Consider the following 126,153-nt stretch of genomic DNA (forward strand, 5'->3'; position numbering starts at 1 on the left):
AGTACTGCAGTACTTGTACTGCAGTACTACTGCAGTACTTTTTCACAAGGGATTCTGTATGATGATAATACTATACTGCTAACAAGAACATAACAATAATGAATACGAAACATAAGGGAACCTTATTGATGATTATTGCTGATTCTAATTTTCAGAATTACTATAACTTTCAGGATTGTTACAATAAATGTTATTATTAATGATGTAATCATTGTTAACATTATCAACATTACTAATGTATCCAGTGACAACATCATTAACGTGGACTACCACCATCATCAGCAAATCACCGCTACTAAATCTATTGCGGGGAACATTTCCCTATCTCGTATATACTAAGAGTATAATATTGAAAACACATGTCTTGTAAATTTAAATTTCATCATTAGTTTCATTCTTTGTTTGGGAGTGTGTGTGTGTGTACGTTCGTGTGTATGTGTGTGAGTGCGTGTGTGTGTGTGTGTGTGTGTGTGTATGTGTGTGTGTTTCGTGACTGTATGTGTAACTCTACACATGATGTTAATCATAATACGATGTATTATGTGGGTGGTTCCGAGCGATACTTAATAATCATGGCTGAACCCATGGCTGGCGTTGTTAAGTGCGTGTTAACAGGTGCTTGACTGAAGACAAAAATAGAGATTGAGAATCAAAGCTGGTATAATAGCTACCGGTCTGGTGGCGTGGTTGAAAGGGGATACATCGATGCTACACCACAATTCACAATTCAGGAAAGGCGATCTTAATTTGTGCAGTGTGTAGATACATTTTCAGTGTTTTATTTTGATGTTATTTTGATGCTATTTTACTTTTGTGAGATTGTAAGGTCGATCTGATTTATCATGTATACCTATCAAGTGAAAACGAAGGAGCTAGCCTGGGATTTGAATCCGACTCACCCACTGCGTGCGGGTAGCGACACTACCACTGAGCTAAGTTGACTGTACGGCAGCACTTGAACAAAATATCCAGAAATAATATACCACACACGCACTCACAGACATACACACAAACGCACACACAGGTATCTCCCAGGTGGCCTTTCATCCTCTCTTCGTAATCCACCAGCAGAATAGTGCCCAATCTTGAACAGATGTCAAATGAAGGTTTGAGAAACAAAACATTCCAATGCAAGACGACGAATAAAACGACCACTGTATATCCGTCGCGTTTTTGTTTTGGTATTTCATTTTTCAAATTGTTTTATTTCGCATGAATGCTTTAATACCTGTCTTGGGTGATAAAGATAACCCTGAAATTATTATTGCAGCAGGTAAAATCCAAGCAATCAAGTTGACTTGGAATATTTAACCTCAGACTGCATAATTGTAGCAAAAGTTCGTCTACCTATTCGCCCGCCCCGCACACCCCCATCACCCCGTGCAAACTCACGCTCCACTGCGAGACTCAACATCGACGTGCTATCTTAGGCAGTGATGACGTCACCACGGCGACATTGGCGTCACGGGTGAGCGTCACATGACCAGCTAGTCTTGCGCATTCAGCAATGTTTTGAGTTTATGGCATCATGCTTCTCATTTGTAACGTACTTAATAGTGTCAAGTGGCAATTTTCATGCTCCATTAAACGATTATGGCAGGTGTCAAATTCGCTCTATTGCGATTTGTCAACTATGTCATCAGATTGTGTCAACGACAGCTGTTTGCTTTTCTTTTTGGTGAACAAAATCATCTGTTTTATGGAGAAGAAATTGAGCATCTTGTCTGTCCTTTGCAGTATGTCGCGCCCGATCTGATGGGCTGAATCACTTTTTACTGTTTACAGTATGCGTTAATGAGAAAACGTTGCATTTGTCTCTTTTTACAGTGACAGGTTGCATTAAACTTGCCCGCGCTGTTTATATCTCCCTCCCACAGGAACCGATTGTCTAAACTATTTTAGCATGATTTTCTTGTTATTTCGTTTTTGTTTTCCACATTGCTAGTTCGTTCCGGCGCACTGATATTCGAGGTATCTGGAAGGCCCCCCGAAGGAGGAAGAATGTGTATCGTCGAACGTAATATGTCGCATTTTGGCAATGGGATTCATGGATTGGTGAATAATTCATGACTTGCTATAATCACTTCCCTTCGCACGTCACGCTCTCCCGTCTGCCTTTCAACAACCTGCCGGTTTCGCTCGAACGTCGCTTACACGAAACGCCATTACACGCTCCTTTCACTCCCCCATCAAAACGTAATGACGCAGGTTTGATAGTTTTCAACTATGTGACACTATGAACATTAATACTAGAATCAGAAGAAGTGATGCAACTTAGCCTTATCAAAAATGATAGTAATAGCCTGAAATGATAACCGTAATTTGATGTAATATTTATGTTGTATCTCCAGTGATAATTATTGCAAAGTTCCCTGATTCAATAGCGCTATATACTGTTACCATGGCTACTGTTATGGCTTATTGTACCCTCGTTATGATCGATATCATGATAAAAATCGTTGGTACTTAAAAAAAAGATAAGTTTGAAACAATGTTATAGATTTTACTTATTCGATAAATAGACAGCTACACATTAGTCTTATGAATATCTATATAAGAAATACACATAGCCTAGAGGTATATAAATATAATATATTGGCCTACACTCTGGTATACATAAGCATGAAACTGTACCGATCACTGAATGAGAGAAAGAATATATCATCAACCAATAAGCGTACTATTAGTTTGTAAATGATGAAAGACAAAATTCTTATAGATAGCTTTAGAAGATGTGTTTTCGTTTCAAAAGTAATGCTGTAATCATCTCGCCTTTCTCTGTCCCTCAGTCTGACTCGGGTAAAGCTGACGTCACAATAGAATGTACGGAATGTCTTCACCGGGCCAGAATGTCAATCCTACACTGATAGTGAACATTTGATTTGACCGACATCACTAATTACATAGAGTGGGAGAAGCCCCACATAATAGCCATGCCAAAAGAAGCCTATACGCACGTGTGAAGGCACATTAGTAGCGGGCGATACTGATCATTCCCGATTTGCACGCTGGTATATAGCAGAGTTCGAACTTGTGTAGGCAAATTATAAATTTTAAACCTGATGTACTCAATGCCAACTTGCACACGGTAAAAAGACATCGGGAATGTATGAAAAGATGGCAGAGACTATAGAATGAAAATAGAGATGAATAAAATGAGATAACCTATTCTGCCATCAAATTAATGCTTTTTGTTGCGCCAAGATTAAGAATATATCACAACAGTTCATTATCATGATTTTTGATTACAGATGTACAATATCATTATACAGTTGAATAGGCAAGCTTTCATTACAAAAAAAAAAAAAAAAAATCATGAAAGCCAGAAAACTTTCCTAACACTTCCTTCGTTAAATATAACAAAAACTGATGCATAGTGTATTCCATCTATTGTAAGACAATGGAAATGTACAGGTGGATGGAATACCTTTTTCACCGAGTCATTAATCTTACGTAAACAAGCAAACAAACAAATAAATAAATAGAAAATAAATGAACAAACAGTCTTATCGCGAGATATTATGTCTCATCACATTTCGCGGGTGTCGCTCGACTAGGTAAGTTTATGGAGTGGAAGAATGACATGATCACGCAAAATTGCATGCATTGTCGAAATGAACGGCACTGTTGTGGCGACAAAAGACAAAATCGCCCCCCCCCCCCCCCCCACACGTAAGTTTTAGATATTGGCACATTTGCTACCTGGCTAGTTTAGGCCTAGACTTGTGTACAATAATAGATTGGGGTAGCCATGCAATAAAACGTGTCGGTTACACGGATAGTGGTTGCAATTAACTAAAACGGTTCGATCGCTGAAAAACAAAAACAAAAACACCCCCCTCAAAAAAAAAAATACTAGTATATTAGGTATGCTGCGAGGACATACGTAGAAAAGCGTAACTTGTGATATGGTGACCAAACGGTATACGGTACAGTGAAGATATATAATTTGCTTTTATTGTCCAATCTATCAAAACGAAAATTCGTGAAGAATGCATGTACTTGGGGATGATGACTAGGGCACTTTTGGCAGGTCACTAGAAATGCATGGTGAGGGACCAATAATAGAATATAGTGTTTTGGCGATGCGACGAATTCCATTCTACAGTAACTGAGGTAAGCAAGCGATACTGAACCTGACGCCGTGCTGATCTGCTGATCACTGCTGATAGTACACGCGTTATAGTGCGGCGCGTTTCGGAGGCGTAAAATGTAAGAATGTAAAGCGTTACAATGTAAGGAACCAGAAAACTCGTCTTATCACCTCCTTCACTGCCTTATAGCAAATACTAATGCAATTCGGATCACGTGTTTTTATTGAAAAAAAATAATAATAAAATGAATTTCAATCACGAGATGTAGGCTACAAATAGCGATAACAACCTGGATGAAAAAAAAAGTAAAAGTGCTCGCCTAAAAATAAACAAATAATGAATGAATGAATGAATGAATAAATTAACACATAAATGAATAAAGAATAAAAAATAACTGATTGATTAATTAATTAATCACTCTTTTAACTGTCACTCTTTACATTGTCACTCTTTTAACTATAATTGTTATGCTGATGATATCCAGATATATCATTTTCTACCTACCCAAACCAGTGTCGTTGACATCATTCAGAAACTTGAGGCTTGTATCCATGATGTCAAAAAGTGGATGAGCTCTCATTCATTGAAGTAAATCAGGAAAAGTCAGAGTTGTTATTTATTGGCTCCAAAGTTTTATTTGACAAGGTCAGTTTTTCTTCTTTAACGGCTGACAATGATGTGGTTATTGCTCCATCTAAATCGTGTAGAAATCTTGGAGTATTATTTGATTCTAAAATGTCCATGTCTGTTCAGATCTCTGCTGTCTGTAAATCCGTGAGGTATCAGTTACCCAATTTTGGGCATTATTCGCAAGTATTTAACTCGTTCAGCCACAGAAAAAAATAGTTCATGCTCTTATATCGTCCCGACTTGACTTTGGAAATGCACTCTTATTTCAGCTACCACAATCTCAACTTTCACGGTTACAAAAATTGCCAAATTTAGCAGCTCGCATTGTTACCCTTACCAGGAGAAATACTCACTTTACCCCTGTTTTGTGCTCATTGCATTGGTTACCCGTTGAATCTCGCATTGTATTTAAATTATTACTATTTGTTTTTCATTGCATACAAAGATCTGCCCCGGAGTACAATATTAATTTGCTGACATTTTATAATCCTCCCAGATGTTTAAGGTCATCCGATTGTAGATTGCTTGTTGTTCCAAAAACAAAGAAATCATGGGGGATCGGTCATTTGCACATGCTGGACCTTACCTGTGGAATCAGTTGCCTCAAGCTATCCGTCATATTTCGAATGTTGACTCCTGTAAAGTTGCCCTCATTTGTCTGTAACCGTTTTCCAGTAGAATTGTATTTCATGAATTTTTTTTTTTCATATCATTATTGTGTCATTCATTTTCATGTGCATGTTTGTGTAAGGATTTTTGAATTTCATAACTCACTTCTTCTACTGCGTCTTGAGCACATTAGTTATGTGGAATTGGCGCATTATAAGTACCGTGTATTATTATACAGTGGGGGCGCTGTGGCATAGTGGATAAGACTCCCGACTCCCGATCGGAGGACCCGAGTTCGAATCCTGCCCAGTGCTTACGTCCTTGGACAAGATGTTTTTACCCACTGTGTCCCTCTCGACCCAGGTGTATAAATGGGTACCTGGCAACGCTAGGATAATAATAATGGCAGGGCCCTCTGGTAGAGCACTGTCAACACTGAAGAGGCTACCCTGGGTAAATAAGACATTATTATTATTATTATTATTATTATTATTATTATTATTATTATTATTATTATTATTATTATTATTAATATTTTTATCATTATCATTAGTATTATTATAATTATTATTATTATTATTATTATTATTACTATCATTATTATTATTATTATTATTATTATTATTATTATTATTGATACGACTAATAATATTCCCATATTCAATTTTGCCGTGCAGATATTGACAATATCTTTCAGTTAGGCACGAAAATGTAGCTGGTCTCAAACCCCATAGATGTGTAACGGGGAGAGTTCATTTCAGGTAGACGGAGTCAGGAGGGCAACATGCCCAAACGCGTCATGCGTGCTCGAGTAATGAAGGTCTTTATTATTAATATTATCAGTATTATTATGATTGTTATTATGCCATAATGCATTAAACATGGACGTGGTTATAACTATAAGAGCCCATTCGACAAAATGCATCATTTGGGATTTAACTGTAGTGCCATCGGATATTCTGCAATCTCGTGATTAGCTGGCGGTACGATTGATTATGAAACATTAACAGGTGCCACTGGTTAATAAAAAGGTCATGATGTATAGGTTCACGAGCAAATAAAGTCTACCCTTCCTCATTTCACGCTATCGGTGACTATATAATATTACCCGGATTCACTTCGTAGAGACTCTGCCCCGTTTTGTTGTTGTTGTTGTTGTTGTTGTTGTTGTTGTTGTTGTTGTTGTTGTTGTTGTTGTTGTTGTTTTTAAGGAATGATAAGGAGATCTTAGGTTAGGGAATCAAGAAAAAAAAAAGTTACAGAACCATATAGAGTTGCACATATTTATACGAACCAATCAGTAACGCCGGTTTTATAGGCAAATTCACGGATGAGATGACAGTTCTAAGACAACATTATGTCAACTTTGGATTGTGAACTCCCCCCCCCCCCCCCCCCCCCAAAAAAAAAAAAAATGAATACACTCATAGCATCATTTAACTGGAAATAAATACGAATGAACAAATACGAAATAAAGGAAAAGTACATCATGAAACATCTCTACATATTTCCTTTATAGTCCGGGCTAGGCTCCATAGAAAGTGCACCTAACCTTGTTTTTTGATATATACAATGTTTTTTTATGGTTTCTTGTCAATTCGAGGGTGCTGATTCCAAATCCGATTGATGCCACTCGCGTAATCTTGAGCATTTTCGGCAAAATGCAAAAATCCAAAATGGCCGCCAGATATGCTAATTTGGCCATGATAATTCCCGTTATGTCAATTTTATGACCAATTATTCCTTCAAAGTTTTAAAATTTTTTGTTCCTTGTGTAATTCTACTTGCACAAGCGAGAAATTTTTCATTGGAAGAGGTACATTTAGCATTTTAAGCTTATTTTCAATTCAAAATGGCCGCCAGTCCTATCGGAATGGCAAAAAATATGCATAGAAATAGAAGACGAATTTTCAGTCACATACCTACGCTTTTATCAAGTTTTGCATGTGCAATGCAAATCTGATGAGTGCCAATAGCAAAACAAGCAAACAGACAAGCAAACGAGCAGAAAATTTATTGATTTTAGGCTTAATATATTCTTCTCAATACAAAACTCCAAAATGGATGCCACTCATATACCCCTGCACAATATGAACGGCAAAGTGTACATGGAAATAAACAGATTTTCTTTTCTTTTTTTTTTTTGTCACTCAGGTACACTATTTATCAATTTGTGTGCTGATCATAAATCAGAAGGTTGTTACTAACAAAAGCTGTTTTATTTTTGATGGAAACATCCGAATTTGCTATGTACCTCAATCTGAATTTTTCCCTCGGTATTTGGAAAATCCACCAAAGCTTGAATTGACGCCAACATCAAGATTGTTTATCAGAAATTATTAAGTATGAACATTTGATACTTATTTTCCTTGAGATGTTTAACATCATAACATTCACTCTGATTTGCTGAATTAAAAGGCTGAATCCTAGATGATGACACAAAAGAAATTTCCAATTACCTTTCCTGTTCTACATTGTCTAAAAGCGATATTATACAAACTTTTCAGTCCCCTCATCCGAGAAAGAATATGAGTCAGGGGGAAAAGGGAGAAAACGGACCACCTCACTTCCTGTCGTCAAATCTCTGAAAGGAAAATAATACTCAAAGTTTTTCATGTTAAACCAGATGAATTATATATGGTAGATTAATTTTACCACCATTTTTTTCGGAGTGAGTGTGTTTGCGTACTAGTATATTATGATGTCAAGGGAGACTCTGAGATCTGTAAAGTGCTGCCTCATTCTGAAAGCAGTGCTATAACAACTTCACACTGCTTGTCTTTAATCTTCAGCACTTGCAGATTCAGGATTGCTCTAGGTAACCAGACCAGCTGTGTTAGGACTCTGAATGATGGCCTCCTTAATGGTGGCTGTAAACTAACTCCACTAGAGCTCTTTTTAACATTATACATGGTGACATAACATTCACTTCACGTAGGAAGTTTGCAGATGATCTCGCCTTTACGTGTCATAGAAAGTCCTTGGATGACACCAGCCGAGTACTGACCCATCTCAAGACAATAGAGGAGTACTTCACCTTCTAGAGACTTTGCCCCACCCACCTTTATATGATTATCATCAGACCCTTGCCTTCCATCTTAATAACCATCTTGCCAACGCTATGTTCAACGTAGCCCTCTGTGGCAAGCCTTCCAAGAATAGGCTAAGGTCAGGAAGTCTACCCTCCTTCACTGGCACTCGATCACTCTCCCTCACGCTGGAAGGAAAAGATGGCAAGTGTCACCAGTGCCGTTAACGCATACCCTGACCTTCTAAACACGATAGCATGGGGGCATTTCATGAAGCGTTTTGTCTGACAAATTTGTAGGACAAATTTGCTTTCAGCCAATCAGATGCACGGATTTTAGTAGCTTATAACAGCTGTCAAAAAGAAAAGCGCTTCATGGAATACCCCCTTGAACAACCTGCCATCAAAGCGTCTGAAATCCCACAAGTCTAGATTTCCCTCCCGTTACTTGAAAGCTTTGACCCCAAAACAGGTTGGTGCAGATGCTGGTCTCGTGTCATCTCTGATACCACCCAAGTTACCTACAACCAACAACTGTCTCTGGCCTGGCAACAAAGCCATAGGGCTTCAACGGGTGGTGATCAAGCAAGTCTTCATGTCTTCATTCTGTTTCTATGGCAAATAATCGCCCTCTGACCCCTGAGGAAGTGCTGAACATCACCAGATGTGGTTGCAATTAAAGCAATTGCAGGACCATTATGCATCTTAAGCCTGAAATTCTTCAAATTTGGGGCTGATGTCGCCTGCTGCCAAACATCCAATTAAAGGGTTCTTTAAAGACGATAAACTAATGAAAGTTTTAGTTTTAAGACAAGATTGAAAGAGATCATGATGCCAAAGTGTATATTATCAACACCTGGGAACTGTGAGAGAACTGAAAGAGGTATCTCACATTGCTCCTTGGTTGATGTTTAATGAATTATTTGTACGGTATTGCGTTTGGACAGTTTCGTTCAAGTTCAAGTTCAAGTTCGAATTTATTCGTTTTTCCACAATAAAGTAATACAAACATAAATCTCACTTTCTTGAGTGACAGAAACAATGCATGTAAATTCGTACGTTTATGCCTTCACAAGTTTTTGTAGTTTTAATTTAAGAAGAAAATCAAGTTTGCTCGATGATATCAAGGCGATATACTTCTGAATTATATCATATCAAAGTGATGGAGGTTATGATCCATGTCAAACTCGCCTCAGGACTCCTCCCTCCCTCCCCCCCCCCCCCCCAACTCCTTGCTGGTAAAAAAAACTACAATGTAAAGGGTTTTTAGTTGGCTCATTAATGTCCGATGTATTTTTGTCTGCAACCATGTATCTCTGCACTTACTGTATAGGATTTCTCTGTATGGTTTTAGGGGAATGCATATTACAAGCTTTGCTTTCTAGCTTCCCCTCCATTTTCAACATTTTTTGATAAATACCATTCATCTGGGCTTCTTGATATATTGTGTTACTATTACATTTCTATATTCAACCTGCATGTAGAATATGATGGTATATTGATTTCTTGCAAGACATTTAGTGAACTTATATTCGTTGTTGAGACAAAATGAAGTATATAAGAAATTGTGTTAAACATCGTAAGGTTTATGAATATTAAATGCTCAAATATACATGTAGGCCCTCTATATTGTAAGTGACACCCAACATATTCGTATTACACATGCAAAACTTCATGACAGCGTAGGTACGGGCCTGGAAATACAGTAAATTTATTCAATATTTCCATGCATATGTTTTGCCATTCATATAGCACATAAGCATGGGAATGGCGGCCATTTTGAATATAAAAAAAATGAGCTTTAAATACTAAATGAACCTATATGAAATGAAAATTCTCTTGCAAATGGAGATGGAGTAACTCTAGGAACAGAAAAGTACAAAGTTTGGTGGAATAATTGGTCATATAATGCACATTATTGTGTTTATCACGGCCGAATTAGCATATCTGGCGGCCATTTTGGATTTTTGCATTTTGCCGAAAATGCTCAAGGTTACGCGAGTGGCATCAATCGGATTTGGAATCAGCACCCTCAAATTGACAAGAAACCATCAAAAAACATTGTATATATCGAAAAACAAGGTTGGGTGCCTTCTAGCCTGGACTATTTACACTTGCTTTCATGCATGCATGTTTGGTCGTCACAAATAAAAAATGCTATTGCAGAATTTGAGCGAAAAAAAAGCAACAAACAAACAAACAGATAAACGTCCTTTGTATTACATTTTTGTCTTAATACTGAACTCGTTAAAAATGGGAAAACAAAAGTTATTGTGAAAATTATTGCATATTGCAATTATTTTCTTCGTGTTTCAGCAGCATCAATCTCAACTATCTCAAATTTATAAAAGTGGTTGAACAGAAATAAACCTCTCGGTTCATTCTGTTTTAATTGATGTAAGGAAAAAAAAAGAAACATATTGACAATATTGACAAATCACCAATAAGAGACTTGCTGGTGCATTAAACAAACTCTTAACGTCACATGGATTTGAGCCATATAATAGCCTATCAACTGAAGAATTAACTGTCTAGTTTTGCGTGGGAGATAAAAATGTTATGACAACCCTTGGAGCCAACCTTCCGCCACTGTTTCATACTAGTACAATCATGTATAATAAGATATGCAATATGAACCCACCTATATTACATGGAATTTGGTTCTTCAGCCAAACTGTATTCCTGCCAGCATTACATTCTTTGCCTATCGGACCTCCTGTATAATGTTCAGGTGTGTAGTGTCGAGTATCTTCTACGCCGAAATAATACCGCCCAGTTAACGGAAGCAATAAATATTGTGCACGCTACATACATACATACATGAATAATCAAAATCTCCGCACTTTTTCTACCACCACTTCCGGGTTACTACTGCTACTACTACTACTTCTACTACTACTACTACTACTACTACTACTACTACTACTACTACTACTAATAATAATAATAATAATAATATAGGTTTTCCCGGCCAATTTCGCACTTTTTTCAGTCCAATTCCTAATTTGTGCATTCAGTTTAGCACAATTTAGCCTGGATGGCATGTTTGGCATTTCAATTTTATAATCTTTTCATTCAAATTCATTTTGGAGCATTCAAATTACATTTAACATCATTCCAATCAGCACTTTTTCAGTTCAAATTCGTAAGACAAGCACCATTTTGCAAATCGTTCATTCAATTTAGCATGATATAGTCACGTGATCACGTATACGCTGCGCTCGTTCATTCGAATTCATTCTTGGGCATCCAATTTAGCATTTACTGCAGTCAATTTAGCAGACACGTTAATGCATTTATTCCTTTTTTTTTTCCATTTTCATTCATCATAGGTAGTGTTTGCAAGCATCTTAGCATTTCATATTTTCGTATTCATTCTTTATGCTGATATCACTTTGCAACAGTACTTTCAAAATATGTGTATGTGTTTAAAATGTTCGATAGCATTCGATTTCATTCACAGATACATTAATCTTGTTTGTTTTGACATTAATTGAGAGGAGGTTTCAATTTTCACCGTAATTACATATTTCTTTCATCTGCATGTTTCATTATTTTCATTTGGTGGGTGCTTTCGTAAATTATCATTATGAATAAAGTTCTTGGATCAGCTCTAGCCATCAATTATTTGTCAAGGTTATTACCCTCAAATGCTTCTGTGATTCTTTCCCTGTCTTCTTGAGAGATACGCCTGTATACTCGTACTGCCATGACTGGACATAAGAAAGTAAAGTGAATCTATGGTACTGGTGCATGTATAGTTCTGATAACATGTATAAAAGAAGAGGGGCGTTACAGAACAACAAACTTGAATTATTTAGGGTCAAAGATAACTTTGCTAGGCCTATATACTTAACAGTGTGTGGATGAAACAGAAATTCACATTTACCCCCTACGTATAAACCACGGTTCTCACCTTTTCAAAATAGAAATAACATTACGCCAATTTGAATGAACATGTTTGGAATTTGACTGCCCATACGCGAAATTGAATGACTGAAATACCACTTTCCGCCAGTGCTGGCGAATTTGAATGACTGAAGAGCACGTGCCAATTTGAATGCCCGTTTTACGAATTCGAAAGACACATGTGCGAATTTCCTTGATCGAAATGCTAAATTGAATGCACAAGTTGCAATTTTGAATGACAGAATGGGCAGTGACGAGGATTTTCGCTAAATTGAATGAACCTTTTATCAAATAGACTGACAAAAGTGCGAAATTGGCCGGGAAAACCTATAATGATAATAACAATAATGATAATAATAAGTTCCACACTAATTTTGGCCGCAAGACATCCAGCCCACGAGTTCAACACCACGACACGGGTCTTAATGTGTCGGACTCATGGGCCTTATGCTACTTTTTTTTCCCCCAGCGTCAAACTCGTGGGCTTTATGACTCGCGTGTGTCGGTCTCGTGGGATGAGACGGAACTAGTCTTTGCAAATGGCACGTTAGTAAATTCAACGACAGATACAAACTTATGTACATTATTAAATAATGTACATAAGTTTGTATTTGCAACAAATTTTGTTGCAATAAACTATCAAATTATGAGTTTTACCTCTGGTTGGAAAGGTTGTGACTTAAAGGGATGATCTAGCTTTGGTTGAGATGGGGATTCAGATTTTAACTTTTTGAGGGCGAGAAAATTAAGAACCACTTATATGAAATATTAAACTTAATTTGAAATGGCTGAGGTATCCAAAACAAGGGCAAACGAGCGTTCATACTTTATTGTCCTGCTAAAGGGCGTGTCATACCTTTTTTTTTTAATTATTATTAGGACTGCTTCATTTTGTAAAATAAATCTCAGCCAAAGGAACGTCGAATTTCTTTTAGAATCGCGGATGCTCTTCACGTGTTGTTGTTGTTGTTGTTGTTGTTTTTATCTCGCAGAGTTAAAATCCGAATCCCCCATCTCAACCACAATGATCCCTAGATAGTCACGTAGGCCTATTATAGGGAATACTGGCGACAATTTCATTTGGATGAAAATACCGCCATGACTGATGTTTACGCTTTGAGAATCAACAAGGATCAGTGTGGAAATGTAACCCAGTAATAACAGGTGTATTGGATGGCTCGTTGCAGCTGTATGTATGTATTTTTCTTTTCAACCTTTCACTGTGAGACGTCGAGGTATAAACGTGTGTATAACGTCTATTAGTTTTGGAACACACACACACACACACAAATATATATATATATATATATATATATATATATATATATATATACATATATATTATATATATATCAATTTTTCCTTTGCTACTGCTTCTGTTGATAGTGAAAACGGAATTATGACAAACAATACGCATAATTCTGGGAACATTCTTCCTGGTAGCATTCAGCTGCTGGTAGTGCTGCTTCAAGTTCCTACTACTGCCATTACTACTACAATCGCTACTATTTTGACATCCACTGGCACTGACTGGTATAACGGTACACCTTAATCATAACTAGTGCACACGCATCTTTCACGCTTTACTTTCATGTCAGATTTGCAATCTTTTCTTTGCTTTCACACATCAATACACTGCGCAAAATGTCTTTGAATTTCCCGATTTTATTTACAAAGCCTGCGAAGTTCCGACTTTCAAACGCTACTCAACAGACACCAACATCATTATCTTAATACACAACCAAGCTGCTGATGCGATGCAGCTTATCTATATACTGCGTGCGGACAAGCGCACTGAATAAAAAAAAAAAAAGTGTAAAGAAAACAACAATAGAAAACACGAACACCCAATAAAACAACAAAAGACCCGGAGTTTAACAGAAAAATAAGCAGCCCTACAAATTGAAACGATACATATTATCAAAACCAAACAAACATACACAGGACTATACACACACACACACACACAAAACGTGTGTGTTGCGGACTCCTATGATGGATATTAAATATCACGCTGCTTCTTTCCTAGTCTAGCGGGCGACGTATTTTTAGCCTAAATCAGTGATTGGCAGTCAATAGAGGGCGCGACGATGTGGAAGTCAAGTTGACTAAAAATACGTCTAGTAAGAAACCTCCGAATAGAGGCGTGGAACCGGGTGTGGCAAGGCAGTTGTCAGTCGTCAACTCTCGAAGTTTTATTGGCTGAGCATCGGATGTCAATCAAAACACGTCGCAGAGCCCGAAGAAATGCTAGTCTACTCTCCTAGGTATACTACAGATAATCTTTCAATAAAAATACAGTTTGCCTGTCTCTTTCAGCTTACTACAGTATTTTTTCACTCTTCTCCATTCTTTTTGAGGTGTATTACATCTTACCTTACTTCAAATAGAAAAGAATGATGGCAATCAGTGCAACTGACTTCAGTTGTAAATCTATGAGGGTTTTGCACGTGGAAACTACGCCCAAATTACTGCCGAATGCAAACGTTCAATTATTGGAGTAAAGTCTATTTGATATTTACTTTAATTGTACGTTTCGGAAATGTATTTGATATCATTACTCCCCTTTATTATTTCTAACCATGAGTTACTATATATTTTGTGTTAAACTTTGCATGATATTTGCTTAACATCAATAAAGCTGCCGTCAAGACATCAATCTCTATATCGGAGCACCGTAGACTTTAAACAGGCATTTTCTGTCGTGTTCCGCGTGATCACACTGTCACGGAAGAACCCGTCCGCAGTAAAATGGGCGTCCAAGGGGAAAACAAAGAGGAGCTGCGACACAAAAGATTCCTGCAAAGCCAAAGGCACCGGTGAAATATGGTGCATTCTTTGCAATCATGAAATTACGAGATGCCATCTATGTGATCCTGGCAACAAGTAATGATAAACCGATTCAATCTGATTCACATTTCTTTACAAATGCAAATGAGGACATCTTTCTCACCATTCCGAATGCATGCCAATGCAGAAAATTAAGCTAACCAATGAGGCTTATGCATACACACACACGCAAAGGAAGAAAAAAAAAAAAAAGCACGACCTACTTACGAAACTGAAGCATAACACGCACAATATGTGACCATGGCCAAAGCGCCGGAAAAGACAAGTGATGATCATTTTTTTATCCAATTTCACGGTTGTCAAATCAAACATCCACGAATAATTTTTGTACATGCTTATATAGTTGGTAGCTCATGGTAATTCCTATATCTTATTTTCCTGGTTTTCATATCTCAGAAAGTGCTTCGAGGGACGTTATACATTGGTTGAAAAGTTAAAGTTATATTTCCAGGTGTACAGCAGGTCAACGTGGCATCACAAAGTATAGACATTAGGTAAATGTTTGGAAATGCGCGAGCGCCAGCAGTATTTTTTTAAATATTTTTGTTGAAAGTGTGAAATATGACTAGGAAGTATAGGCGTAAATGGGTAAAACATACTCTTTAAATATGGATGCACCTCAGTGAGCATGAGGACATCTGAATTGAAATTTTCAAAATTGTTGCTCTGAATGCAGTGACGAACGATTTCAGATAGAAGCTTCGCTTGCATGTGGAGATTCACCATTCTCACTCCATAGAAGATGTTAAACACGATACCGCTTTTACGCTTCGCGAAAGACCCTGTCCTCTTTTATCAGCACACTGTAATACTTTTCTTATCAAGCTTTATCCATCATGATTTTCTGCATCTATTCAACCAAATATCTGTATAAATAACTTGCGTTAGTGGCTATCGCACGAAAGCCAGAATTTTCATTGCTTTGATAGACGTTTGCCTGAAAAAAAAGACACTTTTCACAATGTCCAATTCAGCTGACAAAGAAAGTGACTTTGTTCGAATTGCGAAACATGGAAATGTGATCCTCTATAAAGCTATAGATTCTGTCCAGCGACACATACATCGCCAGTCATGATGGAAGTGCCGCAATAGAGTAATAACTTATCGAATAATAGGATATGAAGTGAAACCTTGCGTTCTATATGTGTGCAAATAGGCCGAAAACTAAACCATTATTTCAACGACTACTAGTAGGCCCTACTGTAAAACATGTTGTCATCCATGGTTTACAACTGCCTGTCTGATGCATTTGAGTTATGAGAGTTGGAAGGGGCTGATCTATGATTTGGGCCGTATTTCAAAGGGGATTATCAGCACATACACGAATGCTTTATTTTTGACGTTTTTAGTTTGTGTATGTTTGTCATTATACTTGTCCTTGTGTGTGTCAATGCGTGTGTGTGCACGTGTGTAGGCATGAATACGTGTGCGTGTTTTCATTCAATTTTTACTGCATAATATTTAACCTTTTTATTATTGCTGTCACATCAACGTATTTTGTAACTAAAAGAAGAATATTTCGTTTTCGGAATAACGAACCTGATTTCATTATCAGATTAACGATCCTTGGAATGATGAATCCCAGAAAGGACATGAAGGAACATATCAATCATTTCTGAAATCTTGTCAGAAACTACGAGTATAATCATTTCTTCTGAAAGGTCGAATCAAGTGAATGTTATTTCAACAACCACGCCTAACCTCTAAATGAGATGTTCCAGGCGAAAATGGCACAAGACTATTTAGCAGAGCCATGTACACGTGTAACTTCTAGCGATTTGGACATGGACACAACTCTTGCGTGTTGTGCCTCAGTTGCGTAATACGTATTGTGTGTGTGTGTGTGCGTGTGTTGGTGTGTGTGTGTGCGTGCGTGTTTGTACGTGTATTTTACCACAGTTGTTCGCTTGTTGATGATACTCAATTTAGCCATATTAGTTCATGGGCCAAGACCCGAAAAATGGGTTTTTGGTACCACCTGAGGTGGCAAGACCTTTTTGGTGTCATTTTGTTTGTCGGACATAGATGTGCTTATCAAGCTATGATAGCATTTCCAAATGAGTAGCTTAGTCATAATAAATGAATTTTTAACCAATTTGGTCTCGTTTTTATATCCCTGTACTTCTGAATCGAAACTAAACCGCTATACAAAGAAGAGCACTGCCTTTTGTATGTCCACAGGTGTTCTGTTGTTGTTGTTGTTGTTGTTGTTTTGTGTTTAGTGGCGTTTTCCATTCTCTTTAGAATATTTACGCCAAACACTTATCTATAAATTTCTTTGTAAACGCGGTGCGCTTAGCCTTTATTCAAGGCAGCGAAGGGAATATCCAAATGGTTATGATGTCCACAGCTGTCACGCGGTGCGCTTAGTCTTTATCTAGACCAATGTACCGTTATCATATCTAAACTTCCTAATAAAAGGGATTATCTATATTGTTTTTATACCACCCTCTCAACAAATACTTCAGTTTTAAACAAAAATCACTCTGTTCATTTACAACATTATTTATTATAATGTATCGTAGTGTACCGGTACATTGTTTTTGCATTATCTTTCATTGTTGGATGGAAATAAAGCGACATTGGCGTGGTATTAGCGTTTTCACTGTAGCGTTTTCACCGGAAAATGATAAATAATTGGAAAATACGATAAAATTCACGAGGAATTGCTCTGTTGTTGTTTTTAGATAAAGGGATATGCATTGTATTATAAGCTTTGGATATTCCCTTCGCCGTCTTGAATATTAGACTAAGCGCTGTGGACATCATAACCCTTGGATATTCCCTTCGCTGCCTTGGATAAAGACTAAGCGCACCGCGTTTACAACAGAACACCTGTGAACATACAGAAGACAGTGCTCTTCTTTGTATAGCGGTTGGTCTCGATTCAGAAGTATAGGGATATAACAACGAGACCAAATTGGTTTAAAATTCATTTATTATGACTAAGCTACTCATTTGGAAATGCTATCATAGCTTGATAAACAAAATGACACCAAAAAGGTATTGCCACCTCAGGTGGTACCATTATCTGGCCTGGCCCATGGACTATATTGTACATGCAAACAGAATGGTCACAAAGATGTCCTCATATATGCATTTGTAATGAAATGTGAATCACTGGCGTAGCCAGGGGGGGGGGGCGATGGGGGCGGTCGCCCCCCCTAAGATTTGGACCGGGGATTTGGGAGGCGGAAAAAAAATGCGTGTATACTGTATGCATGCACATGAAGCGGGTCTCCTTTGCAACCTTTCATCAAATAAGATATTTTTTGAATATTTCACTCAAAGTGTGCACCAGATCGTTGAATTTCAATTCAAAATATGCAAAATCTCTGCTTGGGAGGGGGTATCCCCCTCCCAAACCCTCCCCCTCTGTACCTCTTTTCCTAGCTTAGTACACTTTTTAGATTTACAAAAAAAAAAATATTAATAATTCTGAGTGCACAAGACTTATCACTTATATTCCGAAAACTCAAGGTTCCCTCATGTATAAGGGGAATTTCCCCTTTTAATCGACCCTTTCCTCCCTCAGCCCCCCCCCCCATCAGTTTTTTTTTTTTTTTTTTGTGATTTCCCAAATGTTGATTCCATCAAATATGCGTATACGAGATATCTCAATTTCAACCTTAAAAAGGCAAAAGCTCCATCGGAAGGGAAGGGTGGAGATAACACTCGCCTATGCCTTCTCCCTGCTCGCCCGCCCCTCCCCCCCCCCTTCCGTCATGCATAGAAGTAGACTGTGGCTATACCCAGATCGCTTTATTTCAATTCTAAAAACGCAAAAGCTCCGCGAGCGGGAGGGGGAATCCCCCTTCCCCTAAGCTCTACCTCACTAGACTTTATACATACACACAGATGGTGCACATTCGGAATAAGAGCTAAATTCCGTGATTTTAACGCTTCGATGAAAAAGTATTGCACCAAAAATTTGCACCAGATCGCTGAATTTCAGGTCTGAAAACGCAAAATCACCTTCGTGTGGGAGGGGATATGCCCCTATCTACACCCTCGTGTGCATGCTTTTTCTGTTTTATTGCTGAACTGCAGACAGCGTTCATGATATTCAGTGTAAGAATTAATACAAGAAGATTGTTTAAATGATATACCATTTTATAGGCAAATTGTTCAATAATAATCTACACTAAAATATACTGCAACCTTAAACAAGTGGGACTGTTTCAAGACGTTAAAACACGCAAAAACATGCATCAAATTGCACCATTTGCAACATCAAAATGCAAAAAGTTCTTACCGTGGGAGGGCGGACACCCCCTCCCACACCCTCCCCTCCCCCTTCGCTCGCTCCGCTCGCTCGGGTTCAGTCGCGTTCATGATATTCAGTGAAAGTACCATTAATATAGGCAAATTGTACAATAATAATCTACATCAAAATATACTGCTACCTTAAACAAGTGGGACTGTTTCTCGTCGATAAAACGCGCAAAAACATGCATCAAATTGCACCATTTACAACATCAAAATGCAAAAAGTTCTTACCGTGGGAGGGGGAACACCCCCCTCCCACACCCTCCCCTCCCCCTTCGCTCGCTCCGCTCGCTCGGGTTCAGTCGCGTCCATGATATTCAGTGAAAAGAATTAACACAAGTACCATTAATATAGGCAAATTGTTCAATAATAATCTACATCGAAATATACTGCTACCTTAAAGAAGTGGGACTGTTTCTCGTCGATAAAACGCGCAAAAACATGCATCAAATTGCACCATTTATAACATCAAAATGCAAAAAGTTCTTACCGTGGGAGGGGGGACACCCCCCTCCCACACCCTCCCCTCCCCCCTCGCTCGCTCCGCTCGCTCGGGTTCAGTCGCGTTCATGATATTCAGTGAAAAGAATTAACACAAGAAGTGTATTTAAATTGTACCATTTTATAGGCAAATTGTTCAATAATAATCTACATCAAAATATACTGCTACCTTAAATAAGTGGGACTGTTTCTCGTCGATAAAACGCGCAAAAACATGCATCAAATTGCACCATTTACAACATCAAAATGCAAAAAGTTCTTACCGTGGGAGGGGGGACACCCCCCTCCCACACCCTCCCCTCCCCCCTCGCTCGCTCCGCTCGCTCGGGTTCAGTCGCGTTCATGATATTCAGTGAAAAGAATTAAAACAAGAAGAGTATTTAAATTGTACCATTTTATAGGCAAATTGTTCAATAATAATCTACATCAAAATATTCTGCTACCTTAAATAAGTGGGACTGTTTCTCGTCGATAAAACGCGCAAAAACATGCATCAAATTGCACCATTTACAACATCAAAATGCAAAAAGTTCTTACCGTGGGAGGGGGGACACCCCCCTCCCACACCCTCCCCTCCCCCCTCGCTCGCTCCGCTCGCTCGGGTTCAGTCGCGTTCATGATATTCAGTGAAAAGAATTAACACAAGAAGTGTATATAAATTGTACCATATAATAGGCAAATTGTTCAATAATAATCTACATCAAAATATACTGCTACATTAGACAAATTGGACTGCTTCTCGTTGATAAAACGCGCAAAAACATGCATCAAATTGCACCATTTACAACATCAAAATGCAAAAAGTTCTTACCGTGGGAGGGGGGACACCCCCCTCCCACACCCTCCCCTCCCCCTTCGCTCGCTCCGCTCGCTCGGGTTCAGTCGCGTTCATGATATTCAGTGAAAAGAATTAACACAAGTACCATTAATATAGGCAAATTGTTCAATAATAATCTACATCGAAATATACTGCTACCTTAAAGAAGTGGGACTGTTTCTCGTCGATAAAACGCGCAAAAACATGCATCAAATTGCACCATTTACAACATCAAAATGCAAAAAGTTCTTACCGTGGGAGGGGGGACACCCCCCTCCCACACCCTCCCCTCCCCCCTCGCTCGCTCCGCTCACTCGGGTTCAGTCGCGTTCATGATATTCAGTGAAAAGAATTAACACAAGAAGTGTATTTAAATTGTACCATTTTATAGGCAAATTGTTCAATAATAATCTACATCAAAATATACTGCTACCTTAAATAAGTGGGACTGTTTCTCGTCGATAAAACGCGCAAAAACATGCATCAAATTGCACCATTTACAACATCAAAATGCAAAAAGTTCTTACCGTGGGAGGGGGGACACCCCCCTCCCACACCCTCCCCTCCCCCCTCGCTCGCTCCGCTCGCTCGGGTTCAGTCGCGTTCATGATATTCAGTGAAAAGAATTAAAACAAGAAGTGTATTTAAATTGTACCATTTTATAGGCAAATTGTTCAATAATAATCTACATCAAAATATACTGCTACCTTAAATAAGTGGGACTGTTTCTCGTCGATAAAACGCGCAAAAACATGCATCAAATTGCACCATTTACAACATCAAAATGCAAAAAGTTCTTACCGTGGGAGGGGGGACACCCCCCTCCCACACCCTCCCCTCCCCCCTCGCTCGCTCCGCTCGCTCGGGTTCAGTCGCGTTCATGATATTCAGTGAAAAGAATTAACACAAGAAGTGTATATAAATTGTACCATATAATAGGCAAATTGTTCAATAATAATCTACATCAAAATATACTGCTACATTAAACAAATTGGACTGCTTCTCGTTGATAAAACGCGCAAAAACATGCATCAAATTGCACCATTTACAACATCAAAATGCAAAAAGTTCTTACCGTGGGAGGGGGGACACCCCCCTCCCACACCCTCCCCCCCCCCCTCGCTCGCTCCGCTCGCTCGGGCTCGGTCGCTTCGCTCCCTCGCAGACTAACCGCCCCCCCTAAGATCAAATCCTGGCGACGCCGTTGAATCAGATTGAATCGGTTTATCATTACTTGTTGCCAGGACCACATAGATGGCATCTCGTAATTTCATGATTGCAAAGAATGCACCATATTTCCCCTGGGCTTTTGGCTTTGCAGGAATCTTGTTGTGTCACAGCTCCTCTTAGTTTTCCCCTTGGACGCCCATGTTACCGCGGACGAGTTCTTCCGTGACAGTGTGATCACAAGTGAACACCACAGAAAATGCCTGTTTAAAGTCTACGGTGCTCCGATATAGAGATTGACGTCTTGACGGTAGCTTTATTCATGCTAAACACATATCATACAAAGTTTGATACAAAATATATGGTAACTCAAGGTTAAAAAATACAAAGGGGAGTGTCGATATCAAATACATTTCCGAAACGTACAATTGAAGTAAATATCAAGTAGACTTTACTCCAATAATTGAAGGTTTGCACTCGGCAGTAATTTGGGCGTAGTTTCCACGTTCAAAACCCTCATAGATTTACAACTGAAGTCAGTTGCACTGATTGCCATCATTCTTTTCTATTTGAAGTAAGGTAAGATGTAATACACCTCAAAAAGAATGGAGAAGAGTGAAAAAATACTGTAGTAAGCTGAAAGAGACAGGCAAACTGTATTTTTATTGAAAGATTATCTGTAGTATACCTAGGAGAGTAGACTAGCATTTCTTCGGGCTCTGCGACGTGTTTTGATTGACATCCGATGCTCAGCCAATAAAACTTCGAGAGTTGACGACTGACAACTGCCTTGCCACACCCGGTTCCACGCCTCTATTCGGAGGTTTCTTACTAGACGTATTTTTAGTCAACTTGACTTCCACATCGTCGCGCCCTCTATTGACTGCCAATCACTGATTTAGGCTAAAAATACGTCGCCCGCTAGACTACTTCTTTCCTTGCATGACCGTTCAACGTAATATCGGGCAACTGGGTATACTGGTGTATTGACAAATAGCACAGCATCAAAATCTCGCTGAATATCAAAGCCAAACACATTGTACTTTGTGACGTTGTTCATTTTATACGTGCTTTTTCGTTGCCCCTGTACACGATTCAAATATGTGATATGCATTACTGACACAGCTTTCATAAAAAACAAAAAAACAAAAACAAAAACAAAAACAAAAACAACAAACGAACAACAACAACAAAGAAAGAAACGACACAAAACAAAGAATCATTATCCGGGCTAAAACGGGCAGCTGTCTAAAATCGTTTTCCAGTTTCTTTACATAGAGGAATGGGCAGATTGTGAACAAGTCTCAGCTGTGAACGCATGAAAAAAAAAATACAAGCATTTCTGGAAGAAAAACAAAAATGTCATTGTTCAGATCGCATGACTTTACTATAAATGTATCACAACTGATACATTATTCATGAAAAACACATAGAATCAATATTTGGGCTAAAACGGGCACCTGTACAAAATTCTTTCAACGTTAGTTTACATAAAGAAGAATGGTTGCAAACAAGTCTCAGCTGTGAAGAACAAACGAAAACAAAATTAACACGCAGGCATCTCCAGATTTGAAACGGGATATATACCGATGAAAATAAGCTGCAGATCACATAATAATAGCAGACCAACAATGAAATTTACCGTCTCCAAACCGCATATTTACTGCCTACTGTCATTCCTTGACATTGCGTCCAATATATAGGCCCAGGTTGTAAAACGACAACAATAAAGTAAACTGAACGCTGCGTAATTTTTATGATCGCAAGGTTGACGCAACGATTACAACTTGTAGGGTTAACGTCCCGGTCTTCATACACTGTAAAACGTCCACTTCTGTCAGCACAGTAAAATATTTGCAAAGGAGAAACACTTAGCTGTTGGGCTACACGAGACCCACACCAGCTACATGCATAATCGGGATGAATAGAATAAAAGTGACGCACTTGTAGCTTCACTGTTGGAGATACATGTACTTCGCTACATGTTTTCATTTATTAAATGTCATGAGAGTTGCGTAAATTGTCTGTCCACCAACTTTTACTAGAACGTTTCGAGTAGCAGCTCCATGAAGTAACAAATATTTACTAAAAACCTACATGTGACGAAATCAGCAGGCTAAGTATCAGGCCTAGTATACTCTTGGAGTGGTAATAAAAGAGGAAAGAGGAATGATAGAGACTGAATAAAACAGAAAGAAAACAAGAGAAAGAAAAAGAAAAAAAAAAGAAAAAAAAAGAAGGGAGGGACGACAGCGATCATCAAAGCAGATCACCAAACATGAGCAAAGAGGGCGTCATCTGAATACGAACTCCGAATATGATATCAAGGCTTCGTGGATCATTAACCCGCGTCTTTGAAAGACTTGTCGGCAGCTTTTGACATTTTACACAGGGCAGAGAAAAATCTGCCTCTCACAGAATTTTAATGGGATAAACTCTATTGAAATTCATTCCCCCCCCCCCCACACACACACACACATACACCATGGCTTGGGTAGGCCCTATATCGTTCAGCGTGTCTGACGTCTCACAATGACAACAAAAGTCCCTCGAATAAAGACAGAGCTATAGAATTTGCAGCGGCCTTTGAAGGTGTGTGAAAGCACAAACTTTTGACCTTGGGCACACTATCATGGGGCTTTGGGTAGAATGTGAAAGGGGAATTATCATAATGACAGGTTTGACAACAGAGGCAAAAAAAAAAACAACAACAACAACAACAACAACAACAACACCCCCCCCCCCCAAGAAACACACAAGAACCAAAAGGCCATCTTAAATAACATTTGTGTGGAAAGGAAAATATTGATGGTGTGCTTGTATAAACCGAAGAAGAAGAAGAAGAAGAAGAAGAAGAAGAAGAAGTAGTAGTCACAGTAGTAGTAGAAGTAGTAGTAGAATAAGAAGACAAAAGGTCAGATGATGTTCCTGGCATTAGTGCGCTTTTACCTCTTTAAAAAGGAAATAGCACAGAATATCACGAATAGATGAGAATTGAACACGATTACACTTTGCATGATATCATTCAGCTTCAACCTGTGATATGTTTGTACGATGATAATGAAAATTCAGCATTAGTGGCATTTCCTTGCCTTGCCTTTCAACACAAATGACATAAAAACACAGAAAAAGTCGTAATTCCTGAGTTGTCGTTGTACTACACAGCACATACACTTTGTTTCAGTTCATATTACATTCTTTGTGACTATCACATTAAAACATAGGGTTGAATACATGTATAACCTTTTAAGAACAGTTAGACACTATCTTCCTAATTTACACGGAATACTCGCAACTGCTAGAACAATTTAAAAGACGAATAGTCACAATTTTTTTACAAACTTTACCCTCTACAACAATCAAGATATACACCCAGTCATCTAAGTGATTGACAGTGCTGCATTACATCATATACAACAAATTACATTTAATAATTATTACTAAATTTCAATGAAGTTAAGTCTATGTCACCACACAATGTTTTGCTACAACCAAAAAACAAAAAGCAAAAATTTAGAGAAAAACTTAAATAGCTGTCAAAGATTGTTCATCATTGTCTTAATATTCATATTTCAACACACTAATAAAGCAAGACATTCAGATTTCTACGTATCATATACATATGTGCATTATATTAAAAGAGCAGGGCATAATTACACCGGCAATTATCTCATTTTTTGGCATTTCTCTAGGGCACTTGCAATCTGTATAAGTGTGGAATGTCTGTAGTGTCTGTGTAAGATACATGAAATGTGTTTGCCTAGTGTCAAGTGTCAAGTGTTCCTAGAAGTCTTGCATCCCGGCAGTGTCCAAAGGATAACATACAAAACCTGTTAGCATCGTTTGAATCATATCAGTTTGTGATAGAAAGAATCCAGAAAACACACTGTTATGACATATGAATCGAACAGTGGTTGGATTTCTTTCCGCATAAAGGCTTAATAGAAATTATTCAGTTTTCTTTCTTTGTCCCTTTTCAACTGAAATATTGCATCAGCTGCAACTAAAAAAAAACAAACCCAAAACAACAACAAACAAACAAAAAAAAAAAAAAAAACCCGACTGCTGAAAACGAGGTATAGATACAGTATGTATCATATCAGTACTAGTCTATAACTCACATAGCCTCAAAGACAGACAAAATCATAATACATTGCATATGCATGGTTGCTATTAAATATCTTTCTAAGCTTCTGTTATGCATACAGTATACATCTACTTCATTATGAAAACAAGGGCTAACACTTTTGCATTTCATATTTGCATAATTTGCCACTGCATAACCGTGGCTGGTAGTTTCATTCCCATTATGCCTTAACTGGTGTGACCTCAAAGAAGTACTTTTTATACAAAGTCTGAATCAATACACCTGTCATGCAGACACACATTTTAACAGGATTTCAATTTTCTATGTAACATTAAAAATTAGATCAGAGTATAGTCTATTTCAGTACAAAGTATATACAAAATATATCTCAGTTTTTTACAAACAAATAAAAAGATGTATGTTCAAATTGCACTTTCTCTGTTTATAAAAGAAAGATTGTTTATACTTCATCAATAGATTGGCATTACGGCTGACACAAGTTAATGTAAAATATCTACAGTTGTTTCAAGATTGTCAGAATGCCGGTAAAACTTTTAAGAATGCACCCAAGGCAGTAAAGTGTATTCCAACCACTGACGGTCCCACTGTATGTCCTTGCGTTATAGTCGGTCAGTGGCAAACAATGAGGTACTCTCAGTCTGTCTGTTTATTTGGTTCACTGTTTATTTCATGTTGAAATGCAGCTTTTCTAACAAGACAATCCACCATTCATGAACTAGAAGCAAACAATATTTCAAGAGAATGAAATGTCCAGTCTGACCCTACACACAATCATTCTACTACCTGATTACCATAGCACAAACACCAGCTTGCTTACAACCAACAAGTTTAATTAAGAGTATAGCAATTTCATCATCACTGAAAAGCAATAACTATTCTCAGTTACTGTATAATTAATATGAAGGTATTGTACTTCATACAAATAAATAATAGTACAAATATTAATCACAATGTGTTTGATCATTCATTATCACTATACTATGATACACAGAATGTATTGTACTGTTATAAGAGTACGCTAGGCACATGTAAATCCTCATGCTAAACACAGTAAAAAATTGCATTGAAGCTATACACGCTGCCTAGCAGACCACTTTTAGTATTTCTACAATAGACACAAACTTCATACTACACACATTTATAACAATCTCGAGAATCTCTGTCACAACTACTGTAACTTAAGTCCACTCCATGGAAACTCAAACTGTACTGCTGCAGTGATCCAAAATTTTGTGTTTGCAGTATAGAGAACACAATAGCCTTCAATCATTTAATTCTTTTTCCCTTGTACTAAAGCAAGGCTTTGATCTGTCCATTTGACTCATTAATATTATGAGGGAATGACTAGAAAAGAAAGGCATTATGTTAATCGTCGCCAAATATACACATTGGAATACATCATACTTATACTGTATATACACACACAAAATCTGAAACAGAAACGCCCTGAGAAAATCATACAAAAATATGTCTGTCCTTAAAGGTACAGTTTACCTTTGGGAGCAGTGATTTAAAAAATGTTCGAGATATCACATTTGATGCATGTGTGTAGGTCAGTTGTAGCAGAAAACATTCTATCATGTAAAGATTTTGCAGTAAAGCCTAAGATATAAGGAGATATTGCTATTTTTCTCAATAAACCATAACTGTACAGGGTTTATTCTAGAAAATGTTTCATTGTAACTATTGTTCACATTTTGTATATTCAACAATACTTAACCTTAATTATACAGATTCAAATTTTTACATTGGTTGTTTCTATCCTAACTCACACTTTAGAATTATTTTGAAGCACGAAAGCTGGGTTTTTGTTTCATCTGCAAATGATAAATTATGCCTTTAACATTAGCTGGCTCCTCACTTGCTGGTGACTGAAAAAAATAAAAAGACAGCCGAAACGATGATATAAGAGTCAGTAGGTTTGGTCAGACTGGCAAAAAATCAAGAAGTTTAGGATCGTAAAGTCTTTGTGATCTTTTTCGCAATCTTTTGTCATCCTGTCAAACTAGCAGCCAATTTTCTTGTTCTTTGGATCGAGAAGTTTTGGTCATTAGTGCGCGTGCACAAGGAAGAAGAAAGAGTGCACCATCGGATGGGTAGTGATGGCTAGTGATTGTAACGTAACAATGAGCGACTGTACAACACAATAGCCGTGTGCTTAGGAGGGACCGTCCCCAAACAGCTGGTAGACTGGTCGCGTGACACAGATTGCAAAGTTTCAGTTTCTAGCAGTCACACTGGCAAAAGATCGAGAAGTTTGGTGGGGACAAGAAAATATCCCCAAGTTAGAGTGGGAATTTACACGAGAAGGCAGTGAGAAGTTTGCGGTCATCCTGGCAAAATTTTGAGATCTTAAAGATAGCGATCATAAACTTGTTGACCTTTTGCTAGTCTGACCGTGCCTACTGAATCCGATACCCTATATTAGAAAAAAAGAGGATCAGAGTATGTACGTAAGGATTTTTTTTTTCTTCTGACAGTAATTTAAAAGCTTGTTCTCAATACTCATAATCCCCAATAAGTATTTTGGCTGTTGCACATCGCCATCCAAGACCTATTCTTTTCTGCTATCACTAGATCTACAATAATTATATTACATACAACTGAATACAAATTTCTCTCCATTCTTGCACAACAGATTCTTCTCGGAGCCTGCAACTTTCTTCTCAATATAAATATGCATATTTTCCTCAATACACAACACACCTCCATCACAGTCTATGCACTTACAATGAATCTCTTCATATGTACACAATATACTTTTTGTTCATATATTACTTTACACTTCTCTTCCTATTACGATCTAGTTTTTTATATGTCATCACACATACACTGGATACTTCCATACGTCACTTTAGTTAGATTTTATCAAATGTATACAAAATACTTTGACAGCCATTAAATGAACCAACAGGGGAATACCATGTACCCCATGAGTGAGGGAAGAATGGGATGGGACCATTTGCTTGACGTCTTAAAAATGAGATATATATCTCTAATAAGCCTCTTTTTTATCATATCTCTCCTCTTTCTCAATACAGGAATGATCAAACTTCATGTGTACAATGTGACGTACATTAGTCCCACATATGCATAATGGAGTGTGCCCTTCTCATGAATCTTTTTTCTTCTCTCTCTTCAACTCTAGATTAGATAATCAAAAGAGTTTGCAGAATCCTGAAACATACACACTGCACAAAGTCTGATTAGCACAGTGAAGATGACAAGACTCCTGGAACTGCGTCTCGACTCCAAATGTCAGAGTGATGGCAACGTTTCCGCATGAAACACGATGCACCAAACAAAATAAACTTTGGCATGTACGAGAAAGAGTAGAGTAACCCTGAACCTACTCGACTCTTACAGGTCAGATTTACAAAAAATTTGCATGAATGTATCCCAGTGGGGCTCTGCATGAACATCATAAATGTGGAAGATGCTGTCTCTCATACAAAATCAGCCTTGAGTGTCTCTTCCTTGTACTTCATATTGGCCTAAGGAATTCTACTACGCCTGCAACTTGTGTCTGCAGACCAGAATGCCCACAACTTTGGTAGATTTCCCTATCTGATCTAACCTCCTCTCTCTCTAAAAAAAAAAGAAAGACCATTAACCCATTGAGGACAGGCTGATTTTGCTACAACACGCATTTCCCATAGACACCTGCCCGAGTGTACTCGGGACTCGTCTTCAACGGGCTAAAAGACAAACACATCATAAAAACAAAACAAAGACAGAGCAAGCACACTCGTTTCAGCCAGATAGCAACATACAGAACCTGGATGTGAACCTGATGATCAAATAAAGTAGTGCATATATTGAGGATCCTATCAGCCTTAAAAGTACATATGAACAACAAGTAGGCAACACAAATGAAATTAAGAACAGAAAGACGAAATTGAAAAACAAAACAAAAATATTACTGTCCTTGATGTACATGAGATGAAAATTTCCACCAACTTCCTAAAAGTACATGGAAATCCTGATTTCTTTCCAGCACAGGAGGGAGATCTCTCCAACTCAGAAATCACAGCGATGACTCTGTAGAACCATGAAATTAAACTTCTGTGACAGAAAGAAAGGGAAGAGCCCTGCTCCCTTGACACAAAGAAGATGGCCATTCCTTTCTTCATGTATCAGGAAAATTCCATCCCCCTCTCCCCAACTCTTCCTCCTCCTCCCCCTCTTTACTCCTTGGCGGGAAAGAGTTCCTTGAAGAGCTCTCCGTCTCCCTTTTTCTTGTCCAGCCACTTGCGGCAGGGGAACAGCGTGCGCTTCCCCGTGGCCAGGTTGACGATTTCCACGTGGTCGCACAGCCAGCCGGCGTTGAAGCCGGCGTTGTCGTGCTCAATGCGCACCTTCTCCAGCTCGCCAAGATCGAGGACCTCCAGCTTGAACTTGTCCGTTTGACCTGGAAGTAGTGACATGAATGTTGCAGACATCAAAGAGAGCGAGTGCCAATCTTCAAAATCATAATTACTTGCAAAACAAGAGACAGATTCCTCCTTCACGAAATCCTGACCAAATTTGTTTCATAATCAAAATCTGTGCAATGGTGTCAAGCCGGCACATTCTTCCCTCTTTCCGACGTTATTTCCTTCATCCATTCTTGGAAATTCGCTGGCACTCATTCTTGGAAATTTGCTAGCATGAAATTATGCATATCCAATGAATGAATGAATAAATGAATGAAAACTTAATGTGATTGCATTGAGAATCAAACAGCTGTGTTATCTTCAACTTTCAAACACCATATGCTCCATTGGTTACATATTGTAAGTGGTACACTGCAAATATTCTTTATTCATTGAAAAAGGACCTAGTCCTAACCATCTGACATTTAAACCACTGTATTTAGATTTTTCAAAGGAAGAGAATATGTACTTTTATATGGAGGCACCAACTTCTAAGTCTGTCCTCTCTACGCCCACTCTCAATTGAATTAAAGTGGTGTACTGCAAACTAGAGAAACCTTTGACTTTTTTGCCATGCAAACTGAAAAACGGCATTTTGCTTACCTTTCTCGAACAGGTCCCTGAAGCGCTGCTTGAGCGGCTGCTTGCCAGAGTCACCGTTCTTGCCGTAAATTGTTATCATCACGTTGGCGTCCGTGCCCGATCCTTTCTCGTCCGACGTCACGACAATGACCTCATACTGGACCGGTGCCAAGTCTGTGGATGAAAGAAGTGACAATGAGTGCTCGTAATCTGCTGTAGGAACTGTGAGTGGATTACTTCAAGTTCACAGTTCTATACTTTTCTTAACTTTTGTTCCTTTTTCTTCTACTTTCGCACTTAGACTGATTACTGGATGTTTCTTTTTAAATCATCACAGACGTTTTTCTTTCAACTGTTAAATTACAGATGTGTCATGCACTAGAAGTATAACTAAATGGGATATACATTATACTCTTTTAGAAAAACAAAACAAAACAAAACAAAACAAATACAAAAAACAAAATATACAAAAAGAAATCCCAAATGGATGCTAACATGCTAGCCATAATTTTTGTCTAACATAACACCCTTCAATATGAAGCAAAGTGCCATTTCGAATGTCTACCATGATATGTTCCTTGAAATTCCCCTTTTCATTGCTGAAATGTCCTCGGTGGCGAGACTTCTTAAAAGTTTCTAATTTAGTTGTATAAGAATTGGAAGGTCCTGAGTAATCTTTTTGAATATCATATGATCATGCCCCCCCCCCCAAAAAAAAAAAAAAAATTATAGTAAAACAATATAGAATAAAAATAAATAAATAAATAGAAAATAAACAAATAAATGAATAAATAAATAAATACATAAATAAGTAAATAAATAAATAAATATATGCCGGTTGCCAATTTGAGGAGTGCTTTCATTCGTTACTCACTTCTGATGGCAGCCACTTTGCCTTCTTCCATCTTCTTGCAAACGAGTCGTCTTGCCTCCTCTCTCCGGCTGCTGAGGGTCACCCAGTTCTTGCATGGAAACACATACCTGGCAGGACAACAATGCATTATGAGCAAGTGAAGGGAGTGCTAGAAAATGCAATGAATAAATTGCACAAGAACCACGTGGAGGAAAAGGGTTTATTACCACTTGTTCAATTATCAGATGGTCTACTTACCAGTTTGTCTGACGGCTAAAGTTTCTTGGTCTACTATCTAATGGCTAAACTCCCTTGGTCTACTATCAATCTCGTCTAATGCCCTTTTGGTCTACATCTCACTTGGTCTAATGCCCAGTTTGGCTACTTATCGTTTAATCAAATGACCAGATGGTCTTATAGCAGTTTTGTCTCCATGGACTTTTCCCCCATTTTGTCTAATGAACTGTGGGTATTAGTGGGCATAATCCATTTGGTAGTAGTCCAACATGTAACGAGGCTATAATTGGACTAAATGGTTATTACATGAACTGGTTGTAGACGAAAAGAGAATAGACCATGTAGGTTGAGACTAAATGGCTATTTGACGAAGTGGGAGGAAAAGGGGGGGGGGGGGTACTGGGGTAGGACCTACAGGATGCCCAAGCCTCATCATGCAAGATCCACTCTAAAGGTATTTAACTTATCTGCAAACTCACAATAATTAAAGTCAAACAATGTGTTTTTCTTTGTCATGGTCATGTTCAGGATTCATTCTCAAGCTCTTAGTGTAATCAATGCTTTCTGTGTTCCCTGCTGCCACAAGTTCTAATGCAAGACCACATTTGATACCATACTAAAAGATAAACAGTACCTTTTGAACTTTTCTCAATCCCATGCTTCATTTGGGGTATCCTCTCGGCGTTAACAATGCATATGAAGTACAGGCCAAGTACTTGTCCACATAAGTACAAATTCACGTCAGAACTACTTACTTGGAGCCATCACTTGTGTCAGAGATGACAACTTCATGGCAGTGCCAGTCCACGTCACGGCCCTGACCCTGGGGTCGCGACCCATCACCTCTCTCCTTGTGACCCAGGAGGATGCTGTCAATCTTACCCACAGTCCTTGTGGTGAACTTGAAGCTGTCCGTCTCACCCCTGGAAAAAATTTGGAGAGAAGTGAAAGCAGAGGGTATGTTCCATTTATCAGCATCCCAGAGTGTGTTTACGTGGCATGTGATGCAATACTCACAGCACCAACGTCTGACAGTGCCATAATATGAACTTAAACAAGGTGTGTTTCATAAAGCTGTTCTGAAAGTTACAAACACCTTAAAAACAACTGGAACACATTCTGATGCGCTATACTTATCAGAATTTCAATAATTCAGCAAAAGAAATGATCACCAGTCATTCTCAAGTCATTCGTAACTTTAAGAACAGCTTTATGAACCCCCCCCCCCCCCCCCCAGGTTGCTATTGGTGAAAGAAGAGCTAGAAACTTACTGTACATGTACCTGTAGTGTGATATCATCTTGCTTTGGTCATTTCGTTTTGGTCTGATATGTTTTGCATCAGAAAGAGAAATATTATTAACATCACATGAAGGAAATAGTTAGAGGGATTATATACTAACCGGTACAATTTATCATACTTAATCATTGTTCAAGGGTTTCCTCTAAATTTGGATTACACTCAGCACTTTTTCCACTGGGGGTAATGACTGCGCAAGTGCACCATGTTATAGGTGTGATGAATTTAACCTGTTCCTCCGCAATTCTCTGAGCGCCTTCAATGCCTCCAAACGAGATTTTTTTTTTGCCCGTTGACAGACAATGGACAGGTTGGTAGGCCTAATCCGCTGTGCGAAAGCAGTCAAGCGCTACATATACCCACTTTCCATGGTCAACTACATATGCAATCGAACAATGAAAAATATACAATCAATCGAGCGTGAGGTACACATGAATGAATAGAGCATGCGCTGATGGGCGCACAAACTCTTTTGTTATACACAAAAGAACCACATGAATGGGATCAGCCAAAGCAAAAATGTACTGAGCTTAGCCCTGATCCATATGTACATCTTCCAACAAGTTTTATAACAAAACACTTGTGTCTGATGGGGAAATCACTCACCTGCGGAGAATTTTCCTCTTGGGCGAGTTCTCCATGAGGAATTCCCTCGACGTCCGTCTGTCACCCTCTAGGATGATGTATGCATTCTGTGTGGTGCTGGCATCTCGCTTGTCTGTCGTTGTGATGGAGATATCATAGGCTGCGGAGGAACGGGGGGCATGGAGTTGGAGAATTGAAACTGGACACATGAAATACTCTTCATTCTCGCTATCACATATCTATCATAAACAATTACTTCATTTAGTCCCATCACCACTTAGGACATCTAAGCATGCAAATGGACATAACACGATAAACTTTTTCCATTTGCAAGGGGGGGGGGGGGGAGGAATTTTTTTTCCTATTATTACAAGTTGCTAACAGTGTAAAGAGAATCATACCCACATTGTAAAAGTCAAAGTGGAGATTGCAGCATCTCCAGTATCTCCAATTTTGCATCTCCCAGGTTTAACAATTTCATACCATTGGTTAAATCCTTATGGACACTTTTCCCATTGATGCACAAAAAGACACAGGCGCCAACTGCTTTTATAGAATGGAGGACAAATTTCTGAAGCAAATCTATATTGTCCTCATTTTTTTGTTAAATTACTCATGCTTGACAAATTTACAGATGCATTTCCTTTTGGCTTGCCGCGAAAAGACTGCAAATGCTCGCCAAGTGCACAAACTCTTTTGTTACAAGTGCGTCATAGCACATTTACAGTGTCTCTCGCCAGTGAACCAGCATGTTGCCAGTAGGGAGCAGGACATGGAGGTTGGAATACTCACTGACTTTCTCTTTGTCATCTCTAGGAGTGAGGGCGTTGGCACAGAGCAGCTCTCGCATGATCTGCCCATCCTCCTCATCCCTAGCCAGCCAGCGCTGACAGGGGAAGGTGTAGTCCTTGCCCGCTGTCTCGTCCGCTACCTTCACCTCGTCCAGGTGCCAGCCGGCCTTCAGGCCTGTCGTGTGTGGGATCCAAAGAGTATGAAAATGAATTAATCCCAGTCGAACCATAAATAATCATAACTTGATGAAACTACCTTTCTAGCAAAATAACCTCTCTTCTAATTGGGAGTGCATTTGGTGGTCAATCCTTCATAAATTGAAGAGTTTTATCGCAAAATGGTCTAAGCGCCATTTTTAAACATTTCAAAATAAGTCCATCTGACTCATCAGAGAGAGAAAAATTTAAGCTTTCCAGTAATACATGGTGTAACTCACTTATAACATAGCAAAGAATATTCTAGAAGTTATGATTACCAAAAAACATGTATTTTCTCATTATTTTCTTTATTTTGGGGGTCACCTTTCATCACAAATATCTCAACTTAACAATAATGGAGTTAGCTCGTTTTGCGATAAAACTCTTAAATTGTACTGAACAGAGAGAGAAAGAGAGAGAAAAGAAAGAGATAGAAAAGAGAGACAAATGGGAGAAAAGAGAGAAAAAGATAAGATCGAGAGAGAGAGGGAGAGAGAGAGAAGCATGAGAAAAAGAGAAGAGAAAAGAAAGAGAGATAGATAGAGAAAAGAGAGAAGAGCTAGAGAGAAGTAGAAAGTGGGAGGAAAAAAAAAAAACAGAGAGAAAGGTGCTGAAGCAAGACAAGGAAGCAAGGGAGAGTATTAGAGTGAGAAAGAAAGTGTTACAGAACATGGATACTGTTAGAGATATTAGCAGTAAATACTGACCAGCGTTATCGTGCCAGATGCGCAGTTTGACGAGATCCCCAAGGCTGAGCATGGAGAAGATGAAGACGTCCTCCTGGTTGCGCTCAAACTTGTCGCGATGCGTCTGCGACTCCTTCAGCTTCAGTTCGTCGGACGAGCCGTTCTGGCCGAAGAGTATGATGGAGACGTTGGCGTCGGTCCCCCCACCGCGCTTGTCTGACGTCTTGACGATGATCTTGTAGTTGGAAGCTGGAAGGAAGAGGCAAGCGATTAGGATAGAAGGAAGTTACAAAAAGGTGTAGCTGGGAAAGAACATTGCATGTAGTGTGGAGTAGCAATTGGGTTTAACCCGTTGAGGTCGAGTCCCGAGTATACTCGGGCAGGTGTCTGTGGGAAATATGTTTTTGTAGCAAAATCAAATCGTCCTCAACGAGTTAACATAACTTCACAATGGGCCAGATCTCAAACTCATAAAAGGGGATGTATATTCCCATGTGGTACAACTCACTTTTATTGGCTCTGTATTTCCTAGCAGGGAAAATCTCAACTATTATAAGCTTAAAAAAAAAAAAAATCTTACATTGAGCAAGATCTCAACATATACACAGCTACAAATTAATACAATTTCTTTTCTTCTTTTTTTTTTCCAGTGGAGTATCTTTAAACCCACAAGAGCAAAATATTTTCAAGTGGGTTAAATTTCATCTTAAACTATGCTAAATTATCATCCATTGGTTTACCACCCACCTTAGAAAGAGCTAAAATATTTTCATTGGGATATACCTGAACTCTTTTACGTTAGGCCTAATGTTACTACTCATTTTGCAAGCCTCAAACTCATACTGGGATAAACCTTAATTTATAATGGGAAATACCTCAATTCACACTTGGCTAAGCATACTTTAAGTTCACATCAAGGTAGGTTTAAAATCCTATTACACTATAAAACACTATTTCATGTTGGCCTGTTCTTCAGATTGCATGGAACCGACTCATTACTTCACGTTTGGCACAGAATCAAAATGAGCTCAAAACTCAAATCCAGCTCACTCTTGACTTGGGCTTTCCCCTTCACAATGGCAGCTAGCTCCCTGACCGTCTTCTTGTCACCCAGGGTCTTGGACAGCCAGGCCTCACACTTGAACGTGGTCAGGTCACCAGTCTCCATGTTCCTCAGAGTCACCTGTGAGAAATGGTACCAGTCTCATTAGTGGCAAACTTCCTGTGCGGTCAAGAACTGGTGAGGGCGCCGACATACCAAACCGATTTTCATCAAATAAACTTTGAATTCCTCCTAGAATGGTATCCTCTATACTATTTCATAAGTGGTTTCCTGGTATCTCGAAAAAGTTAAACGCCAAAGTCTCATCTCCACCAACACTAAACTATCACTTTAATATTCATCACAGCACTTTGGATAATGCCGTCAATATGGGAAATGGAGTCATCTTGTATCTTCAGAAATGTACATGTATGTTATTTGCGGCTGTAGATGTCTTTAGAGGAATGTTGACCATTTCCTTGTTACTACACAGGCAGCCCAGGGAACCTGTTATGGATTTGGAGAATGGAAAATTGATTTGTGGGAAACCGTATTATTTTTCCTATTGTAATTCATACCCACCAAGCATGACAGGATAAAGGCAACAGTTACACTTTCTGGTTCTCGGTACTTCACAGATGGATTGACACAGGTACAGTTCAGCCAGCGATCAAGTTCCCCCTAGATCGCGATCACGGGCAATCAGTGATCGCATACGCGATATGTCGCAATCAAGTGATTGTATGCAATTCGGCATACTATCAATTGATCGCGTATACGATCACTGATCGCGATCTAGGGGGAACTTGATCGCTGGCTGAACTGTACATTGTAGATATAATTATATACCTACACATACACAACACACATACAAAGATGTTTACTTCTCACCTTGTCAAGGAACCAGTCTGTTCTGCTACCTTTTCCATTGTGTCCGATTCGAATCTTCTTCAGTGGTGCGATGTCCTCGAGTTCCAACTGCACAGAGAAAAAGGATTTAGACACTTAAATTGAACCCTAAATTTTTGTACACGCAGGCACGGCGCTCAATTTGCCAACTTTTTCATCTGCATTCAGTGATCCATCCAAATTTGAACTAGTGGTAGATTGGCAAGGCCGCTCCGTGCATCACAAAAGTTAATTTAATAATTTTTTTTTTTTTTTTCACATTAGACAGGCCTGCATAAGATTTCAGGCATCTGTGCTCATCAACAATAAGAAAATAATTCAGCATGCTCACCATTTAGTTAACAAAGCACACAAAGAGCTGATAATGTTCAAGACAAAACCCTTAAAAACACAACAATATGAAGAAAAAAAAAATACCCACAACTTATATGCTTCAGTGCTAGTGTAAATGAATATGTATTTGCTTTATTTTTTCCTTGCTAAATTTGAATATACAGTACGTGTAGATGAGTACCACATGACTCAAAAATAATTTTATTAAGTTTGGGGGATTTGTAAACTGCTCATCTTCTTTCTTTGGATGACACAAAATTTGACTGAAATCGTGTTCATTTGTTTATACCTTGATAAGGTCCTCCCTGCCTCGCTCAAACCGGTCACCATTCTTGTCCAGGACAATGTCATTGCTGTAGCCGTTGGTACCGTACACGGTCAGCGAGATGACCGCATCCGTCCCCGCATTCTGGACATCGCCAGTGAAGACGGTCATTTCATATGGGATTTCTAGTAGACAAAAAAGGAAAATGATGATTTTGAGTGCCGATCTCCTTTGCATGACCTGACCCTTGTCACTCTACAAACAAATCAGATACTGCATGACCTCAAACAAGCCAAGACATGACAGTTCACCTATCAAAATTTGCCTGCAACAGCCCATCAAATTGATCCAATCAAAAGCACTACAAGCACCTAAATCACAATAGCACACATGGAGCTGATATATGAAATCCAGATAACTTTAATATTACTACAGTACTAACGTGGTCTACAATCTGTGACATATAATCGAACTCTAGTTGCTAGCAGGGGTCGTTTATGGGGGACCTCATAAATATGATTGCCTTATTTTACTGATGATAAATGAGTGCCTGAGTGAAGAGAAGAGTAACATCATTTGGATTTTAACAGCTAAATACAGTCTTTGGGAGAACAAGAGGAAATGCAACAAATAAGGCATCTATTCAGCTACTGACAGACAGTATTACTATTGAGGAGCATTCAGTGGATGGAATACAATCATCTGTCCTGTGATAAGCAGAGCTGTCTATGCACTGGACACTCACTGGGCTTGTATTCCATCTTCTGGCCATCCTCGACGATCAGCACCCGAGAGGTCTGCCCGTCGTCCTTGTCCCGGGACAACCAGCGTTGGCATGGCAACAGGTAGTGCTTGCCCAGGGTGGGCGTGTCTATCTCCACCTGTTCCAGGTACCAGCCTTCCTGGGGAGTGACACCATCGTGGCCGATCTGAAAATTTTACAAACAATCAGAATAATCCATTAAAGACGGGATTCTTTAGCAGGTCATTCCAGTATTGGCCAATAACAAACAAGTCTTGCTAAAGCCTCAACAATGTCTGTACTTTGTTTGGAGTATGCCATAGATTGACTACGGACCTTTTGTGTTGATGGTGTTGTAGTGATATCTGGACTATGTCTAAACATTGTTTCCAAACTATGCGTTTATCTTCCTCAGCTTTTATTATGCAATATGATACCACAAAGAGCTTGCAATTTCAGTCTTCTAGCTCTCCCTTACTAACCCCCTCCACAACAAGAAAAGTGAAACACATAAGTTTCCAGAAGAAAAAAATATATATCAAATGCATAAACCTAACTACATGTATATCAACAGGAACAAGTGGACAAACAAAAAGCACTCTGAGAGCGCAAATCTCCGCCAAGCAGCCACTTTCCACCGATGATTTGTATTGCTCTTCCATAGAGATCAGTGATTTCCACTCACTACAAATTGCCTGATTTCCCAATATAGAAGCCTTTGTTACGTCATAAACCCTCAGCTGCCCGGCATGCCCTAACATAAACTAGAGTACGCACTTGAGTGCGCAGCTTGAACTCCCAGGTTCATTGACCCTACCTGCCAAAATATTGAAAATCCTTTATAAAATCCATTTAAAAAAATTCTGGATCACTATCAAAACTTAATCATCTGTTCCTTGTGTCATTCTCAACCTTTCCTGCAAGTTTCATCCAAATACGTGTACAACGGACAAACAAATAAACAAAGCAACCGTGATGACAACATAACCTCCTCCCTTGGTGGAGGTAATAAATCAATACACACCGAGCAAATATTAAACAACAATTATTCACATTATTAGGGAACACTGAATGAAACAGTTTATGCCCCAAGGAAACTGACCTCTACTTTGTGGACATCGCCGACATCGGGAGCCTCGACGGAGAAAGTTTCCACCGATGAGGGTTCCAGAGACTTCTTGCCAACCAGCTGAAGGGGCAGCTTGCCTGTGAAAATCAGAGAATATACAGGGGATGATTTCAAGTTCAGTGCTAGTGCTATCACTCATATCTTCAGAAAAATGTACACGAAAGTCGAACTGCATCTTTGCCAAAGAACATGTCATCTGAATAATCATCATTTCTGCATCTGATGGGGGTTGTTGGGGATCATGGGTGCATCATACTTAGCTCGCATTTACTCGACACTGAAATATGGATTCACATTCCTGGGAAAGTTTTAAAGCCAGCTCTCACTCTTCCCAAAACAAAAATCTTCTTGAGTCATCATTCAAGTCGGTGGATCTACGACACTTACATGTAGCTCTCAGAAAGATTTAAAGATTTGACTACTGGCTGCCTGACAGTGCAACAGAATTTAATCCTCCTCTAGATGCACTGCATATTATTTTTTAAACTGGAGAATCAATGCAAATTTAATACTACAACAGTGAATGTTTCCGTGCGATAATTTTTCACGCTTGTCCGGGTCAGCTGAATTTTGTGCTTTTTCAATTCCACAGGAGAAAGGCATGAACATATGACATGCAAAATATTTGTGTGTTTTTATTTCTGCGCTGTTTTCTGGTGTAAATGCACAAAAGAATTTGTACCCTGAGGAAAATTCCACTTTTACACTTTTACTCCAAGCAAGTATTACTTAGCAATAAAACTAGTGTACATGAAAATGAACATCTGCAAGAAAAAGAAAAATACAAAAAATAATGGACCTTTCTCAACACTGAAGTGTCAAAAAGAAAATTACTTCAACAGTATAAGAGTAATCACCTGTTGTCTTCTTCTTCTTGGCTCCCATGATGGTGATGAAAATATTTGCCTCTGTCCCCATGTCTTCCTCCAAACCTGTCGTCAGCTTGATGGTGTACGGAATGGCTGTCAGGGTCAAGATCAGCGGCAGAAAAACACTGATAAATCTATTTCCAAAATATTGCAATCGTGATGTAAAATCTTCACTTTAAAAGAGCTTGCACAATGAGGATATTGACAAACTGACTAATGCTATTTAAATAGACTAACATTTCTTCTGATACATGGATTCTGTGTTTTTAGGTCTCCTGGTAACAGGAATGATTAACTACCAGTGGAAGACAATGAACTGGTTTTGTGTTTTATTTCTTTTTTTCTTTTTTTTTTTGAGGGGGAGGGGGGAGGTTGTTTTTGTTTTGCATGGGCAAGAGATGGAACAGCATGTACCTTTGTTTTATAGAGTATCCAACAGTAATTTCAGATATACTTGTGTGTGACATGCCTTTCAAAGGGAGAAAGATAATTGCCAAATTATGGAGAATTTGCTATTGTCTTAATAAGGCATGGCTCAGCAGCTCTGGTATAATGATATCTTTGATGGTTCTATGACATTTGCTCCTGTGACAAGTGCTCCCATGGAATATCTGCATGCTCAGCCAAACATAAATTCTACCCACAAACACAACCCTAACCCTAATCCTCGCATCAAATATAACCTAAAATCCTATCACAACCCCAACCCTAAGTCCTTGGACAGAATAAGACCAGAGCAATTGTCGCAAGAACAAATGTGGTGTCACCATCTTTGATAGGGGCTGCCTCAGGGGATCAGTAACTCAAGGGTTAAAAGCTAAACTGACTGATTCTAACCCTTTGTGCACTCTGAGTGCCTACTGGTACAAAGAATACCCACTGCATTGTACACACTGTCCAAAGTCCCTGGCAGATTAAGGATTTACTCACTCGGTCCATCAAATTCCGGCATCTCCAGCATGGACTTTCTGCGTGTCAGCTGGCGGGGACTGTCTGAGGCATTTGACTTCAGGGAGCTGGTTGACTTGCTGCGGTGGAGCGTGTTGAGTGTGCTGGTGCTAGACATGTCTCCATCGTAGCCCTGGATTGTGCACAATCAACAGATATCTTTATCATCATGATCAACAGGGAGCAGTGGAATATAGAAATTTCTGCACAGCGTTGCCGCAAGATTTCTAATCTAATTCTCAAATTGATTAACGGATCTGAAAAATTTCTTTCTTTCCGGCAGGCTCTATTAGTAACTGCTTTAACTGATTATGAAGGTAAAGCTTTGAGATCACTGAGCATGTATTCAATGCTTCTCTTTGGGCCCAATGTTAAATTAACATCCACGCATACACAGATACTTCTGAGTATATCTATAAATAGTAAGGTACTGTAAAAGTGGAAATTTTCGCGGTGTTGACATTTTCGCGCATTTCGCGCAACCAGAAACTAGCGCGAAAATAGAAACACGCGAATATTTTTGCTTGCCATACGTTCCTGTGCGTGATGTCTTGATTCCGCGGAATTAAAAACACGCGTAACTCTTCTGACCCGGCCTAGCGCAAAAAAATAAGTCGCACGAAAATATCCACTTTTACAGTATTTTGTAGGTCATCACACCGAGTATTGTGTGATTTCTTTGAAATGGACCAATTTCTGTGAAATGGACCATACACTGTACCTTTACATAAAGAGATCTTTCCAGTTTTCCGTCATCTTTCTTCTTGCTCAGCCATCGCTCACAGTGGAAGTGGTACGTCTCACCATCATCGTCAACGACTTCGATGCGGTCCAAGAACCAGGCCGCGTTGAAGCCCGAGTTGTCGTGACGCACCTTGACTTTGAAAGGCTTGCCGAGATCGACGGCCTCGATGCTAAACTTGTCACACTATCGGGAGAGACGGCAAAAATATGTGTGTGCTTATTATTTCAAACCTACAGTGTAGGGCCATTAATTTAAGATATGTTACTCGGGAGTGAAATTAAAAAATCATTTGTTTTTAATACGTCAGAAAGACTGTACAAGAACATGTATATATGTGTCACCTCACATGCACGTGAAGGCTAATAGAGACACAACAATGCTAAGAAAATCTGTTGCTCACTCCCTGCACTACCTAAATTTCACATGTAACAGCAAGCATCACTCAAATGAAAATGAATCCATTTCACTCCCACGTACAACTAACCACTTAACCTTTCTCTGGTACGTCACTAATCAGTTGACCCACTGAGGATTAGACTGAGTCCAGAGTATACTAAGGCAGGTGTCTATGAGAAATGCGTTTTGTAGCAAAATCAATCCGTCCTCAATGGGCTAAGAAGGAAATGGCATATGTTTGAACTTTTCAAGTGAAAAAAAAAGGATTTTTGAAACAGATTTGGAACAATTGATTGCAATTTTTAAATGCCACAGTAAACTAGACCCTATCAGTACTCACATGTCCTCTCTCAAACTTGTCACTGTAAGTCTCTGAGTTCCTCAGCTGTCTCTCACCGCTGTCCCCGTTCTCGCCGTAGACTGTGACGAAGACGTTCGCGTCCGTCCCGGCCCGGAACACATCGCCTGTGTACACGAGCACTTTGTACTGCCGCTCTATGAAATGCAGAAAACAAAAAGGCAATGTATTATCATGGTTATGAAGTTTCCCAACCCAGGAACATTACCAGACAGGTCTCCTTTGACTTGCTACATACATAGACTGATCTTTTCAGTACGATTTCATCCCCTCTTTTGCAATTTTTCCCCTCAGCAGCAAACTACATCCAATTAAGAGAAAAAATATGTAACTGTTATGTAATGATGCACTTTGATAATGTCAGAAAAAGTCATTATAAATATATATAATGCTGGAGTTTGAAAATTTCTTTCATTTAGGTACATGTACTAGTAGATTCATCTCTCTTGGAGTAACTCACCTAGTTCTATTAAAAACTCACTGAAAAAAAACAACAACAAATGAATACGAGAATATGAAATAAACATTAAATTTTGTCAAAAAAACACCCTCATGGATATCCTGGACTAAATCAGAGACCCACTTTTTTTTTAGCAGAATTTCCAGCTAGCAATGAAGCAACATATAACTACCAACATATCTTTTGACACAATAGTCAAAAGCAGGATAGCTCCAATGAGTCTTACTTGTCAATTTCTCCTGTTTAATCTCCTTCGTCTTCATCGTTCCGTCCTTCTTCAGCTTCTCCTCCGTGATCGAGTCGGGGACGAGCTCGCGAATGACCTCCCCGTCGTCCTCCTTGCGGGAGAACCAGCGGTTGCAGGGGAAGACGTACGTTCTCGATCCCTTTGATGGGAAAACACAGCAGGGGGAAACAGTGACCAGGAAACATTAGGAAAGGTAATCAGGAGCAGTAACATCAGAAACATCAGAGAGAATTCATCTGAATCTTCTGACCTCAATCTGTAAACCTCACTATCTGTTTTAATAGTGTAAGAAGCTTGATGCGGTTCATTACCTCCGCCAAAGGAGGAGGTTATGCTTTCATTATCGTTAGTTTGTTTGTTCGTGTGCAGAATAACTAAAAAAATCATGACCACATTTGAATGAAACTTGCAAAAAACGGTTGAAAATGACACAAGGAACAGATGGTTAAATTTTGGTAGTGATCTGGGAATTTTTATGGATTTTATGAAGAATTTCCGATATTTTGGCAGGTAGGGTCAACGAACTTCATGAACTTGGAAGTTCAAGCTACGCATTTTTGAGGTTTTCATACGTGCACTTAAGTGCATGCTCTAGTTTCTGCTAGGGCGAGGCGAGGGTGTGCCGGCAGCTGGAATTTGATGACCTAACAAAGGGCTTCTATATTGGGAAATCGGGAGACGTCCAGCATACATAATCAGGGTGGAAATCATGATCTCTATGGACGACCAAAATCATTGGTGGAATAGCTGCTTCGTGGAGGTCTGCGCTCTCAGAGAGCTTCTCTAGTTTAATGGTAACATCAGAATGAAAGGAAACCTGTCTATTCTGACAAAATAACACAATTCACATTTGCAAAAAAAAAAAAAAAAATGCTTCATAAAACTGTATAAAAACTACTCATTTTATTTTCCTTACAGTACTTACAAATTTCTCCTAAGAGATGCTAAAATCAAATCTCTACCACGGGGTAAAAAGTGGAATCACATCTGACCTTTTTGTTGTCCAGCAGTTTCCGAATCTCCACCTTGTTCAGGTGCCATGCGGCTCCGAAGCCAGAATTGTCGTGGCCGATTCTTATCTTCTCAATGGTGTCCCCAACATCTTCCAGCTGGTATCAAAGAAGAAAGGCATAAGAAGTTTGAGTCTAACAGCCACTCAAAATGATTAAGATAAAGTAAGTGGAAGAAGGTTTCTAGTACATTTTACATATACAGTTTAATAGTGTAAAGCATTTCAATTCAGTACCAATTAGACAAAGACCTTCTTCTCTTTGTTGTTGTTTTTTTTTTCAGCCAATATTCTGCAATGTATGGAATCTATGAGGAATTCACGACATGCAATCTTTCAATTAAATATCTTCAGAGCATAAATGAAAGGAGTTGAATATCTCAAATAGGATTCTCTCTTTGAACTTCTGCTACATCTATTTTTGATTTGGTTTTTTGATTATTGTACAGTACGAGCAGACTGGTCAGTGAATATTGATCGATTCTGTGACGCGCTATGTGTATTCTTGGCATGGGCAGCGCCATTACGCGGTGTCTCAGCCGACCCCCCCTTCCCACTCCCCACCCCTCTCCCTACATTAGCACGCGCGCAGAATGAAAAACTGATGCATGGTTGCATTAGCCAATGGGCGTCTCGTACTGAGTGCGCGAATACTTGCTTAGTGCGCGAACCTTTGTTACAAGTGCGCGGTAAACATGTTGCCCTGGGGGTGGGGGAGAGCAGGGGGGGTCGGCTGAGACACCGAAATTTGAGCTCATGGCTGCGCCCAGTGCCATAAAATATCTGCTGCCCTCAACGAACCCGAATCGGTCAATAGGCCATCATAGTCCTTAACAATGGGTTTGCAGATAGTTTTTTGAGCATGTACAGAGACAAAAATTTAGAACAAATCATGTCTGGGAAAGATACATTGTATGTTTATCTCAGTCAGTCTGTTTACACCAGTTCAGCATTTGATATCTAAAACAGTTTCTATCACAGAAAATGGAGAATGACTACCTTTTGTAATGAGTTGCTGCTCCTCCAATTCATATTATTTGAAGTAATTTCCTACTGCTTCAGGATACTGTAAACATATTATACAAATGATGCACAGGATAGAGTGTGTTAGGCTCAGAAGTCAAGATGTCCAAAGATGTTCATCCCAAACATTTACGCACGTCGCACTCGGAAATCCCGCACATAAGTACTGTACGTACGTATAAGAGTATATGTACGCCACGTGTTATGCACAAGAAAGGCCGCCGGCTGTTGTGGCAGCCCGCGGCCCGAACTAGAAGTTGTTTACAGGATTGACAGCGCGTATAGTAGCGCGTGATGCACTTGTAACAACTGATTGAGTGCGCACTGCTAGTGTAAACATTGTGACGTACGTCAGGCCAGGGAGGTGGAAGAGAGACTCTTCTTAGTGCATTTACTAAGAAATTAATGCACGCACACGTGACTCATTTCAGCGCTTCCAATTGGCTACATTCTTGAACCCATTTTATAATTTCACATCATTAATATTTTTGCACTGAGCAGCTCAATAACATGTTATCCGTGGATGGTTGAATTCGTGCTGCACAATTGTCAACACATTCACAATATAAAGAGAAAATTGTGAAGATATTTTGGCAGATTTTAGAATTCGCGCTAGCCAGAAGTAGTGCAAAATATGTGAAAATATGTACTGTGAACATGCTTGCGTTCGCAGTACATGAATTATCAGTGTTGTGTCATTTGAAGCGATTTTACGATACCTCGACGATGAATTTGTCGACGGCGCTCCTCTCGAAGCATTCCTTCCTCTTCTTCTTGTTATCACAAAGGCTCTTCTGAGCTGTCACTACCTCCCGGCCGTACAGCACGATGAAGACGTCCGCGTCGGTGCCCGCACCGTTCACATCGCTGGTGTACACGGTCACCTCGTAAGGAACATCTGGAAAAAACAAATCGGCATTGGGAGTAGCATGAGCTACATGTCTTATCATACTTTAACAACTGTTTAGATGCTTACTGTGGAATCACATCTGGTACACCATGCACACAGCATCTTGAATACACTGGTTGGCCAATATTGCTACCTTACAATGCATGTCACTTACAATGCATGTCACTTATGGCCTTACGCAATGAGCTTGATGTCTATTCAATGCACTTAAAGGGAACCCAAACCCAAAGGGAAATGTGGATTGTGTGAAACCAGCAACATTAGTAGAAGACATTAGTGAAAGTTTGAGGAAAGTCAGAGAATCGATGCAAAAGTTATGAATTTTTAAAGTTTTTGGTTTGGGGAACTGCTGGATGAGGACACTACTGGAGGTTATGACATATGTATGGGCAACAATATAAAGAGATTATTAAGAAAATTCCACAAAAAATTCACTTTTCCAGCATAATGAAAGAGCAATTGACTATTAGTTGCTTTCAGAAAGCAGAGGAAATATTAGCTACCCTTAACATATATCAGTATCAAGTTGATGGAATGTGTAATTTTCATGAAAAGTGAATTTTTGTGGAATTCCAATTATATTTTCTGTATATTGTTGTCCACACGTACGTCATAATCTCTAGTAGTCTCCTCATCCAGCCGTTCCAATCCCCAAAAACTTTAGAAATTCATAACTTTTGCATCGATTGTCTTGATTTTCCTCACACTTTCACTGATGTGTTCTACTAATGTTGCTGCTTTCACTCAATCCACATTTTTCTTTGAGTTTGGGTTTCCTTTAAACCTCTACCTGTCGGGTTTACCTGATTCCGCAAGAACATACACACATCGGGATTTATCATCCATCGGACCTACTAAATTACAATACAGTGATTCATCAGTGGACATATAAATACATGTGGCACTTACGTTTCTCATATTCTTCCATCCTAGACTCGACAGGGAAGAGTTCTCTCTCAATGAGCCCATCATCCTCTCCCTTGTCCAGCCATCGGCCACAGGGGAAGCACCACCGTCGGCCAAGCGAGGGCGCATCGATCTCTACCTTCTCCAGCTTCCAGCCAGCGAAGCCCCCAGAGTTGTCATGGCCGATCCTAATATTGATAAAGACTTTATGGTAATTTTCCAGATGAAAAGCAACTACAATTAGGTATTACCTCTCCCAAGTTTTCATGGCTGCTGGTCCTACAGGTAAAGCTTAATCATATGACACATTTTGATATTGAAATCTTAGTAGATAATACCGTTGGAAAAAAAAAATGGTTTGTATGCTTCTCATGATTCCGTCACTATCACACTTCATTTCATGCATTTTTGTTTGTTATACTCAAACTTGGCAAACTTAATGAGTCTTAAAGGGATCGTATAGTTTTGGTTGAGACCTAATTTCAGGTTTCTAACATTTTTTGGTGAGATCATGAGAAACCTCTTATGAAATATGAAAGAACATGTAATTCCATGAGGAATTCAACGTTTATTTAATGAAAATTGGTTTTAAAATGGCTGAGATATCCAAAACAAAGCGATTCTAATAAGTGTGGGGCCCACACTTTTTTTAACGATCGCTTTGTTTTACTTTGTTTTTGGATGTTTCAGTCATTCCAAACCCGATTTACATCAAATAAAATTTGAATTCCCCTTAAAATGGTATGCTCTGTACTGTTTCATAAGTGGTTTCTTGGTATCTCGCAAAGAGTTAAAAGCACAATTCTCATCTCCACCAATACTGTACCATCCCTTTAAAGTAGAACGAAATGAAATGATATAAAGATATGTGAGACAAAAGTCTCTTTTTCCTCTTCTGAACAAATACGCTTCCTTGGAGATCCTGTTCCCTTTTTTGAAAACATAATGATGTCAAAAATCATCTAGCATTTAATTCATCTATTTTGAATCATGGCAAAGTTATATAAAAGTTAATATATGACATATTGGTTTCTTATAAGCAAAGGGCTATAACAGCTCACAATACTTATAATACACTGCAACAATCTTCACCCTAGGGCTCTAACAATTCATTTAACAACAGGATGGGCTAATTCAAGGTGCGTACATATTCAAGAGAGATAGTGTAAATAGGGCAATCTTTTCCATACCTGACTTTTTCAAGTTCTCCGATGTCGACCGCTTCGACAACAAACTCATCGGTGTTCCCCCGCTCGAACTTGTCGCGGTGCGTCTTGGAGGCCTTGAGGAAGTGTTTCCCAGTGTCGCCGTTCTCTCCGTACAGCGTGATGTAGACGTTGGCATCGGTGCCGGAACCTCTCTCGTCACACGTTGTCACATACACATTGAATGTTTGCATGGTGGCTGTGAAAAACAAGAAAAAAGAAAAGAAAATTGTAATATCAAAATGGATTATGTGTTCTGTGCCCAGCAGAAGAGCCTTAGCTACAGTAGCATAATGTTAATGTCACCATGCTAGGGCCCTTCTGCCAGGCACATGACACATAAAGAGTGTTATTATATATAACTGAAAAAAAGAGTATCAATAAATAGAAACTAACTTTCATCCACTGACAAAATCAGCAACAAGCCCTATTTAGCTCTATCTAAATAGTACCTATTACTAGTTATTACACATCAACAATGATGTTTTCATCTACAATGTAGCTGACAACTGTAGTCCTAGAGCAAAAATAAAAGAGTCAGATTACAAAGTGTAGCTTCCCAGCATACTTTTGTGTATTTCATTATCCCTTTTGAAAAATTTGCCTATTTTGTAGAAACCATCCATGAAATCTTTGTAGAATCAGAAATAGATAGCTCCATACTTTTTTACACTTTGATGGATTTTAACTAATTCTACATCATATAACACAAACCGTGATTTTTCCCTTAAATTCATCTAGCAATCTATACAATATCTTGATATTCTTCGTATGTAAAGGGTTCCATTTGTTTACAAATACTGAATACAAAGGCCAGAGCCTACATTGTGGCATTTCAATTCAGAGTGCTCCATAAGAAATCAAACGTGAAGCTGAAACTGAAAACAAAACTCTGAAGTTTACACTTCAACTCGAGGCCGATGTCCTCGCGGATCGACGTCGATGACTTCCTGCGCTGCAGAGCGCGGGCGATCACCTCCTTCTCGACGGGGATGAGCTCGCGGGCGATCTGACCGTCGTCTCGATTCGTGGCCAGCCATCTCTGACAGGGGAAGTAGTATCTGGGAATCAAAGGAAAATGAACGCATTATAATCACAGAAAGAATCCCAGGAATACCTGCTGTTGTAGAAACAACGCAATCTTGTACTGTGAAAAGTGGTTATTTTTGTGCGAGTAATTTTTCGCACACGGCTGGGTGAGATAAATTTTGCATGTATTTGATTCCATGATATTCATTAGTGAAACATACGGCGTGCAAAAAATTCCTGTGTTTTCATTTCTGAGCTGGTTTCTGATCATGAGAAATGCAAATGAAAATTTCCATTAACAGTTCTTTAAACTTGTCAAATGCTCAGGAGAGCAAAAACAGCATAGCAGCTGAAGCACTTTAACCCGTTGAGGACGGTTTGGTTTTGCTACAACACGCATTTCCCACAGACACCTGCCCGAGTATACTCGGGACTCGTCCTCAACTGGTTAACAAATGGGACAGCCTTTCCCTTGACATACTTGGTCCATTGTGGCTTCATTTTGGAGGTAACAAAGCTAGGATTTGGACAAGACATCACTAAGTGATTATCTGACAATTCACTAAAAAAAAAAAGTTTCACAAAAAAAATCTGAGGAACGATGTCTTTTTAATCCACCAAGACTGTGAAGTGTGTTACAAGTGGTGAAAACATAACTTTCAAATTCAGGGAGACTCCAAAGAGTAATTTGGGAGATACTGTGTTTATAGCTGTACAGGCATCTACAATATGATGAAATACTACATTAAGATCAGATAGGCTTTTTATAACTTCTCATTAGGAAATAAAGAAATAATTTCTATTTTTAAGATACCTTCTGCAAAATCATGAACACTTAGTAGCTCAGATGTTAATCTGTTAATTTATTGGTACTGATGATATGATACATGTACTTCACCTGGAAACTGATGAACAAGTGAAAATTATTCTAATGCCTTATGCATGCATGTTTTGAACTGTTACTTCATGCAACACAAACACAAGTAGTTCCTGATTATACTGAATTCCAGACAAAACATCCACTAACCATAGGATCCCTCACACAATATTAATTCTTTCTTGCATATCACTTCAAAGTTCTCTGTGGAAGTCACTGTTCTCACCTGACGTTGTTCTTTGGGTCCTCAATCTCCACCCTGTCCAGGAACCAATCAGAGCCCACGTTTGCGTTGTCATGGCGAATCTTCACCTTCTTCAGCACACCGAGGTCAGCCGCTTCCATAGTGAACACATCTTCCTATAGGGTAGAGATAGATACATTCTTTGCGTTTTGGGGTCATTTTATTTAATTCATGGTAGAAACACATGCATAGGTATAATCAAGCCAAGATACAAAAGTTCATCTTTGATGTTTAGTAATCAGCAATATTTGCAATCCTGCTTAAATTTCCTTTATATTCTTTTCCTGTCAAAATAAATGCAGAGAGCCAACCATTTCCTTATGTAATTTATGTTTGATTCTGGCAGATGGGATTACTCAACTGTTTCCCCACTTTCCAAATTGGTTGAGGTGTCTCATAGTCATTTTTAAAACAAAGTACAAAGTAAACCTTGATTTTTCCTCAACATAGGGTATTTATTTCAGAAGTGTATTATGCTCTTCTGTCTCTATTCCTTTTCTTTTTCATGATTTGGAGTGTGTGTGTGTGTGTGGGGGGGGGGGGGGCTGCCTGCTTCTTGAAGAAATGCAGGTAACCAGTTTGCTTTATCAGACTCATGATGGACTACACACAACATACACGGTCTGAGGAGGGTAGGGACACTTAACAATGAAAACAAAAGGGGTGGGTTAGGAGTCAAAGGCAGGGTGCCAAACAAGCAATGAAGGGAATTATAGCAAGGGGGTGAACAGACAAAAGGCAGAGGTGGGCCAGTGATGATCCCAAGGATCATAGGGAGTAACCTGTGAAGGATAAAGATGAATAGGGAGGCAACATCAAGCAAGATAAGGAACAAAAGGATAAAGAATAGAAAAAGAGTGAAATAGTGACAGCCTGAGGGAAGCTGTTGGTCCACCTCTGCCTTTTGTCTGTTCAACCCCCCCCCCCCCCCCCCCCCCCCCCCTTTAATCCCACTTCCTTAAGTGTTGGGCTCCTGTCTTTGACTTCTAACCCACTCCTTTCGTTTTCATTGTCCTCTGTCCCTAGCCCTCCTCAGACTGTGCTTGTTGTGTGTAACCCTCAGGCGATAGCTTCCCTACATGTTTGTCATTTTGTCTCAGGTAATTCTTTATGTCTATATTTATCAGGTCAAAGGTCATCTGCACTCTTGACAAACTACCCACCTGATTCCTCTCAAATTTGTTGACACTCGTCTCCGAGTCCTTCATGCTGCGCTCCCCCGTGTCACCCTTGTCCCCGTAGACGTTCATGAAGACGTTGGCGTCAGTCCCTGCCTGGAAGATGTCCCCAGTGAAGATGTGCACCTTGTATGTTCTCACTGGTAGAGGAAGGGAAAGAGAGATATATAAATATACAGATATATTGATAGATATGAACATGAATGGGTACAGAGATGGACAGATAAAAAGATAGATAGACAGATAGATAGAAAGATATCGAAAGAGAGTGAGAGAAACATAAACAGATAGATAAACAGATAGAGAGATGGATGGAGGACAGAAAATAAATGATAGAGAAAGAACAAACGTTATGGCATGACTTTTACATAGTCAAAGATAAGGGCATGGCAAGTAATGGGGGAAAGATGAAAGTATAACAATAACTCAGGACCCTCCTTTGGGGTAACCATTTCCCTCCCCCCCCCCCCTCCTCCTTTCATTATCAAACCAACTCAAAGTAAGTTCCTCATTTCTCATCAAAGAGGAAAGAAACCACAAACCACATTCACTTTTTCTCAGTGTGATATGACAACTGGATATAGTATTATATAATGTTTAAATGTATATTGTGTATATATTGTTATTTTTCTTTTGCAATTATGGATGGTATTGTCTAAAGCACAATGTACACAGGTGATTCACATGCATAAAGACAGCAACTCCCTGTATGTGAAGTAAAGGTAAAACATTTTTTTACTACACATTCATATTCAATGCCTCTCCTCCTGTACCAAAGCTGACAAGAATGCCATCATGAAAGGTCAGTGCCTTTGTGGTTGTCCTATTATGCCCTAATACATCTAAGGGACTGCTCTTGTTGTATCAGTGCGTAATAAAGCATTTCCAGTATGTTAAAAAAAAAAAAAAAAAAAAAAAAAAAAGCATGAATGAGTCAACTCATCAAGACACATGCAGCAAATAACGGTCTCTAAACCCGAGCGATTGTTTGTTTGTTTTTTACCTCAGTGTTTTGTCATGCTGTTGTTGTTGTTGTTGTTGTTTTTTGTGGGGGGGGGGGATGTTGGAAAGGAAAGGAGAAAAAAATGAAATGAGAGAGAGATAGAAAGAGGGATACTCACTAATGAGAGAGTTCCTCCGAAGCAGCTTGCCGTTCATGTCAGTGGGGACCAGCTCCCTCACAATCTGCCCATCGTCCTCGCTCCGGGCCAGCCACCTGTTACACAGGAAGACACACTTGTCCGTCTCCGGTGGGGCCCCACCCTCCTCTCTCCCTTCCTCCTCCTCCTCCTCCTCCTCCTCTTCAAAGATTGAATTCTTGTCTTCCTCCTCCTCGTCCTCTTCCTCCAAGTCATCATTGCTATACCTTCTGTAATCGTCGTTGCCGTTCTTGTCTCCGCGGCGACGGTCCTCCTTGCGCTTCTTACCCTTGTTCGCCTTGGTCTTGGATTTGGTCTTGGACTTGGAGTGACGCTGCTTTTTCCGCTTCGGTGGGAACCGCTCAATTATCACCTGAGGTGAGGGTGACAGATGGAAATATTAACTCTCGACATAATCTTTCTTGAATGCTGGAATGATAGGGTGGTCATATGGACATGGAATCCTTACTCAGATCTTCCTTAGGCAGATTTGATTAGACTAATTGCACACAGCACATCTGTTATGTTAGAACTCTGAAGTTGTGCTTTATTTGTTTTCTCAGACACAATATAACTAATAAAAAAAAAAAAAACATTTGTAAGTTTTGACATGGCATCATCAAAAGTGACATTCACATTAAGTCTTAAATGTACCAAATAAGTTTTCAGCCACAGCAGAGGGGCTTGATTTATTGCAAAACTTATGACTAATAATGGTATTAGTTGACTCTAAAATAAAACATACATTCCTTTTGGATGCTGGGAAATTATCTAAAATATTGGAATTTATGTTGCATTTACATCAAACTGCTATATAAAACTATGCACAAAAATTGAGAGCATACATGTACAATATCCATCACACATACGGCACTACTCTCAGGCACTGGGAAATTGTGAGGGAGTCCTCCATCACAGGCAAGTAAACAATGTACGAGACTTTACTTTAAAAGGGTTCAGGACTGGTAATACACCTGGGGCCTGTTTCATAAAACTTGTCATCAGTGACAAATTGTCATAGATGTGACAAGCTACTGAATCCTTGCATCTGATTGGCTGAGAGCAAATTTGTCATAGACATGCGGCAGTTGTCACTGATGACAAGTTTTATGAAACGGGCCCCTGATTTCCGTCCATATAGGAATAATGACAGACCACTGTGGGCGATGCCATTTTTAAGGAAAAATAATCTACACATGAGACAACTTGTAAACATGTACATTGTCCTGACCTTGTCTAGAAACCAGCCGGCGAACCGCCCCGCTCCATCGTGACCTATCCTGATCTTTGACAGCGGTCCCACATCCTCTGCTTCGATCTGTGGAGAGAAAAATAGATTAGACAACGCAGAAGTTAGAGCGGCCTCATGTGTTGCTGATGAGGACATTGACAATGATAATAAATAAATAAAAAAAAATAAATAAATACTATGTCAAATTATTAAAAACCAGCTTTTGTTTACTTCTTTTACTTGGCAGCTGAAACAGTTTCATCGTGCAATCACAGACTTAAGACCTCTTTCTCCATCAAAGTCACTGCAGTGTTGACCATGGCAAAATCTCATGTGAAAAGTCAACAGAGGAATCACTAATATTGACACAAAAAAAACAACATGATTTCATTCTTCCCCTCAGTACAAATCAACACCGCATTACCTCACCTTAAACTTGTCGGTCATGTTCCTCTCAAAGTTGTCTGTTCGGTTCCTCAACTGGAATTCCTCCGTCTTGCTTCCCTCGTCGCCGTACATCGTCAAGAAGACGTTGGCGTCCGTCCCCGCTCCTGACCTGTCCCCGGTGAACACGGTTATCTCATACGGAATTCCTACAACAAAAAGAAAAAGACAAGAGAAGTCAAAAAAAGGATTTCAGAGTATAAGGAAATGTCATTTCAGACACTCTTAATCATGGAGGTGGGACCTGCACTTTTACTTGGTAAAGGCATTTCTTGTTCTCAAATCCACATGATTAACGAAAATAGCGAATGAAAACTCTGAAATCAACATTTCTTCTTTTTTTTTTCTTTTTTTGCTCACAGTCACACGCACATACATCTGCATCATACTGTCTTGTACATAAAGCATACATAACACACTACCAATGTGTCTGAACAAAATGGTTGAAAATCAATATTACTCTCTAAAACTAACAATAGAATAAAGCATAACAAAGATCCTCAAAGCATGAATGTTTTTTCGTTTATTTTCTTTCCTATTCAAATGGTTGAAATTTTCTCATGGTGATTTGATGCACACTAAAGTTTGTGGCTTCATAATCAAGCATAGCCAGATGTACATTGTACAAATTAAATTGGATGTACAATTGTAAGTCTATATCAATATTAAAAAGATGCAAACTATATGTACTTGATACTTTTTACAATTCAGTGGAAAACCTTCAAGAAACACAAAAATGAGGCTTGAAACCCGAGTCTGCAAATCTTGTATAACTCACGGGGCTTAGATTTCTTGAAGTTTGACGGTTGGAGCTCGATCTCGATTTCGCCATCATCCTCATCCTCCGCCAGCCAGCGGTGGGCAGCAAACATGTAGTTCTCCCCCCGAGAGGGGACGTCAATCTCCACCTGGTCCAGGAACCATCCTGCCCCCGGTCCAGACCCATCGTGGCCAATCCTCATGTACTCAATCTATGATGAAGGACAAATGACATGCGAGCTGAAGTACAGTTTTTGATAACTCAAATCCTTTTCAAATAGGTTTTGCAGTTTGTTTGTCGTTTGTTTGTCGTTTGTTTGCTTGTTTGTTTTTAATCTCTGTTGTTTGCATTTGGCTATATGGCACAATCTTGGCATCATTACAGCAATTACTTTATACTCTCAATTTTAACATGGTGGGTAATTTAAGCAAAGTTTTGAGAAACACTATACATGTACTGATGGGTTTTACTGATGGGCAATATCCCCCGTACAATATAACATATAACAGACTGTGCATAATCGCCACTACACCTAAACATGAAGATTTGATTGCACACAAATTAACTGAATTCTTGTCAATTTGGGGTATTTGTGATAAAATCCGCTAAGGAAGAGAAAAATAATAGAAAAATAAGGATTTGTTTTGGTTATCATAACTTTGCGAGTATTCCTTGTTATGAGAAGAGTGAGTCATCATCTGATGATGCACTTACTTTAAAATTTTAGAAAAAAAGATGCTTTCTCCATTTTGCCATCAAACTCTTGACATACATGTATTCTTATCATCATCATATTAATGTTTATATTCCACATACTAAGAATCTTGTTATAGGATTGGTCAAGAGCTGATCATGTGATAAAGCGTAGTTTTGCCCATCACATCACCTGAGAAGAAAAGTTTGTTACACTCTTTGTTGATAGTCCCTTTTGGTTCGCTGATCTCTTCCGTACATACAGTCCTATCGAGAGATGAGTACGAGCGAAATAAAAGTGCGTTGCACTGTGGACTATCATTTAACTAGGTCACTTGATAGTCCACAGTGCAATGCCCTTTTATTTTGGTGCCGCGTGGTGCGCGGAGCAAATTCATTGTTTTGTCATCTATGCGCATACCTCTAAAGTAAACTACGTAGCCTATTGTAAGCCCTAAGGATAACTAAAGACAGCTAAAATGGTTTCAGATATGGAACAAAATGGGAATATCTAGGACCCTAGATGTGGAATATAAAGCAAATAATCAACTTTTAGTTTCAGGCAATGAGAACAAACTACCACTTCCTCGGCGATCTGAATGTGTACACTATCTTTCCTCAGCTGTGCTTCGGAAAGATAGCTACATCCAGATCGCCGAGGAAGTGATAGTTTGTCCCATCACCTTCACCAACGTTGATTATTTGCTTAATATCCCTGAAGGATTGACACAATTCTGGCAGCCTTGTTCACACTGCCAAGTCCCTCCACTCACTTTTCCTATGTCCACTGCCTCCAGTGTGAACTTGTCCACGCGGCCCCTCTCAAACTTATTCTTGGTGTTCTCTGACTGCTTCAGTGGGATCAGCCCTGTGTCTCCGTCCTCGCCGAAGAGCTTCACGTAGACGTTGGCGTCGGTTCCCGCCGCACGCTCGTCCCCCGTCTTTACGGAGACGTGATATGAGGTGGCTGTTGAGAAGAAACAGATACTGTGTATTTAAAAATTGCTTCAATATTTGATTCTCTTGATTCTTTTGGTCATTTGGTACATTTGAATGTTTGACAAAGAGTGAAAATAAAAAAAGGGTGAAATCGCACAAAGGCTTTACATAAAGAGCATTATGTGGGACTACAGGATGAGTGAAAATAATCTCAGATGTACAGTTTGGATGGCGAGGGAGACAAGAGTTACAACAAACTAGCAAACATTGTTTTCATCTTGAGCTCTCTTGACTTTGTTCTTATTTCATTAATTGTTGCTATCTAATTTTAATTTCTTGTAGAGGAAAGGAAAACTGCAGAACTGCACTTTCAATTTCAGCTTTTTGTGAACACCATGATGGAAGCTTACTTCACTAGAATTAACTTATTTCTCTACCATCATAGAATCTCACTCCGGAAGTCATAGCTACCATGTATGACCTTACTGATGTACAAGAGTCAATACATATTATAGATTTTATTTAATATAACTAGTAATGGCAGCTTTTCTCTGGTAGAAGGACATGAGATGACTTACTGCTGAGAAGCTGTGAAGCGCCCTCTGGAACCAGCTCTCGGACAATCAAACCATCATCCTCATCCCTGTCAAGCCACCTGTAATGATTGACAAAAAAAAAGTCATCAGTCGAATGAATGAATGAATGGATGGATGGATGGATGAATGCATGAATGACTTGATTAATGAATGAAGGGGATGAGTGGATGAATGAATGAATGTACTAATTAATTAATCAATGGATGAAAGGGAGAATAAATGTACACTACATGGATGAATTAATGGGTGTGTACAGTTCTGGTCGAGGTGAGGATTTAGCTTTTAACACTTTGCGAGATATTCAGAAACCATTCTAGGAGATGTCAAAGAGCATGCAGTTCTAAGGGGGTATCAAAAGTTTATTCGATGAAAATCAGTTTTGAAATTTGAGATATCCAAAAACAAGGTTAAACAAAGAGATCCTAATAAAGTTGTGGCATGTCGCCTTTTATTATTAGCACTTTTTGGGATATCTCAGCTATTTGAAAACCAATTTTCATCAAATAAACGTTGAATCCTTCTTAAAATTATATGCTCTTTCATATTTCATTAGAGACTTTTCATTATCTCACTTAGGAATGTTCAAAACATGAATCCTCACCTCAACCAGTACTGTACAGTCCCTTTAATGAATGAAGGGATGAGTGGATGAATGGATAAATGAATGGATGGATGAATGAATCAATAAATCAATCAAGGCATCAATCAATTAATCACAGATCTACTGGAAGACATCACTGCACTTGTCAAGCACAGTGAAGTTGTAGCAGTGAACAGAAGAAAGACAGACCATGCTTTGCAGTGGCATACAATCTATTCAAATTTGGGTCTTACATTCTGACATAATATGCCTCCTTCCTCTCACTAATCTATATTAAAACTTCAGAAAAATACATATATTAAGAAAAGACACAACAAAATGAGAAAAAAAAGATCAAAATTCAAGGTTTCATACGTATTTTATGTATCTGTGATGTTCACAAAATCTGTCTCTGAATTTTTCAAGGTTTTTGCAAAGATAGAGACATGCATCCGTAGCAAAGTTGTTATTTTTCAGTTACTTTTTGTTTGTTTGTTTTTGAGGATTGTCCATCTTCAGTTACAGTTTTATTAAACATATCAAAAGCTCACAATGCAACAAAAGGTCAAAGGTCAAGGGTCAACATTTTCACCTGTTGCAGGGGAAGACCACCTGGCTCTTGGGCTTTCCCATCTCCATGACGACGACCTTCTCCAAGTACCAGCCCGACCCTGCCCCGGTTCCGTCGTGCCCGATGCGGATGCGGCGCAGCTGCCGCAAGCTGACCGCCTCCAGGACAAACTCGTCCACCTGTAGTGGGGTTGCGAGATGAACAGTGTTAAGGCAAAGATTCGTATCGGTGTTATTGTATCTGATGTACAATACTGGTTGAGGTGAGGATTCAGGTTTATAACATTTTTTTTTTTGGTGAAATAATGAGAAACCTCTTATGAAATATGAAAGAGCATGTAATTTCAAGAAGGATTCTACATGTATGTTTATTTCATGAAAATTGGCCTTGAAATGGCTGAGATATCCAAACAAACAATCCAAATGAAATTGACAGGCCACAACTTTTATTAGGATCTCTCTTTTTTTTTCCTTGTTTATAGGTATCTCAGTCATTTGGAAACCGATTTTCATCAAATAAATTTTTGATTCCCCTTAGAATTTTATGCTCTTTAGCATTTTACAGAGTGGTTTAGACATCTCGCAAAACGTTACAAGCTGAATCCTCATCTCAACCACTACTGTACAGTCCCTTTAACTTTATTACTACAGAGGTTTTTTATTTCGATTATCATTGTATGATATGGATTGGGGAAGACATTGGTGCTATAGTGTATGAAGCATATTTAAACATGCATGCATACAATTTTGTATAAAGCATCTGAAAATAATTGCAACATGTCTTTGTTCTACACAGTATGATACAAACTCTTGGAATAGTTCCATGCCCAGAGAAGCAAGCAGCAAATTGCATTAATTATTCTCCTTCTTTTAATTCCAGGCAAAAGTATATGTACTTTTCATCAAAACAATGATTAACTTTGAAAAAACAAATCACAAATAAAAAAAAAAAAAAAAAAAAAAACAGAAGTGAAAATTTCGGAGGGAAAAAAGAGTTATCACAAACCAAAACTATACATGTGAGCTTTAAACATCTTTGGTATAAATTAAAGTAGCAAATAATATTCAACGTAGTGTTTGCTCTATTCTCTTCTTTTTTTTTTTGGGGGGGGGGGGTGGGGGGGGGGGAGGTAAGCATGCATGGTAGTTCTGCATGGATGCAAATGCAACGAATAGTAAAACTAGTGAAGCATGTGTACATGTGCTCTCTTGTATGATCTGGATGCATTATACCATACAAAGTTTGCGCAATCAAATATGAACGGAAAATAAATCATTCACATGCATTTAAGTCAGTACACACTGCATACATGTTAGACTACGTATTTGTAGATTTTTGTAGTATCTACAATACTACTCCACTTAAAAGCACATTTTGTACATATTTTGGAGATGTTATATCCATTCATACGCATGATATGAACCATACATTGTATATCTTCACAGAAAGATATACCGAAACTTTCTGGAATGTTATCTTGGTTTCAGACCTACATACATACTGAATTCCACTATTCCAGCAAAAAAACATAGAATTAAATGACATTTAAGTGCCAGGCATGCTACAGCATCATCACTTTAAAAGGGGGATGTAGGCAAAATAATGTGAATACACATGTGAAGATCTGTAACACAATGTAGATCTGCATTCCCGAATTTGGGATCTAGTAAATTCCCCAGAATTTTCCGACATTTCCTTTAAGTCATACAGATCACAGCAATTATCAGTAGCAATAACATTATTTATTTGTGAAAAAAAAAAAAAAAAAACTTACGAAAACCAATTGGTGAATGTTAGTGCACTGTAAACATAGAATTACATGCATACCTACAAGGCAGCAGTTGTTGTGCCATTTCTTATTCTTTTCTTTTTTCTTTTACAATGTATTAGAGTTTAGCACCAAATTGTCATTCAGCTTTTCAAAATATCAATCAATTTCTTCTTTTCTAAAGCATGACTTGAGTGTACTTAAATAATATACATATCTGCATTAAAGCATTGTATCAGAATGACTCCCATACAACTGCTTGAAAAGATGAAGCTCAAATCTTGCATGTGTACATCTCAGCACAACTGTGTGAGCTTTCAAACACTGGAAATAACAATCACAAATGATCGCATGCAGTGTCTGTTCACATGGGGTGATGCGACAAACGAACAATTGCTTCTTTTTGCATTCTTTTCAGTTCTGCTGCTTACACTCTCCATTCATATTTTTCGTTCACACAAAAAACAACCACATATAATGGGGTGGGGTAAAAAAAGACAAAAAGAGTGGACGCTTCTTTGCAAGGCAACCAAAAAAAAAAAAATACAAACAGGAAAATATTCCGGATTTTGATGTGGGCTTGACAAAATATCAAATGTCAATGGAACTCTTGGTAGAACTGAATCAGAAATATTTGCAGCAATTAATTCTCTACGGAGTTTAAGGTCACAGTAGAACCCAAAGTTGTACACTGGTTTTCCTCCTTAAATTTCAGAGAATGACATGATTCTACCTTTAAAACCATCTCCACATCAGAAAAGACACAAATGACATCTGAACATATCTAAATAAACAAATAATAGATTAATGTAAATTATCAACATGATCCTGGTGATGACTATTTGGGGGGAAACTTTTGAGTAAACTTCTACGTTCTCCCTACTCTGAGCATGAGATGGGAATTGAACATCTCCACAAAACGTAAATTTAAGAAACTTTTGGCCAATGAAACGGAGTCAACTGCTATTAAACACAGACTGGAAAATAACTTCAGGATTGAGAACAAAAGTTGTGCGCCATTTTGAATGTGCCACATGACTAATGAAAGCATGGGATTGGGATCAGTACAAGCAACTCAACCAAGTCTTGCATGGTAAAATTGAAGAGTATAATGCATCCATTACCTCAGTTAGATCTACAAAAAGGCTATTAAATAATTTTATTGGGCATTCATAGAAATGTGAATGTGAACTATCTATGAATGCACATGTGCGCATAAATAAACAGGGAGCGAAAGTGATAACTGCAGTGTAATGAAGATTTGGTTTGCACTTCAGTGGTTATGCAGTGATGGGGATAAATATCATGCAAATATCACCTTAGTCCCACCAGTGCCATTGTCTGTCGGTAAAACTGAATCTTTGCTAGCCTCACCCTCCTCCTCCTCCTGGATCAGCAAGCAGGTGCAGAGACAAGTCACATATTAGCCTCTTCTCAAGACTGCACATTCAGTTTTTTTTTAGCAAGCAGGTGCAGAGACAAGTCACATATTTAGCCTCTTCTCAAGACTGCACATTCATTTTTTTATTTTTTTATTGTGTGCTTTCTTTTGAAGCATGGTTGCAGCATGTATACAAAGCAGACACACTTCTGTACATCACAAGATGATTTTATCATCACAGTCCCACTTGTGCCTGTACATAGACAGCTACAGTAAAACACTGCATTAGCCTCCGTCCAATGACTGTAAACTTTTTTTTGTTTTTGTTTCCATGCAAAATTTGGTGATCCATGAAGTATAAGACTGCATATACGTGTACATACACACCTACAAAATATACATGTAAAGTGCACTCCTGTTATAAACAAAGTACACATGATTACAACAAAATTCTGCTTACAATGACATCAAATTCCAGGCACCAACATTTTTAGCTCTAATTGCATATTTTTTCTGCTACTTATAGCGAAATTTCAATATAACTAAAGAAAGCTACCCGTCCTGAGGACTGCGTTATAACAGGAGTCAACTGTACTTCAGAGAAGGTACACTATACCATACCATTTTCTGCAGTAATAACAGCAGATTTTGCTGAAGAAATATCTAGTACATGGCATGCTTTTCTTTTAACATTTGTTCTTTTTGATCTTTTACAAAATTTCATTTTTTTCCTTTTTCGAGCTCTACTAAAGCCAAGGCAGTGAACTAAAGTACAAAAAGCAACCAACTAAACAAACAAACAAATGAAAACCTCCAAACAGACACACACATAAAATTGAAACTACACTTTATATTGCACACACTACGTAACTAGCTATCTCATTTGATCGTTATATTTAATGTTAGGCTTACAGCAAGCTGATATTACAGAAAAAAAAAAATTACTTGATACACATTATTGTATTTTTACAATATTGTTAATGTGCTGAAGATTTGAACATCAACAGAAAACTCTACCACAGCCAGTGCAAGAGCCCAAAAGGAACCTTTCGGGTTCATTTTTTTTTTCTCTCCCTGTCACTTTTATTTGTTATTACTATTTCCTGGGCCACATCTTTGGACTAGGAGGGGGCAAGAATATGTAACATACTTATGTCGGGTAAGCAAATCAAATACTGTATAGCATCATGCCTGAAGAGGTGCAATATTAAATACACACAATCATGACACCTGAGACACAGCATATTATTCTCTTTATTAAAAATCAATGACTTACCGCCTAGAGCAAAGTGGAACCAAAGGGGGATTCAGAAATAAGCATGTCAACGTGAAAGAAAAGAGGAAGAGAAATGTACAAGATACCATGTATAACATCTTTTCAGTTTGTTTGTTTGTTTGTTTGTTTTCATAATCTGAACTACAGGGTATAAAACTAAGGATCAAATGCACAGACAGCAGTAGAAAAAAAAAAAGAATGAAGAAAAGATCACTGAAAATAACTAGAAAAGAAGAAGAAGAAGCAGAAGAAGAAGAAAAAAAAAGTAAGGAAAGAAGAGAAAGAACACAAAAGATGAATAAAAGAAAGAGATAAAAAAGGTTAAAGGAGCAGAAGAAAAGGGGATAACTAAAAATATGAAAACGAAAGAAAAAAAAAGAGGAAATCATGCTATAGTAATAATGATTACACCAAAAACACTTTAGGTTGATCCAGTATTATGGCTGTACACAAGTACTGAAAATGCTGGGAGTATTCCTACAGATTACTGCAAATAGAGGAGTCTAAAAACCCATTAGTTAGCATGAGTTCCTTGCTTGACATTGTCATTTCATCAATCTGCAAATCTTTATAGTATCAAGACAAGCTTCTTCCAGAATAAAATATATACAGGAATATTCGGATAAATTCATGTCTGTAGGAATTTTTTTAAAAACATTTAATATGAATTCCATCCATACTAACACATGGAAAGTCTATAGAAAATTTTTCCACATGATGCTTTTGAACAACCCCTTATCTCCACACATGTACATTGATACTGATGATAGTCACAGAAATACTGAGGGAGTTTTGGATGGAACTTCATTGTTGATGTTGTTTATATTTCCAAACAGTTGCCATGGAAACAATGTCACCCAACTGACAGCAGGACATTCAGCACAAAATTATTTCATCTGACATAGAAGCTGAGATTTAAAGTGCAGTGCTAGCACGCAAAGATTAACTAGCTCATTTTTTTTTCTTGTTTTTTGTTTGACAGTATTATTGCATTATGACCAGCATGTTGTTTTAACCCAAGAGCATAACTGGTAAAATGAATTCTTCAAAGGAATTGAAGTAACTGATAAACTTGAGAGAGAGAGAGCAAACATTTCATGAGTGAGATGACATACCAAATGAAGAAGAAAGGAAAAGAGAAAAAAAGGAATGTCATCAGAAATGAAACACAACAAGATTTTAGTATTTCATGTTTACACTTCAAAGAAAGGTTCGGAACAGAGAGCAGAATGCCAGATAAATATCCTTCTTTTTTTTTTTCTGTATGTTTACTTTGGATGATACGCAAGGCTAATTAGTGTACGTATAACTGTAAACAATTCAGACAACTGATTGGTCATTGACACTCGAGTGTAAGAATTCTAATGAATACTGGAAATAGTGATATTTTTGTGTGATTAATCTTTTGCGCTGGGTGGCTCAAAACATATTCACGAGTTCCTGAGTTTGCGCTGCGCGATTGTCAACCCCTTCAAAATGTGCAGACAAAACTGCAATTTTTTTTTGTTTTTTTTTGTTTGGGGGGGGGGGGTGTTTTAGAATTCGCCCTAGCCATAAGTAGCGCGAAATACACACAAAATAAAGCATTTTAACCATTTCTGCATTTGCAGTCTAAGACAAGAACACCTAAAATGTGTATGTTCAAGTATTCATGCCTGCATTGCATATTATTGAGAGAATCTGTAGCACATAGACTCACCCCTCTCCTCTCAAACTTGTTACGATTGGTCGAGGATTTCAGCAGCGGCCGTTCTCCCGTGTCGCCAAGCTCCCCGAACAGCATGCAGAAGACGTTGGCGTCCGTACCAGCACCAAACTTGTCCCCCGTCTGCACGGACACCTGGTACTTGACCACTGTGGAGATGAATGACAGAAATTATGGTGAAATTATGTTATAAAAATAGATCACTACTTATTTTTTTATCTCTTTTTTTCCCCTAACAGATTGGGATGGTAGAACATCATAGTATCATAACAATGATCAATACCTTAATGGCATTGTTGATGCAAATGACAATAATAGCAAACAATAACCATTGTATATTAACAATACAAATTACACAAATATAGCTACATCATACAACTAATAGTAAGATACACTGTAACTACATATACATATTGATATAAGGACAAGTGACTAACACTATTATCATTGTCACAAATTTGGTAGATATCTGTACATGCAGCTTGATGAAGTGAGCATTTTAGATACCAGTACCAAGAAACAAAGCCTGCATTGAAGACAGATTTCTAGATTTCAATGTTGCAAGTGAAATGGAGAAATAGTTGTTCCTTTTTGTCTCAGATGGGAACTATGAAGGGTCTTCAATAAAACATACTATTTGCAGTTACTTTCACTTCCATCATTCCTTCTCAAGGTATGAGGTTATCAGTGTTGTAAGGGTGGTAAGATTTATACAATGTGGCTGCAACACAATATTCTGCCCATCAAGACTACAGCCTTTTCTCAAGGTTGGACATAAGGTTTGTATGTGACATAGGGTCACAGGGAGCAGCGGTTGGAGGAAAAAACCCAATGAGTAATTTTTAGTCCATCGATCAGTGTGCATTTGAGTTGATATTATCTACTTGTCTTCTATAAATAACTAATAGAAATCCCATGAAACTGTCAAATATGGTCCATGTTTATATAAGAAACATGAAAGCCGCAAGACAGTTTATTGCCAAATCAAAGTGTATGGTAGATCAAAGATTCTAGATACCGATGGTGCAGGTTTGTGAATCACCACATACGGTGTAGTTTCATAAACTGGTTGCATACACTGCATGCTGCATGCAGCTCAAGCTCTGCACATCTACAGACAAGCTGCTGTTTGTTTTCGCCTCAGCTACCGAAAGTAACACGTACAAAACAGCAAGAATTATCAAGTACAAGAGTTATGCTACTGATTCACAGCGTTTCTCACCGGGTAGGGGCCTCTTGATGTTGTCCCCTGTGGCCGGCAGCTCTCTGATGATCTCTCCATCATCCTCGTCTCTGGCGAGCCACCGTTGGCATGGAAACACGTAGGTCTTGCCCGACGATACGCTCTCCATCACGATCTGGGTTGGTTGGCAGCAGTGGGTAGAGTATGTAAAAACATTGCAGCATCCAGCTTTAGATATTCACACTTAAGTTAACCCTATTCTAACTGGGGGGGGGGGGGGGGGGGGGGGTCAAATTGACCCCCCCCCCCCCCCAGTTTCGTGCCACGATTCCGCAACGCGCAAAGCTTTTGCTGCGTTGTTTCATGACTATTTTCATTGAAGTCTCCCGCATATTTTGAGACCAAATTTGCGACGTCCGGGTACACCGTTCTGAATTTATGCAATGTTTTGCATATGCATGTCAACCCGAAAACTTTACTGCTCGAATTCATGATTTCGTGTGCAAATCCAATGCAAACTGTGTTTTTTTGTTTGATATAAATTAGATTATTTCAACTTTTAACCATTGAAATAAATCAATTCTAATGTAGATAAGCTTGAAAAAGTGCCTCCAACAAATTTTGGCAAAAAAACAATAAAAAACAAAAGATCGAAAAAACAGTAAAATATATAAGAAATTAACAAAACAATAAAAAACAAAAGAAAATGATTTTGACTGCGCTATTTTTTTACAAGAAAATTGTTTGACGTGTCTTGAGGAACTCTGACACAAAAAATTGATAATCCTTCAGTCTTTTTGATGGAGTTATAGGTGAAAATATGATTTGATGCATTAATTTGCATAATTAATTTATTAAAAAATATGAAATCAACATCTTTCTATTGTATGACCATGTAATCTTGTAGTTGACATCCGGCTATATATTCAGGCAAAATTTTGCGGCGATCGCGCGATCGGCGGCCGAGATCTGAAGGGGGGGGGGGGGGGTCAAATTGACCCCCCCCAGTAAAAACTTGGTCTCAAATAGCCCAGTTAGAATAGGGTTAAAGGGACTGTACAGTACTGGTTGAGGTAGGGATTCATGTTTTGAACATTCCTAAGTGAGATAATGAAAAGCCTCCTATGAAATATGAAAGAGCATGTAATTTTAAGAAGGATTCAACGTTTATTTGATGAAAATTGGTTTTCAGATGGCTGGGATATCCAAAAAAGTGCTAATAATAAAAGGCGACATGCCCCAACTTTATTAGTATCTCTTTGTTTCACCTTGTTTTTGGATATCTCAGCCATTTCAAAACCGATTTTCATCGAATAAACTTTTGATACCCCTTAGAACCGCATGCTCTTTGACATCTCATAGAGTGGTTTCTGAATATCTCACAAAATGTAAAAAGCTAAATCTTCACCTCGACCAGAACTGTACACACCCTTTAAGTGGACTATGTCATTGTCAGTGTAATTCTTTCTTCCACAAATCATTCTGTGCACTATATTTCAATGTGAAATTTGAGATTACTGCAACTTCTGTAGCAAATCTGACATTCAGCTGTATAAATGCCTCTATAGTATCTCAATTCTGACAGTACTAGGCAATGGAAAACAGTGAATCACATTCTTAATTATTGTTCCTAAGAGATGGAAATGGGTATGCTCATACCACAACAGCTTTTACAAGAAAATACACTTGCATGAAGCTACATATTGTATGTGTGAATGAGACAAAATTTTGCATGGGCCCTATGCTTAGTTCTTTTTGTAACTACTCTACATTAATAGAAATACAAAATAAGACCATGCTTACCTAAGAAGAATTGTAGTCCCACATGTGATATGTGAGCTAATCCATCATTTGCAATTTGTAAAATCTACAGATAAGGCCATGTACTGGTACACAAATGTTTATCCTGTTACGTGTGACTGCATCAGTGTTTCTTTCACTGAAGGTAACAGCACCAAAAATTGACTCCAACAGCTTCTCAGTCCCACATATGCCTTTTTGTGTACGCATACGGTACTAACAGTCCAGTTGTATGTCGAGAACATAAAGAGAAAAGGCATAGGGCCTACTTCATATTCAAGACCAAACGTGTGCAAAAAAAAAATCCCTGCACCCACCTTGTCGAGATGCCAGCCAGGACCTCGGCCACCGTTGTCGTGCCACACCCGTAGTTTAAACGGTTTCCCCACTGGCGACAGCTCCACCTTGAAGGTGTCCGCCGTGCCACGCTCGAAAGTGTCACTCCGACTCTCCAGTTCTAGTTCATCAGACTTTCCCTTGTCCCCATAGAGACACATGAAGACCTTAGCGTCCGTCCCAGCGTTACCGACGTCGCTGGTGTGTACAGTCACATTCCAGACAGACCCTAAAATTGATGAGACGTCATCACAAGTCGAAAAAGTGAAAAATGCATTATATAGAGGAATTTCATCCAACTAGTAATCAAAATAATAATAAACAAATAAATGAATGAAATAAAGAAGAATGATTAAAAATTCACCTGGCAATATGAAAGTGCTGCTTCCAGGTACCCCTTCTCTTTGAAAGATTTAACATTTCAAATGTTGACAAAAATATATAACGTACCTTCTGCCAAGGAAGGAGGTTGTGTTTTTGTCAGCTTGGGTTCGTTTGTTTGTCTGTTTGTGAAATACCTCAGAAAGTTGAATGGAGTCAAAAGGGGCCTCAGCTTGTCATTTTACCTCTGACGAAGATTCTCCTAGGATCGAAAGCTCAGGCCCTTTTTGACTCCATTTTACTCCTTTGGCTCGACACTACTGGATAAGCAGTTTAGTTTCAGCAGCCTTTTTTGCTACACTTGACTCATAAAGTTGTGATCAGATTTGGATGAAACTTGAAGGAAAAGTCAATAATGACACAAGGAACATATGATTCAATTTTGGTACTGATCATGCAATTTTTATGAAATTCTGAAGGGTTTTCAATTTGGGGGCAAATAAGGTCAATTAAAGGAGTTCAAGTTGCGCATTTGTTTTTTAGGTTTGCATAATCGCTGTTAAGTGCATGCTCTGCAGCTTGAGTGAGGCACCACGCAACTGGAAACTGACGAAAACACAACTCTCCCCAGTGCTTCTCTAGTTCATATTGTTGCTATACTCACGTTTCCCTTTCGTCTTCCTCATGGATTTTGACTCGTACAGCGTCCTCTCAATTCTCCCGTCTCCCTCGTCATCAGCCAACCACTGGTTGCAGAGGAACGTCTGCTCCACGCCCGCTGCGGGGCAGTCGATGACAACCTGTTGGGAGTGATGCGGTTGTCATGGGAATGTGTCTCCAATCTCAAATCAGTCGCCATTAAATAGTGTTTGAACACTGCTTGAAATGATGTTCCCACCAATGTTAAGTATATCAATGGGACATTAATTTTTATGCCATGAGCATCTCAATCCAGTTTCAGATCTCTGCCAGATAATGTATGATGTAAATTGGTACTCAGTAGATCCTATTTAGCTTCATAAAAGCTTCATACACTGTTTCATTCCACTATATGTAGCTATTTCAAAGTTGTCATAAGTTTCCAGTACTACACTATTGCTTTTGCTTTCATAAAGAGCAAAATTCCTCAGTTCCCTAAAAAAAAAATCATATCTCAGCATGGGTATTGACTGGTTGTCAAATAAATGACCAAACCAAGTCTCTTTTTTTCAGCATGACTTTTTTTTCTCATTGTTGCTGAGCCAGAGCAGGGCTCTCATGCAGGGATGATGTTCTACAGATGTGCAAATGGATGCTCAGAAGTACTGCATGAAGGTTGGTTTAGCACATTGTCATCTTTTCTTAAGATCATTCTCAAGCAGGACCCTGTTATAACACTTCAGCAACGAAAAGTAATTTTCATAATACACAGCTGGTATGCACCTGGCAATATCGATGCTTTGATATCTATACAATCTGCACTCACCCTATCCAAATGCCATCCTGCACCTGGACCTGCATTGTCGTGCCCAATGTCGATCTTGGACAGGGGGCTGAGCGCAGTGCCGATCTCCGCCGCACAGATGGCGGTGCGCCCTCGCTCGAAGCTGCCCTCCAGCCAGACCTTGCCGCTGGTCTCCTCCCCATCCTTGCCGCCATACATGACGACGTAGACGCGGGCGTCCGTCCCCGCATGCCGCTTGTCGCTGGTGGTCACGCGTATCTCATAAGGTATTCCTGGAGAACGTAAAAACTTAATAAATTAGTTGTAGGTAATCTTTTTGAGTGATACGTATTTGCACAAAATTTATGCAAAAGGTAATATGTCTTGTCTAATGTATGTTACAAACAGAGACTGACTTCATACATGTATCTTATTGTTTCAGAGTGCAGAGGCCTACTCATTCCATCCATTAGAAATCAACTCTTGCCTATCCGTAATGTCTGTGAAACCACACAGGTCCAAGACTCTATATTTTCACTATAAATACAAGTACCACACATGACCTTCAAAAACACAGAATTTCTTTGATTTTATGTTGTCATCTGGCTTTCGTCTGAAAGTAACCATTTCTGCTTGCAGTGTTTTATAGAATCTTCAGCTTTTCAATACTGAAGGGGGCAGACTCAATCACAACAGAAGGATCAAAGAGAGGAAAAAAAGATGGTTGACACGTTACCTTTTGACCCTTGACCTCCACAGTAGAGCTCCCTCGTGATCAGACCATCGTCCTCGTCACGAGCGAACCATCTACCGCAGGGAAACTCATAGGTAGTCTGCTGCTCCAAGTTGTCTATGATCACCTGTTGTGAGAACACGAAGGAGACCGTAGGATGAAAGCAAGCAGCACAATACTGTATAAGCTGACTTGTGTATTATTTTTGCGAGGGCTTAATTTTTGTGAATTTCGCGAATCTCAGTTGGACTGCGAATTTAACAATCATGTGAAAATGTCACCATACGCTAAGGCAGTAGTGCGGCTATGTAGGCCTCTGTGTCAATTCGTGAAAACAATATCTCGCGAAAATGTCTGTGACCTCCACATTCACGAAAATATCTGTACGTGAATATAACAGTGTATACAGTATGAGGACCTACGGGTGCGTGTTTAACCCTTATGAGGTTGCAAGATGTTACTTGTTATTAGGATGTTGGTGTGGATGCCGGACTCCGGAAGATATGCTGAGGCAATAATATTGCATCATTTTTGGCTGGCTTTATTCAACAGGTAGCCATCTTGACAAACTGCTAGTCTTCTTTCAGACTGTACCTTTCTTACATCATATCAACACAAAAACGATCACCTGCTGTGGGAGAAGAGACCCTGTGAAGCAATTATCTGACAGAATGAGTGAACAGGTGTGCACTTAATGCATTTTCAGCTAAAAACATAACAACAAATAAAAATGTCCATGTTATACATTATCACCTTATGTTTTCCCTCATTGAGGTACATGTACACACATAAATGTGTACATTCATTATATCATGTTGACAGTATCAACAGTGTCACTGTGAATATTATAAAACCATGATCCATTCACAAAATTTGGTTTTCATATGTACAGCTTAAATGTGGAAAATCACACAATTCAAAACTCGGAGAATTTCGTGCCCCAAAGCGGAGCTGGCACAGACGAATTCGTTCTAAAGTTAGTCCTAAAGGGTAAGTGTTACCTACCTTGTCTAGATACCAGGCGGGACCTGGTCCTGTGTTGTCATGGCCTATCCTGATCTTCCGCAGCTCACCAAGGGCTATTGAATCTATCACAAATTCGTCCTCTCTGGAAGAAAAGCAGAAAACAAGAATAAAGACATAACGTCGCTGGGGCGACAAGACCTCGTATCAAAATGTCAAATGTTCAGGAGAGCCAAAAAAAACAAACATGGGGGCCAAAGCACTATGGCGAATGGGATAGCCTTCCCTTTGACACACCGTGATGGCTCCATTGTGGGGGTAAGACAGTTGGGGTTTGGACAGGACATCACTTAAGTAATTATTTTACCACTAATCAAAAAAAGTCATTTTCACCAAATTTGCAGATACAACGTCTTGTCACCCCAGCGACGATAATATTTGTAGCTACCACTAAGGATTGGTCAAAATGGAAGGGAAAAGCAGTAGACATAAGTTGGTATGTACATGTGACTTCATCATCGTCATGAGTGGGAAAAGAGCTTGAAGGAGGATGTCATAAAGGAGAGGAAGAAGAAAGAATACAAAATAAAAGAAGAAGAGAAAGAGAAGAACGTGGAGCTGGTTAAGATGAAAACGAAAATAAGGAGAATGCAGAAAGAGAAAGAACTGATGGAGAAGAAAACAAAAGGGAAACGTACAAAGAAGGGCAACAAAAATATGAAAAGCAGGACATAAAAAAGAAATACAACAACAACAAGAGGAATACCAACATACATATCAAGTAGTATTCTGAGGGCTACACAGGAGTACTTTGGGTGGAATAAAAAAAAAAAAAAAAAAAAAACAGCAATGTACATGTTGTACCTTTCCAAGAGTCGATTAAATAACATTCAAAAGAATTTGTGAAACCTGCAGTACTTTCCGCAAACGATCAAACAAATTTACACTGTAAATCCTGCAAAATGAGAAACAGTTAGCGTCTTGGCAAAAACTTTTTGTACATTTACTGAAGACTTTGTTTGCAAAAACCGATAAGTCCATATTTGCCAAATGGAGATACAGTGTATTTGCGATTAAAGGTCAAGAAAAATAAAGAGAATAATAAGAAAATATTTGCTTCTTTTGACCATAACTTCAAAAATGTACCTTTATATGTAATGACCAATATATCATTTAAAAGGTATTATTTTTTTACTTTATGACAGAGAGACGGTTCTTCAAAATCTTCAAAAATGGACTTATCGGTTTTTGCAAACAAACTCTTCAAATTCAAGGCAAAAAAGAAGAAGTACAAGAAGAAAAAGATGATGATGACGATGATATTGGTAAGGAGTCATTAATCGACTTACCTTCCTCTCTCAAAGTTGTTCTTGGAGTTGTCCAGTTTGTGCTCCCCAGAGTCGCCTCCCTCACCAAAGAGTGTGATGAAGACGTTGGCATCCGTGCCTGCATTCCTCTTATTACCAGTGAACACATGGACCTTGTATTTGTGTGCTGAGATGGGGATACAAAAGACATAATTATAACTTGATATACATTGTATATACAAGGTTAACACAAGGAGGATTAATTCTACATGTATGCGGCTTGAAGGCATTCTGCTGCTTGATCCTCAATGTGAATTTTAAATTCTAAAGGCCCTGAACTTACATGTCAATCATTCTAAAAGAAAATTTCTTGTACTTGTATCCATTTGGCTACAGCTATACATAATGTATTTTTACTACAGGAGAAGCTACAATAAAACCCTGAAGGAAATGTCCACTGTTTTTATACAATATACACTTTGCTATTTATGTCTATGGCGAGTTTACAATGCTCAAGTGCAGATGGAAACATTTAGACATCCAAGTAAAAACAAATTGTTATGGAATAAACTCGGCGAACATTGGCACCATGTAGGTCTATATGTACAATTGTAATATATAGCAATATCACCTGGCTCTGCTTCAACACATGATGGCAGCAAACACAATTACACTCATTACACTTCACAGTAAACAAGCAAGCCATTTTGAACATGTTTGCTGTGTAGTGTGTCCAGACAAAATATCCCTGAATCTGTTTCTGTAAGCCTGAGAAAGATGCCTCACTCTTTCTGACAGCCAAGGGGTCCCTGCTACCGATCAGATCTCGGCTGACCTTCCCGTCCGCCTCGTCCTTGGCCAGCCACTGGTTGCAGGGGAAGTAGAACTTGCCCCGCTTCGGGTTGTTGGTGTCCGTGACCACCACCCTCTCCAGGAACCAGCCTGCGGCAAAGCCCGTGTTGTCGTGTTCGATTCTGCTCGCAAGGAAGAGGAAGAGACGGGATAATAGACAATCAAAGGTTTGCTGGATTTGTCTGTTTGTTATTCATTATTTCACACTTTACAGGATCAAATGGTTTGGAAAGGATTCTCTTCACAATTTGGACACTTGCTTTACAAACTAAAAAGAAAAAATATGACACAAAAAAAAATCATCTGCATAATTAATCTAGACAAGTCTTGTTAATGTACTATGAGGACAGCCTAGAAATTGCTCCGAGTCCCTAAACCACACAAGGTGTATCCCCCTTACTGCTGTAATGATTGTTTTATTTCTGCAAATAAAAGGACAAAATCAGACAAACTTCATGGCCCTTTCTTGGCTGTATGGTATTAAGCATAGTATAATCACAGTTCATATTAACTAGAGAAGCACTCTGAGAGCGCAGACCTCCACCAAGCAGCTACTTTCCACTGATGATCTTGCTCTTCTGTGGAAATCAGTGATTTCCACCCATGCATGCTGAAAAAAATCGCCCGATCTCCCTATATAGAAACCTTCAGCTGTGCGGCGCGCCTTACCCTAACAGAAACCAGGGCACACACACACACACACACAAAAAAAAAAAAAAAAAAAATGTGATGCTTGAACTCCCAAGTTCATTGAGCAAAATATCAAAAATTCTTCATATAATCCATGAAAATTTCCCTATCACTACCAAAACTTAATTATCTATTCCTTGTGTCATTCTCAATCTTTCCTGCAAGTTTCATCTAAATTCCTGCACAATTTTTGAAGTTATTTTGTGCACAGTCAAACAAACAAACAACAAACAAACAAACAAACAAACAAACAACAAACAACAGTAATGAAAACATGACCTCCTCTCTTGGTGGAGAAAATTATCTCAAATGTACAAGAAGGTGTACATCAAATACTTCTACCGTGAGTGTAGTCTTACAGCATCACAAAATGTGATAGATGTGCAGTGCTTGAGGATATTATGAAGATGGACATTAAAAGAAAATAACAAAAGAGTCACAAAAATTTACAATTGAAAATCATAACTAGACACCAAATAGCTTGCAACGAAAAATTTGTACACATACACGCACACTATAGGTAAACATCCAATATTTACAAGCTGTATTACAACAATTTGCAAATAGCAAAAAAAGACACTTCCAAGTCCACCCCCCCCCCCCATGGGTCTACACTACTAGTCTTGACATTCAAATTTGAAAGTGATAAAGACATTACACATATGAAGGTACAGACTGTATGTTTTGGCCACGAGACAGATTGCTTGCTTTATACGACATTGTACCATGAAAATCTGAAGGCATGCAACATGCAGAGATTGCTCCTTCAAAGGCCATCTTATGCCCATGCCCCCAGTGCTAAATTAATTGCCAAGTGCGGTGTGACATGATAAGGAAAGATCTATCTCACCTGATCCGCTTGAGTGGTCCGACATTATTACATGTCAGTTGGAAGATGTCGCTCGTCCCCCTCTCAAACGGATTCGTGTTCGGTCTCCCCGCCAACTGTATCTTCTTGGAGGTGCCGCGGAGTCCAAACAGAGTGATGTACACATTGGCGTCAGTCCCCGCTCCTTTCCTGTCTCCCGTTATCGTGACCACTTCATAGACTTTAATATGTGATAGAGAGCACAGGGAAATGTAATGGATTTCTGGTGCGAAGGTATTGCTCTATGAATGATTCTGAAGTGAAAAATGTAAATCTAGAATTAACCTAGCCTTTTGTCAAGGCCCTCTCGCTGTATGGTGAAGAGAGCCCAGCTGAGTGGGGTTGCGCGAGGGCCTTTTGAGATCTGCTTCGCATCCTTTTGTTAGCCCTTTGAATTACTGACTTTTGCTCCCTGATTTCGGGAGCAAAAGTCGGGGTCCAATCAGCGTGTCTGTCTGCTCGAACCCGATTTGAATAGAGAGAATGCACGCCGCTGCCGCAGACCTCACAGAACTCTACACACAGAGTGTGTAGAGTTCCGTGGCAGACCTCCTCGGGTGGTCAGTGATGCATGCGAACAGGCATGACAACACCAAGACTTAGGATGCGGGGAGCGCGCCATTCCATTGGTTGACCGGAAGCCATTAAAATGAGTATTCAGAAGGGTTCACGTGTCATGAATAATAATGTGTGAAGCAGATCTCAAAAGGCCCTCGCGCTGGCGCGCTCGGCTGGGCTCGCTTCGCTCGCCCATTACAGCGAGAGGGCCTTGACAAAAGGCTAGAATTAACCATGATCAGGATACTCAGTGTGAACATTTTCAACCTATATATACAGTGCAAGACATCAACAACTGATACCTCTTGTTTATCCATCAGAAATCAAATTGTGACTTATCAACAGATTACCCTAAATTAAATTTTCATTATGTGCAAGCTGCCTGTTTCTTCACACTATAAAACTTTATTGATAAAAGATGAACAGAATACTGGTAATGAATGAGAGAATAGGTGCAGTTTAAATGAATGCATGAATGAAATCAAGGGTTCAAGACGGCAGAACAGCAGCCATACATTTCAGGAACTCATTGCATTATTATAGATCACTATACACTCATTTCTGAAGGCTTCCCACACTGAGAAAAGAACATGCAATTAAACCAAGCCTCTAAAACATCATAACTTTTGAATAGACAACCCGGTTTCCACAAACTCTGCATATTATGTTATACTAAGCTGCTGAAAACTATCTTCACTCTGCATCATGCTCCACAAGTGTGCAGGCATTTAATCTTTAGGACCCCCTTCCCATGCCATACAATTCAATGTTTGTTTCATTCAAAATATATCAAGTCTGTAAGAACATTCAGTGAGTATTTTACAAATGTCTCTGCAGCATGTCTGGGAAAACGTCCCCTTTCTCTGGAAACTCGATGAACACCCACCTGTCTTGCCGTACTTCTTGGCGTCCAGTGCCCTGAGTTCCCTACTCAGCTGGCAGTCACTCTCAAAGAGAGACAGCCACTGGGTGCAGGGAAAGATCCAGGACTTCTTGCTGGGCATGTGGGTCACCTCGATGGACTCCAGGAACCAGCTGTCCTTCTTCTCCAGTCCATCGTGCTGCCAAATCAGAGGCAAAGGTCAAAGGTTAGCAGGGAAATGGAACAGGTCAAATATTGAGTGTTAAACTCCAAAGTGCGGGGGCGGAGTTTCAAGAATTTAACAACATGAACAATGTAATGAGAAGAAATATATATACATAAGTATGTAGACACTATGTATACAGCATAAATCCTATCACATTCTTTTCCCATATGTTACTATGAAATCATTAATTTCTGTTAAGGTTTAAAATACACATGCCAAATCGAGTACAAAATAAAAAGGGGAGAAAACAAATCGTGTAACATCACAATCTTATTTTCTGCATGGTACCGGTATTCCAGAAATGTGCCAAATTTTCATGCACACACACACACAGCTCACTTTAGCAAGATCCATACAAGTCTTGAGACATTGCAATCCTTCCCCCACTATTAAAATGTCCTTTTCCTATTGAAACCCCCATTCAATTTGAGGCATATTTGACAATGAAAGACAATGTTTATGCGGGAAGTAGCCATATGTATTTTGCTGTGCTTCAGCATATTTACAATGTACGTTGTGGACCAAGACTCTTCACATACAATGTGCATATTCTCTGTAGGGATCAGTGATAAAGCTATACTAAGGATTCTCGAATATGTTTGACCCAGGCCAGGCTTCCAAATCCATGGTGTCCTCACGATACCAAGTCTTGCAAAAATATTTGGATAATGACAGATCTCAGCACTGATTCAAAGGTATCTTCATCAGCATGCAGGATGTCAATGATGGTAGAGGAAAGGCTTGTCAATGACAGAACATTTGAACATGAATACAATATCAATGTTGCCCACATCTTCCCTCAGTGCACAATACTCTAACTCAACCCTACTTTAAAAGATCTGTAAATGAGAGTCACCTCCATCTACAAGCGAGGAAGGTTTTGTGATTTTTACCTCAACGACGAGAGACTTGAGGTCACCGAGGTCGTGGCTCTTCAGCTTGAACGTCTTCGTGGAGTTCCGCGAGAATTTCACCCCGGGTAGGCCCGAGTTTGTCTTTGACTTGGCCTTCTTCTGCGGAGTGGCAGTCAGCTTCCTCTTGGGCATCTTGCCTTTTGTTCCCCTGAGCTGAATTGTCACCTGGAGACAAAAACGAAACAGAGAGTTACCAATTGATAAAGAAACAAGAGGAGATCGAGGAAAACACAACAGATAACTCATGTGCTTTGTCAAATGATATCAAGGGCACATTTTGGTGTCACACTGATTTCTGTGTAGCAAACGATCATCTGCACTAACTTGCTTTGGTATATTGCTCCCCTCATTGGTACATATTGCCCCCTGGCTGGTATGTTGCCCAAAGAATAATCTACATTGCTCGTAGGTTGGCACTGTATGTATATTTCCTGTGGCCACTGAGTAGTATATTGGGGGGGGGGGGGGCAATATACATACTGCCTCCTAGTGGTACATAATATTGTTCCCTTCGTGATCAATTGTGCCCATATAGGTATATCACATCCTGATATCCAACACATCAAGTTGGCTTTCCCTATTCATTTCAAAATATGGACTGGAAGCTGTGCATAACACCAACAAATTTTGTAATATTTCTATTTGCTATCCATTCCTGGGGCAGATTTACGTACATTATAAGCAGGTTGAGGTGTATATTTGAGTTTACGTGCACATCAAGTACACTTTTGCCAAGCACTCACAAATGCAATCAGCCATTCACAAAATTGTCCTGCAGCTTCCAATGTATGGAATATTCGTGGAATATACGATGTATGCTATATAATTAGTGATATCAACACATGATGGCATCCTGACCTCTTTTGTTCATTACCTGTATAACCTCTGAGTGCCTATTGACCGATTCGGGTTCGTTGAGGGCAGCAGACATTTTATGGCACTGGGAGCTGCCATGAGCTCAAATTGCGGTGTCTCAGCCGACCCCCCTGCTCTCCCCCACCCCAAGGGCAACATGTTTATCGCGCACTTGTAACAAAGGTTCGCGCACTAAGCAAGCATTCGCGCACTCAGTACGAGACGCCCATTGGCTAAAGCAACCATGCATCAGTTTCTCATTAAGAGTGCGTGAGAGGGGTGGGGAGTGGGAAGGGGGGGGTCGGCTGAGACACCGCAGTAATGGCGCTGCCCATGCCAAAAATACACATAGCGCGTCACAGAATCGGTCAATACATATCTATCTCACTAGGCGTGGTCAGACTGGCAAAAGATCGCGATCTTTAAGATCTCGAAGTTTTGCCAGTGTGACCGCAAACTTCCCGCGAAACTTCCTGCGCAACTTCCCGATATGTTTGCGGGGGATGCCTCCGAAGTGCGAGGCCATTGTCATGTACAGATGTGTATTGTTACGTCGCAAATCAGTAGCCATCGGACGGCGCACTCTTTCTTTCGTGCGTATCAATGGCCCAAACTTCGCGATCTTAAACTTCTCGATCTTTTGCCAGTCTGACCGCGCCTACTGTGTCAATTTGAGCTACATTGTACTGTACATGTACATAGTGAAACACACAAACTATGACACATGTGGTACTTACATTGGCTGTGGTGCCACAGTTCTTCTTATCGCCTGTTTGAACTTTGACCTGATAGGTCACTTCTGGGACGTTAGACTTTGTCTTGCCAGACCCCATTCTACTGCCAGCGCTGTGGGGACGTCGTCTCTGCGATGGGAAGATGAAATGGGAATCACAAATATATGGATATGAACATAAGTTTATTCTATGACATTCTTAGCCCACTGAGGACGAGTCCCGAGTATACTCAGGCAATTGTCTATGGGAAAAGCGTGTTGTAGCAAAATCAGCCCATCCTAAACAGGTTAACAGGATTTACTTTTTATTTTTTTTATTTTTTTTTTTATTAATGTTTTTATTTTTATTTTTATTTTTTTTGAAGGGGGGGGGGGCATTCTACAGCCACTCTGACAGGAAAACACTTTTCACTGATTTTTCTATGTACCATGAGTCATTCACCTGCTACCACAAATCACATTTTGGTGTTTCCATACTAAATTTTAATGACTTCATAGAAAAAAAATAGTTTAATACACACAAAAATGAAATGAATGCTTTGGAAGTAAATAGTTTACAGAGTTTCACAACATTCACCTCAAAATATAGGCATAATGCATGACTATAGAAATGAAATACAAATAATGCATCTTTCTATCCTTTTATACTTCATTTCACTCAAAACTACTACTACTAAAAAAAGAAAAAAATGGTGCCTACAAATACTTTACTCCTTTTTCATTCGTTTTTGTTTGTTTCTTGTTTGTTTGTTTGCTTACTTTTTGTACTGTACTAGTACAAGGTGTACTGATCTAATACTCACCCCAGTTGGTGGCTTTGGTAACGAGACGCCAAACTTCCGGGCGTAGTACTCCGTCAGGTGAGGGTCGCTGAATGAGTTGTATTCCGGGAGGAGGACCTTTCGGCCGTTCTCGACACGGGGATATATCACAGACCGCATCCTGGCATCCGCACTCAGAGTGTCGAGTCTTCTCGCTGCAAAGGATGATAATTGAAAAACAGGATAAACATAGCAAGAACATTTATTGCGATAACATTGTCATTCAGGAGGAATGCAAACGTCAGAGCCCATTTGCACCCTTCCAAGTCTGTGGACAAAACAAATGCATCGTGTGAAATCATTCTTGTACAAGTGAGTCCACTGCAATGTATAAAACAGATACAAGTTGTACAAGTTCAATTTTAAAAACGAGACCATACGTACCTATTGTATCGCCATTCTCATAAAGTAGATGATAAATTCTTCCAGTTTGTTGTCAAGTGATTATTCACACACCTGCCTTGTCTGTAACCATTTTCCCCAGTACTACACTTTAAATGCAGCTAATATACACGTCAAGTGTACATACACATTGTTTGTTCATTTCCATCTGAGAAGATGGCTGGATATCCCATATTCAGCTACACTAAAAGCTGGTCTTCCATGGGGCCCAGTTGGATGTGAGGCTGGACCACTTCAACAGGTTTCGACACCCTGCTCTTTGCGATGAATGAATGAAATGGGTTCTTTTATGTGCATGAGTTGTGAAGTTCTCACACACGGGACCTCCATGTTATGTCCTATTCGAGGGACAGAGAGTTTTGCCTCTTGCTAGAGGGGATGGTACATTGTATGCTTACACACAACATTGCTCAATCCAGACTCAAATTCAAACCCGGGCCCTTAGGATCATGAGGCAGACGCGCTACCGACTGAGCCAACTCACCGCCCATACATACAGTGTATGAACATTGATATGTAAAATTAATGGATGCACACATTGGGTATGTATTTGTCACAATACTGTGTAATTGGTATGAAATGTATGGTAGCATGTCTGGTACTATACCTGCAAATGGGGCCGTTCTGCTCAGCTGACTGTCATTGGAAGTATGGCGTAGGGACACTACAAATTTCCTCTGCCCATACATACAGTGTATAAACATTGATATGTAAAATTAATGGATGCACACATTGTGTATGTATTTGTCACAATACTGTGTAATTGGTATGAAATGTATGGTAGCATGTCTGGTACTATACCTGCAAATGGGGCCGTTCTGCTCAGCTGACTGTCATTGGAAGTATGGCGTAGGGACACTACAAATTTCCTCTGGTGTTTAGGGACATCCTTCGACCGTGAGTCCCGCCACATCGGTCTGTTGGGTGCAGTGGGTCTCCGCATTGGTGCTGAATTTGATTTAAAACATTCAGTTTAAAATACTCTTAGGTGAAAAAACAACAGATTTGTTCAGTATACAAATATGCATGCTATAACTAAATAGATAATCTTACAATCAGGTACCGAAAGAGAAAATAATATTTTAAGTGTGTTGATCAAAATATAAACATGGCTCATCAAATTACTGTGTAGTTTGTTCAACCTAGTACACTGTAGCTCTTCAAATACAATGTATGATCCTGAATAAATGCACTAACACACAAATGTACTTTATCTGATTTTATCCAAAGTTATAATAAAGGCTTTTTTTTTCTTTCCTTTCTCTGCCTGCTATTCTTACTCATAAACCAAGCTTATTTCTATCAAAAATGGGATTAGTTTTGTGTTGGTAAATAGATGTCTGTACCAAACACGTGTATGTCTCCACAGCTGTAACAAGAACTCTTTGCTCATTATACAGTATTTAATCAGGTGAATTCCTGTATCATACAGTCGGGCCTACTGTAGGCCTAAACTACAATGTACATGTAGAAAGGCGTAGGCCTCACCTGATTGTGGTCTTGGGCGGTCGACAGCAAAAGGTGGGTGGGGCTCCCTCGTTGGGACAGGACGGGCCCATACCGGCTCATTAGCCAGGCAGGTCCGCACTGCCTCCGAGTTGTGCATCACGCCCGTTAATGGCGCCCTCTACTCAATGCCTGAAACGAAAGTGGAAATACACGTGAGGACACAATGTCCATAAAATATATTCCTTGAAGGCGGTACATTTGCATGGTGGACATCAAAATGTAGAGATTTAGTTCATCATGTGTGTACATTGTGTAGACCAGTCCTGAAAAGGTCTGTTTGGGTACAGATCAAGAGTATTAAATGTTACAAAGGTATTAAAAGACAAAATGAGAAAAAAACAGAAAAAGGGATAAATGGAAAAAGAAGTACAGAAACGGAGCAAGGAGAAAATAAAAAGGTGTTTATTCAATACAAATGCACAATGTACAGTAGGTAGGCCTGACAAACTCCATGAATTACATCTAAAGTATAATTGTTGTCGGTACCGACAGCGAATCATTTTCCACGCGAACATTTGGGAATATTTCCGAATATTCGCGAATCGCACATTCCCGAATATTTGAGAATATTCGGGAACAATTGACGTATATTGAATATTTGAATTGAACATTCGCGAATATTCGCGAATTTACAATACATGAATATGCGCGCATATATTGTACATGTATGCACACAATGAGGAAACATATATTCACGAATGTGTGGAAAATAATTTGCTGTCGGTACTGTATCTAGAGGAAAGGCAGAGAAGGATGGTTGAGAACAGATTCCACCTGAGGATAAATACAGTACCTGTATCATGTACGTGTGTACTGTACTATGTAGAAACACTGTATTGATAAAAAGTGGAAGTTTTTGTAGTGGGGAAATTTCTCGCATTTCGTGCATGATGGTGAAACCAGTGCGAAAATATGTGACCGTGCACCTCAAAACGAACATAAAGTCGCACACACTGATTTTGCGTGAGGACTGAAAATAAGTGAAATGGGTAATACCTAGCCGAACTTGACTTTTTCATATTTTCCGAAAGAGCGGATGTTCTTTATACATTATGCTAAAATTTGGTATCATAAAACGGACAGGAAAGTATGTTTTTTTTTAGCAGTGTATCTCGAATATTTTTGGTAGAATAGTGTGATTAGGTGTGTCTTTAGAATCCCTTTTTCATTTCTGAAAAACCTTGTCCACACTCTTCACTTTCAACTCTAATAACTTTTGAAAGGATAGTGCTACTGCTTTGAAAGTTGGCATTAATTATGGACAGAATGTGTTAATGAGGCATGCTTAATTTCAGATTAATCTAATAATCCCTTCATTGTTGTTACTCTGGTGGTTTACTTCCTGTTTTTTGTCCCATTCATCGCACAGCCAGCACGGTTTGGTAAAGATTAAGCGCTTGAATAGACACTGTACTTCAGAGCCTCTTTTCTCAGTTCACACTTTTCCTGAGTTTGTGCTTTCTTTCCAATATTTAGATAGGTTAGGAGGGTCCATTTGATTTGAATTATACACCACGTACGTATATCATTTTAAAGCTTAAAGTCTGCTCTTTCAGAATATGGTCTTAACTAAAAATTCATGTCTGGCGACTTTTTGTCTGTTTTGAGGTGCAGGGTCAAGCACACAAATATTATGGCTTGCTACGCTATGTACATATGTAGATGAAAAGAAGCTAATGTCTTGATTTCGAGGATCTAAAAGCATGCATGCAATGATCATCTGATCCGGCTGAGGAGTAGTCAGGGCAGTACAATGTACAATGTACATGTAGGTACAATGTAGTACTTACTGTAAAACATGATATTTTTCGCGGCATGAAATTTTCGCAAATTGGAGCTGCCGGCCTTTTTCACGGCATGAAATTTTCGCAAGTTGCCTATCCCAAAGTTGTATACTTTAATAAACAATCAATGCATACAGTGTGATGCAGTATACAAGAGACGTGCGGGTCTATAGCGCTCACCTGAGTATCACAAGTTCCCCTTTCACGCAGTCACTAATCTAAATTACACACAGCTCTACCAAAATTTGACCAGGCATTCTCTAGTAGAAGATGAACATGTACAATTAGGGCCCAAATTCGGACCCCCCCCCCCCCCCCCCACCACTCATCATATATTTTAGCTCTATCACTTCTGGGTCCAGAGAAGAACATTTTTTTTTTTTTTTTTTTTAAGATTCCTTAATTTGGAGGGATGGGGGGGGGGGGGAGGGGGCCAAGGAGCATGGTGCCCATTTTAGCAAATTGAGACCCTAACCCCCTAGGGATGCTACATCTGTACCTGCCAAGTTTGGTGAACATCCATCATGAGGTTTTCAAGAAGAAGATGTAAATGTACAATTTAGGCCCCAATTTGGACTCCCCATCCCTACTCCCTGTCCGCAAGGGGGGCACCCCTGGATCTGCTATCAAACAAATTTGAAACTTCAGTCATTTATTTGCTAACTCATAACATTATTAAACTTAGCTCTATCACTTCTGATTCTAGAGAAGATTTTTAAAGATTCCTTAATTTTGGGAGGTTTGGGTCCCTTGGGGCCCTCTGGGTGGGACACAGTTCCCATTTGAACAAATTGAGATCCTACGCCCCTAGGGATGCTACCTGCCAAGTCTGGTGAAAATGGGTCATGGGGTTCTCAAGAAGAAGATGAAAATGTACAATTTACATGTAGGCCCCATTAGCACCCCTCCCACCCCCCCCCCCCCCTCCTGGGTCCCAAGGGGGGCACCCCTGATTCCACCATGATCAAACTTGAAACTACAGTCATCAATGTACTAATTCATACAATGTACAATGTAGCTCTATCACTTCTGGTTCTAGAGAAGAAGATTTTTAAAGATACCTTCATTTTGGGGGGTTTGGGCCCCCTGGGGCCGCCTGGGTGGGGCATGGTGCCCATTTTAAGAAATTGATATCCTAACCTCCTAGGGATGCTACCTGCTAAGTTTGGTGAAAATCGGTCTTGGGTTTTCAAGAAGAAGATGAAAATGTAAAAAGTTTAAGCATGACGGACAACAGATGCCGGACCAAGAGGACCAAGATCGATCGCAATATTAGTTAGCTCACTTGAGCCTTCGGCTCAGGTGAGCTAAAAATGCCTGGGGGGGGGGGGGGGGTGTAGAGGTGTACAATGTAAATGTACATACAATGTAGTATATAGTTGTATGTACATGTGCACCATGTAGAGAGAGAGAGAGAGAGGGAAAAAAAAGAAATGTCAAAGTTCAAAACAAAATTCAAAAGTGCTGTCCAAATACATATTTATGTACAGTACTCACTAATTGTGTTTTGTTCTTCTTTTGTATTGAAATATCAAAATCTTAATTTTTGGGAGAAAAAGAGATTAAGCAGTACCTGACAGTTGCTTGTGGGTGAGCTTTTAGAAAAAAAAAAAAAATTTACCTGGATCTACATGTACATTGGATATATCAAGTGACTAACGGTGGGAAAATGTTTTTCTGTTTCAATAGAAACCAACTAAAAAGTAATTAATGAAAATTTACTCTCTTAAAACGACCTTCCATTTTTGCCTGATCTATGTGAACATGTACTGTGGTATTTTGTACTGTAGGTACTAGTAGTGTATCAGCAATTAACAATAATGTGTTATCTGAAAAATACCACAGTCACCAGCTACAGTTATTTGTAAGGTTTAATAAAACAAGCAAACAAACAAACACACTATAAAAACATTCTTAGAACATGAAAACATACACGAGTTGTTTAAATTGCAAAACTTTTAGCACAAAATCTAAAACTTTGAAGACAAATAGATCACTTCTCCCTTGAATCCTAATTATGTTTCAACAAAAAAGGCCAATACACAAACTTGTACGTGTTACATGTATGTACATAATTAAAATACATGTATAGTGTAAAATTAACATTTACCATTGAGGACAGTTTGATTTTGCTACAACACGCCTTTTCCCATAGACACCTGCCCGAGTTTACTTGGGACTCGTCCTCAACGGCTTTGAATAATCAACTCTGTGTCAATGGCATTTGACATCATGGGCAAGAGAGGAATATGGGGATAGGGGAGGAGAGCGAAATTTGAACTCAATGCGTCAGACATGAAATTGAATCATGTCTTTTTAAGCCCTGGTGCATGCATGTATAATGTACAATGCCTATGAATCAAAATGTACATTTGACGCCCGTTGCTATCACCGGGCGAGCTGCCAGCGCCCGATGGAGTGCCACACAATTGCCATGGCAACCATCAAAGCAGCGCTGGACTGACGCAGTCTCTCAATCAATGGTGCTCAGTAATGGTAATTACTGCCGATGCGCTACTCTCTTGTGCGCTCAGGGGAAACAAAGGCTGGGAAAGGGTTCAGGCAAGTCTACAGCTGTACAATGTACTCCCTATCATGGAGGGCAGAATAATGTAACTTGTTATTCTTCAAGTTGTTGGATCACACTGCACAGAGTGTGTTGAAAAGTACATACAGTACTTCAACTACACTTGTACGTATTCTATAAAGGGGTAGAAAGTGTCAACGAGACTATCGATGTTGGAAACAGTCTGAGGAACGTTTTCGAAGTTTCCCCTTGCCTTTCTTACCACATCAATTACGATCGTAACATTATCAATTACCGGTAATTACAAAGTAGTGAGTGTACACTGTACACCTGTTTCTTGGCAACAAGTGAGAACCATGATCTGTTAACAGGATCATTCACACTGTACAGTATTACACAGTTAGGGTGTGTGGTGCATCGAACAGAATGTGGCTTATTAAGTACAATGTACAGAGTGTAATGTAATTGAAATTTACACTGTATGTTTAGGATTAATTTAAAGGTCCTGTTTACCTTTGGGCGCAGTGATTTAAAAAATTTTCAGGATATCACATTTTTAATGCATACACTGTAGATCTATCTGTGTACAGTACATGTAGGTCTGTTGTATCACAAAACATCCTACATGTACCATATGAAATTTTCACAATAAAGCCCAAAATACATAACCTACATGTATATATGTATTAAAAGGAGATACGCTGTACATGTACACTGTACAATGTATAATCAGTATTTCTCAATAAAATATAACTGTATACAGTTTTTATCTGAGTATTGTTCATATTTTGTGTACATTTAACAATACTTAACATCAATTATACGGATTCAAATTTTTACAGCGGGTGTTTCTATCCCTAACTCACATTTTAGAACTATTACAAGGCATTTAAATTCTGGGTTTTTGTTCCATCTGTAAATGGTAAACTACGGTATGCCTTTAAAGCAGCTACAATTGTAGCTGATCAATGCCTACCAAGATTGATAATCATTTGTTTTCACTGATCTGTACGTACAGTGTAGGCCCTACCAGAGAGACTCACTGCATTATTAAAATTCACACGTGAGTAAGAGGCTTGATATTAAAATACGATGGACATCTCTTCTTGACTGGTACGGTCATGCAAATACAGCTGTATTTTAAAAAAAAAAAATAATAATAAAATGAAATAAAATAAAATGTTTGTGTGGAGGCAATGATGTCTCAGCAGCACAATTCTCCCATTTGTTTAAAATGTATTCAATTTTAAGTTAAAACATTTAAAATATATCAATCGAAACATAAAGTGTGTTTGAAACATGTGATACAGCCCTACATTGTACGTGTACATAAAATGTACTTTTTCCATCTAGCAAACCTCTTCGTGTGTACATCATAGTATGGAGGCTACTTCAAGCATAGAACAGGTTACTGAGCACTGTGTATAATTTGTGTCTTGATGGAAGAGACAATTTTGATATTAAGGTGTACATTGTACAAACACTGTATGCTATCTGACTTAACAAAACAAAAAATAAACAGCAAAAGTGAATGTGCACTTTTTATAGATCATTAATGCTAATGATACAGTTTCATAAAAAAATGTCAAGTTGAAAACCCCAAGTTATTTTTTTCATGTGTTCTATTTTTTTCCCACAAGAGACAGTAATATTATATGTTATTGCACCTATCATTACAAAAATTTGTGAACTGTAAAGTTTTTAATTACGCATGATATACAATATTAGCATAAATAAACTTGAATTGTGTTCAAACCCCATGAAAACAGAGTTCTAAAATGAACGAGTCCTAGCTGCACAATGCAATTTCATATCATGGATGCATAAAATACAACGGACTTTAACAGGGCACCACTTCAATAGGGGGAATACATTTGTACATGCTGGATTTTTTTTTTTCATTCCTACTACGCTTTAATACCATTACAGTACATTTCACTTTTTGTGCAAAACTCGTTTTCTTTTCACTATTAAACACACTATACTGTACTTTACAATTGAACATGTGCTGTAAAAACATGCGGTACAGTTTTGTACATCAGTATGCACATCAAAGTGACTTAACATGTGACGCTCACAGGCATGTCAAAATTTGAGAAATTTGGTACAGTTTTTTTTACCCGGGGCATCATATATTCATAATTTCCTTTATAAAAGCAGATGGAATTTGTGTATAAAGATTCGGCATTGATGATTCAATTTCTTTCATACTCGCAAACACCCTATGAGAGCCCATCAAGGATGGGGAATTATTGAATTACATTGTACATGTACAATGTACTTGTAACAAATTGTTAAAGTTTTGGTAACAGCAATTACTGTTGCCCGATGAGAAAATACACTACATGTATGTAATGTACACGTACATTGTACATTGTACATGATGCACAAATTCCTGTGATGGTACGGTACATTGTGTTAGAGAAACTGTGAATTTAATTTTTCTCGCATGACAAAAAAAAAACAAGGAAAAGTAGAAATTATGCGGTGCGTAATATATGTCCCCGCCGGAAGTAGCATTTACTTGTAGTAGCAAAATGTACAATGTATGTGTGTAAAAGATCAAGGTCAAAGGTCAAAGAAGTCAAAGGTCAAAATTCTATGTAGAAGTTTTGAAGCCCTCACCTAGTACCATCACATAAAGCAAATGGAATCGAAATTGGGTTAGAAATGGCGAAGGAGTAGCATTTTGTAGCCAATGTACAATATAGGTCAAAAATCAAGATCAAAGGTCAAAATTCTGTGTAAAAGTTTTGAAGCCCTCACCTACTGTAGTGCCATCACATAGAGCAAACGAAATCGAATTAGAAATGGCGAAGGAGTAGCATTTGGTAGCAAAATGTACAATACAGGTCAAAAATCAAGGTCAGAGGTCAAAGAAGTCAAAGGTCAAAATTCTGTGTCTAAGTTTTGAAGCCCTCACCTAGTGCCATCACTTAAAGCAAACGGAATCGAAATCGGGTTAGAAATGGCGAAGGAGTAGCATTTTGTAGCAAAATGTACAATATAGGTCAAAAATCAAGGTCAAAGGTCAAAATTCTGTGTAGAAGTTTTGAAGCCCTCACCTAGTGCCATCACATAAAGCAAACGGAATCGAAATCGGGTTAGAAATAGCGAAGGAGTAGCATTTTGTAGGCAATGTACAATATAGGTCAAAGAAGTCAAAGGTCAAAAATTATTTTCTGTGTAGAAGTTTTGAAGCCCTCACCTAGTGCCATCATATAAAGCAAACGGAATCAAAATCGGGTTAGAAATGGCGAAGGGGTAGCATTTTGAAGCAAAATGTACAATATAGGTCAAAGGTCAAGGTCAAAGGTCACAACTGAAATTTTGTATAGAAGTTTCAAAGCTCCCATGTAGTGCTATCATATAAAGCAAACAGAATCAAAATCGGGTTAGAAATGGCGAAGGAGTAGCATTTTGAACATTTTGATCACACACGGACGCACAGACAGACGGACAGACGGACACACACACTTACGGAGCCCGTTTCATAGTCCCCTGCTCGAACTCGTTCAGCAGGAACAAAAAAGAAAAAAAGAACTTGGTTCTCCCAGTACTACTTGTAGAATACATTGTACACATTTCGTACGGTCTCTTTCAGCATACATGTTAGGCAGGGGGACTGTAATTTTATCTTCAGGGAAAGGTGCTCTCAGAAGGCAAAATTGTGCACATTTATAATCATATGATATTTGCAGAATAATATTGACCTGTTTGGTATCATTTTGAAGCTTATGAGTTTAAGTTCTTTTCAAATTCCATGAAGGGAAAAAAAAATTATTTCATGCAAATTTATGCAAATTTCAAGGGCTTCATTTGCATTAATACGTGATTACAAAATAAAACTACAGTATTCACTTAGTGTTACATAATGTGACAATTTTAAAAACAATTATATTTATTCAAAGGAAAACAGTTGTAACTGGGTAATTCCGTGAAGTTGGGGCACAAAGTGTTACATTTTAGCATAACTCAATACTAATTATGCTATACATATTGTTTACAGGCTTTACATTTGTATTGAGACCATACATTTTCGAGGAAATTTTGTGCCATTCAGACTCAATTTAGATGAAGTTATTAAAACAATATAACGGTGTCCTGTAGCATCGTGATGTGTCCATGTACAACGTAGCATCGTGATAGTTAAGATTTGGTCCTAAAAGACAAATTAATGCAATTAGCGTGACCAACATTTGATATAATATGCATAATTACTAGATTAGTCAGATACTAAATATCTTAACTCTCCTTTCCACAGTTTTACTTTTACAAGAAAATTACACAATGTGTCACTATGCTACGCGGTGTCCACCAAATGTAACAAAAAAGGAAACCGCATAGCATCGTGATACATTTTGTAATTTTCTTTTAAGATTAAAACTGTGTACAGGAAATTTGAGATATTTAGCTATCTCATTCATATCATGTAAATGCATATTGCATCAAATTTTGGTCAAGCTAATTGCCATAATTTGTCTCTCTAGACCAAATTTTAAAATATCACGATGCTACATGGACACGTCACGATGCTACAGGACACTGTTACATATTGTTTAATAACTTCATCAAAATTGAGTCTGAATGGCACAAAATTTCCAGGAAAATGTGTGGCCTCAATGCAAATGTAAAGCCTACAAGCAATAAATGTATAGCATAATTAATATTGAGTTATGCTGAAATGTATTTTTTAAATATCACGATGCTACATGGACACTGCCCCAACTTCATGGAAATACCCAACTGTATTTGATTGATACAAGTGTACATACATGTACATTTGTATTGTGGACACAAGATGTTCATCATACAAATTGTAGTTAGACTTGGTATGGAAATTAAGGGATTATTAAATCAATTATGCACATTAGGTTGTGTCCTAAATGTATGATGAGGTTTCCCATACATGTACACAACAAATTGAGGACATTTTTTTTCTTAACTTTAGGAATGCTGTTTTGATCTTAGTTCTAATCTATTACTGCTGTATTTAAAGAAGGTAAACAACATACTGTACAAAGAAAGACAAAAAATGTATAAAAATATTTCTAATTAGGCAATTAAGTAATATTATACATGTACAAATGCATTGAGTCTGGGACATCATCATGTCAGTAGCTATAGCTGTAGCTACTGTAGGAAGGGACATAATTTAAATGTCAGTAGCCACTGTAGCTACAATGTAGGAAGGTCTCTGAGCACACAAGGTAAACTAGACTTGGAATTTGTCAACACTGACAAATTAGGTGATCCGATTTTTTTTAATCAATGATTCGAGTCCTGATCGCAATAGGCATGACCATATAGGTTTCATCTGTGTTTAGAGATATTGGCAATGTGATATTTGGATTCTCATTTAGAAAAGAGAGTCAGGTCTGCCATCTTTGGTACCAAATTCGGTATACACTATAACGAAGATACAGAATGAAGTATATTTAACCATTGACCCAACTTTGCACAGCCAAGATGGCATCTGAGCAAAAAGTGTTTATTTTGTGAAATGATTCTTGTAACATGATCTTTGCGTGAGCAAAATATGGGAAATATAGGACATGTATTCACCAAGATACAGGTTGAAACATTTATGACCTTTGACCCTAATTTACATACCCAAGATGGTGTCTGATCAAGTAGTTGTTATTTTATGAAATAATGTACGTGACATGAACTAAACATGTGCAAAATATGGGGATGATAGGGGCTGTTTTTCTTGAGTTATTGCAAAGAAAGTTGCAAAGAGAAAGAAATATCTCAATACATCGAAGATAAGTTTGATTTCAACCAAGTTTTTTGACGTGATCTCGGCGTCGTATGAAAAATGAAGAAAACACTGACGATAGCCCAAAGCCTCAGCTACAACATGTTAAAATCTGGGAGAAATTCACAGAAGAGTAAGTGAGCTAGTGCTCGATAAAGACCGTCATGTCAATTTTCATTTCCAGAAAAATTCCCTCCCATAGAGATAACACGTAAACTGGTTAGATTTGACAAGGTTACATTATATCCATTTTCACGAGGTGAAGACATCATCCGATTAAAACTTTGATTGATCAAAACTTAAAGAGTATTAAATTGGCTACAACATACTAAAATCTGGAAGAAATTCACCGAAGGATAAGTGAGCTAGTCGTCGATAAAGACAATCAGGTCAATTTTCACATCTAGAAAAATTCCCTCCCATAGAGATAACACGTCATAACGAAGATACAGGAAGAAGTACATATGACCTTTGACCCCACTTTGCACAGACAAGATGGCCTCTGAGCCAAAAATGGTTATTTTGTGAAATGATCCTTGTAACATGGTCTTTACGTGTGCAAAATATGGGAAAGATAGGACATGTATTCACCAAGATACAGGATAAAATATTTATGACCTTTGACCCTAACTTACATACCCAAGATGGTGTCTGATCAAGTAGTTGTTATTTTGTGAAATAATGTACGTGACATGAACTAAACATGTGCAAAATATGGTGGTGATAGGGTATGTTTTTCTTGAGTTATTGCAAAGAAAGTTGCAGAAAGGAAGAAATATTTCAATACATCGAAGATAAGCTTTAATTTCAACCAAGTTTTTGGACGTGATGCCGACTCCGTATGAAAAACGAAGGGCACACTAACGATAGCCCAAAGTCTCAGCTACAACATACTAAAATATGGGAGAAATTCACCGAAGCATAAGTGAGCTAGTGCTCAATAAAGATAGTCATGTCAGTTTTCATTTCCAGAAAAACTGCACTCCCATAGAGATAACACGTAAACTGGTCAAATTTGACAATGTTACTTTTAATCCCTTTTTACGAGGTGATGCCGTCATCCAATCAAAAGGTTGTTATTATGTGACTGAAAGACCATTAAATAAGCTACAACATATTGAAATTTGGACGAAAATCAACAAAAGAATAAGTGAGATACGCTTGAGTGAACTTAAAATTTGATGACGTCATTTTGAAAATTTACTTTTTTTTACTTTATTAAGAAATTTGATATCTTTTCATCATTTTTCCAGCATTGCCAACCCATGAAATGACATGTACATCTCATCAGCCTTCAGAATATGTAAAGAAAATGGGGGGTCACCGTCCATCCTGACGAGTAAAATCGGATTCAAAATTGGCGTTTTTTTTTTGCATTGTTGCACTGTATATCGCCATTGACGCGCGCGCGGAATTTCAACTTTGACGGGCCCGTGTGACGTCATATTGAGTCGGATTAACTTGAAACTTGGTAGAAATATTCCTTGACATTTCAGGCATCCGATAAATGTGAAAAAATGGGAAATTTCTATTGCGTATGAGCTGTGCGTGCATATATGTGCGCGCGCGTACGCGTCCGTCCAATTTTTTCAATTTTTCAAAAAATGCTCCAATTGGTCTAGAACGTGTGCAAAAAAAAAATTTGAGCTCGATTTGAGCATACAAATATTTCAACGCGCGCGTACGCGCACGTTTTAAGAGAAAATATGAATTTTGATTATATGAGTAGAATGCGCTTGACTTGAAATATATGTGACGTAAATTTCATTGAAAATTTTCATTCCATAAAAGAGATATGATTGAGAATGTGTTTTCATGTAATGACGTCATAGTGACGTCATGGTCGACTGATCACTTTGATTTTAGTTCGATTGCCGTCTTTGGGAGATGATACATGTATGGTATAATTTTGACAATTATAGGTTTTTGAGCACTTTCTGAGCTAACCTGTCCACAACTTTTGAGGAGAAAGAAGAAGAAGAAGAAGAAGAAGAAAGAATCCGTACAGATACAGAAGGTGATCCGAGAGGATACTCGGATCACCTAATAAATGTGACCCGCTACAACAAAAAGGTCCTAAAGTCGCGCACGGTCGAAGCCGTGAAAATCAAGTTTGAAGTCACAGCATTAAAATTGGTAAAAACTTACGATTTTCTGATTTTGATATATTATTGGAGTCTAACATGTCTTCTATCATCTGTCGAAATTTTGAAGCAAAATGATCAAAGGAAAGATTAAAATTTAGCGTTTTTCTGAGCCATGTTTTTTTGCGTTTCAACGAAGCAGAAACTGGTTCGAAAATTTGGATTGAGCGCCATAGATAGGTTCCGCCCCTAACAACGTCCAGAGTGATCTCATTGGTCAGTTTGCTGCTTGCTGCTTACCGAAGCGTGAAGCTCGCACACTGCCCAGTCGACTGGTGCGTGCGGGCGGGGTGCGCTATGATCAGCCGCTTCTCACATCCTGGTCACTGATTGGTTGGTGAGGAGATCGCCGACGCTGATGTGCTTGAATGAACTCTTCGGGGGTTGCTAGGGCTTACCTTCTATTGTCCAGAGGTGAAAACTAACTTGCATGTCCCTTGATCGCGATTGCGTCGAAAGGAAGACTTTTGGCGCTTTTCTCGAAACAGTGATTTTCCAGACGTCTCAACATGCTCTCTTTTAAACGTCGATATCTCCGCAGCCGATTATTTTTACAAAATGTGTTATATGAAAGCAGAAAGATTAGGGGATTATATCATGCAATTTTCAAATAATCGACCTCGCCCGACTTTAGGATCTTTTTGTTGTAGCGGGTCACAAATGCAGAAGGCATCCCAAATTTGCAGTCTGGTCCATTTTTGAGTTTAATATGTATACAGATACTCAAGACAACACTTGACTGTAGCCATTCTCCAAAAAACAAAAAACAAAAACAAAAACGGAGAGACCTATGATTTAACCCGTTGAGGACAGTTTGATTTTGCTACAACACGCATTTCCCATAGACGCTTGCCCGAGTATACTCGGGACTCGTCCTCAACGGGTTAAAGGAAATAAGCCTGCTATCCAATGAAGATTGAGTGACTGCAGTAATATCATTGGAACACATCAGCAAATTTGGAGGAAATTGGATATCAATCTACAATTGTACGTACATGTAGACCCGAATTCACGAAGGTGGTCTAAATTTAAACCATGGTTTATGTATTTCTTCTGCGCAGATATGATTGACAGATTGCGTACGCTAACAGGCATCCAGTAAAAAAAAAAAAAAACGTGCATTGATGCGCACATGTATTGGTACGCCTATTTAACGCTTATTTTAGACCATGGTCTAAATTTGTACCATGGTCTAAGTTTAAAGGGGATGGCTACAGTAGTAACTGATCAGTGGGAATCAGTGGGAATGCGGGAGGATGATTGTTCCAATCCTTGTGGGAACCGTTGTTGTGTGAAAATTCTTTGCTTCAGAATTGGTCTCATATTCAAGTAATGTGCAGTTTAATGTTTCCAGGCTAGCGTGCCTGGTCAGTGACGGGGCATTAAACTACACATTACTTGAACATTAGACAGTTCTGAAGCACATGATTTTCTCACAACAATTGATATATGATGCACTCTGAAATGAATCCCACAAGGATTGGAACAATCATCCCCCCAGCATTCCCACTGATTCCCACTGATCAGTTACTAGCCATCCCCTTTAAACCACCTTCGTGAATTCGGGCCATAGAGTCTACAGTTGTAGGCCTAGGGTCTAGCCCTAACGTTTATAGTAGAACAAAAATGTAAACTGTTGACCTTTAACGTTAAAAAATATAGTATTATCATGTAACGTGCGAGATCTACCACCTGTAAGGTTTGGCTGTAACAGTTGCCTGTGCCATCAAGGAGGTTCTAGAGAATGGAGTCACAACCGTCTTATTTCCTTTGCTACAATGTATGTTCGAAGCCGCCGCTCAAAAATATTTGAAGCATACACTGTATGCAAAACAGGATCTGCCGCGCAGATAGGAAGACAATTGACTCGTGTCTCATTGCATAATCACTATACATGTAGCCACTTTCAAAGGAAGGTATTTCTTTGTGATGGTAATTACTTTTCGCTATCCCTTCTTCTATAGGTACAGTGTACACCACGGTACACCTACATGTATACTCACATTTTATTGTACGATAGTGAGACATCTGTACACACTGAATGACACCCCCTCATGACACACAGCTCGAGTTCATCCCAGTAGAGTCTATAGCTTCATGTACAAGCTGCTTCAAGGGATTACTACATCAAGGTATCAAGGTTTCAAGGTACAGACATGAGGATGCGCGAATAGAAATTGAGCTGAAATGAAGATGAAAATTACTCGACTGGGCATATGCGGGCACTAATCTGATATATCTATATCAATAAAGAATTATACTTGAAGATTATTCCATATTAGTTTCATTTGTGGAAACTAAGCGGAAAAGTGATAAAACCAGCTTTCCAGGATGGTACCGGTACAGTTTTAAACATTTTCACATGATACAGCTCAAATTTACACTTTTGCGCAAATTTCTGGACAGAAATGTCTTTTGTTTTTCATGCTTTATCATTAATTGAAATTTCATTTCATTTAATAAATAGATCTAACGTTACAGTACAGTAGATAAGCAAAATATGGCCAAAATTATGATAACGTTCAAAATCAATCTTATGAATGCTAAGCAAAACGGCGGCAACGAACATCGATCATCAAAGGCACAAGTGCACCTGTGGAATTCCTGTGTACATCAATAGAAATCTGACAACTGTTTGAATAATCACAGCCAGTTGGAACTCCATTTGATGTATAAAACCTCCTTGGTGCCATCGCCTGTAAAGACTAGCGGTTGAAAATGCAAATAAGTAAAATTTACATGTGAGAGCTATACCCTAGAGCACACTCACAAATGAGACGCACTTCAACTTCAAGTCAGCGTAAAATTTACATGTCATGATTGTAATTTTGTAGGGTCTATGTAAATTTACAGTTGTAGAAACTTTATTTAGAATTTATTATAATGTTACATGTAAAAAAATGCAATGGACAGAAAGATGTTCTTTCAAAATCATCTCAGACTTTACACGATGAATTCACCTAAACAAGCCCCCAGCACTGCAGTCCGATCGATAAAGCTAGGCACGCATGTTTATGACCATGTCCCGGGCAGGACACCCGCAAGCGATTCGCCTGAAAGCCCGTCTGTTCGGGCAGCGGTGCAGTGGTGGGCAACCGAAGGCAGAAAAAACCGTGTTCTTAATGCAGGTGCTGCACACGGGTGCTCTGCCGACGACTTCGCTCACTCGGCATGACTGTGCAGTGGGTATCGTTGATGGTTCACCGAGTGGCAGATTTAACCCATCTGAAACTTTTCCCTTCACATGAAATCTAGCAAAAAATTCGTCATAAATACTCACTCACTTCAAAAGATAAATCCTCTCTCCTGCTGTTCGTTGTCTAAGCGAGATTGGCGTGCTCGTAGTACACCCACAATCAGCAAACATTATCACCTAATCACATAGTCAATGTTCAAGGGCTTATCCAATATTCACGTGCGAATTGACAGGCGGAATAGCGTACACCATAATAACAACGCCAGCTTTTCGGGTTGCTAAGGAAGTGCGCATGCGCAGTTCAATTACAAAGAGGGCAAATGAGTTGAACAGGTGGAATTACTAGTATGCTGTTTGCGTGAGATTCGCAAATAGTAATCATGGAGAGCAACTAGTATCGCTTGGTAATGCAGCTACTAATTTTCTCTCGAGCTCTCTCCTTTCTCTCTCTAGCTTTCTCATCTGCTGATGCCAATCTGTTACGATATCATGGAATAAAATCCAAGCACCTTTGCTTTCGAGGTTACCTCATTTCTCATGTCTGTGCTAATCTAAGATTAAAGCATCGCAAACAAGACCCCCCCCCCCAAAAAAAAAATAATAATAATAAAAATAAAAATAAAAAAAAAAATAAATAAAAAAATAAATAAAAAAATGAATAAATCAAAATATAACCTCGTCCAGAGGATGAACACATATTACATTTCGTCAATACCCTCTCGATGCATGGTTTTGTTAATTATGGCTGCACTGAGAAAAGTGTTAGCATGACCTATTTCTTTCTTGTGACAAGAAGTATTACTGTACATACAGTTGTATACACTGTAATGTAGCTCAGACAACCCTACCTTAATTTCCCCAGGCCTCCCACCAGCTCAATAAATAAATAGATAAATGAATTAATGTGTCATTAAATCTTGCTTCAAGTATGTATATTATGTAGATTTCTTGATGTATGAAATGAATAGGTATTTATATGTAAATGATAAAGTATAAACATACTATAGTGGAATTGCTGACAGCATCGATTCATGTCCATTTCTGGATCGAGTTCTGTTCTATTTTTGATAATGACGTAACAACGCGTGGACTACGAATTACTTAACATGTAGGCCTACACATATACATTTTGGTATGTGTGTATATATGTATATATATATATGAAGAGTTTGTTTGCAAAAACCGATAAGTCCATATTTGCGTAATGGAGATATTTGCGATTAAAGGTCAAGAAAAATAAAGAGAATAATAAGAACATTTTTACTTCTTTTGATCATAACTTCAAAAATATACCTTTATATGTAGTGACCAATATATCATTTAAAAGGTATTATTTTGTACTTTATGACAGAGGCTGTACTTCAAAATCTTCAAAAATGGACTTATTGGTTTTTGCAAACAAACTCTTCATATATATATATATATATATATATATATATATATATATATATATAAACATGTTGCGAATTCACGTATTGGCTCCAATATAACGAAGAATCAAGAAATAAACTAGTAATGCATTATTTCGCCAATAAGAATGAGTTTATTGAACTCCTGAAGAAGGTGGAGGCCACCGAAAATTTGAGTTGTTCAATAAACTCATTCTTATTGGCGAAATAATGCATTACGAGTTTATTTCTTGATTCTTCGATATATATATATATATATATATATATATATATATATATATGGGTGAAAACGTTGAACGATGTACAATTGGGCAAATCAGGGGTCAAACTTAAAACATGTGACTCACTGCTATAAATATATCTCAGTGAAATGTCATTGATGTCGTCTTTCTTGCAAACCCGATTATACTGGAATATTTCCAAGGGTGTTGTTTTTATTCAAGGTTGAATAGAACTGTGACATATTGGCGAACGTCTCTGACTAAAATAATCATTGTTCTAGTAAAAATTCAAAAAAAAAAAAGATTTAAAAAAGACTAAATGAAAATATTTTCAACTGGTTTATCTGTTTGAAGACTGTGTAAATTTGTTCCTAAAATATTGTTTACCTCCTGTGAAGTTTTCAAAAGCTAATACACATGGAAGTTAAAGAAAAAATGGACTTTTTGTCATTTAAGCAGAGATTTTCATATTCTTATCTTCACTTTCATCTCATTTGAACAAAACATATAGCAGGGGTCTCATTTGTTTACATGTTAATATTCAGTAGATAATAATAATTAATTTATTGCATTTCGTTTGATCAAATCACCATAAAAGCCCTCTACAGATGCTGAAAGTAAGCCATGTTTTGATCAGAGACGTTCAGGTTTCACTCATAGACGTTCTTCAGACATAGGCAATGAAAAACGATGTCCATTGATCCATAATTAACAGTTTTGTGAACCAACAACATTATTCTATTATTAAAAACATGTTAATCTTTTGTCAACAATTCAGAATGGTAATTTCAACTTGAATTATTTTTCATACTAACCGATTGTAACTACAAACCTCTAATTGTAAGAGGAATTTCGATTTTTACACCAGAAATCAAGTACAAACCTGTTCTTGTTATATTATTCAGATCTTACAACACTTTTAGATGACAGACAACAAAATTAGGCCTACATGAAATACTTGCAATTTCGACCACTTTACCTAATAACTAGTTTATATCAGAGACATTTTCTTTTCCATCAGGGACGTTACGGCTGTAAGTTATCACTAGAATTAAACATCAAAATTCCTATTTTAAAAGATGCTCCTAAAAAACATAACATTCAGCATTCATTGAGAAATTATTAACAGGTACCTAGGCTTATATGTCAAGAATTGTTTTGTTTATGAAGACCACTACTTCGTATTTCACCTTCTGGTTTATTTTTTCTTCTATTTTTTGTTTCATCACAGACGTTCGTACTTTTCCTTTTCTCGTGTATTTGGCTTGCAAACCTAGAAAATATCACTAGAATATCTCGCCTTTCTTCTAAAGGGGGTTTCACACCGGGCTTTGCGTACAGTTGCGTAGAGTTGCGTAGCGTCTACGCCGAAATTATCTGCGTACTCATGAAAAATAATCATGATGCTACGCGTAGGACTGGCGTAGTCCCGACGTAGTCTAGGCGTAGAGTTACGTATGGTTGCGTAGGAAGCACGTATCCGCGTAGCGTATTTTGCGTATAACGGGCGTAGAGTTGCGTATATATACGTAGGCCGGGCGTACAGACCGCGTAGAGTTGCTTGCAGTTGCGTAGAGTTGCTTGCAGTTGCGTAGAGTTGCGTATTTTATACCGCCGATTAATGTGTTTGATTTTGTTTGATAGATACTTTATTTTCTGCAAATCAACATACATAAGTAAATTTAAGACACAGTCGTTTGACTTGCATTAACAACGATATGATAGGAAATTAATTATATGATATACAGTACGCATGTCTATGCTGCAGGGATTACAATGACAATAAGTAATCAAGAAGCGATTACAACAACTGCAATAAGAAGCGATTTATTAACAAATTGATGAAACTGCGGAGCTACTTCAGCACATTTAGCCTTCTGCTTTTTAGTTCACTCTTGCATGCTGTTCGAATACGTAGCAAAATATCATGGGGGAGGTTATATCCTTTGCTACTATCTTTAATTCCTCAGCATTTTGGACGCCCTACAGATTCGCATCGCAGAATGCGAACGTTTTCAAGAACGGAAAAAGAGAAGAAAACGAGCTGTTGCAACAGTGAGAAGGAGAGTGTGGATCAAACCTTGGATCCGGCGTTGATCCATACATCGGCAATATGAACAACTGATGAAAGAACTGCGTGCCGAAGATTTTTCTTCATTAAGATAATCAATTTTATGCGGATGGCGCCACAGGTATTCTAACTTCTGACACAAATTGCACTGAGAATTACAAAACAAGATGCCAACTTCAAGAATCTTTGGAACCTAAAACCTGCCGTAACTTTAAGGTTTACAATACCTACAAGACCCTACAATATGGATTTCGATTTGCTTATAAACATGTTGTTATCAAGAAACCTGCAAAGACCAGAAATTTGTTTTATAACCTCAAAGGTTTCTTCTCGATTAAAAGGGATGGCTAGTAACTGATCAGTGGGAATCAGTGGGAATGCTGGGGGATGATTTTTCAAATCCTTGTGGGATTCGTTTAAGAGAACATTATATCTGTTGTTGCGTGAAAATTATTTGCTTCAGAATGGTCTCATATTCAAGTAACGTGCAGTTTGATATTTCCAGGTTAGCATGCCTGGACAGTAACGGGGAGATCGTTAACGGGCCGTTAACGATCGCCCCGTGTTCAACCAGAGCCCTTTCAAGACAGCCATTAAGCCATCAAACTGAACCTCCCTGCAGCAGACCCTCTGCCCCATGATGATCATGCAGCCATTTGACTACTTCCTTGTGGGAGATGATGCTCTTGCCCTGAGGACTTGGCTGATGAAGCCTCTGTCATTTTGTGGCATGACTCGCCAGCAGCGAGTCTACAAGTATAAAAGGCTTTCACGAACCAGTCGGGTTGAAGAAAATGCGTTTGGGTCTACTAGTGCTGGCGAATTGTCTGCATTTTGATCACTAAAGGCATGTATAACGAGCAGGAGAATTCTTGTTCCTACCACACCTTTTGTTCTTCCTTTTCGGCATTTTACAATTATTACGCCTACAGAAGAAAAATAGTTAAGTACAAGTCTCGAAGAGCACAGGTAAGTAGGCTATACATTCACCAGCAATTCAGAGTCCAATGGAATGAATGATATTAAGCAGTTTTCTAACATGGGTCAGGCATTTGAATGCCAAATCTGCACCTATAATAGTAGGCTACGCAACTGTAAGCAACACTACGCAAATGTATGCCAGGCCTACGCAAGTCTACGAAAATGTACGCCAAGTCAACGCAAGTCTACGCAAATGTCTACGTAACAGTACGCAACACTACGCCATGTCATACGCGAGCACAAAAAGTGCTCTGGTGTGAAAGGGGTTCGGTGGCGTACTGTTGCGTATAGATGGCGCACAGTTGCGTAGTGTTACGTAGTGTTGCGTAGACTTGCGTAAAACCTGCGTATGAGAGCTCTACGCGGAGGGTACGCGAAAAAATTAAACATGTTTAATTTTTTGCGTACATCTTGCGTACCTATTTTGCGTCCCTCGGCGTCCTCTTACGTAGAGTTGCGTTCTCACTGCGTATAGTGGCGTAGTGTTGCGTAGTCACTACGCAACACTACGTAACACTACGTAACTCTACGTAAAGCTTGGTGTGAAACCCCCTTAAAGGAAAAAGCTTCATTAAAGGGGAAATTCAGCCCAAATATAAGTTAGTCGCTGATAAGAAAGAATAAAATTTTACGGGCTCAACTAAAAATAAGTAAGTTATAACATTATGAATTTTTCAGGAAACAGTTTTTGAATGGTCATTATGAACCTGCAAATGGCAAAGTGAGCATGTCATCCCCCTCACAACTTGCCATAACGTTTGTACATAAACATTTTGAAATTTCCATTTTTTTTTTCATTCAAACATAATTAGGCCCTAGGCTTAGATCCGGGTATATCTAACTGATCACTATTCCGAAGGAATACCATCATGTTTCAGATTTCAAAGACAGAAACATTAATTTTTCGTTATATTTTTTTTTTTTTTTTGGTAAATGATCAATGGAAAATTGAGGGTTATGACATGGTTATCTCACTCATTTGCATATTCTTATCCACTGTACGAGAACTTGTTTGCAGAAATTAGCAAAACTTCAAAAAGGCAGTTAATTAAGGGTGCAATTAATCACAAGTAAGGGGGCAAGTCTGCACCGCAGGTTTGCTGCTATTGTTTCAAATTGAGTGCAAATTTGAACCTTTATTTCTTAGTGTGTAAACCTGTAATTTTACAGGCTCAAAAGCAAATGTAGTGATGTGCATTAAAAACAGAGTCCGCATTATAACATTGAACTGAATTTCTCCTCCACTTGGTTTTCAATATCCTTAATCAGTGCATGGTACTGACTACGTCGCTTGCTACCTGGAACCAGGGTTGGGATAGTCATTATTTTGTAAACAGATGGCACCTCGAAGAACTCCGTCCAGTCTTGCCAGTACCACGGCCGTGGTCTGGAACTTATAGGCTACATGAACATGACTTAACCTAAAGATCCTGAACAGGAAGAAATTCTAATATTCGGAGTGTTTAAAATCCATCCGGTCTACCCATCTTGCTATAAGAAAAAAAAATAGAGTTAAAATGATATTAAAACTAACTTACCACCCGCTGGAAGAACAATGTTCGCACAAATGAACGTCTCTGATCAAAATTATAAAATCAACATTGATTTTAGATTGCGCAAATTATATAGAACAATGTATGTACACGAGGGCCATCTACTGTGGAATAATGAAAGATCTACTCCTAATTGTACTAGTTGAAAATATGTAAAACGTCCCGTGTAACGTCTCTGACGTAAACATCTCTGCTTATCAGAATTTAATGGGTTTGATTTTTATAAGATATTGGCATTATATTTGGATTGAGGAACCTATGTGGTACAAACGTAGGCTTCAGTTCGCCATGATGGGTCATTAATATTGGTTTGAGCACATATCCTATTTGTTCAGAGAACGTCCCTGACCTAAACCTGTTTTTCTTACATTTCTGTTTCTCTCACAAAAAATACGTAAACTCAAGTGACTATTGCATGATAATCTTAGACTATTGACCTATTACTAGTCATAAAACATCGTTTCTGTCCTGGCAATGTGTTTACACTTGCTCAATCAACAGAAAACCTTAAATTTGAAACTATTTTTCATATTTTCAACATCTTTCAGGAAGCTTCAATTTTCTTAATATTATAACACGCCTGTGTAAACTTTGTTCTACTTGTTCCTACTATACTAACCATCACCATCCAGAGCTAATTTTACTTTAATGTTCTCATAATTTTTATAGTGGATGTCTTTATTTCATGAAAAAGTAATTATCAGAGACGTTTTTCATTTTGCTCAGAGACGTTCGGTCTTTGATATTTGTGCAGATTCTTACATATTTACTGTCTATCCTTTTTTTTTTAACTTACCTCTTATCCAAAGATTAAAATACATAATTTCACAAATGATACTGATTGGCATATCTACGGAATAAAAGCTCTTATAAATCGGCACAAACACCAGGAAAGTTTTTGTTATTACGCACATTTTAAGGATTTGTGGGCATTTCCGTCATTGAACTGTGCTGACTCTATTCCAGGATGGCACGTTAGTGCGTAAAATAAGCACGCAAATAAAGTATCATGCAGTGCGTAAGTGTCAAATGAGGGAATATCCCTTCAGAGATTTGCAGTCAGGGACATTCGTTTTGATCAGAGACATTCGCCAATTCAGGTTTTCAACCAGAACTCATTTTTGTGGACAGTATGCTACTGAAGTTGCCAATCATCATAGTCGCCTGGCTCACACTGACATACTGATCACTAGTTTTTATCTCAAGCACAACCAACTTTCATTAATAACATCATTAACCACTTGAACATCTCTGATGGTTATTCAGTATAATTTTCTTTTATGAGCCACCACTCGATTATTTCATACGGCTCACTCACAATTTTTTTTATGGAATGGTAGTATGGATAAGACGCTAACTAAATATGGCCATGCATGTTTTCATATTAATCCTGATTTTTTTTTGCGTCAATGAAAAGATAATTCATTCAGAGACGTTCTTTTTCAGACATTAGTGAATTCAACATTACCTGATAAGATAAATAATACACACCTTCATGGCAGAAGTATTTGATTTAATAGTTGAAGTGTGTGGGCTTACTTACAAGGAAAAACTAAGCTGTAGAATTGGGTTAGAACAAAAATTGCGATGTGTGATTTTGGGATTTTTTCATAAAATATGCATTTTTGGCAAATTTTTCAGCTTTAAAGCGTTATATTTTTCTGGAAATGCTGTAACAACAGTACAAAGTATATATTTTCTGAAAGGCACAACCCTCCCCTACCAAATGATACCTAAAGCTATGAAAAACACCCCCAGGTCACAATTTTACAGGGGTTTGAATATCGCAAAGCCCGAAAATGGCCAATTGTACATCGTTCAACGTTTTCACCCATATATATATATATATATATATATATATATATATATATATTTATATATATATATATATATATATATATATATATATATATATATATATATATATATATATATATATATATCACAGAGAGAGAGAGGGTGGAGGTCTACATGTCTGAAGAAATTAATACTGCTTTGAAATATTTGTTGTAAGTGACAAAATAAGTTATTGCACTACTGATCGTAGATTCTGACAGGCGTAAATATGTATTCAGTGACAGTATGATAGTACATTACCAGTCTATCCCTACGTGACTGTAGGATGCCGAACACTTAGCCCTTTCTGTGCCGCGGAGTCAAAGGTACACAAATGTCACACACAATGTATGGACATTGAATTGATGTGGTACACAGAGGCCCGCCAAGTGACGCATGGAATATTTCGTTACGAAATCAGTCATTTCGCCGACGAAATGATTATTTTGTAACCAAATGACAACATTTTATAACTAAATGAACATTTCGTCGACGAAATGATAATTTTGTTAACGAAACGGTCATTTTGTCGACGAAATGACTGATTTCGTAACGAAATATTCCATGCGTCACTTGGCGTTTCATGGTTTTTGACCATGGTTTAAACCATGGTTTCATTTGTACCACTTTCGTGAATTCGAGCCAAGGGGTTCATATGAGAGGAATGTGCAAATGAAGTGACGTAACCACGGCCGACATGAAGTAGAGTGAAGTCAAGTCAATAATGTTTGGACACAGAAAGCAAGTAACTTTATAGAGAGTGCTAGACGGCACTTACACAATATCTACCAATGCACTAATCAAACGGATATCTGTCAACTAACATTATGGAGGAAGAAGGAGAAAAAGAAATTGTATATTCATAAGGCCATGTGTTGCTATTTTGGCGAAAGTTGTGATTGTTTGTTAAAGTACGCCCGAAATTTTGAGCAGGAATTTCAACCTTATCAGTGATGATATTCTGAAAATGGCTACTCTTCGTTCATTGACCTTTCTTCACTTTGAGCGAATTATAGGCTCCTGAAATGTCACTTCGAGTTACATAGGCCTACTATAGGGCTCACACCTGTAAATAAAATGGAATGTCCAAGACCCCTTCACAAATTCGTACCAAAGATACCAAAATAAATGAAGAAAAAAATAATCAAAAATCAATAATGCAGTTTGGCAAAAACTGAGTAGCTGCAGATATTGAGCATGAATTCCTCTACAAACTGCATTTTGGTTGGAAGATGAAAGCTTTTCTCATGGAATTTGAAGATGCTATGTTTCATTGGGTGCATGTACAGAAAATATAGGTGATACTTTGAGTGAAAAGAACTCGTATAGTCTGGCTTTGCGGATCGACCCTTGGACAGAGTTTGAGCAGAAGAACCCGCCTTGGGAATTTGATGGATGAAAGGATATATCTCCCTTGTCCAGGTTAGTGAAGATGAAACAACTCATTTCTCCCAGCTATTTTAGAGAATTTTTTTGAATTTTGAATTTTAATACAAGTCTCTATGGGGAATTATTTACCCGTGTGAGCCCTATAGAGTATGCATGTAATGCACACAAGTCAATGGGAAGTATCCATCCAATACAAGTTCTGCTGGTTTATGTTGATCTATTCTGTCAAATCTCTCCCTCCCTCCCTCCCCCCCCCCTCCCCCTCTTCTCCCCCATCCCCCACCCCTACCCCCCCCCCCAACTCTGCTCAACTACAATTAGCTTTCTTATTATGTTCTTGTGGTACTAGATCTTAGTAGGGGCCTACATAGTCGTCATCAGTGTCACACAACTTTGAATGATTGTTGTATTTTAATGTATTTCTTTGTTTTGGCTACCACTGAAACAGCTCAAAATGTATAAAGTTAATCTGTTTGATAAATCAAAGTCTTTCACAGTACTTTGTAGACAATAAGGTGATGATGACAACCCCTTCATCAAGGATAACTGCCTGCATCTATGTATTCATCTTATGAAGAACTAATCAATACAACAAGATTTATTTTTGAGAAAAAAAAAACAACAAAGGGCATCATTTTCAAAAGTGTCCCTTTGAGAAGCTTTACAACCATTCAATGTGCAATTTCTCATATGATGTAGGGGCAAATATCATCAAAAACACATTTATGATGTTAAAAACTCAATTGAGAAATATGACCTCTACTAATAGCCGAAAGAGAGCTACACACCCATTAAAGGGATCGTACATTTTTGGTTGAGATCTAATTTCAGGTTTCTAACATTTTTTTTTTTTTGGAGATAATGAGAAACCTCATAAAAAATATGAAAGAGCATGTTATTCTATGAGGAATTCAACGTCTATTTGATGAAAATTGGTTTTGAAATGGCTGAGATATCCAAAAAAGAGCGATTCTAATAAAGTGTGGGACCCACTCTTTATTACGATCGCTTTGTTTTACTTTGTTTTTGGATGTTTCAGTCATTCCAAACCCGATTTTCATCATATAAAGTTTGAATTCCTCTTAAAATGGTATGCTTTGTGCTATATCATAAGTGTTTTCTTGGTATCTCGCAAAAAGTTAAAAGCCCACTCCACCAATACTGTATTACCCCTTTAATAATGCTGAGTTTGAACAAAAGAGGGCGCAATTTACTCTTCCTGCGCAGGCTGTGAGCCGCATTAGTCCGGACAGTCTGTAGTTTGGTACAAATATTACCAGGTCCTTGTATATACCGGTTAGGTTGCTAGTCCAGCCAGCAGGCTACAACTGACCCCCTCAGGCTTATTTTGAATAATAAGAATAGGAAACAGCAGCAATTGCTATTGAACCCCTCTAAAAATCATTATAGTCAAAGTAAAACAAAGTGATAAACAAGAACAGATTTTTAACTTCTGTGTATTGTATTTCAATATCTTGTTAACCTGGACATAAGGCCTACACGAACACTACTGGATAGGTAAGGTCCAATCATTATACTTTAAGGCCTATTGTAGAGTTTTCATTTTATTTGAGTTTATGCCTCCTCTGGAAATTATTTCGATGTAAGATCCTGTTGAGGTGTTCCGAGTTCGGACGGAGTAAAACGCTCCGCGATTTATCTGAATTTTGATATTGATGCTCTATCCTTCAAGTATATTCAATATTTGCGAAGTCTTCACATACTTGATCGTATTGTGCGGTAATTTTGGTGATTAAGAGAGTAAAATAGTTGCGTTATGGTCACAACACAATGATGATCAAGACAAAGTAAATAATATATTATGAAGATTGTATTAAAACGTTGAGTTAAATTTTAAAAAAGGTCTAGTTAGAAAGAAAAATCATGATGATTATGATGATCTACATTATTAAAGATAAAAAGTAACAGTCACATTCCATAATCAAATGAACAAACTCAGTCTTCATTGTGTGTATGTATATTACCTACTTGAATGCTTCTGCAGATGCAGTGTTGTGAAAACTGATCGCTCAAAAACATTATTTTAATAAAAATGAATTCTTTACAATGCTCTCCCAGCCAAACGCACTAATTTGAATGCGACCATTTGGAAATTAATGTCCAAACACGAAATGTAATGGTCACATCCGATCGCAATTTGAACTTTGCAATCATCAATTGGGATGGGAGATCGCAACCTTCTCGTGGTCCACCCTGTTCTGTAGTAATGCAATCAACCTGAGATGCAATACAACTTTGTACAAGTTCTCTGTACTATACGTAAAAAGCTTACAACTTCACCACTTTTTTGACGTCACCCTTGCCGTGGCGACAGTGAGGAACAACCCATACGACCCTTCATTTTTTTGACGTCACCCTTGTATTGCATCATACGACAGAAAGTGGCGGGTATGTCTCGAGCTTTTCCGTTGTATTGCATCATACGACAGAAGAAGAATCATTTATTCAAGTGCGGTAAAACGATTCTGAAAGCACTAAACATAAAATCGTCCAAAGTAACCCCACTTCATTTAACACACGATGATATATGGATGATAATAGTGCGTCATCGCGTTACCCGTCTATAAAGTCGGAGACGATTATAAAGAAGAAAACTGCGGGCAAAGCTGATTTTTGTGATATAACCTTTTCAGTTTTCTACATTTTAATCTTGTAATAAAATAGGACAATTATAGATCGAATGCAGTAAGGTTCAGCAACTTTTGAATTCAACTCTGCCTACCTCCCCCCCCCCCCCACCCAAAAAAAAAAAAAAATCCATCTCTCTGACATTGTATGTCTTCCGTAATGACCCATCACACACACACACACACACACACCAAAAAAAAAAAGTTGGAAAAACATTTTTTTTTTTTTCTGTATGTTTCCGTAACGTCTTAATATCCCATGATGTGGTGACATCTAGAATTGGGGAGTAGTCGTTACATTCAGATATGACGGCATATCGATAAATTGAAACTGTTGTTATTAACTTTTTGGTATGCATTCACTTTGTCCATTTCTACTAATGTCTTGCAGTGTACTTGATCCACATATGTAATATCATCTTAACAAGTAATACCAAATAAGAGAGAGAGAGAGAACATAATATATATATATATATATATATATATATATATATATATATATATATATATATATATATATTATATACAGTCAATTATATATATATGATAATGATAGACATAGTTACATGTCATATAATAATACAAATATATAACTCTAAAACCACCTTTAGGAAGACATTGTATAGATAAGCAATGTCAGAAGTGCAGTAAAGCATCTCATTGAATGGAATGAAAACGTTAAGGAGACACAAATTGTCCCCTGCGTGTCTCCTTGATTAAATCAATGACCATAATTATAACAACTATTAAAGCTGAATTCATGTATACATACATATACAATAATGCATACATATTAGTTTTGAATGGAAAGACAGATAAACGACATTAGCTTCTTTTGGTTGAGTACAGTTTTATTGGAGATTTCCATATACGCTTTAACAAATTCAGCTCTGCGGTAACAGCTGCCCTCACATTATTCGGAAGGGGTTCTTATTAAGTTGTATTTATTCGTGTACAATGCAATAATCGTATTATATTGTTATCTTTTCAGAACTTCGAACTAAATGTTACATTGAAATTGGTGGCTTTTTCTCCATTGTCCTAACACTGAGGCGTTTTGAATAAACCCATCAAGCATTGACAGTTTGTGTTTAGGCCCTATATACATTTTCTTCTGCACAAGTTCAATAGCGTATTACCCACGACTGTGTAGATAGATTTCCCTTTTGCGTACCGTTTTTTTCCCTGTTCTGTTCTGTTTTGTTTGTTAATTGGTTCGATTAAGCATAGTGAAAATGTCATCATTTTTAACCCTAAGAAAGAGAGTAGGGTCTGGATATAACTCACACATTTTAAAATTTAATGATAGATTGCAACTGATTGACAAAATTGCCCTACATCGTCGTAAGAACATCTCGACGGAAGAATTTCATGAATTTGATTAAATTAATGTTTCGTATGGTGACAAACAGCTGCCTAATCCTTATAGTATCTTTTACGCTCAGGTATTCAACGAGGAACCATTGTGAGTTGTGTAGGGTAATTACGATTTTCTGCGACTTTATATCACACGTTTTTATGGTCGTGTGACAAGCACATACATCGTTGAAGACGTAGAGAAGTATACAGTAAAGGCATACGACGTTTTCCTATCAGCCCGATGTTTCAAAGTAGCGCGCCATTTCCAAATTCTCGAGAATGAATTTTTATAAGCCCGATGACGAAATAGCCGCCTATTTGATAATGTGAATTAAACTAGCGGGCTGACTTGAAAGCTATAATCTCGAGAAATTTTTTCTATCCAAACCCAGAAAATTTCCGAAATAGCGGGATGATTAAATTGTGAAATAACGCGCCATTTGATAATGTGATTTCACTGTTTGCGCATGCTCGCAGCTATCGAATAAGCTCGAAAACATGTCGGGCTGATTCTCTTCGGGCTGATGTGATGTGGATAGGAAATGACATTTCTAATTTGCTACTGCCAAACAAAACAAAGCAAAGCAAAACAAATTTCCGAGCTCGGATTTTCATTGGGCTAATGTGAAAAAATTAGGCCTACTTAGGCCTGATCGCGCAATACGCTTACATCAAGTTAATGACGTGTATGAGGGATTATGTACATAACACTTGGATAAAGTCGAAGACAGACAAGTGCGCCACGTTTAAACTGTCCTAAACGACATTTGAAAATCCACTTCAACCTGATGAAATGTTGAATGAGTAATGTCCTTAGGTTGAGAACAATACATTTAGGCTGTATTGGCAGAAGAGCTGCGAATATACAAGTCAACACGTTGCATTAAAATAATCCACACATTTTTTTTTTTTCATACGAGAATAATAATGCTACACGTAAAATAAACAAACACATATACACACACATGGACACCAATTATTTGCAAAACGAGTGAAACTTCCAGTATCCACCAGATCCGCCTGCGGTGAACACACCGACGTAGTTGATTTCCATGAGTGTCGGGTAAGTGACCGCCAGAAAGGGGGTAGAATTCCTGTGACACCCAATCGCGATCGTGTTGTTAATGAAAGTTATCCAGAAGCGGTCATATCTGTTGTAGCCAGATATGATGTTCCCGATCATCACATTATTATGGTCGTGACAGCTCCCGCTCCAGTCTGTTCCTGAACACTGGCGTATAGCGCTTCCCTTGTTTTGCCAAGCACCCAGGGCTATCAGAAAAATAAGATATGGGAGAGGAAAGAAAGAAATGAAACGATGCGAACAAAACACCCCTTTCCGGAAAAGGGGATTCAAGAAGAAAATGAGGGGGGAAACACCTTTATCCGGCTAAACCTTCAGCTGATATTGTTCGAAACATGAATATACACTCTAAAAAAATCAGGGTCAGAACTGACCAGGAACTGGGTCCGTTGGGGTCACACACCGTTCCGGGTCAGAAATGACAAGGAATGAGGTCATATATAACCCCATCCAGAGTCATGAATTGGGTCAGGGTGACCCCATTCCGGGTCTTCATGACCAAATTCCAAGTCATTTTTGACCAGGAACGGTGTGTGACCCCAACGGACCCAGTTCCGGGTCAGTTCTGACCCGGATTTTTTAGAGTGTATATTTGAAGAGTTTATTTGCAAAAACCGATAAGTCCATATTTGCCAAATGGAGATATTTGCGATTAAAGGTCAAGAAAAATAAAGAGAATAATAAGAAAAATTTTGCTTCTTTTGACCATATCTTCAAAAATATAGCTTTATATGTAGTAACCAATATATCATTTAAAAGGTATCATTTTGTACTTTATGACAGAGATCGTACTTCAAAATCTTCAAAAATGGACTTATCGGTTTTTGCAAACAAACTCTTCATTTTCACACTATATAGAGGGGAAATAGCCCCCAGCCCGCCAGTAATATAGAATATAAAATATAAAAATATAAGATATAAACAATAAAAAGTACGATATATAATGTATGTTTTAATAATGAAGAGAACACGTCTTGAAAGTGTGGGATGCATTCTAAACCATTACAATATTCCAACAAGAAAAGCATTACATCAAGAATCATTCGATGTTGAACATAATGGCATGAAACCGCGTTGTTGAAGCGCGTGGCCAAACAACTTTGAAAACCAATACTCTCTTCAGGAAGAACGGAATTAGGCATGTCCGTTCTAAGGCTTTAACGATCGAGTGATCCAGGGTAGACTCTGAATCAGTGTTGCCACTGCTCGACCAGAGGTCTCTGTCATCATTATTACCACAGCTTTGCCAAGTACCCATGTATGTACACGTAGGTCGAGAGGGACGTGATGGGTGCAACATCTCGTCCATGGACTAAGAACTGTGCGATAATCGAACTCGGGTACTCCGATTGGGAATCAGGAGTCTTATCCACTATGCCACAGCGCGTCAAAAACTGATGATAACTATATTATCTATCAGCTGTTTATAGTCAAAAGTTTCAAATTCGAAGCAGGAGTCCATGTTCCCCATGAATCTTTTCGTGGGGGGGGGGGGTAGGGGAGGAGGAGCATTTCATGTAGCGTTTTGCCATTTTTTTTTTTTTTTGGGGGGGGACTGTTTGAATTCCTAAAATCTTTGGATCTGATTGGCTGAGAAAAAAAAAATGTCAGAAAAAAATATCTTCCCAATTAAGCGCTTCATTAAATGCCCCCACTGAAGTTTTGTAGATCAGTGATGATTGTGATGATAATAAGAATAATTAAATAAATGAATAAATAAATAGAACGATGATTAGAATCAGCATTTATCCATTACCCCATTTACTCCGCCGGGCTCGGTGGAGGACAAGCTAAATTGCTATCATTCTAGAGCCAGCAATTTTGTTCGTTCATTCACACAAACGATTTCCAGTCAACGGAAAAAAGGGCGAAATTCGTGCAATGTTGCTCTTGATGTAAAAATGTACCTATCTTATTTCTATTTTATTTGTATTTATTTATTTTTTTTTAGTCGGAGCTGGGGCGTGCGTCTAACGGCCCAATCACTAACTCTGTAGCAGTCTCGCTCATTTTTGCACAATCCAAATAGAAAGTTGGAAATGATATTTTTATTCTAATTTTCCGGTCATTGATAAACAAAAAAGAAAGTTATCTACGTTCGTGACGATCCATTATTAAGAAACTTTTTTTTTGGGGGGGGGGGGTGGCATACAGCAAACAAGTAAATGGGACAGTAATATAACAAAATAATTTGCACACTGGTAACGAGTTAGATTTTTGTTATTTCATTTTATTTATTTACTTATTAACTTATTTATTATTCTTTTTTTTTTTGGTGCAAATTCGACTTACACACTATCAATCGACGGGGATATTGAGCTCAAGATTTTTACCCTTTATAATCAGTGCAATAGTGGTATGTTAGACAAAGAAAGATCGGCATGCGACAACGAACGCGTATTGAAACAGCAAGAGTGCACACCGTGCTTTCTCTTGCATATGCACAATAGGTGTAATACGTCATCTCTCACGAAGCCTTGGTACTGCATTTGGTAATGCATTTGGTTTAAACCTAAAGAATGTGTAGACTTCTTCAAATGGTTGTCAAAAACAATACCGCATTTGCAAGCGCATTCGTTATGGTGCCGCATATATGGTACCACATTTGGAACCGAGTGCCGGCCTCCGTACGGCAATTTTCCACGCAAAAACAGAGTCAATTAGTGATTACCTATTTCATACACTTCCTTCTTCTCCCGGTTGACGCTGCTCAGCCCGATGAAAACTTCCATCTCAGCCCGGACTTCAAAGTCCAGTGACGTCATACTGTCAGTGACGTGCCAACCAGGAAAAGTGTACATCCGAGTATCGCCAACGTTCGGAGTGAAAAGGACCTTACATGCTATATGAAATATTGAGAGAATATCGGTTAAAGAGCATGGTATTTATTGCAGCAGTTCAAGTAGAAAAATGAGGTCACACTTTGCCCATCACAAGTCGAAGATTATTCGCCAATTACTTGCTAAACAAACCTTACTAAGTTTTGGTACCATATTCGTCTCCTTTATTCACCATTATTTCCTCTCTCTCTCTCTCTCTCTCTTTTTTCTCTCTCTTTCTCTCTCTTTCTTTCTCTCTCTCTCTCTCTCTCTCTCTCTCTCTCTTTAGGCAATAAAGGAAATACTCGCAAACCATGACGTCCCAGTGGGTGTTGAGACCACCGACCTTCAAGATCAAAGTAACACTTTCAATGAAACATTATCAGGGACAGTATATTCCTTATTGTAACTTTCAAGAAGATAAGATCATTCTGTTCTTGTTCCAAACATAAACGAAGTGGCTTTAATTTGGTGTGCATATATCTATACTGCGGTAGGCCATCCGTTATATTTTCCAACTATTAAACGTGCAATTCTCTAGAAAATTCATAAACGATCATATGTCGACAGACAGTTGCGTGCCAACTCATATAGACGGTGTCGTTTGTCTGGAAAACGTAATTGACAAAATAGTGCGGTTAATTATCCTGGACAAGAAAAACAAGAACGACAGATGTAGTAAAGTTGGATATATGAGAAAGCCTTAATGGTGCCTTAATTGTCAGTTAACCGAGTATCACAGTTTCCTTTCTAGGACCTCTCATTCGAATAAGAGGAAGAATATTCCTCTATGAAAGGAGATAGAGAGAGAAGGAGGAGAAGAAGAAACACAAACAAACAAACAAACAAACAAACAAACAAACAAACAAACAAAAAACAACAAGCAAACTACACACACAGAAAAAACCTTTACTCACCGCAAGTTGGTCCAAAGTATCCGTCCGGACAAATGCAGGTGTAATTTCCGTATTTGTTAGGTATGCATTTACCCCGGTTCTCGCAAGGTGAGGAATAACAGGCTGTAAAAATACGAATAGCCATTTTACTTCTTGCCTTTATTTCCTTTCATTTCTCCTTGTAATGTCTCATGGTTATCAGTTATTTTCATGATACTTGAGCGATGCGCAGTATTATCACAATTTCGCTTTTTTCTTTTTACAATCTTAATAGGTCGGAGAAACGAAATATGAGCTGCTAAGTTTACAATATGGTTCCCTGAAAAGTTTCTCATTCTGATATCGTTGATGCAGCTGTGTACTTTTTACAGTAAAGAAAGTTTTGCTGAAATGACAATTGGCGTTGCTCAGTTTTCTAATCATGTTCTTTTGCAAACAGTGCATGATCGTACACATTAATAATGAAAGAAATATATTATTCAGAGGGGTAAAGGTTCAGGTGCGAATTTTCTTCACTTTGTCTCCCTCTCCCTCGCACCTGAACCTGAACCTTCATACCTCTGAGTAATATCTTTCTTTTATTTAATATGCCTTGTCCGCCTTGGACTACTTAACATAACAATGTCGGAATTTCGGAGCTTGGGTATTTGTTCCATGTTCATTGTGTACTTAGCCATCCATGACCGTGTATGCATAAATATCATTTTGAAGAGGAGTATTATGGGTCTTTTATGGAATCTTTTATGGAAAACAATCTTTTATGGAAAACAATCTGTCTAACATAAGTTTACCTCAGATATTTCTTTTATTGTACCAATAACAGTGAGTCTATTCTCTTTCTCTCTCTCTTTTTTTTTATATCCGTTCCTACGCATTCATACCGGCATATGCACCAAATCAATCGCAATTTCAAACCAGGGAGCGTTGTATTGTTTTGTTATTGCATTTTCATCATGAAGTACAGTATGCTTGTGTCCACGATGGCGTGTGTTGTACCATAGTCTCATTTCCCCCTTTTTTGTTCTTTTTGTTCTTTTTCTTTCTTTTTTCTTTTTCTTCTTTTTTTTTTCCCCTTCCTAAGTTAATTTCATGTCAGTTGACATTGGTTTCTTTGACTTTGTGTACGTATTTTTTGAGGGTACCATACCCTACAAGCTTTGCTTTTTAAGTGGGACCCTCCATTTCCATTCTAATCTTTGTATTAGGTATATACCTTAGAAACGAAATTCTGTTGTTACTCGTGACCACTTGTACGTTTTCCTTAAAATTGTTATAAATTTGTTCTGTAAAAGTATTGTATATATATATTTTTTTTTCGTTTATTCAATGGAAATGGAAATAAAATTGAAATTGAAATTGAAATTATATGGTTTTAAGATGTTGCTACTCACTTTGGTGTAAAGTTAACACAATCTTCACAAATTTAAAATCAAATCTTGTTGCGTGTTTTTTTTTTTATACGCACTGTATAAACAAAGAGACCCTAATTAAAGGATGGACCCACCTTATCTGCCCATCACTACACATGTATTTTCTTTTTTCAGTCCAAGCCGATTTTGTATAATGTACTTTCAATTTCTCTTAGAATCGTATGCTCTCTATTTCAAATGTGCTTTCTACATCTTGCAAAACGTTAAATTTTCAATCGCCCATCTCAACCAAAACTATACTGTATCTCTTTAGAATACCTTGCCTGTTTGAAGTAATCTCTGTGTATTGATAGACCGCCTCCCCAAAAGAGAAACACACACACACACACACACCCACACACACACATTCATATGCACATGCACACGGACACAAGATATAATAAAGACAACTGAACACACAAAAACAAAATTCATCCCGTCATCTTTAGTTCTTACAACTGAAAAAATAATGAACCAAACGAACATGCATGTATGACGTTGGCGATTATATTGGTCGTTATATCGCACTAAAATGATTAGACTCTGTGCCCTGAAAATAGACATTAAAATGAAGGTGGACTATTTGAGCTCATAGTATGTTTAATATGAAGCTCCTTGTATTACAGTAGTTAACATGAAGCATGCCGAACATCCCAATTACAGTAACTCATTCGGTTATTCTGTTCAAATTATTCAAATCAGAGAGAGGTGGGCATGACCAACGTCACATCGTGCAGAACTCTACAGAGCAGAGTTCTGTGACTGTACCATGGCCACCATGACGACGATAGAGATAAGGGAGGGGAAAAAAGGAATCGCTTTGTAGTCCGGGTTTCAAATTGGCAACTTTGTTCGGTTGGCTGGTCAGAGAGATTTGGAGAAGTTCATTGGCTGTAGAGGGAGACTGGAAGAGTACATTTTACTGAAGGTGTGTTTCCATTACCACTTTGTATACATTGTATACGGAAGAGACACGGATCGAATCGGCGGCGGGGGATCGTATCGGCGGTGAGGCAAAAATCCCGCCGATTGGATCTGGGGGATCTGATATACCGGCCAAAGTCCGCCGATAAGTTCCGGCGGAACTTATCGACTGGCCGGAACGGATCGCCTGTGACACCGGCAACTACAGGGACAGCCTGGTGGTAGTGTCGCTGCCCGGAAAGCAGTAGATGACAGGTTCAAATCCCACTGGTTCCTTTTCTCCGACATGTTTGTTGATTTACAGATCAGCGGTTGCGATCTTACCAAATTTAATTCGCACCTGATTGTACACATACTATTATGTATAAGCTTCTTGCTTTTAAATTAGATTTGCAGTATGTGAATCTTTTTTTTTTTGTTGTTGTTGTTCAGGGATTGCTTTATACACATGAGTAGGGGTACTACTGTAAATGGACAAGCCATGTATAGATGATGTCATGGATGATGCCAGCAACAGAAAGTCGGGTCTTCGAAAGGTCCCAAAATATTTTACAAAACCTGAAATGATATAAAAAAAAAATAAAGACTATTACTTTTAGCTGGAGAAAGAGTACATGTAGGGCCTACCTACAGCAATCAGCGGTAAACATGCAATGTTTCGTCCTTGGGTATTAAAGGGTGGAATGACCTCAAACGGTAGAGTTGATATGATCTCCCCGTTTGGACCCGAGATGTTCCGGCATGGTACTCTGTTCACCAATCCTAGGAGTTTTGGCTCCAGAACGATCCTCATCTGACGCCGCAATGGCTCTGATGTAACGGGCCGGGGTGGGCCGCGTACGTATAGAAAGGCTATCAAGAAATAGAGCACCGAGCGTCGGTAAGTGAATAGAGCGTCGAGATTGGTGTTAAAGACGAGGCAGCCTTCTAACGATAAAAATTAGAGGTCAATAAAAAGATGAAAGCATACGAGACTGATGTTCACCAACTATAAGGTTGTTGATATTGCCGAAACGAGGTTGTTGTCGAGCCCGCGGCCCACGGTGATACAAACCATTCAATGAATAATGTGAAACTCAAAAAAATGTGCTCCTCAAACATTAAAAAAAAAATGCTTTAGTGGTACTTTAAAAAAAAAAACATTTGTGCAAGCCCATTATAAATTTAGATTACAAGGACGTTGTCACTCTGGTAATATCAAATTCGTTAGAAAGAGGTAAAAAAAAATCAGACGCTAAATTAAACTCGTTGTATAGGTCTTCAACGTCATTTTCATACTTTTGTCATTCCAATTTATGAATTCGCATTCAAATTCACACACCGTACGCACGTACAAATATTCTGGCATTCAAATTCAGAGTCTGAGCGATCAATTTCTTATGGGAGCTCTATTTCGTTTCCGTCAAATCAAATTCACGAGACGGTCCCAAATGAACTTGTTCGGGGCGTTCAATTTCATTTACAGATAATCTATTTCGTGAATAGATATTTTGACAGGGGCGATCTTTTTCGAATAAAATAAGCAACAACGTATGCACAACTCGGAGTTTTATGCATTCATTTATGGTTAAGGTGTTTATATTGTTAAAGTTCTGTGTTGATGAATTCTTGTTTGTTTGTTTGTTTATCTTTTACTTTAAAAAGTTTGAACCCTTATGAGGTCCAACAAGCAGTGCATAGAAACAGCATAACGACAATTAAAGCATACACAAAGTCCCGCAAACTTCTTCAACTTTGTTATTTTTTGTATCTACGATGATTCAATTTATCTTTCCATCGATGTTCTTTTCCAGAGGGGCCTACATACTACAAGCTCTGTCTTTTTAGTGGGTCCCTCCATTTTTCGCACTTACAGCAACGGTATACATGTACTTTACTTTGATCACTTCTGTTTCTTTTTTACTATACAATTTATGATTATCACTATAGGTCCTCAATTGTTGTACAGTCTTTTCATTTCACTACACTCTAAAAACACAAATGTTGAATCAACATTTAAAAGGGCCGAGGAGTGACAGCATTTTTTGAAGTGTTGCATCCAACTTTTAAAATAACATTTTAAATGTTGAATCTAGCAGGAAAACCAACACTTTGAAAATGTTGTCACTCCTCGGCCCTTTTAAATGCTAATTCAACATTTTTTGTGTTTTTAGAGTGTATGTTCTATTTACCTTATTCTCTGTTATCAAAGGAAGTGAAACATATGTTTTGTCGAAAAATGAAATAAACTTTGAATTGAATTGAATTGAAAAATGTAAACCAATAAGATATCAATAAACAACAAACTAAGACGTATACAGTGTTCATGTTATCAGTTTATGAACGTATAGCGAAATTGCTTTTCCCGATGGTGCGGCCTCAACCTTTGTACAGCGTTTGTACAGCGCCGGGTATTCAAATTTTAGAATGAACAGCTGGACCTATACAGCAAAGCTAATTAATGATTTCCATCATGAGGTCTAATCCATTCAAAACTAAGTGAAAAAGACACACATACACAAATGACACACATACAAATGACTTTTCTTTCCTCAGTTGGTTATGTGAATAGTCACTTCACTCGATTCAAAGCGATATAGGTTCAGTTTGCCCAACAGCAATTCATGGAATTCGTATTCAAACAAAGAATGAACCTGCATCAACCATGTGACCAGAATGGTTCGTCAATTAACACTCGAGGAAGCATTCAATTTATTGTTTTTTTTTTTTTTTTTTATATATATAAAAAGCGTGATTTTTTTTTTCTCCAAAAACTAAGCTTGCTCTCAGCATGGTCAGGAGGATGTACCGGTAAGCAACCATCTATAAAGACTACATAGATAATTAACTAAACATCACAGATGTTTATCTTATAAAAGTATCTTAGTAAATTTAAAAACCGACCTGCCTCTCAGTACAAATCGGCCGTGATTTGGCAGAACTATACGCATCTCACTTTTAATGACATTTTTATTTATTTATTTATCTATTTTTTTTTTGTTTAAACGTTGAACTTGAATATCTCGAAATCGCTTCAAACGTGATAAATGTACGTATAGTTTTGCGAGATCACGGTCAAAATGATATTTTTCTGCTCATTCGCAAACTGGAAACCCGAACTGGCTAATGACAAGTGTCTAGACTTGAGAGCACCCCATGCGGTAATTCTATATCTATGGACAATTTATTGAATGAAGTACATTAAGCGCATTTCCACAGCGTACCTAAATTTGTCCCTTATCAACACACTCATTAATACCTCTAATGGGATGAAGTACAACACTGTGAATGTCAATGTATTTAGAGTAATCGACACTTGGAAATGTATCTCTTGGATGTTTATACAAACTATTTAAGGGAATATAATCGTCTTCGGCGTTTTTTTTTTTTTTTTTTTTTTTTTTTTTTTTTTTTTTAGATTGATCTCTCTTTTTTTTTTTTTTTTTTTTTTTTAATTACAGGCCATTATTACACTGATGTAATGCAGTAGACAAGCATTTTTAGTACGAAGACATTTCACTTGTTTGATCTGACGGTTATAAGCCGCTCTAGTGCCAACTTACTCAGTAGGAAGTTTCACTCAATTTGAATTTGCAAGTATGCGGAGTTGTGCCGTCAATGTTAAATTAAACATGATTTATATGATATTGAAATTAATAGAATCTGTACATTAAGTCCGCTTGCTTCAATGTCGAGTGAAAATAGATACCCATTAATGGAAGCCATCGGTGCTTTCCTATCAAGCCGATAGGGACGCACGATACAAAATTTAAGCGTACCCCTACCCCGCGTCAATTAGCATGATTAGCGAGTCTTAAAGGGCCTCTGAAATCCAAATGCATGTTGATTTGTGTAGATTTATAATACCCTCAACATCACTTTTGCGGTGAAACGAATATCTAGAAACATTCCACATATCTTAACGATTTTTTCTTCAATTTTTCTTCAGATCACTTGGGAACGCCCACAAAAAAAAATCCTTCAAACCAATATTCCTCAGATGACCTCATCTGTCAATCATTGCTAAAGTACTGAAATGTTTAACAAAAGACATTGGAATGCACATTCCTCTCGACTTAGCATAACCCGCATGTTTCTGTGATCATATTAATGTGACTAACAAAAGACATGGCGAGGGAAGAAGTAAAAAAAAAACACCCAAGATAAAAACAAACAAACGAAAGACGACTATTATTGTGAGGGAAACAGTGACGTAATGCACGCTTGAGCTCACACAAAATGAAATCAGCCCACTATCATTACACTAACTGAACACAGCACAGAGCAAAAATCCAAAAGAACAAGCAGTTGAAGCAGAAATCAAATCAATGTTATTTCAAAACTGATTCTTAGAGTACGTGCATTCTAGAACTCCGAGTGAAATAACGCACATCGTACCACACTTAAAAAAAAAAATATTTCAATTCAATTCAATTCAATTCAATATAATTTCATTTCCACATAAAGTAATACAAAGTAATATACATTACGCTTACTCTTATACCGTTTTAAGGAACTTTGAATCACATAAGTTTCAACAAAACGTACATGAATACAATATTATAATGATATCAACTTTGGTTTGGATAAATAAACAACAATACAATCTTAATTTGCAACTCACGTCATGGAAAAGAGGAATTTACAAGAAAAGCATAGCTTGTAAAATTTGTGAATTACTCTAGAAGGTGAGAGCATCTCAAGATCCGTCAAGGACTCCATGTATAAAAATTTTGCTATCCTGCCGTCAGGATATATTTTTGATTAAAGTTCGTTTTTCCGAAGGTTCTTTACTCCGAATGTTCGTTATTCCGCAGCCTCGTTATTCCGAAAATTCGTTATTCCGAAGGTTCCTTAATCCGAAAATGTGATAAGGTTTGTTATTACGAAGGTTCATTAATCCGAAATGAAATAAGGTTCGTTATTCCGAAGGTTCGTTACGGACCCTATTTCATTTTCGGATTAACGAACCGTTAGAATAACGAACCTTAGGAATAACGCCACGAATGTTCGGATTTACAAACCCTTTCTCATTTTCGGATTAACGAACCTCTCGGTATATGGAATTTGTGTGTTTCGGATTAACGAACCTTCGGAATAAACAACCGCACCCACATTGGTATGTACATTTATTTTCCTGACGCTATACTCCCACTGCACATTCATTCTTTCTGAGACGTATTGACATGTTTCTGTTTGTTTGTATGCTTGCATGATTGCATTGATTTAGCCCTACACCGGATTTCCTAGCCAGAACAAAAACTTTTTATTGTTTGTTATAGGGGAAGATTTGAAGACTCTTGGTAACAAAGTGCTATACAGTACTTTACAAAACTGAGCGGAAAACCCCCCACAAACACAAACAACTCCCCCTAAAAAGGGGAAAATGATACTGGTAATCGCATCACCCAGACAATACACTGTATATTATGTAAATTACCTATCTCTCTCCCTCTCTCTCTCTCTCTCTCTCTCTCTCTCTCTATTTTTATATGCATATATTCATATATCATATACAAACGTAGAGATTTTAAATGGATACTAAAAATACAGGGAATATCTCTATTTAACTGTAATGAAACCAAACTGATATCCCTTTCACAGATAAAATTTGTAAGATATATAGGCCTCTTGTTTGTCATTTCCTCACACGTGAAACTGAAAAGGAAAAGAGATTATCACAAACTCACGCAACGACCAAAGAGCAAATTATACATGCAGAGGCCAACTACAGTTCATAGAAACGCCTGGACAAAAAGACCATCAAAACATCGTGGAATATACTCACTTGTCAAAAGCGTTACAAACAGAAAGTTCTTCAAGCTAAAAATGCGTACTCCTTTTTTCCGTTGTACCTGGGCAGAGGGAAGGGGGGGGGGGGGGAGGATCCAGATAATGTCGAAGGAACAGAAGGAAACATGTTTGGCTTTATCAGACTATCAAGTACAAAAAAGCACTCATTTTAAGTAATGTAACACTGCAACACTGTACACAATATATCATTTTCATGAATCATTAAGTGGGTGATTTTTGTGCGTTTAGGTATTATGTTCTTCTTTATTAGCATCAACGCCAGCAAGAACTCAAAAGTTTCTCTTAACTCGGTGAAGATAAACTGTTATATATACAACGTATACGCAAATATAAACCACTCTTTTAGCATTTCAACCGCATAGCTGAATTACAGTATTTGAAGTCTTTTGAAGCATGAACGCGTTGAGTCTAATAAATTAATGGCGAAATAGAAAACTTCTACAACATTTTCATGCAACTGTGCCGACATATATGGATATAATTATGTAACAGAAATAATATATATATATATATATGTATATATATTGCATAATGTAAAACATATACAAAAATGTACTAACAGATAAAAACAATTCAATGAATTCTTTGCTCATGTGCAGTGAGAAAATAAAAAAAAATATAATTACTTGGAAAACAGATTGCATTTGGGTGGAGATGTGGATAGATAACAGCATCAAAGAAGGCAAGCAATCTCAAGCGACATGTTTCTCCGTCTCTTTTCATAAGGATTGTGTAAATTCTGACATTTATACGTAGTTAACAACATCAAGATATGTTAGAAACTTGTGTAATACATACATTTTTGCACAGACACATGATCCACGTAATAATAAGAGGTGGCACATAAAGAGCACGATATATAAAGACATCAATTTGTGGAAGCTTCTTCAATAAACATTATACAGTATAGAAACATTGCATATGAAAGAACACGACTGCTATTCCGTGCGTTTTGTTTAAGAATTAAATTGTCATTAGTCTCTTCAAAACGTAAATGTTATTATTACGAGTATGAAAACCGACTTTATGCTGTTCTCAAAAATAAAATGAAAAAAAAAAGGAAATGTACCAGAATATTCTAGATAATTTTATTGATAGCAAGTGAACGCAAGCTTGTAACTGACACAATGCGAGCTGTAATTATATAATATTGTGTGTATATTGTGAAGTTAAAGACAGACCTGTTTAGGATTTATATACAGAATGTCAATATATCAAATAAAATGTTATATTAAATTCGTCTACTAAAACTGTGGGAAAGTTCAAAATGGAAACGTTTTAAAGGATAACAGGAGAATTGTATATGAAATATAAAGAACCAGCCCATTTGCGGCCATTGTAGTCATTTTACAAGTAGTTATTCAGAATTTATCCAGTAAGTAGACAATTTAATTCCAAGCGATTGCACTTTGTCGTAACGCAATGAATTCTCCGCCTCATGACCATAATATTATGACTA

At 38.3% G+C, this 126,153-nt stretch overlaps 1 protein-coding gene across 1 annotated transcript; it reads right to left on the bottom strand.

The window, feature by feature from the left end:
- Window positions 1–30,169: 30,169 nt before the first annotated feature.
- On the bottom strand, window positions 30,170–98,515 carry LOC140226341 (lipoxygenase homology domain-containing protein 1-like). Its single transcript, XM_072306831.1, has 48 exons — window positions 98,391–98,515; window positions 82,870–83,019; window positions 82,183–82,329; window positions 80,962–81,134; window positions 80,163–80,288; window positions 78,550–78,735; window positions 77,455–77,629; window positions 75,993–76,191; window positions 74,387–74,574; window positions 73,643–73,787; window positions 72,336–72,438; window positions 71,334–71,457; window positions 70,640–70,890; window positions 69,839–69,974; window positions 68,835–69,082; window positions 66,757–66,892; window positions 65,529–65,683; window positions 59,426–59,583; window positions 58,236–58,312; window positions 57,492–57,685; window positions 56,044–56,236; window positions 55,251–55,414; window positions 54,822–54,908; window positions 53,573–53,963; window positions 52,437–52,591; window positions 51,256–51,389; window positions 50,027–50,184; window positions 49,109–49,322; window positions 47,922–48,106; window positions 46,822–47,000; window positions 45,063–45,179; window positions 44,050–44,209; window positions 43,346–43,500; window positions 42,586–42,792; window positions 41,847–41,997; window positions 40,905–41,009; window positions 40,021–40,124; window positions 38,922–39,105; window positions 38,201–38,361; window positions 37,561–37,647; window positions 36,678–36,810; window positions 35,649–35,876; window positions 34,745–34,918; window positions 33,974–34,112; window positions 32,825–32,992; window positions 31,854–31,960; window positions 31,001–31,153; window positions 30,170–30,393 (listed from the first exon to the last, which is right to left on the bottom strand). Exons 2-48 carry the CDS (start codon window positions 82,985–82,987, stop codon window positions 30,170–30,172), a joined length of 7,656 nt encoding a protein of 2,551 aa, XP_072162932.1. The 5' UTR covers window positions 82,988–83,019; window positions 98,391–98,515.
- Between the last annotated feature and the right edge of the window lie 27,638 nt (window positions 98,516–126,153).

The sequence above is a fragment of the Diadema setosum genome, chromosome 3, assembly GCF_964275005.1.
Source record: "Diadema setosum chromosome 3, eeDiaSeto1, whole genome shotgun sequence".
In the NCBI taxonomy this organism is placed as follows: domain Eukaryota; kingdom Metazoa; phylum Echinodermata; class Echinoidea; order Diadematoida; family Diadematidae; genus Diadema; species Diadema setosum.

What these genes read in the sequence shown, in the direction of transcription:
- LOC140226341 (XM_072306831.1), bottom strand. Translation starts at nt 82,987, where the DNA reads ATGCACAACTCGGAGGCAGTGCGGACCTGCCTGGCTAATGAGCCGGTA. An exon ending in AGGCAGTGGACATAGGAAAA is followed by an intron (nt 56,237 to 57,491) that starts GTGAGTGGAGGG and finishes CCTTCATCATAG; the next exon opens with ATTGAGTACATGAGGATTGG. An exon ending in GGAGAACTTGAAAAAGTCAG is followed by an intron (nt 48,107 to 49,108) that starts GTATGGAAAAGA and finishes TATCAATATTAG; the next exon opens with GATCGGCCATGACAACTCTG.